This window comes from Diabrotica undecimpunctata, chromosome 8 (assembly GCF_040954645.1).
Source record: "Diabrotica undecimpunctata isolate CICGRU chromosome 8, icDiaUnde3, whole genome shotgun sequence".
Lineage (NCBI taxonomy): Eukaryota > Metazoa > Arthropoda > Insecta > Coleoptera > Chrysomelidae > Diabrotica > Diabrotica undecimpunctata.
The window spans coordinates 40,752,491-40,896,669 of NC_092810.1; positions in this window are offsets into that span (position 1 = coordinate 40,752,491).

Here is a 144,179-nt window from a genome sequence, read left to right on the forward strand (position 1 = left end):
AATATTATCGGGTGCTGTAACGTAAACTTTAGATTTCAAGTATCCCCACAGAAAAAAATCTAATGGTGTGAGGTCCGGTAACCGCGCTGGTCATTCTATCGTACCTCGTCCTCCAATCCATCTATTCCTGATCTGGGTAACGTCTTACTGCACCATAATGGTGTGCAGGAGCACCATCTTGTTAAAATGTTTTTTCCAAGTTGCCGAATTCATCTGGATTATCCTCCAGAATTTCAAGTATTAACGGTTTAATTGCATTTTGTAACATCTCCAGATACACTTCACCGGTTAAGTTAGTATTGAGCAGAACAGGTCCAACTATTTTGTTTCCCAAAATACCTACCCAAACATTTATTTTTTTTTGGAAATTGAGTATGTGTTTCACGAAAGACAGGAGGATTTGTGTCATTCCAATACCTCACATTGTGTGTGTTAACATTTTCATTGAAAGAAAAAGTACTTTCGTTACTAAAACAAATTGTTTTTACGTGTTTTTTCTAGTCGTCGGTCGGGGTCATCATCTAAAAAGTTGGTGCACAATAATTGTTAATTTGCATGGATGAAATTTGTTTTCAGCCAACACTCGGTGTACTGTCTTTTGACTGATTCCATAGATAGATGCAACTTGGGTCGTAGAAGAAGTAGGGTTTACTATTATCTCTGAAATTATGTAAATTTTTTTGTCATCACTAATTGTTGGTCGACCAGATCGTTTGACATTTTGAACACTACCTGTTTGTTTAAACTTTATAAGAAGCTTTCTTAAATAACCTCTCGATGTAGATCGATTGAGTTACCTCTCATTAAAAAGAAGTTCCGCTGCATAGAAATTATTTCCACATTCACCAATTAACACAGCTTTGTCGGCTGCAGTTAGTACCATTCTACCTTTGTAAAAAGTTAAACGTCTCGTTAAACAATAATAATAAATATAAAGAAAAATATATATTTATTCATATATGAACTAACGAAATATGTAGGTATTTTTAGTCAAATTTTCATTAGTGATTAGGTGACTCCCTGATTGTTTTGAATTTATAACTATTCCACAGATATTTGATATTGCGGAATTGTAAATTCTCTATGTTTATTCGTTTAGTCTTTTGTGTAGTTTCGACAAAGGGCTATTAAACGTTTGTTAAACTTCCAACACAGCCCGCCATTTTCATAGACAGTTCTCGACGTACTTTCCGGATTTCCATCTCCGCTTAATAATTTATCCCATAGAAACATTTACAATATATCATATATTAAATTGCAAGCGCTAGAAACTCGAAATACCGAAGTTATAATAAGAAATGAGTCTGACTGCTCATCCCACAATCTCATTAATAATTTCTCGTCGAGAGCCGAATTTGTGAATTTGTGAATTTAACTATACTGAAATTCCACGGCTTCAAACTGTGATGAATAACGAATAGGAGATACAAAACCCGATATGTAAACCGTGTTCATGATGTAAAGGATGCAACATGTTTTACAATAAGACTGTCTACCGATTCGTTACCGTAAGAATGGTGCTCCGAAAACTATTATTCAGCTTTAACCTAATAAGGCTAGTAGCAATTAGTGAAGAAAATATATTCTTTATTAATCAAATAACTATGGTATGTTTATATGAATAATAGAACCTATGCTTACTTTATTATATACTTAAGCTTACTGTGCAGGAAGTTTTACGAAGATATTACACTATCTACATATCAATACGATGAAATGTGTTTTATGGGGATTACAAGTTAGATGAACACAAGAATATATTTTGATAGACATGTCACTTCTGGTTATGCCGGATCCGGGTAACATCGAAACATGGTCACAAAATATTTTCCTTCCCGCATAAGATTATACTTGGAAATTTGAAATTACGCGTATTATTAGGTTGCTATTTTGGGAGTAAATCGTGTGTAATATATAATATATATATATTTATATATATATATATATATATATATATATATATATATATATATATATGTATATATATATATATATATATATATATATATATATATATATATATATATATATATATATATATATATATATATATATATATATATATATATATATATCGGTACCTCGGAGGTAAAGGACACTATGTCCATTTTCTTACTTTTTCAGGAGAGCAGTTTTAAAATTTTTTAAATTTGTAATCAGTAAATACTCGAATATTTCTTATATTTAACCAAGAATAATATATTATTGTGGTGTGTACAATCGTTTTTTATTCCATGATGTATTATATACATGAGGTTTACCGTTCATTATAACGTCTTCATCTTCTTGTGGGTAATCGTTTGTGGCTACATTCGTCCCACATTATACATTGTACAGAAGAATCACTGGCATCATGTAATGTAAAATTTAATATCCAAAGCTTCCTTTTGTAGAAACTAATACAATTGTTTGTTAGTGGTGAAGGCAAACATTTTTGCAAATCACCAGATAGTACTTTGTATTTTGGTGACTCTTTAGCTATTATAAAGTCCAATTGTTTTAAGTTATACCGAGTTTTAGATTCAATTAGGTGAGCATCATGATCAGCCTGTACACTGGTTAGTTCATCTGCAGTAAGATTATTTTTTAATTGAGCGGTAAATATACTGCATGTATCGCAAATGTCTCTTTCGGGCGGTTTAAACGACAACTTGAAGTATTAAAAATATCACTTTTTTGCTCTGAGCTTTAGATCTACATGTCTTTCATTGCATTCATCAATGTACAGTTGATACATCTTTTCTATTGTAAGTTCTGTGCCCAGATAATCTCTCTTACTCCTTTCTCTGGAATAATGACTCTCGTATTTTGGGAATGATTTAATATGTTTATGTATACTATTTATGGTTTTGGTAGAAGTTTTATTGGTTGGCGTATATCTACCTCTTTGATCAGCTTTTATTAAACCTCCTGGCTCAATTTTTTTCAACATATTTACTACTACTAAATTAGATATACAAAGTGTGTTTTAAAACAACCTTGCACACCTTCAATAGCTGATTGTTCACTGTAAAATGATAGTGTAGTGTATTATTTTTAGATTTGGTAGAATTTAGAGCTTTTTTTCTTGATCGAAGAGTAGGTTGGATGTCGATACATGAGAAGATAAATTGCTTTTTAAGATCTGGAACGTTTGTCTCAGTCCAGTATGAGTTGAAATTTTTTGTCTTTCGTATTCTGGCAATCTTTCAGAGCATTTCATGCGACACATGCAAGGAGGCTTTAACATTTTTGCAGGCATGTCTTTGCCTCTTTTACTGAGATACTCTTTCCCGCCAGCTATTTTTCGTTTGCGATTATTACAGGCCCAATTTTGTTCATTTACTACACGTTTTTTAACTTTTTGTTTGCACTTAGTTATATTTTGTACCCTTCTTTTAACACTTTTCTCTTCTAAAATAACTTCATTATGTTCATTGAAATTGCCAGCATAAGGATAAATCGTCCTGAAGAAGATTTTTCTTATTGCCCCACTAATCGTAGGAGTAATAATAGCTCTTTCTCTTTTACCTTTATTTTCGCTGGTTTACTTATACTTCTCATATCATTGTCGTCCGATTCTGAGCTTTCACCACTTAGATTTTCATAGATTTTATCAATATTAGAATTTTCATCTCCAAACAAATTATCATTTTCGTCCACTTCTTTCCTAAAAAGAATATATTATATCAAACCAGCTAAAAGAAGGACTTGAATCGTGTTTTATTATAATTTATGAAAATATTTTAATTCAAAAATAATGTTAAAAAATAAAAAATTTAGACATGACTTTAAATTATTATGTTTAATTTCAAATCGAGAGCTGTCATTCGTTTCTCGTAAAGTGTAGCACAAAATTGTATTGAGTTATGGGATACTAGAGTAAATAAAACACTGGAAAAATTAAAAATTTAATTTGAAATTAATACAAAATGAATAACTTTTACAGTGAACAAGTGTGGAATTTAAATATATGTATTATAATTCGAAACGCTGAAATAATAGTATTTTGTCATATCTCCATTATTAAAAAATTCTTCAAACATTTTTAACATTAACTCAACCGTCTCTCTGGTTATTAAATTTATTAGATACCGTTTTTTTGTTGTTAATAATAAAAATAATATTTATCTAAACACATTTTTAAACGTTATTTTTTTTATTTAGATTTAGTGCAATTCCGTTATCTGTGATGGCAACAATGAATTGTTTCACGAACCATTGTCTCCATTCTGAACCAGAGATATGTAAGAGAGGCTCTCTTATATATCTCTGGTCTGAACACTGGTTTACATTGGAAAAAAAAAGTGTACCATTTCTATATGACGGAAAGTGTAGAAGGGTACATAACACTATGTCCGGATAGTAAATGACGGTCCACACATATAGTAGAGGTAAACAACACCAAGTCCACATGGTGTTGTTTACCTGTGACTGGAAGTGGACCTGTGTTTATTAAAAAGTCGGTAACTTGCCGTAAAATTGTCTCTGGACATAGTATGGTTTACCTATGTGTAGAACCAGAAACAGAAAAGTTATATTCAAAAGTGCAATAATCTAAATTTCGATAAAAATGGACATAGTGTCCTTTACCTCCGAGGTACACATATATATATATATATATATATATATATATATATATATATATATATATATATATATATATATATATATATATATATATATAAGCTTACTTATTAAAATGTGCAATAGCCTTGCTATATATCTTAGCAAAACTGTGGCAACGGTAGGAAATACAAAACATTTTTGTTTCTTACTCAGAAAAGTTATTGCTACTTCAATACTATCGAAAATAATTCCTGTTACTTATGCAATGTAATGATGGATTTCATTCCTATGGTTATCAATTGTAAATTTTATCAAAAGCCAAGAGTTAATCCCAATTTTGGTAGAATCGTGTTCTTTTTGTTTTTGCCACTGTATTGGGAATGGCATCTTCATCTTTCAACAAAGACGCATTTTAGTATGAATCGTCATCCATTCATAAACTTGTTTTTATTTGCTCTCAGAATTGTTATTTTTTTTTTTGTTTTTCGCCTTTATCGGCTTTTTATTATTTTATTTCAAGTTTCCTGCATTGTTTCTAAACTAATTCTTTCCAAAACCTCTGCACTTTTTAGACATTCAGCAAATTTTCTTCGAACTCTATTACGTTTCAGTGTTTCTGGTCTTTTGTCTTGCCTCTTTATTGCCAATTATAATAAAAGTTCTAAGGTTTTTTCGGTGTCACATTTTTCTGTTTGGTGGCTAGAAGTACTGGTAGAAGCTACATCATCTGACTAAAAGTCGCAATTAACCTGAAGTTCTAACTTTTTTGAAAAAATTGGAGCTGCTCCTTCTTGTTGTAGATCTGGAGAAGACGTGTGCGCAAATAACTCTTCACATTTTTGTAATATTTTGTCCTCATTTAAAAAATAAGTACCTGACCCTACAAAGCCAATTGCATTTGCCTTAGAGAAACTTTTCATTTCGATTAAAGTTTTAAGCAATAAAAAAAACAAATTTGTCTACATTTTTGCATCCCGTAGCACGATGATAATCTTTTAACACATTGCGCCACGATTTCTTCAAGCTTTGAAACACTCCCACAGCTTGTTGCAAACATAAGATGTGTGGGCCGGTAAACACAAAAGTTCAATATTATTGGCACAGGCCATTTCGATTAATGGCACAGTCAAGTGTGAATTGCGACCATCAAATATTAGAAACTTTGTCTTTTTTATTTTTGCAGTATGTTTGATGAAACCGTTTTCAAACCAATTAGCAAACTGAACTGATTCCATTTATCCCGATGGCGAACAGGTAAATACAACAGAATCATTATCAGAGCCGTTTTGGCACCAGATAGAATACGAGTGTAAACCTTTATAATTTACAAAACAAATGTCAAGTGATACTGCACTACAGCAAACTAGAACAGTGTACGTGGATTTTGTTACGGTGCTTACAACTTTGTGTGGATGATCCCTTTCGACATAAAATTTTTCGTACTCCAACGTCTGTTTGAAAACCAGACTCGTCACAGTTAAATTTATTTTGTAGTTTATTTCATAAACCATTCTTTTCAATAGTGTTTTTTAAAACGTTCATTTAAAATTTCTAGTTTCCGTTAATATGTTGTCTTGGTTTCTATACTTAATTGATTTGTATTTGGATATTTCCTCAATAAATTTCTTTTTGATACAGATATAGTGAATAACAGTTAACAATTTTACACACAAATTAACAAGCTTCAAGAAAAATAAGATTATTTCGACAAAAATAAAGCAAAATTAATAAAAACACTATCACCTACCTCCTAATTTAAAAACCTAAGTTTACTTTTAATAATGATAAGAGCTGTAGCAGACCAGGGAAATAAGCAAAAAAAGTATTCTGTTCGTGACACTGAACCGGCCAAGCAAACGACAGTTGTTTTCAGTAGTATTGACTTCTGTAACAAAAATATATATTTTCTGCAGTGGATTTTTTGAACATAATTAATTATTAACAAATTAAGGTAAAAAAACGATAAATTTTCGTTTTTTTTTCATCAATCAGCAAAAAGTAAAGCGTTTGAAACAAATTTGAGAAGAGAAGAAACTTATAAGTCATATAAAAACCTTCAAAATGGCGTTTTCTAAACGTTTCTATCCTTATTTGTTTCTTAGAAAGTTCTTGTTATAGAGGCTCATACTACTCAAAACAACTGTCGGTTACCTAGCCGGGCGAGTGTCACGAAAAAAAGCTTATTTCCCTGGGCTACATATTTTGGAAGACCATTCTAAATCAGCACATACTAACTATGGCTATTTTAGAAATAGTATTTATGGTAAACAATTAAAAGAGTCCATTTTCATGACCAGGGTGTCCTTTATACAACTTTTTCAGTTTTATTAAAATCTATAAAAATATTAAATAAATGATAAAATTACTTTTTCAATTTTAAACATATTATTTAAATTTTAAAAATAAAGAAAACATAGCATGGACCTCTAGTTTACAGTACTGCCTGTGGTACCACTTTTTTTTATATAATTTTATTACCAAATTTGTCAAAAACGGTTTTTAGATACCTGTACCAAACAGTGTCTTAGGAAAATCCTTTCTTCCCTGGTCTACTTAATTATACAGTGTGGAAGCCACTTATGGAATAAAATTGTTTGTGTCCTTATTTTAGAAAGTAATAAAAAACGTTAAGATACCTTAACTTTTAAATTTATATGTGCGCTTTTTAAACATAAATTTGACTGTACAGGGTGATTCACGCAAGTCTCGCATAGTCCATAATCTGTATTTTAAATGAAACACCCTGTATATTTTTATATTTTTAAAAGCTCCTTAACAACGTGATCTCAACGAACTATATCATGTAGGGTCTATTATGAATAATACAAGGTGAAATTTAAAATTAAGTATAATTTTCTTCAAGACAATTAATTCATAGAATACCCGAGGTAATTGATTGGATTACATTATAATAAATGCTCAAAATGTTCCCCACCTTGTTGTTGGCAATAAAACAGTCTCCTGTAATCATCGTCCCGAACTTTGTTTAAAGTTTGAGGAGAAATATTCCGTATTTCTGTAGTTATCCTTTCTTTGAGGTCTTCAATGCTACTTAGTTGTGTTGCATATACTTTGTTCTTACGATAACACCACAGAAAAAAATTTAAAGGCGTAAGATCTGGCGACCTAGCTGGCCACTCAATAGTACCCCTTCGTCCAATCCATTTATTAAAGAAGATTCCATTCAAGTGATTTCTCACCATTAAAGCATAATGGGGTGTTGCACCGTCCTGCTGGAACCAGACAGTTTCATGCGGTAGGGTCGAATCTATTGGATTGGTATATAAGTTAGCCAACTGAGGAAGAACATCATCTCTTAGCATCTTCTCACGGCGCCGTCTCCTTTCGAAGGTTGGCGATTCAAATGGCAATTGTATTTTTGGAAACTACTGCGCGAAAGATTTCTGCGGATGAGCGGTCGAACCATCTCTTCAGGTCTTTCAGCCACGAGTTCTGGCGTCTTCCTACTGATCTTTTGCCCTGTACTTTTCCTTCCAGTATAACTTGAAGTAATTCGTATCTTTCGCCTCTCAACATATGACCCAAGTATTGCATTTTCCTCTCTTTGATTATTCTAAGTAATTCTTTTTGTTTACACATGCGACGAAGTACCTCAACATTAGTAACTCTTTGTACCCATGAAATTCTCAGCATTCGTCTGTATATATACATCTTAAAGGATTCTATTCTTTTTTCTATTTCAGAGTCCATCGTCAAATTTTACAGCCATACAGTAAGAAAGGAAAAACGTAACATCTAATCATTCTAATTCTGAACTGCAGACTACATATGTAATCACTTATATGCATCCGGATATATAATATAAATTTAGTACAATCAAGTTTTTAATTGATAAACATAACATAAATCATTTAAAAATCTGTGGCAAAAGGACTAGTTTCCATGCCAAACACACTATCATTATCATCATCATCATCATCATCATAAACTGCAGACTAAAGTCTGATCTTGTCAAAAATGTTTTCATGCTCATGAATGCTTTCCTTACTTGTTCGATTCTTGAAAGGATTTTTTTTTTGATTACACTGACTATTGATATTTGCTCTTCAATATTTTATAGATCTTAGCATGCATAAATATTTTTCTACTGTCAAATTACCGTCTAAAAATATATGACCAATAATATGATCTCCTATAATACCTGCTCAAACATTCAACTTTTAAGGATACTGAGTGTGTGTCTCACGCATCCAATGAGGATTCTCCGCTGACCCATATCTACAATTTTGTCGGTTTACCTCTCCGTTCAATGTAAATGTTGATTCATCAGAAAAAAGAATTGTGCCAAGAGCTATTTCATTTGTGTTTATTTTATCCATCATTCTTTCGTAGAAATCCATTCTACGATCTGGATCGTCTTCTGTTATCTCCTGCACAAAAGTCAATTTATATGGATAAAATGACTCACATTATTATGACGTGAAGTTCGGTTTTCTTTTTAATGGTTTGACATGTCCAAATTCTCTAAATTGTGCATAAATTTTAGACACAGTACCTTGTGCAATATTAGGCAACTAAGGATACCTCTGATTAAATAAGTTTGCTACTTCAACTTGACCTCTACAATTCTCCCCGTAACCGATCATCATTAAAATCTCAATTCGGTGGGTCTCAGTTAAATATTTCATTTTTATTTCTGCAAGAAATTAGCTTTCAATTAGGAATTTATTATTTTAATGTAAAATTTCAACACACCATCCACTGATTGATAACAATCCGCATTATTTACCGATTTAGTTTAATTATCAGACTATCTAGACAGTTTTGTACCTATTCATGACAAAAAATGTTAACATGGTTACTAAACAGAAATTTCCTTCAATATACTGAACCTTAGAGTAGAAGTTTATTGTCTGTAATTAGCTTATTTAAAATAATACGAAAACACGTAATAAATTATTAATTTTAAAATTTCACCTTGTATTATTCATTATAGACCCTACATCATATAGTTCGTAGAAATCAGGTTGTTAGGAATCTTTTAAAAACATAAAAATATAAAGAGTGTTTCATTAAAAATAAGGATTATGTACTATGCCAGACTTTCGTGGATCCCCTGTACATTTAAATTTATGTTTAAAAAGCGCACATTTAAATTTAAAAGTTAACGTGTCCCAGAGTTTTTTATTATTTTCTATAAAAAGGACACAAACAATTTTATTCTATAAGTGGTTTTCACATTGTAGAAATAAGCGATTACATGGCCCAAAATAACGATTTCATTGATATTATATAAATATTTATCACCAGCTGTTAAATAGTGATCATACAGATGTTTTGTAATGCTTTATTTTTATATGTACCCCATATAACATTTCTCTTCTACTATCGACCGGCAAAAGAAACTTTTGAGACGTAATGTAAATCCCCCGTCCAACCATAACCTACATTTTTGCGTCGCAAGCCCCGCAGCAACGATTCCCGTAACAAATGTAACTGTATGTTGTCGTGATAAAAACAAGAATCTCGTGTCTCAACGCGATATCGTGGTCTACACTTAATTCCCTAGTGGGAACATTATTAAGGCACATGAGCGAAATTCCTCATTCCAACTCACGCACATTCCTATCTCCTGCGAAATGCGTTATGAAATCTCAAATATGCTCTATTACGGCTTCCCCTGTCCCGTTAACGTCCCCGAACAACCCACGGATGCGGAATTGGATATTTCAATTAAGGCTGCCACTACACGTGGCATTTCGCGCAGTTTTCCTTCATGTTTTACTCTAATGGAGTACTAAAAAGTTCTGAGAGTAGATTACGCTTATTGTGGTAACGAAAAGCAAAAAAATAATTGAGGTCGTTTCCTTTATCTCTGTTCTCTTGATAGTCCAAAATATTTTACTCGGTACAAAATTGATGTTTAGATGAAAAGAATATTGCATCTTTATATTTTGTTACTGATATTTTTTTAACAAGTATATTTTTGTTGCCATTCTTGTTTGTTCATGTTTCCTTTTGTATAAACCCCTGTTTAGTGCAGTTTCGATCATTAATGTCTGAAAAATTCTTTTATTCATTGAAAAAAGGTACATGAGTTACAAGTGTTATTAGTGACTTTAAATGATTCTTAATTAGTTATTATTATTGGAAATTGTGTGGGTGCTTTTACAACCACCTTACTAAAAGTCGATATTTTATCAGTAAATACTGGATTGACTACATTTTTATCAGTAAATATCAGGGAATTACTGTATATTACTATCAGTGGAATTAGAACTCCTTTTTAACATAAGCAAACTTCAGTAAAGCAAGCCCGACAGCGATTAGTGTCAAAGAGGGGAGACATTGTCGAAGGTAAAACATTTTAACATACTCCTTGTTCCTGTAGAATAAAGAGTAACGTATGGTCCTAAAGTTTTGGGAAAAAATTTACCTGGTCTGATTGAGAAGCAAAATGCATTTAACAAAAAAGGCCATGGAATTAAAATGTCATCAGTTATTGACATTTAATAAACAAAGCAGAATATTTTGGTTTGTGCTCTGCAAAATGTCTTATAAAATTATTATTCGTCGAGGTGTTTATAATATGGTTGGGCGAATGTCGAAAAGAGATATTGTTAATACTTAGCGAGATCAAAACATAAGCAAATCGACAATTTATCGCACAATCAGAGAATGTGAAGAAGGGGCAAGACTGATTGAAGCAGCTGAGAACAAAATTGGGGTCTCACAGCGAAAACTGGCTAGAAGATTTCATGTTGGAAAGACTACAGGACCCTATCGAGTAACAATATTATCTACCGGAAAAGAAGAAAAGCTCCAAAATACACAGAGGATCAATTAGAGAGAATTCTGAGATGTTGCCGCGCGTTAAGGCGAGTGCATTTGTCAACAAGTTGATCGTGATGGACGATGAAAAATATTTTACTTTTTCCAACTCTGAGATAAAGGGTAACGATGGGTTTTATACGAACGATTACGAAAATGTACCTGATGAAATAAAATTCAAAAGTAAGAAAAAATTTGAGGACAAAATTTTGGTATGGTGTGCAATTTCAGAGGCTGGCTTTATCTCACAGCCCTACATTGGTGTTGTTCGAGGCGAAGATATAAACGCAAATATTTATATTCAAAGATGTCTCTTTAAATTGCTTCAGTTTGTGAACACACATCATGCAAATGATCAAATAGTCTTTTGGCCAGATCTTGCTTCATGTCATTACGCGAGGATCACAAGGGACTGGTACGAAACTAACAACATTACCTTTGTACCGAAAGCAGACAATCCCCCCAACCTACCTCAGGCTCGTTTAATTAAAGAGTTCTGGGCAATATTAAGTCGGAAAGTCTATAATAACGGATGGGAAGCACAAAATCAGGAACAGTTAAGACGCCGCATATATATAAAAATTAGAGAAATTAACACCGAGGTCGTCCAAAGGATGATGCATCGTGTCAGGGGAATTATTAGGCAAATCGAAAATAATGGTCCCTTGTCTGTCATTTGAATTTTGATTTATAATAAGGATTTTTGATTTATAATAAGGTGTTTGTTTTAATCGTTTTGAAAAATGAGGGATTTTAAGAGACAAAATACATTCTTGTGTGGCTTGATACATAAGAATACATTATAGTAAATAAGCCTACGAAAGGATGAAACAACTCAGAGATTTTCTCAGAGAATAAGTATCACTTAGAATCAAGCAATAAATTTGAACGAATAAAAAGACTGTCCTACACGAAAAACTATGTTATGCAACATATATCTAGTCATTACCTTAATACCAAAGCCATTATAAGCCAGGCAGGAACTATATGTGCGAATCATTAAACCTATAAAAAATGTATGCATTCTATGTTGAAAAATATTCTAAAAATCAGATACGTCCAATACTTTCATAGATAAACATTCAGTAAAAACTGAACTTGTATTTTTACTTTCCTAAGAAAGATATATGCAAATGTTGTGATTAATACAAAATTAAAATATCTAACCCTGATTTGAGCAAGGAAAATAAAAGAATACTTGAAGATTATTGAATATTGAGAATATTGCATAAAAGATTACGAGTTTCCAAATAAAATCAAAAGAATGATGCTTGCTGTATGGATTTGCAAAAAGCTTCACTCTTCCCAGTATTAACAGTTTTAGATGCCTGCAACTGTTTGTAACAAACGACACCTCTACTGCTACAATTTGGAGTGCATGGTTTTGAGAAAGATTCTGGATATTTTTATATGTGGAATGAACTCACAGATGGAAGAAGCCTAACAAAGCACCTTGAACATAAATCAAAAGTTTTTGGTTTAAGGCCATCCATATTTGTCAAACGACGCTGATTTTAACATTTGACAAATTGTAGTAGTAAAAAGAATTTCATTGCAGTAAAATGACTAATGAGGATATTTTTGAAATAATAATTCGAAGAGAAATGAGCAAGACAAAGAAAAACATTGACAGCAATCCTGTAAACTGGTTGAACATTTGATGGATCAGACTACAAAAGTATAATCCCTAAGTCCTTACGAAATAATGTACAAAGAAACATTGCAGAATATGATTGAGTTAAATTTCTTTTTAGAAAAAAACACTGGAATATGCGATAGATGCTCATTACATATTAATAGATTACAAAGATAGACAGGGAGGACCAACTACGACCGTGATGTTTGGCCACCGCGAACACCGGAATTCTCCAAAAAAGATTTTTTCGTATGGGGCTATATAAAAGACCGTGTATACCAGAAGCAAAATGATATGAAAAATAAAATAAGAAAGGCTTTTAATAAAATTAACTTACAAATGTTAATAAAGGAGTTCGGTTCTGCGTCGATAACTATAATGTTGTATTCAATATGGGCTCCGAATATTTTTAATATTAACAAAGTTTAATGTAAGTTATAAATTGTGAATCTTAGTGATAAGTTGAAATAAACTGTAAGTGTACAAACTCTTTACATAACATCCAGTTTTACCAGTAAAACAAATCCATTTTATCCAAACAAATCCAGTTTTACCAGCAAATAACCGCTTTTAGTAAAGACTGATATACCTGTTTTAGCAGGTATACAGGGTCGGACTTACTTTTCACAAACGTTTATCGAAATGAATTTAAACATGGAATCACACAACAGTTCTACAATACAAGACCATCAAAATCAAATAAACATATCACAGCCATACTGTTCGGCAGCGTCGAGAGTGCAATTTCCTTTAAATTCCCAAGCAATTATCTTAAGTGCCTTAGAAAACACCAAACTTCAAGACTACCTTCTTCCACTTGGAAATATAATTCAACCGAAAAATATAATCTTCTCTTCTAGATTATCTAATAATCGCATATGTATTTATCCAATAAACAAATAGTGGACGATTTTATGAATAATCATGGTCAAATAGAAATACAAGGTGAAATTGTCAGAGCAAGAGGGTTAGTTACACCAGCGGAACGACTTGTGCTCTCCGGCGTATGTCCTTTAATACCGCACGACTTGCTAATCAATGAGTTACAAAAAATCGGCATAGTTCCTGTCTCCCCTATGACCTTCCTCAAAATAAGTACTTCTATGCCTGAGTACAATCACATCCTTAGTTTTCGAAGACAAATCTTTATCAGTCCTCATAATCTAACACTACCAGAGTCATTTACTCTTGTTTTTGACAACACGACATAGAATATTCATTTCTCAAGACAGTTTAGTTTGCTTTAGATGCAAGAAGCCAGGACACATCGCTTCACAGTACTCCGAACCACTAGCTTAACTTAACCTCAACCAAAACAATGAAGTATCGGTATCCTTCTTCTTCTTAACATGCCATACACCAAAGTGCGTAGGCGACTATCTCATTACTAGAATTCTGTTCTTGGCGGCGTGACACAGCTCGCCTGTATTGTGTATTCCTGTCCATTCTTTAATATTCCTTAACCAGGATAATTGTTTGCGGCCGGCTCCTCTCCTACCTTCGATCTTCCCTTCGGTATCCAGTGCAACAAATATATCCTTGCAAGCATCCAATGACACAAACTCTTCTCAGTGTGAGCAAATGTCTATTTCTAATATCCCGGAGATATCGAACAAAGTAGATGCATCAAATAAGGACAGTCACATAATTAATCAACCAAAAAGAAACTTTGATGAAATTATTTCACCTGAAGCAGATCCATCTTCAAAAGAATGTTACATTTTTCCACCACCTTAAGTCCAAAGCAGAAAAACTTCATAGAAAGTCACCCTCTACGTTTCCCTCTAAACGTTGATCAACTTAACATGTGCCTAATTAATATCCCGGGGTCAGCAGATCCTATAACCATAATTCAAGAATATACCACATACCTACCAGCTTTGTTCCATATGCTCAGTCAAGTTTATCCCCATTTAAAGGAAAGATCCATAAAAAGTAAATTCACGTCCATAAAGAAAACAATCCTTAATTATATCAACAGCGAGGTATCGGAAGCGGAAAGTGACACATCTCAGTTAAGCCAACATTAATTAAAAACATCCCTTGTTGTCTAGTCCTTTCTGACTCTCTCAGTGCAGTCAAAGCTATGCAAAATGTATACCCTAATTACCCCATTGAGAAAATTATCAGGGCCAAATGAATGGAAGCTCAAGAAAATTTCAGAGAAGTCCCCTTCCTATGGATACCATCTTATATAGGCATAGAAGGGAATGAAGAAGCAGATAGTAGTGCGCGTAAAGCTGTCACCAGTGACATATCAGAAACAGATTGTCGAAGTGTCGCAGGCGATCTAAAAGTTTATTTTAAAAATACGGTGTTAAGTACGTGGAATCGGGAGTGGAATGACTCTAGTTCGAAACTCAGAACCATCAAAAGTGATATTTTTTCATGGAAGTCCACAGCCAGAAGTAGAAGATGCCAAACTATTATTACACGTCTACGACTTGGACACTGTAGGTATACTCATGCCTATCTCTTCTCAAATAGTGAATCTCCAAAATGCGAAATATGCAATACAGTAGATAGTATAAAGCACTTCTTGATAGTCTGTCCTAAATATGTAAATCAAAGACAGTCTTACAATTTGCCAAATACCCTGAAAGCACTCCTCAACAAAAGTTTAGTTCTGAACAATTTATTAGGTTACTTAAAATGTATATATGTTACACAAAACTTAATTAATTGTTACAAATGTTCAATTGTTCACAAATTGTAATCTTATATACTAAAACGCTAAGTCCTTTTCTTGTCCACCACTTTACTTAAAAACCAGATTAGATAATTAAAATAATTTTTCGAAATATTATTAGTATTAATGAGATTGTCAAGATATACTTTTGGTACAAAAATTTACTTCCGGTTTTGAGATGACCGGAAGTTAAAATTTACTTTAGTTAATTAACTTAGTAAAAGTTTTAGACCCCACAATGTATATATGGATCGAAAGGTCTCGTCGAGACGAATCTAAATGTGTACTTCCGGTTACGATCCGACGCCGGAAGTGACCCGAAACGCGCATAAAACGTCAAGATAGAGCAAATCTGACACCAGATTCGTGATCAGCATGCAAAATTAACCGCTAAATGATATCCATGTCGACATTTGATGAACTAAAAATTGCATTCCGGTTTTGAGGTCGTCTTCCGGTTTCGTTTTTATTAGTCAAATCAATAGAGAATTCAACGTAGAGTTCCAAAATGTAAGTTCACGAAATTATCATTTATAGTTTTTGAGTTATTGATAAAAATATTTTTACTTCCGGTCATTGTATATATTGTATATTTTTCTCGCAAAATAAAAATTTAATTTAAAAAACTCGATGTCGAGTTGGTCCGCTAGATAATTGTTATAATGATTGATTGTTACAAGTGTTAACTTTAATATTATTATAATTAATGTTACAGGAATGTCGCTAATAACCTTTGGGTGGATGCGACTTTATTTATTTAAATAAAAAAAAATGTTAAGAAATATGGCTCTGAATACTTATTTATACTTCAATGTTCTTTACAATGTACTTTATAGTTCAATGCATTCCCGAAATTTGAAGAAAACTTAAAATATCTCGGAAAATAATGAGTTTAGGTATATGGGATGCTATATGAAAATGAAAGAGTATTATAAATACAACATTTCTAAATATTAAAATACAGGGTGATCTATTAAAAAAAAATCGTTATTTCGTTTTGTACTTCACCCTTGTTCAATCACAAATAATTTGTGTAAAATAATTATTTTGTCTGCTTCAATGTTACTAAATCAAGTATTGCAAAAAATGTAGGACATTTGAAAATCCTGTTTCAAAAAACTTCCGATTTAATAAATTCCTAATTATTAAATGTTTTGACTTTGCATTTTTACTCAAGACACGAAACCGTCCTCCAGTTCGTCGAGTTGCATGCCGGATCCTTGTCCCGAGCCAGAATTCCCAATTCCAGCCGGGGGCGGCCTGCGGCGTCCGTCTACAAGCTGCTGGTCCCGCCGAAATGAAATTGGCTTTGTCTTGAGAATGAGATTTATGCTCCGAACCGGATGGAAATTGCGTATTTTAAGTGGGTCAGTCAATCTTGCTCCCACTAAACATGGCACTAACTTTACATTGAAATATCTCGGGTTGTTGTGGTAGTGCCCTTAATCCTGCTAAACTAACACTACGGCTTGTCTAGCCTGAACCTTAGCAGGATTTTCACAATAATTAATATTCCTTGGAAAAATACAGGGATATGCGGGATGGCGCGCTTGAGCCAGTGAAGGGATGATTGTTAAAACGCCACAGCAAAACTAAAAGGCTGAATCGACAACACAATGGGTTGATATTCAATTAAAACTATATATCTTTATGGTCTTTATATTTTTATATATCTTTATTATTCTTGTGCAGGTTTTATATAGTTGTGACAAAAGGTAAATAGGACGGTAGTTGTTTAGGTCTGTTCGGTCTCCAATCTTAATACATAAGAAAGGAGACCGAACAGACCTAAATAACTACCGTCCTATTTCCCTTTTGTCACAACTATATAAAACCTTCACAAGAATAATAAACAACCGACTAACCTATAAACTTGATAACTACCAACCAGTGGAACAGGCCGGATTCAGGAAAGGATACAGCACAATTGACCATCTACATGCGCTTAAAATCTTAATTGAGAAAACCAATGAATACAACCTTCCGCTGTACTTAGCATTCATAGATTATGAAAAGACTTTTGACAGCATTGAACACTGGGGGGTGGAAGAAGCTCTGGTCAATAGTAGCATAGATTCAAGATACCGACAATTGATACATGATATTTACCAAAACGCAACCATGACCGTAATTCTGCACGACAAATTAATAACGGATAATATAAAAGTTAAACGAGGTGTCCGACAAGGCGATATAATTTCACCTAAACTGTTTACCTTGACCCTTGAAGATATAATAAAATCAACATATTGGGAAAACAGAGGAATATGTATTAACGGAAAGTATCTAAATTACCTTAGATATGCGGATGATATACTCCTGATCTCCTTGGAACAAGAACTAGAATTAATGCTGAATGAACTTCATGAAAAATCACTTCAAAAAGGTCTAAAAATTAACTTCAATAAAACAAAAGTAATGACAAACACGGAAGACCAAGAGACAATAAAAATACAAACAGAAAAAATAGAACAGGTAAATGAGTATATCTATCTAGAACAAGCAATCAGAGCTAACAGAGATCAAACAGCCGAAATATCGGGACGAGTAAGAATGGGATGGGCAGCGTTCAGCAAACTTACGTTCTAAAAATCCAAACAATCCCTCTATACTTACGAAGCAAGGTATATAACTCCTGTATAATACCGGTGCTCATCTACGGAGCACAGACATGGACATTTACACAGGCCAATTTGGATAGGATAAGGAAGGCACAAAGAGCGATGGAGAGAAAAAGATGGGTATATCACTTAGAGATAGAAATCGTAACCAGTGGATCAGAACCAGAACAAAGACAGTAGACGCGATAGAACAAGCAGCAAAACTGAAATGAAAATGGGCTGGACACAATGAACGTCTCCAAGACGGACGATGGAACAATGCCATCGGAACGTAGCGTCCATACAATGCAAAGAGATCAAGAGGCAGACCACAGATGAGGTGGAAAGATGACATCAGGAAACAAGAAGGTCCCACATGGCAGAGAACAGCTCAAGATAGGGAAAAATGGAGAGAACTGGGGGAGACCTACATCCAACAATGGAAGGATAGAGAATAGGCTAAAAAAAATCTTTATGGTCAGTAACAGGTCATAATGTAAAAACAGGGTAAACTACCATGATGCATGGCAATATTTATGAAATACATGATTTACAGGTACAATAATTACAAGATCATTTATTATTTTTTTATTAGAAACCCAATATTTTGTGAAAACTATCAGTGTTATTAGGATTAGACAAAACATCATTAAAAATTTACAGACATAAAATATTTTTTATTGGTCTAAATTGTAAATTTTAAAACTTAGTACCACTTAGATATCACAATAATTATAAAGAACAGTCTGACAATATACCATTAGAGATTGTACAGCGTGTTCGTAAACTATGGAATAAATTCGATATTTCCTAAATGAAAAGCCTTTTTAAAAGAGTCGAAAACACGTCGATTTTTAAATTTAATGTTCTACATTTTACAATAAAATTTCATTATACAAGGTGATACACATTACAGTGATGATTTCATCGTTTTTTTTTAATGTAACACCCTATATTTAAGGACATTTTTAGATCGATAAAAATGAGCTGATTCCAAAAAAGTATAATACTGGGGGTCTAACGGATATAATTTAAGAGATATGCGCTTAGAAAATTTATATTTTTTATTGATTTATAATATTAATAAATTATAATAAATAACTTAAAAGTAATCCAGTAATTAATACATGACTTAATCTTAAATGATTGAATTGTAGCCCTTGTTGTATTTGACAGTAACCCAAACGTTGTACAAATTCTTCTAGAACCTTGTTGATGCTTTCTTGAGAAATATTGTTTATTTCTATACGAATTATTGTTTTTAAGTCTCCAATATTTGCAGGTTACGTTTTATAAACAACATTCTTTAAATGACCCCACATAAAATAATCCAAAGGATTGAGATCTGGCGATCTCGCTGGCCATTCAATATTCTTCCAATCCACCTGTTCGGAAAAATTTCGTTTAGCTACCTTCGAACATCTAAAGCATAATACGGAGGCGCACCATCCTATTGAAACCATAAACTTTTATCCAATGATTTTATTTCTTACAATGCCAGCCCATACGTTTACCTTTTGGGGGTATTGTGTATGATGTTCCCGCATCCAGTTGGAGTTGTCTTTTGCCCAGTATCTACAATTCTGACGGTTGACCTCACCATTTAAGTTGAATGTAGCCTCGTCAGAAAAAATAATATTTTGAACCAACAGAGTTTTTCGGTGGCTGTTATACATCATTATTTCGCAAAATTGTATTCTTTTATCTGGATCATCCTTGTTTAATTCCTGTACAACTGTGCATTTTACTTACTTTACTTACTTTTACGTACTTTGTGTACTGTTGTTTTGCAAACATCGAGATCACTACTAACCTCATGAACAGAAGTGTGCGCATCTTCTTCAAAAGCAAGTAGAACATCTAATGTTGTAACATAATTTACAGAGGGACGACCTGATTTGCGTGGATTTTCAACCGTACCAGTTTCTTGAAATTTCTTTTTAATCTTACTGTTAACTGCGTGATGGGTATTTCTGGAGATTTATCATTAAATAAATTACACACTTCCATCTGAGTTCGCGATTTGTCTTCATACCCAATTATCATGAGTATTTTAATTCTTTGCTTTACACTCAAATTCATTTCTACTTAAAATTAATTCTAAGCAATAAAACATGATAATCACGAATTAATACAATTATTGTACGACTTAATTGTTGAAAACGTTACTAAAAATAATTACAGTTTACCAAAAACTAGAAGTAGGCTAACTTTTCTTCTTTTACCTACATAATTTTCATTTATGTTTTAAGTATTTTTTCTGTCTCCTTTTACTTTTACCCGGTTTTTTCTTGCCAAAGCATTTCTATAGTTTTTATCGACCCAGTCTTGACGACTGTGTTCGATATGACTTGACAATATGTATTCTTCCTGTATACTTTGCCGTTACTTTCCAAATGTCTGTTTGTATGGTCTGCTTATTCCTTTTCTATTTTCTGCATGACTGGATTTTCCAGCCGTTTATTTATTTCTTCCTTTAGTCTGTTTACTACCTGTTTCTCTTGAAGTCGCTCTAATAATGAATTTAATTTGTCTCTAAGAGACGTTGGAATTATTGGTAACTATTATTATTTTACAATTGGTATTTTCATAACGATTTCCAAAGTGGAAATTAAAACTTTATGGCTTATTCTCAATATAAATAGTAATTGCTTTAAGATGCCACAAGAAAATAGCTTCAGAACAATATTAGTAATTCCTGTTTTAATTTTGCCATTAGAGAGTTTTTGTGCAAGCAAATACGTAGACGTAACGTATCTTTTTGACATATAAGCATGCGCATTAATGATTGAACTAACGTATCTAGATATGTATTACCTAACGTAACGGGCTGGTACGTGACGTTCATACTCATCCCTATCGAGCCGAAGGTAACCGAATGCACAAGGGGATCTTACCTGATTACCAAAATTTCAATATCCACATTTCATAAGCACACGTGGTACGTGTTTTTTCACATTTGTGGTTAAGTATATTTGTTTTGATTTTTATAAATAATGGAAAGCAGTAGAAAACGACTTCACTTCAGCAATGAAGATGGAATTTAATCGAAAAGCGAAAAATATTTTTACAATTATATTAGACATGGTATCAAAATTGAAGCGGCCGTATTTTCGTGCAAGATAGATGTGGAGAAGAAGGGCATCTTCTATGTCTTCGTCTTCTTCATCACCAATAAAGGCACCTACATTTAATATCGCGTCCATCTCAAAAATTAAAAATTGTTCAAAAAAATATATGTTATTTATTTTAAATATCAAAAATAGGATTAAATGACAAGGACAAGACTGGCACTGACAATTTATTAGTTAATCACTAATTCGATGAGGGCAACACCATCGTTACGTTGCGTGCAGAACTTTAACTCTCAATTTAACGTTTATCTTCTTCGATACGTTAGTTCTTTACGTATAGGGAGATACGTTACGTTAGGTAGTTACAAAAACTCCCTATTACCAGTATATGGTCACTGTTGGTATCTGCTCTCTCTGTAACTCCTGAATGGGACTATCACCTTATCAAGTTTGTTTCCTATAAGGACATGATCTACCTGATTTTTTACTTTATTACCGGAGAAGTCCATGTTACGTTATGAATAATTTTATGATCAAAATTGTAAAATATTACAACAATTAAAAATTTTAATATTGACCCAAACTTAACTATATAAAGTTTAAGTTATAATAGTCTGAATAGCATCTATAATGACAGTGTCATATGCACAAATATGCGGATTTTACGAGACAAAGAAAATTTGCAAAAAAACCTACAATAGGCAAAATAGTTAAAAAAGACATTTTGTCTATAATCCAAGCTTAAGTGAGAAAAATAATTGCCATTTGAATTTAACTATATCACCTAATATGTAATAACTGCAATAATTTAAACTGTCTCTTCTTAGAACGTTGCTGTGCGGCCTAACACGTCGACGATGATCCGCGTAAATTAAAAAAGGGTATTGTGTTCTTTTTTAATATTTACTAGCTTATAGAAGGAATAATAAAATAGTATAAATAGCCTCTTCCTCTGCCCATTTATCTTCCCCGACATATTTACTGGTCTAAATCGAGCAGTAGTAGCACTTCGTTTGAAAAAGTTGCGAAGTAAAATCCCAATTTTTCAGCCGTCATGCCTATATTTCTTGCTGCGTGTTTTCCGGAATAAATATCAATAGGTTTTTATCCAAGACGAGCAGTAGAAAGAATAAGGGGTTGAGGGAGGGTCCTGGAAAGGAAATGATAAATCACTTTAGAGGATCACTTTCCGCCGATTTTCGTTCGGCAGACACTTCACACTCTTCTTTTTCGTGTGGGAGACCGGTGCAGACAGTGGCGGCGAGCGGAATATCAACAATGGACTATAAAAAAAATCGGACAACTGCTGAACAAGAACGTCGAATGGAAAAAAATCTTGAAAAACGAAACTTTAATAATAAAAGTGCAATTACCGTTCAAAGCTAATTTTTTAACCATTCGTATAGCTCAATCTTTCAGGTGTGAAAACGTCTTATTTTAAAATAGTATATTACATAATTATATTTATTGTATGAAATAAATTTAATATTTAGAAAAAAAAAAGGAAATCGTGCCTAATTTCGTACGAAATTTAAAAATAATACTTATACAATGTATAGTCCATCGCAAACCCTTCTTTCAGTGCGTCATAGTTGTTTGAATTCTCTCTAACGCATTTAGCTAGAAGTGACAGAAAAAAACGTGAGTCTGTGATTATTATACATAGAACTTAGAAAATTATGTATCGTTCACGGGTATTTGCATATTAAAGCGAATTCTACTTACGGATATATAGTTGGTTGGAGTTTAGAGTACGCTAAATAGATATCTAATCAATGATGCGCATAAATATAATTTGATGCAGATGGTCTCGATAGTAACAGTACTCTTTGACAATGTCAACTGATAAAATGATAATTTTCATGACAGGTTAGTATTTTCAGACATTTTACAGCGAAAATTTAATTTTGTATTTATTGTCATAAAAATATTTTAAATATGCCGAGATATACCGAGAATGAACAAAGACTAATATTAAAATAATTAAATTATTTTCAATTAGAAAAATAAGCTAGGACAACTTTATTACCAGTTTCTGCCATTCGTGAAGTAAGTTTTAAATTATTCTAAAAAATAATAATAGCACCTAGGTTAAATACTATACTAGAAAACAGGTAATTCAAGCGTACTAAAATTCGAAGATAATAATTGGATAATAATTGTGGTTAAATTTTTAAGGAAGGAATTTAAAAATGGAAGGAATATGTAAGACATGCAGAAGATATCATTAACGAATACTGGGAGACAGCCAAAAAAATTAATGCCAGCACATATCTCCAATAATTATTGATTTTAACGAATCAGATACTAAATCAGAATCCAGAATTCTGGATAACTCAATTAATTTATTGAATTTGTTGCTATAAACCATTTTATCTATTTCTCTTGGTTTCACATTAATATAATAAAACTAAAATGAAAATTTTAAACATACCATTACAGATGGCTCATCTACGCCGACAATAAGATTTCTCAAATTTTTTTTTTTTTTTAATTTGTATACTTATTACATATTTGGATTAATATTTCGTTACCAAATACTCACCGTTTGTTTTGTAATTCTGACTTCTTAAAAAATTTTTCAAAATTTGTTATATAAAAATTATTTCAATTATTTCGATTGTCACATTTAAATTTTAAAGTTAAATTTAATTCATCTAGTGATTGTTAAAAGTATGCCAATATTATACACACTAGCTTAAAATTTCATTTTCATTTAATTGTTTAACTACTAAGGTCTGTTGGTTTCAAAAACTAGTTAAGTTTAGAAATAGAAGAAGATTTATCACACTTTAACCTACATTAGCTTGTCAAATTTACCTCTTAAAATACTAGTAGACAACAAAACAACTCAATTTTTACCAGTTCCTCTCCTACCTAGTGATGTAGTAAAAATAAGCCTCCCTTTTTAAAAGTTTTGTGTCTGTTTTGTCCTTTTAATTGTGTTCTGTTTGTCCCTAATTGTGTTTTAGTTTTATAATTTTAACATTTGACATCACAATTTTCTGCCAAACACCAATTAAATGCTTTTCATCCAAAACATTTGATAATTACAAGTCAAAGAAATTGCACACCCACAAAATAGTACAACTAATTTCATTCATTGTCCTCTTTCTGTAAAAAATTTCAATAAATTAACACACATTTTTGAAATATATCTCTTGAATAAAATAAAAGTAACTTTAATAATTTAAATAATATAAAACATCACTTTCATTTAACAAACAATCACATATACCTTACTTCTATTTCATTTGTTAACATCTCTCCCCTCAAGAAACTTCCTCGTTAATTGTCAGACAGTTACAACATTGACCGAAGATCACCCATTATCAGCAATACAGGATAGTTTGAACTATGTGTCATGAACTATGTGAATTCTTGTACCGGCATTTAAGTAGTATTTTGTTTATTTCTAATATATTACAATTTAATAGATTATCTCTTAACAATTTGTGGGTTTTCACTTTGTCTGCTAAATCAATTTTATGCATATTAATAAACACAGACATGTAATATTGGCATAATTACTATAACTTTTTTGATCTATATCTCTATAAAACAGCACCCTAATATGGGCTTTTTATAATTTTAGCATTTAATTTACTTTGTACCGTTTGGCCTGAAGATGTTTTACAAATTTTAGAAAGAGAAACCGATCGTTTTTTGGTAGTAAAATTAAATTGATTGTGAGTAAGTCTAATTTATTTCTTTTACCTATTTATTACAAGAAAATAAATTAGTAGTATATAAAGTAATTCCAAAACTTATCTGGACCTATTGCTTTCAACTGTGGGAGTGTGAAAGTGTGCAAGCGAATTTAATATACAAATACTGCACAGATTCCAATCAAAGGTCCTTAGAAAGATTGTTAATGCACCATACTGCGTCCCTAATGAAGTCATATATCGTGATCTCTCAGTGAGTGTTTTGGGCAAAGAAATAAAAAAAGTGTAGTAATAGGCATTTAAAGCGGTTAAAAATTCACCCAAATTTTAGTGCAATAAACCTACTGAACAAGAGCAGGAAAGTGAGAAGACTTAAGAGATACAAACACTTTGACTTACCAGATAGATTTTCATAAGTAAATTGTTTGGAATATAAGAAATTTTTTGTTAAATTAATTTTATTTAAATTATTAGCACTGGCAGGTATTTTTCGCTCATGTTAATTTCTCTATTTAAATTATCAAATTTGATAATTGTCCAAACAGGACAGGTTGCAAATCTTTACTTAGAAAATAAAATAAAACAAAAATTTGTGATGACAATATGTGTCCCTATCTGTGTTTTTTGAAAGTATTAGTTTATCTTTAAAGTATTTTCTTTAAAGATTCCAAAGATCCCACGGCATCGCGTATTCCTCCAGATATTTTGTCTACTGCAAAGACTAACCGAAGGATTGTTTCCTACCTAGTCCACTGCGGTTTATGAAACTTTTGAGCTTTTGACTTTTACACTTTTGTGCCTAGTCGTAAAAGTGCTTTATTTTTATGTCTAGGCGTAAAAGTAACATTTTTATTGTCAAGCACATCACAAAAATTAATACTTTTGTGACGTTTGAAAAAAATATATTTTTGAGTATTAATAAACAATTTGTGAAACTGGGGAACAGTTTGGTTTAACAATAAACATAAAGAAAACAAAAACCATGGTTATCACTAAGAGGGCAAAGTTATTACAAGGATCCAGATAAAAAATGAAGATATTGAGCAAGTGGACAAAACGAAATACTTAGGAGTCTGGATTACGGAAGGTCTGAATGCGAAATCAGAAATTTGCTCAAGAATACAGCAATCAAGAGCAGCCTTTTTGAAGATGAGGAACTTTCTAAGTAACCAAAGACTCAATCTGCAAATTCGATATCGGATGGTAAAATGTTATATCCACTCTATTCTTCTTTATGGTGTTGAAGCCTGGACTGTTAATGTTGACTTAATGAGAAAACTGGAAGCTTTTGAGATGTGGCTTTTTAGGAGAATTTTGAAGATACCATGGAACGATTATATTACAAACTAAATGGTGTTGCACAGAATGGGAAGAGACAGATAACTTTTGACCACTATTAGAAGGCGAAAGACAGACACATACTTAGAAATTTGAAGCACATACGTAGAAATGATACGTACTAGTTGTTGCAGTTGATTATGAAGGGTAAAATAAGAAGAAGAAGAAGTTTATTTATTCAAAAATAGCGAAAGCCCTAATACAAACAAAATTAATCAATTTATAACATTAATACATAAGAAAATAATATCAATTATACTTAAAATATAGTACCTACACTTATTAAAAAATATAAAACAATAATATATAACATAAAAACATGACTACAAAACAACTACCTAACTATTGGTGCTTTTAATATGGTTCATTAACAACAACATTAATTTGCTTTTAAACATTTGTATAGATCAAAAACTTTTAACTGTTTGAGAAAGCTTATTTCAAAGATCACAACCCTTAAACAACAAAGAGTTTGTTGTAGCCGTCCTTTTTGTTTTCACAATGTGTAAATTGCATTTACCTCGAGTAAAGTAATTGCGAATATCACAATTCCGTGTAATAAACTCACAAAAGTAAGCAGGGGCCAAATTATTTAGAATTTTATAAATGAACACCATTGTAAGGTAAAAGACCCTTTGTTGAACTAAAACCCACTGCAGCATGCTAAGCATTCTTGCTATAGGTGTAAATCTGCTTCCACCAAGAATGATTCTCATTCCATTTTAATATGTAATTAAAATGGTCATTAAAAGGCAATAAATTATCCAATTGAAACCAAGGTACTTGATTGTTCTGATGATTTCTATTTTGTCATTGGCAATTTCAAGATTAATAGTATTTATATCAATACTTGAGTATTTGTATTTAGTTGTCATTATCATAGCCTTTGTTTTTAACATATTTAACTTTAGTTTGTTGATCTTTAAATATTTATTAACAGACTGCAATGCTGAATTCATTTTAGATGCAGCATTTTCTAAGTTTGAATCAAAACATGCAAGTAGGGTGTCATCTGCATACAAACTAACGAAATCACATTTAACAAACAAGTTTATATCATTTACATACAATATAAACAAAAGGGGTCCTAAGACAGTACCTTGAGGTACCCCAATATTAACACTAATTGCAGAAGAAGTAATATCATCAATCCCCACTTGTTGCTTTCTATCCAATAAGTAATCTTTAAACCATTCAAGAACATTTCCTCAAATACCATAGCCTTCTAATTTAGTGAGAAGTATATTACGACCAATAGTTTCAAACGCTCTTTTTAGATCAAGGTATACTCATCATCATCATCATGCAACCTCTTCTGTCCACTGCTGGACATAGGTCTCTCCCATTTTTCGCCACTCTTCACGGTTCTGTGCTTCTTGTTGCCATTTCTTGGATATTCGTCTAATGTCGTCCATCCAGCGTGTTGGTTGTCGTCCTCTGCTGCGTTTGTCTTCTCTTGGGCGCCAGTCAATTAGTTTTCGGGTCCATCCAAGGAATACTACTACTAAATAGTTACCATTGTCCAATTCAGACCTGAATTTACAAAGTGAAAGTTGCAGTGCAGTTTCGCATGAATACTTTTTACGAAAACCTGACTGAGTATTTATTAAGATTTTATTTTTATCAATGTGATCCATGACTTGATCATATACTACTAATTCTAATAATTTCTTAATGGGCGGAAGTATATTAATAGGTATATAAATCTGGAATTTTTGATGATCTAAAAGAAGTATTTATAAAATTTAAGATAATGTGACCACAAGTTAAAAAGAACTCTTTTAATATTTTGGAGTTTAGTATTGCATTAATGTTACTACTATTATCTAACGACTTGACCATGACTGCCAAGTCACTCAGTGACAGCAACCGAAATTCATGTATACTAGGATACAAATTCTGATTATCATAACTCCATAATTCTTCATAGTCGATAGTTTCAACAATTTGCTGAATACTAGAGACGAAATACTTACCAAACTGACGCACCATTTCAACTTTGTAACTCTCTCTCACTCTCACTCTGTCACTGATTCTGAACCTTTAATTCAATGCGATAAGGGAATTTTTGACAATTATTGCTAATTAGTGTTTTTAGCGTTTTCCACATAAGTCTAGAGTTATTTTTATACCTATCGATTTTATCAAAATAATATTGTTCTTTTTTTGCTTTTAACTAACACATTTCTCGCTCTTTTAAAATCCTCCCTTTGGCATTTCTATCACTTATGTTAGCAGTTTTAAAATCTTTGGATAATTTGTCCCTAATTTTAATTTTACTATTAACTTCATTATCAAACCATGGTATGTTACCAAAATTTCATTGTAAATAGTATTGACATCAGTACAATCTAAATCTCAATCACAAGAAAGTAAATTCATTTGGATTTGATATATTTTTTCCTCGTTAAGATACCTGTAAGGTTTACTAGAGACATTAAAATTTTGAAAGCTATTACTAAAACTGACCGATATTATTGAATGATCACTCAACTTGGGAATTGAATGAACAAAACAACTAACCAGATCATTATTAACAAGAACATAATCAATTAAGGTTCCACTAAAATTCGTAATTCTAGTAGGTTCCCTTCCTAACTGCTTAATGCCACATTGTAAAATCATTGCTTTAATTTTGTGAGTGTAGAAGCTAGTTCTTAAAAAATCCAAATTAAAATCACCAAGTAAAAAACAATTGACATTACTTTTAAATAATTTATTAAAAATATGCTCTAAATTATCTAAAAATACTACATTAGAACTAGAAGGTGAATGATATATGCCACCCAAAACAATGTTGTAAGAACCAATATTTACTTTAATAAATTTACACCAAAAATTATCTTCTTTAACAAAAGTTTTAGCGGCAGTACATTTAAGGTTATCCTGAACATATAGTACAACACCCCCTGTAGATCGTTTAGATGAATTGCAGCGTATCACCTTATACCCACACAAAGCAATTTCAGAATCTTCAATTTCACTTGAACTCGAGCTTCGCTAACCACTATTATTTTAGGACAATAACACAGCAGACTTAACTTGATTTGATCCATTTTGTTTAACAAGCTCTGTGCATTTAAACATAAAATATAAATATTAAATAATATACTAGGGCTACTTACTAGTTTTTTTGAGATAAAATTATGTCTTTTTTCACTATTGTAGGCTTATTATTAATGAATTTGATTGTTTTAGAATTATTACCTTTCTTAACCATATCATCTAATTGTAATTTGATTTTCTTGAAATACTCTTGCTGGGCTTTTGTTTGATCTAGGGAAATTCTGACATCCGGCACTTTAATTAATCTTTTATTTTTGACAACAGTTTTAGCATATTGAGCTGTATTTAATATTACTTTAACGGTCTCGTTCTGTTAGCAAATTTTCCCAATATAATTAGTTTAGTATTATTTTTGCTAATATTAAAATCAGTCAAAATATTTAGTACCGCTAAGTGGATAAAGGTGTCATGTACTAAAATCATTATTTCCAGAAAAATAAGTTTAAAGTTTATTAACTGGAACTTTCTTGCGCTGTTTCTGATTTAAAATTATATCAAGGTGTTTTTGTATGTATGGTTGTAGTTTTTTGAAGTAACTATAAGATTTTAAAAAGGCATTATAATTTTGATGAAAATAGACTTTGAATGTACATAACACCTTTATCCAGCAAAAATCAAACGCTGGTAGTATAGGTGGGAAATGAAAAAAGAGGCTATGTATCAAAAAATATTGTATTTTCAAAAACAGAACATTGTAAAACAAACTTATATGCTACATTTAGTAATTACTATTTAGGTTTTTTCATTTTCTTTGTGTTTTCTTGACTATCTCCTATAATATTTTTGTAAAACCACTTATATTCATCCTTAACAAATGCAAGCTGCTCGCGCAAGTTGTTTCTTTTTTCGGAACTAATACTGCCCCTTTTTTCTTCAATTCGTCTCAGTGTGACGTGATCTTCGTTTGTTACTACCCTGCTTCCTTTTTTTAAAAGGTCTACCTTTTGAAAAGTTGAAAATTCATCTACAGAAGTTTTGTACAGGTAGCTACCAATTTCGTCTACTCTTATCCACCTAATGTCGTCCCTAAAATTGACTTTGTCTCCTGTCAGGTTTGTTTTTCTGTTAAACAGATGAAACTTTGCTGGTAACTCTTCAAAATCATAAAAGTAATTTTCCATATTGACAACAACACTATTTTTAGTGTTCGAGGACTTGATAAGATCAATTGTTCAGGCACATAGATGTTTTCAACTTTCCGTATTTTTTTTTCTATTCGCCCGAAATTTCGGTGTGAATCGAGATAAGAATGACCCACCTGAGGGAATTTATGGTCGAAAACCCTAAATATACCCTTTAATACCAAAAACTGATAGAGACTGATAAACGTAAAGTTTTTGTTTTGTCCTGCGCACGAGTCTGACCAGATAATAAGGTGATCAATATTTTTTTGGCTTTCTTTGAGCAATTGACAAAACCTAAGCAAGCAACTAGCCACTTTAAGACTGCCTCGATTGGCCATATTTTCCGTCCAATTAAAGAAAAATGGTTGTGTTTGCTCAGAAGTTATGCAGTGAATCCCAAAATTATAATATATACCACATTTGACGCAAATAAAACGCCTTATTTGTTGTCAGTTTTGGAAGAGGCATTGTTTGCTGAAGATCCATAGTAATATAGCAGGTGTTAGGTTGGATAGCTGGTTTTTCTCTATCCAGTTTTTAAAAATCAAATGCCGATTTGTACTTCTCTCTGTGAATTACTGTATTTTGTCCCGAGTCACAGACACTACAAGTGTCACTTCTGGGTTGCCCAAAGGACAAGTTAAATTTAGTTAAAAATATTTTTACGTAAGACGAAAGGGTTACTCTATATGCCTTATCCAGTTGATTTTGCTCACACTCTTTTAAGTACATCTTGTACATCTGTGTAACATTCAAGAAATGCGAGAGATATTTTTTGTGTCCATTTTTGTTACGCGAGTAATGGGACTGTTTTGCTGGAAATTTTTTAATTTGTTCTACAATGAACGTCACTACTTCTTCCTTTAACTTATGAGGCCGATTTGTATGGCGACCCCTGCTATCAGGCGATGGAGCATTTAGTCCCTTTTTTAACGTTTGTTGAAGAAGTTCAATATTTTTTCTGCCAATTTGGTAAAGGGAACACAATGCATCTCGACAAATTACTTCAGTTTTCTTATTGAAAGTTACTGAGTAAGTAAAAGAGTACGGCTTTTTTAATGTTTGTCCTATGTCGCGCAACTGGTTTTATAACTGGGCTTTTAAATAACAAAGCATTTTTGCATTGCAATCCAATGAATAATATTTTTGTAAAATAGCCTTCCTCGCTTCCGTGTCAAATTTAACATGACAGTTGAGTCGACATTTCTCTTTACATAATAGTCCTGTATTAGCTTCCTTCTTTGCCACAATCTTTCCCGTTTGAGAGCTATATTCTTCTCCCCTCTCTCTAGCAATTGCCGCTTTTCTTTTTTTCCATCCGTCAGGATTTCTCGGACAAATTTTTGACGTTTTTTCTTTTAATTCAAATACTTTCCTTTTAACGATTTCTCTTTTTTGTTTAAAAATGTGGTCTACAGTCCTTTGTTGAAACGAACTATCTGCAGTAATGTAAGTGAAAGTTTCGTTATCTGATTCGTTTGATGATGAGGTTCCACTGCTTTCAGGGTTATACTCACTACCAGAGTTTATGTCTCTATCATATAGAGAGTCGTCAAATACTGCATGCACGTCATCTAAAACAAAATGCAAACGTTTTATCTATGAGAAGAAACCCTATTCCTTATGAACTAGTTTGCAATATTTGTATAGTTTACTTACCGTTTTCGTCAGACGTAACCCCGCCAGTAGCGTTTAGATTAGATGTATTTGACCTTTCTTCTACAATTTCGTTGCTTGTTCCAGGCTGATCAGCAGTATCTACAAATGTATTTTTAACATTAATAAAATATAGCAACAGTATCGAGTAGCGCAATAGTAGCCCAACTGCATTCATTTTAAAAGCTATTAAAGAAAATGTTGGTTTTAGCAACAACGTCACAATGTTTTGTTTAATTAGAATCTGCAATATTAAACACAAGTTAACTAGTTACTAGACTATTAATAGAGAAATTTAACTTGCTTTAAAACTTAACACTTAAATGTACACTTGTTACTAGTTTTATTGATTTGATTTAATATTATTTCCTATTTAGTATTGTTTTATAACCTCAACATTTTGCATTTAACTAAAAAACTAATAATTTTACCTACCTTTTTGTTGCAAACACGTTTCTGTTTGCAGTTTTACTAAGGAACATAGAAATGATCCTCTGGGCCATTTTGACATCATTTTAAACTATAAAAACTACACAAAGCAAGATAAACTCCTATCACTTTCGTGAAATAAAAATATAATATAACCTCAAATTAAGGTGTCAAGTTGGGTGGCACCTAAATCGAAAGTAAATTTTTTCTCGTGGATGAAGGTGTCATGTTACCTTGTCACCGTTATTCACTACAGAAGGCACCCTAGTATGACACATGACACCTTTATCTTTTAGAAATCTCATTAATTGTTTAAAATACATGCACAAAACCCTTACATAATGAAAATACAGTATATTTAGGGAACATTTTTGTTAAAAAACCAATTTTTTCAAAAATTGTTACATGACACCTTTATCCACTTGTGTCTTCGCTTTTTTATCCTCTGCATTACGTTCCGATTAATTATTTTTAACAGATTCATTAACATTAAATATAATTATATTGGAAGCCCCATTTTACCTCTCCATCGTTTCGGAAATAATATCCTCCATATCTGGTGCAACAGATGCTACATTTTCCTTATGTAGAATTTTATTTATACTTTTCTTAAGCTCACTCACTTCTTTTAACAGAGCTGGTACCTTCTGAAATCCCACTTCACACTGTTCACAGAAAAACTTCACTTTACGTTTTGTTTTCAACTGCACACATTTAACTTTAGATGCTGTTAGATTACCACATTCCATACAAAGTACAGTTCTGCATTTATCACAAGCAAAAACTTGATTTAAGTCAAAGTGGTTATCACACTCGGCGCATGTATCCATTTTATTTATTAAAATATAGAACAAATATAGAAAACTTCCTGGACTATAATCACAATCTCGAAATCCCTTAGCCTTATCAGCACATTAAGTTTTTATTGTCACTATTTAATTTTACTCATCAACGTTTTGTAGTAAACAAAGGATTCAACATCAAAGTTATCCAATCAAACAGCTTGTTACACTTAAAATTTTCTATGAATTTACTTATACACAATTTCAATTTTAACTTGTCGAAAAATTGGAATTTTTGGGCCAGTTTAAACCGGAAAACAACACAAATTTATGGATCACATCAATTTACAATATGTACAATCGAAGGAAAAAGAGGTCTTTGGTAGATGACAAATATCCTGGCTGAAAAACATTCGCGACTGGACCAGGTTAAACACACAGACGCTCTTAAGAAAAGCAGAAGATAGAGACGAATCTGCAATGGTTATAGCCAACCTTCATTAGTGGAGACGGCATTAGAAGAAAAAGAAGAATAAACAATTTGTTGAGATTCATTATTTTCTTATTTAAATAATAAATTGTAGATACGATATAACTTATTTAAAGATATTATTGAATATGTAATCTCTTACAGCTTTTGAGTAAATATGTAAATTTTTATGACGTTTGTTGATAATTCTCTGATATTTTTTCCGACGTATCTTTTTCTAATGTATTTAAATACATGTTAATATAATATTTGGTTTAATAAATTTTGAGTTACTTCATGAGTTTCAGCTTAAAACTCATTGGCGACCACTTTTTTGCAGCTTAGCTGTATTTAGTGTTTCTTGTTTGTCTTTTGTCAAACGTTTATATAATTATTATTTATCAATTATCTATCTCTCTTTAATCTTTACTTTTCTATCATTTATGTCCTCACCCATCCCCAATAAAGCTCTTTACTTGAGCAACGTGGTCTTCGTTAAGTCTTGGTAAATGATTAGATTTTTATTCATCTACTCGTTACACAATAAATCCTAAAATTAAATTATTCACAATTCAAATATGTTTTTAATCAAATATAAGGCATATATCGAGCCCAGTTTTTAATAAATCTTGCCCAAGTACTTACGCTCCTAGAGCATCCTCACAATTCTCTCATTCTCTCTCCTACTGCCACCCAATATGTAGCTTCTTAAATTGTATAATAATTTTTAAACTGTTTGTCCTTTGTCTCGTTTTATGTAAATGTATTAGTTTATGTTTATGATATTCACCAAATTATTGGATAGCCTAGTTTTGACTAAATGCACCTGAAGATGCTCTAGGAGCGAAAGTACTTGGGCAGGATTTAATAAAAACTGTGCTCGAAAATATTTTCTTATGACTTTTCATGTAAAATTATTAAAGTGTCAGAAATTTAACTGTTTAGAGTTTCCTAAGACTCATTTGATCATTCAACACCCGTTATATAGTACCCTAAACCAAATTTATCTTAAAGATGCAGTAGCAGTAAACAAACCAACACACGTTATCAACATTATGAATATTACGAGGAGCACTCCCAAATCACGATTTACAATGTATAAACGTACATAATATCCACCTCATAAACTATATAAATAGACATCGTATACGAAACTCAGCATACCATATCATTTAGTAGTCCTTGTACGCGGAAGAATTGCTATAACTTAATTGGACCACTGTTGTTCTAGTGATAATATTTTAGCCAGGGCGTGCGTCAGGGTATTACAGTGCTTGAATTTATTCATTTATATTTATAATAAATGTTATCATTTATATTTTATGATCAGAAGAATAACAAAGATAAAATTAAATTAATAAATGTTAGAATGAGGTTTTCCAACAACATAATATGCGAATTCGTTATTGTAATGCATTGAATTAATAAAATTAAATTAAATATGTAAAAATTATTTTAAAATTAAATGTAATATCTAATGGCGGTTTCCCACCAAACGGACAAAATAAAAACAAAACAAAACACAAACTCGTATCAAATAAAACAAAATAGCAACTTTTCACAAATTTTACTAAAGACTGGCGTATTTTGAAACAGTTCGTTTTGTTTTTCGAGTCCCGAGTTTTTGAAACTCGAGTCTGTTTAGTGGAAATGGTCAGTTGTGTTTATTAATGGACTACCTCACCTCTGACGTTACAATGGGCGGGGCTTCGAAAACCTTTCTAAACATTTCTACACTAAATACAAGATAGAGCTGCAGTAAGTATAAATAAACCGTCAACAGTATGATTGTTACGAGGGGCACTCCCACATCATGATTTTAACGATGTATAAACCTATATTTTCCTGTATTATGAAATACATATGAAAATATGAAGTAGACATCGTAGCATAAGTAGTTCACAGGAATAACAGAACTGAAAATAACTGAATAAACATGTTAGTTTAAAATTAAACGTAATATTTAAGGTTGAAACGGAGTTGCCACTCGTGAACTGAGCTCTTAATGGCACTCCATTCGTTGGTTTAAGGAAACCGAAATTTCAAAGCAAAAACCTATGCAAAGGTCAGAAAAATCTTGTCAAAAATAAAAACATTCAACATATCTGAGTAATAAATAAAACAAAAAACTCAAAGTGTAACTTAGGTAATATTTTACTCAGAATCTACCTCAAGTGCCTGTGAATACCTTCTTTTTTCTTTACCCATTTCATCTACAATATGCTTACAATAGTGTATTTTTTTTATGTTTATTCACAATAGTCAAAAGCTCGACTTTTAGAACTGAATTGTCAAAACTTTTGATCGCAGCCACTTTTGAATATCTGCTTTCTTCAACTCGGTTGTCGATATTTATTAAACGGGAAGTATATAACGAATATATTAAGATAGAAAAAAACATGGCGACTACCAAAATGGCACTACACAGGATCTTGATTATATAGAACATATAGTTACGTACGAGATATCATAAGGCACTATGAATGAAAATAAATTTACTATAGACAAATTTTGATTTATTGACTTAAGGAAGGCCTCTGGCTGAGTTCAAAATAAACAACTGATCGAAACCTAACATGCGACATAGCAAATGAAAAGGGACGATATAACGAATCTATTAAGATGTGTAATTGATTTTCTATCTTAATATATTCGTTATATCCTTCCCTTTCATTTTCTATATCGCGTGATAGGATTTGATCAGTTGTTTATTTTGTACTCAGCCAGAAGCCTTCTTAGTCAATAAATCAAAATTTGGCATACGGTTTTGCTTTCGTATTAAATTATTAAAACAATATGTAAAATTACAGTTTTGTTTACTATGAATAACATATATAAAATATGCAATGTTAGTATGGTTTTCAAGGAAATCCAATGCAGCAACTTAAAATATTTGTCATAAACGAAAATTTTATATTAAAAAAATTATACTAAAAAAACAAAAGTTAACGCTGGTTTAAATTGTGAGAATTGCGACGCCTATGTTAATTAGTCATTTTCTATTGATTTTACACAATTTACTTTAAAAAATAAGTGTATTTGATGTTTCGATTTCGATCGTTTAAGTGTCAAAACAACGTTGCAATTACTGCTTTATTATTTTTGTCAAACCATAAGTTTCTTTTTATTTTACAGTAGTGAAGCTAATTTTGAATTTCCTTGAAAATAATACTAACATTGTATATTTTATCTTCGTTGTTCATAGTAAACAAATCTTTAATTGTACATACTGTTTTATTAATTTGATAGGAAATATTAAAGCAAAACCGCACGCCTATGGAGTCTTACGTAGCATAGCCTGGTTTTGTTTACTTTTACTGCACGTCGAATTTGAATGATGTGTAGATACTTTATAAACTAATTGTAAATTTACAATGGTTCTCTTATTATGGCAAATCATTTTTTTCGCTACTTTTGGAACACTTTATATAAAACTAAACTTCTAAAACGAAGTGCGAACCCCTCTAATTGGAAAGAGCCATTTGTCGTTTTATAAGTCTCAATTCGGAAGCCGGTATGACTCGTTTAGTCTAACAATTGTTTCCTTTAAAAAGTTAGATTAGTCTGGAGAGCATGTACGTGCTGAAAAGATCCGTTCCATTAATTCCAGCGAACGATTGGTATGCAGCCGATCTGCCGAGTCTTTATCTCGTAACAGTATAGACAACAGCAGAGGCAAAAACTTAGCAATCGGGCAAGTCTCATCCTAATGGACGCTGATCCGTTGATACGTCGTACGTGTTACGGTTACGGGGTTCGGTTAGTTGTCGAGCACTGTGACGAGAGCGATCGCTTAATGCAACGAGGATGCGACCGACGGGACGGCACACGAGCCGATGCAATTGGTGCTGGATACATAATAGATTTGTATAGATACGATTTTCAAAGCAATCCAACATAAAAGATTATTAATTCAAAGGCACGTTTCAAAAAAACACTAATAATTAAAAAAAAAAAACAGAATGTACGCTGAGGTAATTTATTTTAATAATTCCAATTACTGCACCATTTAACCTTCGTAAACGCGAGCGGGTACAGTTGAACCCAATGCACCAATTTTTGGCGATATTTTCAACAATAATTTTTTTATTTTACATGCTTTATTTCACATTTCTTTTCAGTTGTTTAAAAATATAAGCTACGTGTACCAAATAAGACCCACTTAACAATTAATTTTTTTTATGTAATATACTTAGGAGATAGAATGTTAGGAAAATTGTGTAACATGCTTCAATTCTTGTAATATAAAAATAAAATACAAAAAAAGCTATTTCATAATTGGTATATTTATAATCAAATACATTATTTACTTTTATATTAGGGCCTTGTTGGGAACCCATCTTACCAAATATTTAATTAATATTTTATATAATTAATAAATGATATGATATCACTTCTCACACTATGGACAAACGAAATTCAGCACTTTGTCTTTGGATGTCAACCCTACACATTCTTGGTTAACATACTTTTTGCATTTTTTGATAAGTCTCATGTCAGCTGTTCTGTCTTTACGGCATACATGACAAAACCAGTTAACTACTTTTGTTGCCTCAGAGCAGCACAGTCGTTTTTATGCTAGATTTCTTCAGATGTTTCTGTTTCGCCAGAATTATTTTTCCTTTGCTAACTGAAACCTCCTTAAAGGCTCCATTAACTTTAGGACTCTGTTGCTTTTATCTATCAGTCAATAGTTCTTTACTTACTACTTGCGCCTTTTAGTTTAGTGCCTTCCGTCTAGGTGTTTGGAGTTTATTCCTCAGCTCTAGAGTTTTCAGAATTTGCTCGAAGAAAAAGTTAAGTTCGTGAGGGTTGTCGCTATCATCATTATCATCATTAAGACTGACGTCACGTGAAATACCACGCATAGAAAATGGTTCACTTTCTAAAGAACTAAAATTGCTAGATTGGTGTCTTCTTTTTCATGAACTGCTTTCCAATGTTGGAATCTCTGATACTTCAGCAAGTTCGGGACCTATTACCATACTATCTTCTGGATCAGGGCACTGTGAGGGATTAAAAGGGGCGATCGCATAACCAGGAATAGATTTTAAATTAAAACAATAATTCCCAGTAGCTCGGAATCCAGATGTGACATTAACTGAGGAAGCTGCTTTTGACGCTTGCTGAAGATTTTTCCAAATACCTGTCTAATAATTACTCTGTTTTCTTTCCCCTTATTTGTCAACCAATTTAATTGGACTTCGTCATCCCAAGACGATTTGAATGGTTTAAATACTAACTTGTTCACGAGCTGTAGCTCATTAGTCGTATTGCTAGGTAAGCAGTACAGTCTAATAACCTGACTTTCAGCAACGTCACAAATATCTGGATCTAAATGTGACGATGCTCCATCAAAAATCAGAAGAACTTCTCCTCCTGCAGGCTTGTATTCAAAAAAATGATGTAGCTATTTGATAAAGGTTGATGTGGTTATTGAGCCCTTGTCTGCCATCTCTACTGCTGTTCAAGGTGGCAAATAATTTTCCCATTCTGGCTTGCGTCGCTTTCTTTTAAAAATAATAATTGGAGAAATCATCTGGCCAATTACAATTCTATATTACATGATAGATATATTTTCCTCATGTTCAGGAGCAACAAAGTGTAGCCGTTTTCATCTTTCTCTGCCAAATCTTGAAGAGACTTGTGAAGAGATAGGCGGCAACCCTTTTCTTCCATATTTTAGATGAGTTGTCGTTTGTCAAGGCCTGTAATTCGGTCATGATATTTTTTATTTTCTGGAAATGATCATCGATAATTAAGTTATTCAATTTAACAGCTCTTACTGGATTCATATGTTACGCCTTTCTTCTGGTAACCTCTGGGTTCCTCAGTAGAAAGAATTTGAGACATTTGCGTCCAGCCAAACATTTTGCTTCATTGAATGGATTCTGTTAATTATTTTTTACGCTGAATACAAATACACAGCATCGGAGAACTTCAGCTGTAACTGGATACCCAACTTCAGCAAGCCAAAAAATTCTTTGAGAAAGTTCTCTTTCTTGAGCTTCTTCCAAGCAAGGTTTTTGTCCTTACTTCTCGCTTGCATCACCGCTGCTTACGTGGTTGTGTAACGTATATCTGGAAATACCGTAAGTTTTGGATGCAGTTCTGACAGACATCCCTTTATTAACAGATCCCATCGCTTTTTTTAAATCATTCTCACTCCAAACTGCACGTTTTTTTAATCCATCTAAAAATAATAAAAAATTCAATAAAACAATACACTTACACTCCTGAATTGTAGGTATATTATATTCATAGTTTATAATTATAGACTGTAGACTGTAAAAATGTATTTTAAGATTGTTAGTTCAATTTAATTTTATTTTGTTTTAGGATACTTGTGTTATTGCATATTTTGTGTGTTTTTTGCTTATCTGTTTTTTTCCATATATAATTCTTATTCTTTATATTTAAAACTGTAAGTGGTCCCTTGTAGCACAATAAATAAATAAATATTAGTTTTTTCATGTCACTTAGCTTTTGCCGTGATATGTTACCAATAATTATCTCTTCCAATTAGTAATTTGAATTTCAGACTGAAACTTAATTTTCAAACTGTACCCACTAGTACACAAAAACAGAAGTGTGCTGAATAAGGCCCACCCATTTCTTGTTTGAAGCGCTATGAATGGGCCTTGTTAGGAACCACCGGCTTAACAGTAGCTGAAACTCGTGGGCTGTTAATAACTTTGTAAATATACGCCGTTTTAGAAAAATGGAACTACAATATTAAAAAGCACAGTTTTCTGTTTATAAATACAAATTTACAAGTACAAATTATTTATAACAAGACGGATGTAAACATATGTAACATAACTTACAAATATAAAGATAGCTCTGCTTTCTTGTCTTGTCTTCTAGATATTGTCTCGTCCACTGATGCCAGCACCTAACTGGTACTAAGAATATTTGGCACTTTCTTCTTAAATTATTTATTTAAACACATGAGGGTAAGCCTTGTTAGGCATCGGGCCTTATTTGATACATGTACTTATTCATAATTTAGCATAAGAAAGTTGTGATAGATTGCTGTTTATTGCAACAAGTTATATTGGTAAGTAACGACAGGTGCATATTTTGCATATGGTACAAACTAAGCGGGGTACAACTAAACCCCAAATTGTTTAAGCGACGGGGATTTCCCGTATCTCGACATCAGCGCTCTCAGGGACTTCCAGTTTATTTCAGAACAGCGACGCAGACGTGTTTTTTCACTATCTTAGTACGGCTTTAGTTTTATAATACTTTTATCGGAAAGCGATAGTCTGTATTATGTAAACAAAAACGCGTGCTCTCTTGTCTCAGAACTGGACTTGTTTTGTTCAGTATCAGTCAAGTAATCGCCTACAACTTTTTTTTAACGTTTATTTCTACATAAAGAAGGCATTTTGTTCTAATAAATGAACTATTTGTGTATATACTTATTTATATATTTTATATGCATTTTATAATAGTGCCCATCGAGAATCTGACTCGACACGGTAAAAATTCATCATTGCTTTAGGGAAAAAACTAATACAGGACCACTTAATTCGGCGCGTTCAAATAGCAAATATTCTTAGATTAGATTCTTAAACATTTTCAAATTCGAGTTATTTATTTTTGACGCGATAATGTGATTTTTTGTTTGTTTCAAGATCTTCAACATTAATCTAGTTTTGCTTGCTTGGTGGGATGATGAATGTGATAAAGTCGTTCGTTATAGAAAAGGAGCTTTAAATAATTATATCCACAATAGTAATATAGAAAATTATATACAGGTTAAAGAAAAAATGGCAACATCAAAAAATTTTTTTAAAAACAAGGCTAAGAGTTACTGGATTAACTACTGCGCTAAACTTAACAAAAATACTCCCTCTAAGGAAATATGGCAACAGGCAAAAAAAATGCAAAGAATTCCCGCACCTAAGCCTAAATGTAGTAACTATAACTGGATAGAAACTTTTTTGCAAAATATCACACCATGTTCAGCAGATCAGGAAGTAAAGGATTTAATAAATAATACAGATGTTCAAAATGATATATTTAATTATCCTTTGAAATTTACGGAACTACAATTTGCATTAAAAAGTACCAGTAACACAGCTCCAGGTATGGATCAAGTTACATACGATATGTTAATTTACCATTCGTGGAATTTACCAACTGTCGGTAAATTATTTCTTCTGGAAATTTTTAACGATATTTGGTTATATAACGCTGTCATTGAGGAGTGGAAAAATGTTTTAGTTGTACCAATCCCCAAACCACACAAAAATCCCAAACTTGCAGAGTCTTACCGGCCTATTTCCTTGTTGTCCTGTGTTATGAAAACTTTTGAACGGATTATTAAACACCGGTTAGAATTTCATTTGACTAGCACTGCCTTTTTTCCTTTGGAACAATTTGTTTTTAAAAAGGGGTTTAGTACTATTGACGCAGTTTCTTATTTAACAACAGACATTCAGTTATGTTTTTCAAATAACTATTACTTAGGTGCTGCATTTCTCGATATAAAAGGTGCCTACGATGCAGCTAATATAATTATGGAGAAAAATTGCTTCAGGCAGATGTCCCTGCGAGAGTGTGTAATGTCTTATGCAATATTTTAACACAAAGAAAAGTTTATGTAAGGTCAAATAACAATTCTGTAATAGGTCCCAGACGATCATCCACAGGTTTAATACAGGGCTCCGTTATTTCTCCCCTTTTATTTAATGTTTTTACAAAAGAAATACACAAGGAAAAATATAATTAAGTGTTACCATCTTTACAAGACATAATCTACCCAATATTGATAACATAAATGTAAATGGTATCTTATATCCAGTAACAAATAAGGTAACTTATCTTGGAATTATTCTTGACAAGAAGCTTAGCTGGAAACCATTTATACAAAGTATAGAAACAAAATGTTTAAAAGACATAAATTTTTTAAACTTCATAAGGAGAACCTGGTGGGGAGCAAATCCACATACATGTTTAACGTTTTACAAAGCCTTTATTAGGTTCATCTTGGACTACGGATGTACGTTATATGGATCAGCTAGTCCTTACATTCTAAAACGACTAGAAATAATTAAAAATATTTCCCTAAGACTCTGTTTGGGTGCAATGTGTTCAACGCCAGTGGAACCACTTCGGATTGAAGCACTAGAACCACCATTATTTTTACGAAGGGAATGGTTAGCAGAAAAGTTTAGTATTAAGTCTTTTTTTAAAAACCGTACTCTGTTAGATAAAATAGCCTTATTAAATAACCACGATTTAACTAACACGTACTGGTCAAAAAAACCTTCTCCTCCATTATGTATGGCTTTTAGAAATACAAGTAGTTATAATAGTAATTTAAAAAGAACTATTTCAGTCGAAAACTTTGAATTCTTTGATATGTTGGAACCACTAGAAATTAATATTCCTGTATATAATAAAAATTTGTTGATAAGTTAAAATATATTAAGCGCCTCCATATCAAATTTGTCAGATTTTTTGGAAATATATACCGATGCATCAAAACAAAATAATGGTACGGGATGTGCATTGTATATACCCTCAACAAACGTTCAAGAAAAATTCAAATTGAATAATAATACTTCCATTTTTTCTGCAGAAGCGATTGGTATTATTAAAGCCTGCGATTATGTCGAAAAAAACAAGTTAAAAAAAATACATTTTTTGAGTGACTCCTTATCTGTTCTTAAATGCATCGCTAACCCAATTAATGTGATGGCTACTGATACAAATCCGTTTATTAGAGAATTAAAAGCGAGAATTCATAAATTAAAAAAAAGTCAATACGAAATAAAATTCACTTGGGTAAAAGCTCATATAGGACTCCGTGGCAATGAAGTTGCAGACTCCTTAGCCAAAGAAAGCGTTACAACTGGAGAGCATATCAACAACAATTTAGATTGCCAAGAATATTTAATGATATCTAAGAGTAATTTTAAGGCAAAATAGGAATTGCATTGGAAAAACTATTGCTCTAATAACCACACACGATATACACTATTACATCCAAGTGTTCCGACAGCTTTGTGGCACCAAGAATTTGATTTTACAAGAAATGATATTGTTACCATTTGTAGGCTAAAATTCGGACATGCAAGCTTCCCTCAACACTTATTATAAAATCGGTGTAGTCAACACCGAACTTTGTGAAACTTGCAATGTGGTTTGCGACTTAGATCACATTTTTTATGCTTGTAGTAAATTTGAAATACAAAGACAAGAACGTATTAATAGTTTATTATTGCAAAAATTATACCCCCTTTCAATCTACTTTTTTTGATATCATTAAATATGTACAAGGTATGTAAAATTATTCTTAAGTTTATTAGAATGTGTAACTTAAAACTTTAGTGTAGGTGTTAAGCTCATTACCTTTGTTGACTCGCCAAATATTTTACCTTTTTACCTATACTTTCTGTGGTCTACACTTTCTGTCTGTGAGTCACCTTGAATGACCTCTAGGTGCGAAAAGTAATCCTAGTTCCTCTCCCATCGTAGTCTTCTTTTAATTTCCAGAATTGTAGTGTATTTAGTTTAGGTAGAATAGGTTAATTTAAGTGAACGTTATTTCACATTTGCTACTGGCTGGATGGGCACTTAGCCCGATTGCCAAGAAAAAAAAAACTAATTTTGTTATTGACCCTGTATATTTTATTCCTGAAACATCCGTAGTAATATATGTTGGTTTCTATAGATATATTATTAGCAATATACTACTTTGTACATTTATTTTTTGTTTTACTTACACAAAAAATACAAAGGTACAATTTGACCCCGCCATACATTAAACGTTTTCTCTTTTCATAATACCAGTTAAGGATTAAATTAATTATACATTATCAATGCAACCTAACCTTAAAATATATGACTGTCTCTCTAAGGGTCTGTCTATATTTGATCAAAGCTAAATCTAAAAGAAAACACTTTCAGAAAAATAGCAACGCTAGCTTCGAATATTTGTATTTTCATTCGTTTTAATTTTTTATTTTGACGAATACATCTTACATAAAATTGATTAATGGCTTCTCCCTGCTTTATCGTCCAAACTAACCTTTGATTAATTTAGGTCAATCCCAATCGAACAAACTTTGCAACACATTTGCTTCACCCAGTTCGATTGAAAATTGGCTTATTTAGACCCTTAGGAAATGGAACCGGTGAATGAGTGAGTTACCCTCATCTGTATTGACAGTTTGATTTAAATAAGGCCACTGCGGGAGGCAAAGATGTATGCAAACTGAAGGGTTGGTTGACTACATTGTGACGTTTCTCGAGGATCGGCTTGATAAGAAGCGGACAATGTTATAAATTAAAAGCCGGGGTAATCTTAGGGAGTTAATTGGGGGACTTGAGCAAGACATGAAATGTTACTGATATAAGCGAATTTATTTAGGATTTTATCATCTCTTTCTTTCATCTATACTGGAATCTTTCCATTGAACTCTATGTTCATTTGCTCATGCGTGTTTACATATTTGAGATCCATCAAATTCTCTATGGTCTTGATGTTTCACCTAAATAAAAATGTTCGCATTTAAAAGATATTTTTAAAAACAATTCTTTGGTCATTTTTGTTCATTGCTAGGCTTAGTTTTAGATAAAATAAATCTCAAGATATTTGTTGTTTTGAATATTGTTGAAATGTTAAATTTGTTTCGTATTGTTTTAAGTTTTTCGAATAATTCTTTAATGTATGATATTGTTATTTTCTAAGTTCTAAATTCTTCTGTTCTATTCGGTATATTTTTGAAAATTCCTTATTTGAGGAGCTGAGCGTTATGTTTGCTGAGCGTTTAAGTCTATATCAAAGACGGACTAGTCCATTTTTGTACTTTTTTCGGGAAAGCTGAAAAACTGCAGCGCGTTATATTCTCTACATTCAATTGTAATTTTTTTATGAATATACTTCTAGCGGCTTATAATACGTTTGAACAACGAAAATGTAAATATATTCATGTTTTATTCCCTAAAATAACTAAAGAAAATGGAGTTGGCCGATATTGCAACCAAGTTCTGGAGCTGTCTGTTTTTGAACCGAATGTCGACTATTTTAAAATTGAAGGTAACTGATTAAAAAACTATGTATTCCTAAATAAAAATACCTTAAGTTTGACAAAAATACATCGGTACACTTCCACTATTATTTCTATTAAAGTAATTAACATGTTTAAAGCATTTTTTAAATATGGGTGGGACTGCCGGTGGAAGTTACACTTCTATACACGCATTCGCCGTTACAAATTTATTTGGGAGTCAATCTGCACAATCATTACATATGTAATTCTATAGGTAAGACATAGCAGAAAGAGAAACAGAATTAATAACAACTTACTAACAATGAAGGATTGAATCGATATTTTGATGAAAATGTATATTTTTATTTTCATATATGTATGAAAGGAGTTTAATGCAAAAATTTTTTTACACATACTCTGCAGTAAAATTCATTGTTTATTTTGTTATTAATATAATACAACTTAAACTGCAATATTCATAAGTATTTAAAAATGACAATAATATACATAAAAAAATACACTACAATACACTGCAACATAATTCCATATAATAATACAATACAAATTAAAATGCAATATACATAAGTATTTAAAAATGGTAATAATATTAATAAAAAAGTCCTCCCCGACTGGGAATCGAACCCCGGTCTCCCGCGTGACAGGCGGGGATACTGACTACTATACTACCGAGGACATGACACAAACGTATTTCAAAATTGACAGTTCTGGATCATACAGTGATTTATTGAGTTTATTATTTTGAAATACAAAAGACTAATATAATTATTATGAACATTTAATAAATAATACAAAACATATCACATAAATAATAATATTAATAAATATTTTATTATATGTATAATATTATATGTATATATATATATATATATATATATATATATATATAAAATTAAATTATATATACAAAAGGAACATTTTTATATTCGATAGAGGAAGAGAGAGAAAATATATCTTCTGTCTCTCTCTTACTCATTATCTTACATATGTAATAATTTCACAGATTCACTCCCATACAAATTTCCAACGTGGAGCGCGCGTATAGAAGTATAACTTCAAAAATACGCTCCATCATAATATAATGGTGATTAATAAAATATAATGAATAAAAATCGACTAACTACTTAACTACTTAATTAAAAAAAGAAGGGAAGATGTATGGGACGGTCTATAAAATGGGAAAACAAATTGTGATGTCGAAACAATCGAAAAATATCTAAACCCTGCAGTCAATAAGAACGTGATAGGATATTATGATAAACACTAATAATAATTAGCTTTTTTGGTATTTATTAAATGGTTTTTTTTAATTATATTTTAATTTTTTCGCCAACAACTTCAAATATCTTATTTCTGACACCAATTACTAAGGTTTTTCTAGAAATTACTTTAACAAGCTTTAAAGCCTATCGAAAACAAATTAAAAAAAGTTAGAAGACTATCGAGAAAAGAAAAATAATAGGGGAACTAGGAAGCATACAAAAAATCTATTATCCAATGCAACAACAATATAAAAAGAGCAGAAGGGAATCTTGGAAAATATTATGTCCTAGTATTTCTAACACTAACACTGGAATCCACCAGATGCCCACAACAGAGGCCTACTTAAAAGACCTAATAGCACCTTTACCAAATCTAAAAAGAAAACGTTAGTGCTTTTACTACATGACCACTTGCCAGGATCAACAAGTATTGATGAGAAAACTCAGGCTAGAAACCTAGAACGGCCCAAACGTCCTAGGAAAGAAGACTGGGAATTCTCTGTAAAAACATTGAACCGAGAGTCGACCATAAACTACTTTCATTCATTTAAATTTCCAGGAGAGGGTGGAATATTTCCTTCCCTACTACACAATATGATTGAACATTTTCTTGACCATTCTAACAAAGATCCGATCAGTCTTACATGATTTATGTTTAAGGCAATAAAAAAATTCTTAATAGTCATACTAAGCAGGGGCCACTAAAGAATTACGTGGATAGGGTCACGAATGTCGAGGTGTTGAGAAGAATGGGAAAAGATAAAGAGGTTTTAAATACAATTAAAGTCAGAAAACTGCAATATCTGTGACATGTCATGAGAGGCGAGCATTATAACTTGTTGCAATTAATATTGCAAGAAATAATACAGGGTACAAGGAGTCGCGGAAGAAAACGCATCTCCTGGTTAAACAGTTTGAGAGCTTGGTTTAACTGCACTTCTGCTGACCTCTTTAGAGCAGCGGTATCGAAAGTGCAAATTGCCATGATGGTTGCCTTCTTAGAGGAGATGGCACATGAAGAAGAAGACTAAAGAATCATCCTTTAAATAGCAACTATTGTGCCTTTCAATAAAAAAAATCAACGGCAACAGTACTGGACGAAGCAGTTCACAAGATTAGTCACTCTAATAATAATGATTACGACAAGATACTGCGTTAGCCGTTTTCTAGATATAAAAGGTGTATTTATTAATAAACTAGCAAATTCTCTTTATGACACAGCAGCATCAAAACGGATATCTGCTACCGTAGGGAACTGGATTAAAGCAATTCTATAAAATAGACCGGTTTTACCAAACCTGAATGGGAAGGAAATTGTGGTTAAAACAGCTAAGGGGTGCCCACAGGGAAAGTGTTTTCTTTCTTTCTGTATTTACATCTGAATTGAAGAATTGAAACAAATGAAAAATGGAAAAGCACCCGGGCCTGGAGACATTCCCATCGAGTTGGTGAAACATGGACCGGATGCTCTTTTGGAAAGCATAGTGAATATTTTTAATAAATGCTTAATTGAAGGCCAAACGATTCCAGACGATTGGAATTTGGCCCACATTAGCCCCATTTATAAAAAGGGAGACAGAAAAGAATGCGGAAATTATAGAGGCATTAGCGTAACTAGCTCGCTGGGAAGGTTATATGGTCGTATATTGAAAAGAAGAATAGAAGAGGAGTATAAAGAAATTGAAGAACAAAGCGGCTTCAGAGCAGGAAGATCGTGCGTGGACAACACATTTACCCTTCAACAAGTAATTGAAAAACGAACAGCTCGAAACCTCACTACGCATCTGGTATTTATAGATCTGGAGAAGGCTTATGATACAGTTCCTTTAAAACTCTTATTTAGTGTCTTGACGAAAACGGACCTTAGTAAAACATATCTAAAAGCAATACTAAACATCTATAAATGTCCTCAAAGCACTGTAAAAACAGGAAATACTTTCTCAAGGGTATTTACAGTAACGAAAGGCTTGAGACAAGGATGTTGTCTTTCCCCCACCCTATTCAAAATATATATCCAAGAAGCACTGCACTAGTGGAGACAAAAATGTGCGGGAATGGGGTTGAAGCTTAACAACCATTATCTGACAACGCTGTTCTTTGCAGATGATCAAGTACTAATTGCAAGCTGTGAAGAAGATGCAGATTATATGCTTAGAAAGCTCAAAGATGAATACGAAAAATGGGGGATGAGTATGAATATGTCTAAAACAGAATATATGCGAATAGGCAATGAAGACGAAGACCCGGATTTGGAAATTAGACAAATGAAAAGGTGCTACGAATACAAATATTTGGGAAGTATTATCTGCAGTAAAGGAACAACGGAACGAGATATAGACTATAGAGTGCAACAAGGCAGGAAGAGTGTTCAAATTCTGAATTCGATACTTTGGTCCAACAAAGCTACTATGAGAACTAAAATGACTATCTACAAAGTAATTGTAGAGCCCATTCTTACATATGGAGCAGAATGTTGGCAAATGACAGTAAAAGGAAAGAAAAAAGTTGACACGGTTGAAATGGACTACCTAAGAAGAGCTTGCCGTATATCAAGAGTAGAACGTATACCTAATTCTGAAATTAGAAGAAAAACAGATAGAGTACATACAACTTCTGAAAGAATAGAAACTAGACAGTTAATATGGTATGGACACGTACAGAGGATGGACGACAACAGATGGCCAAAAAGAGCTATGGAATACAATCCAAGTATAAGAAGGAAACGAGGAAGACCAGCCAAGTCTTGGATACAAGGTGTTATGGAAACCATGAAAGATAGAGCCATTGATGAAGACACCTGGAGAGATAGAAAAAGATGGCGATCGAAATGCGGGAAGCGGCAGAAGCTGTAGGATCCCCGCTTATATATATATATATATATATATATATATATATATATATATATATATATATATATATATATATATATATATTACTTCTGATGGATGGCCTGATCTAGCTTCTTAAAGCTAAGGGGTTAGAAAATTAGGCATGTGCGATTGATCTAGTAGTAATAGAACGAGGAAATTACGGTAATGTTCTTTTCAGCACACTTCAACAAACATCACATAACCTTACTTGGTAGTGTAATGGAGAAAACTCTTTATCAGTCCTAGCAAAACAGTAGTGGTCTGTGTCACAAGAATACAGAACCTAGATAACATCTAGATAACATTCTCTATAGAGAGCGGATGCCTGCTCTGTATAGAAAAAATGTCAAAGTTGCGAATAAGGTCAACGGTCTAGAAGTAATACTGCATAAGAAGTTTGGATAGAATGCTTACCTAGAAAGGATACCCAAGAAAACAAAGCTTTCTCTTTGGATATGTCGAAGACTATGTAAGAAATCACGGAATATAGAACATAAAAAAGATGTACTGGCTATATATGACTGAAGTGAGATCTGATTATGTAGTGCGCACTAGTATGGTGGTTTAAATGCCAAAAACTATCATTGATAATAAGAGCAATGTTAACAACCCCAACTGTTTCAATGGAGGTCATACTTGTGGTATGGATGGAAAATGATGGGAAAATAGTAGCATATAGATAACAGTCTGTCGTTTTTTAAGGAAGGGACGAATGTAAGTCGAATAAAACATATTCAGTAATGGCAGATGAATGTTGGTATACAAATGGATCAAATATTTGAATGTTTTTATACATAAACTTATAAAGTTACAGAAACATGACATAAACTTTTAAAGTGAAGTGTTTTAATGAACAGAAAGTGCGAATTGTAAATTTTCTCTGAAGGCAATAGGCTAGAGACGAGACGTTGAAACAATTTCTATGCAACTGCCCAGGGTTGGATAAGATAATACTTAAAACAATTGCAGAATATTAACTCGAGCCCTATGACTTGTAGAAGTGTCATACAAAGCCATAGCACACTTGGTTGAAAAGGCTGAGCTAAAAGAATAACTATAACTTAGGAAAGATCCACAATAAACCTCTCAGATCTATTGAAAGGGTGGTTAAGTGCTCACTTATATCAAACTTAACCTACCCTAATCTAACTGCCTCAATATAAAAAAAATAATAAAATATCGATCTATGAGTCAAATTAGTTCTACAAACAAAATACGGACAAACTAAAAATCACCAGCCTATTATAAAAGATGTAAGTAAGAAACAGAGAAAAGCCTTCACAAAGTATCCAACGAATTTATTCGTAACGAATGAATTACATATATCTGCTGCTTTTACAAAACTCAGACTTCACTGAACGTCCAACAAAACGGGAAATTTTCATTCCAAACTCGCTCTGTATATGCACAAGGATAATTACAATCCCGCGGTGGGCAAATTAATTAAATTAAACCCTTTTCAGCGAAGTTTACACTTTAGATAAATACTCATATCATAGCAACATCCACCTAGCTGCGTACAGGGTGATTCATACATTAGAATTAGTATTTTTTTTAATATTATGAATTTTACGAAAACAGTTAAAATAGTAATTAAGTTAAGGTTAGCATATCTTATACAAAATAATAATTTAATTGAAAATGGTAATTTGGCTTTAAAAAAAATGCTGTTTTAGGTAAATTAATAAAGGAAACGATGGACAAAAGCAAAGTATACAAGCTGCAGAACATTTTCGAACTCTGCAAGATTGCGGAATAAGAGAAAATGCTTTATATTAATCAACAAAATTGCTGTTTTTACCATTCTCTTTACAATTTCATAATATTTTCAATCAAACTTCTATTCAGTCGCAGTATTTGTTGGTGTATGCTTTTTATACTTTTTACATGCCTTATCGCATTCGTTAATCTTTTTTACGTATCCTGTAAAAAAATTATGAAACATTTCAAAGATAAAAATAACCAATGATGGTCAGTTTTGAAATTATGTGACTTAAATTATTTTAAAACAAGAATTAATAGAAAAATTTTAAAAAGATGATTCAATGTTTAGTCCACTCGTCAGAGATTCGACCCCTAAAAATCATACAAACAAGCTGAATTTTGCATTAAATATTAATATCAGGACCCCAAAAAAGTTTACTACTTTTACTCCCAAGCTTCCCCCTGAAACCTTCCTCGTAGAGGGGTAGAAACTCAAAAAAAATCGATTTACCAAGAACCTGTACGCCGTAGAAAAATGTTTCAAATAAAAAATGTAGTTGAGATGATTTTGAAAACAAATGTTAAATAGCACTTTTTCTAATTGCTATTGACGGTTCAATTTTAACTTGGGAAATCGTTCTCAACGATTTCCAAAGTGGAAATTGAAACGTCAATAAACTTACTTTAACCTTTAATTGTGGCTTATTCCCATTTAAATAGTAATTATTTTAATATGTCACACAAAAATAGCTTCAGAACAATAATAAGTACTTTTTCTGTAGAATGAACCGTTCTCTCAGAAATAACACTTGAAGCGGTCGGCGGTTTTGAGTGTCAAGACCAAGAGTGCATATTTCTTATGCAATTTTTATGTTTTGCCGCAAATGATGTCGGTTTCTATAAATCTGGTCAATAAATAAATGTTGCACGATTTTTTCCTTTTATTTTGCAATTCTCGTGAGATCAATAAAATTTATCACTTTAATTGACAGTTTATAATATAATTTCAATTTTTAGAGACCAGTCTTCAAAACCTACAATATAAAATTTAAATTTTTAGCTGTGGCAACAAATATGAGGCTATAAAAGGCAATTAAAATATGACTAAAAAACAAAGAATTTAAACTTTACATTAAATTACAGTAATTTGTAGTAGAAGATAGATAGTTTTAAAAAACGTAAAAAAAGTGTTATTGAAAAAGAGCAGTTTTAAATGTTTTAGATTGTTTGTACTCTGAAAGTTTAAATTCAGCGTTTTTTATGCATATTTCAAATGCCTCACATTCTTGTTGCCAAAACTGAAAACTAAAATTTAATGTTATGTTTTAAAGACTAGGCTCTACTTATCGAAACTCTACATTGGCCCGTTAATAAAAGGAATAAATTGTATTGATGTCATGAGAATTATTAAAATTGGCAAAAATTGCGCCACGTACCTATATTTATTTAACGCCTTAATAAAAACTCAGTTTATTTGCGGCAAAATACAAAAATTGCGTACAAAATCTGCACTCTTCACCTTTAAAATGCGTCTTGATTTTTTTCGATAGGACACTATAATTAAAAGATATCGAATTTTTACCGTCGAGCTGATACAAATTTTAATGAACATTAATTTCGCGCATTAATGTAACTGACGTAACAAATTGCCAATCGCTTCAAACATTATTTCTGAGAGAACGGTTCATTCTACACAAAAAATATAAGATTTTTGTTCAAAATTATCTTAGCTACATTTTTCATTTAAAATATTTTTTTCTATGGCGTAGAGATTCTTGGTAAATCTTTTGAATTGAATCTTTTAGTGACAGATATTCTTTTAATTGTTTCCTTCTCATTTTATGTCTATATGTTGTAAGTTATTTTTATGCATCGACTCAAGAAATAAGTTTATATGGCAGCACGTTAACGCCGTTTTTATGCATGCGTTTTTCGTCGCCTGACGCGTGGCGACAAAAAACGCCGGTTTTGTATATGAAACAAAATGGAACTTTTGTTTCAAATTTTCTGCGGTTTGTCTCTTTAAAAAAGATTGTTAAATAGATCAGTGATCATTTTACCGTAAAATACACAAGGAAGTGTGTATTGGTAATTGTTTACCCAATAAATAATGCAAGAATCCTCAGGCTTATTTAATAAATTCCACAGAAATAATCCAATTTTTTTATGCCAAAAACATTGATTATAGAACACTCTTGGGACCATTTTTTTTATTCTTTAGTACTTAAAACCAAAGAAAAGATTGTGCCGCTACCTATAATTAGGATAATCGTGTCTTTTTTTGCGAGATTTTAAAAATTCATCATTATCATCATCATCAGTGGCGTTACAGCTCTTTATGAGCCAAAGCCTTCTTCAGAACAATCCTCCATTCGCCCCTGTCTCTGGCAACTCTTCTCTATGCTCTAATTCCGATAGACTTCAAATCATTTTCTAGGTTGTCTTGGTATCTAAGTCTCGGTCTTCCTCTTCTTCGTTGTCCGATCGGCCATCTTCGGTCAAAAACTTTTCTGACTATGGCATCTTCCTCTCGTCTGATTACATGACCTATCCATCTGAGGCGTGCTACCTTAATGAATTTTACAACGTCAGGTTCTCCAAATCTGCACCACAAACCTTGTTCTTTTATGCCTCCATATATTCGTCTTAGTATTTTTCGCTCAAAACGTTTAAGCAATTCTTGGTCATTCTGTGTTAGTGTCCAAGTTTCTGAACTATATGTTAGCACTGGTCTTATTAGTGTTTTGTATATAGTCAGTTTAATTTTTCTAGGCATTTTTAAGGCCATCTGTCTTGTTAAGCCATAGTAACACTTATTGACGAGCACTATTCTTCTTTTGATTTCTTCACTGACGTTGTTATCTTTGCTTAGCAGCGACCCTAAGTATATGAAGGTATCAACACCTTCCAGTTCTAGGTCATCAATTATTATTCGTGTAGGTGTCGGGTTGCTTGACCTAGTGCAACACATATATTTGGTCTTTTGAACATTTATATTTAGTCCCATTCTGTGTGCAGATGCTGTTAACGACCGAAATGCTTTAGTCAGAGATTCTGTGGACCTACCTATGATGTCTATGTCATCTGCGTATCCGACAATTTGTACTGATTTGTTAAAGATAGTACCATTCGTAGTAATCTGCGACTCTCGAATTATTTTTTTAATGCCAGGTTAAATAAGAGACACGATAGTCCATCACCCTGTCTTAGTCCATTTTTGCAATGGAAGGGTCTTGAGAGATCGTTTTGGATTTTTACCATGCTCTCTACACCTGTGAGTGTAAGTTCAGTTCACCGGACAAGATCAAACGGAATGCGAAATTCTACTGTAGCAAGTAGAAGTTTATTTCTATTAACGGAGTCGTATGCGGCTTTGAAGTTAACAAATATGTGGTGGGTGTCGACGCCGAACTCTAGGGTTTTTTCAAAGATATCCTCACACTATTTGTTCGGCGTAGGGGAGGAGTCTTTTGTACAATACGTTGGACAACACTTTATATGCCATATTGAGTAGAGTGATGCCTCTATAATTATCACACACCATCATGTCTCCCTTTTTGTGTATAGGACACAGTACACCTAACTTCCAGTCTGTGGGTGTTTCTTTCTGTTGTCAGATTGCAGTTATCAGTTTATGCATGTGCTTCATGAGGGGGTCGCCGCCATTTTTGAAAAGTTCGGCAGGGAGATTATCCGAACCAGGAGCTTTATTATTTTTCAGTGTTGCGATGGCTTCTATAATTTCTTCTTAGGTGGGGGTGGTTGCCCATCTTTATTCATTTGAAACATGAGATCCATTTAAAAATTAAATGAGCGAAATAATGGGATTTTGAAGTGTAAAAATGTCACGAATTTAAATCACTGTAGAATCTGTTTAAAATCACCTAGGCACAAACATTTTTAAAAATCAAAAAAATGATTTTGTTTTCCTTTTACGTAAAGGTTTCACTGTATAGGGATCTGTGATGCGGTCAATATTATGGTGGCATTGACATTGTTGTCAGATCTATAGTTTTTCTGAAATATATTTCTTAACCCTCTAGTGCATAAATTATTGCAAACATAAAATAAAAAATATATTCATGTATTGTGATTTTTAGTAAGCCATGTAAAAGCATTAGCGCATTTAAAATAACTTTTAGTCCTACATAATATAGAAGTTATTTTGTAAACCCATTATATGGCTTTATATGCAATAACTACAAACTGGAAGATTTTTTGAAAATCCATATTATATGGTTTTGCATTCATTATATTCATTAACATATTTTAATACAACGTTAACATACAAAAATACATTAGTTATGAAATTGTGATAGACAATTCCTTTTTTCATTATAACTTAAAAATATTCCATTCCAAAACAAAACATAAAAATCTCAATAAATAACACACATTTCATAAATATATCACCAGAATAAATATAAATAACTTTAAAGAACCTAATGGTATAGAACATTACTTTCATCAAACAAACAATTACATTTCACCTATCTCTACTTCATTGGATAAAATCTGTCTCCTCAAGAACTTCCCCGTTTACTGTTAAACAATTACAATAGTTGACCTGAGTTCTCCAATCAACAATACAAGATAGTTTGAACCATGTTCTTTCAACCATCAATTAATAGAGTACCGGCATGTAAGTAATGTTTATTTATTTGTTTATTTATTAATTCAATACAGTTTAATAGACTATTTTACCAATTTGTGGGTCTTACCTTGTCTGCTTAAACATTTTATTCATTTATAAAACCACAGACATGTAATATTGGCATAATTACTGTAATTTATATAATTTATATCACCTACCTTTGTTTTATCTTTATTAGACAACACCCTAATGTGGGATTATTATTTTCAGCATTTTAACTTTGTATCGTGATCTGAAGATGCTTTGCATATTATAGAAAGCGAAACCGGTCGTCCGATTAGTTAAATTAAATTGATTGTGAGTAAGTCTAACTTATTATTTCTTTTACCTTTTGAAATGGACTCACACAAGCAACACATTCATAATTTAACCTAAAAATACTTTACACTTTATACATTTGTATTTGTAAGTTTTCTTCGGCATCTCTTGATGTCGTGCAGGATTTTTTATTGTTCTTTTTGTTGGTGTTGGGGTTGTTCCATTGGTTAACTCAGAGGGGGTCCTTAATGACTAGACGTTGGAGTTCATTGATAATTAGACGTTGGAGTCCCATTTTGTTCTACTGGACGACGTCTTTTTCTTGGGAGTGACTTCCTAGATTCACATCAATGTTCAGAAACGGCTTGTTTGAAGTCAAATAATGGCATATAGCAATTTTGTTCATTTTTCTACGGCAGAGTAACCATGCGTTTACAACACACCTACGTTTTGTGGTTCTAGGTTTACTACCAACGTAAGTTGATAACATATTTACTGGCTTATTATCGAACCAAGTTATTAGACTTTAGGTCCACGTTTACGACTATGTTTACATCTGCAACAAATGCAACTTTGTCTACAATGAAACCACGTTCTTTTTTCTTTTGTTCATTTTCGGATGGGATTCCTGAATTTGGAACACGGTTTAATCAAACTGTGCCTAAAGGCAACAGTCCATTTTTTGTAAGAAAAATCTGTAATTTTGGACTATTAAACTAGATATCAATATCAAAAAATATTTTATGATTAACGTTCTTCCACACGTTCGGCACTATCTCTGTCAGTCTAGTGACAACATTTACACTGACTACTGAATCAGGCGCTCCATTTGAAGAGTATGGCTTTGTTCACCAGTAAAAATATCAAAGTCATAACTAAAACCTGATACACCACTAAGTACTTGATTTTTGTATCCCCACTTGTGAGATTTTACCGGATTATATTGTTTTAGGTGGTGCCGGCATTTCCTTGGAAACCAGTAAAGGGCGTTGTTTAATCTTGTCTAATAGAGGTCGAATTTTGAACAGTTTATCATGGCCTGGATTACCAACAGGAACGAAGTTACTATTATGACTAAAATAAAGGTGTTTCTTTATAATTTCCCATCTATTGCAGGTCATAGATTCAAATACTTGTGGTTGACCTACAGTTGCATTCCAGTAAAGTCTCGATGATGGTAATTTCACCAATGACATAAATATTACAGTTCCTATGAATTGCTTCATTTTGTTTTCGGTAATATTGGCAGGTTTGTTTATATTATCCTGCAGAGCTTTTATGTTTAATTGTTCAAAAATATTGGATAATTTTTCTTTAGAAAACAAAAACAAGAAAAAATCTGCAGGAGTTTCTGACTCAAAGATACATTCTGGTAGATCTACAATGCTTTTAAATGCATAATCACTTGTATTAAAATGCTTCAAATGACCTAATTCCCATAAAAAATTTTAAGGTTTCTTTTTTTTTTGTTGACAATTATATTTATTCCACAACAAACAGGTATATTTTCATCTAAATTCCTTTGTTCACTGCTATGACTATCATCAGACTGGTACTGACGACTTCGAGGAATATACTCATTATCAGAATGTGAACCTAATTCGTCTTCACTGAGTTCTATATTAAAAGAAATATACTCATTATCTGAGTCTGAACCTAAATCGTCTTCACTTAGTTCCCCATCACTAGGAATAGAGTTAACGTATTAAGATCAGCCATAAAACTTCCCAGGATCCATTCTAAAAACAAAAACCAAATGATAATTTTTCTAAAACCGGTATAACTAAAATAAGATTGAATGCTTTCGAAACCATTTATGAATTTTATGGATTTATACCAATTTAGACGGAATGCATACGAAATCATATATGGTTTAAGAATAAATGACATCACAAAGCTACATAATAATGTGAAATTTTATGTAGAAAAATATTTAAGAAATAAAAAATAATACTTACTTTCTTTAAAAATTGTTTCCAACAAATAAATTCACTACTTCGATAAAAGATATTGCTTCAAATTGTAGTCATACATCAGGTACCGTTCATTTCATTCTATCGAGTTAGAATCTATGGAGAAGCTATAAGCAGATTAACGTGTGTATTAAACACGGCGTCGGTAGGTGTAGCTAACTATCATACCAATATGGCGGTGGGATCAGGGCCTGACTCAATAACATTAAAACTACTATACAAATATTTTTTTGTTACATTGCATGTTTACAATCTACTCTATACACAGAGTGATAAGTAAATAGTCTGTAAGTAAATTAACGAGAGTTAGGTACCGTCTAGTGACGGTTCTCTAAGTATTATTGCGGTAGGTCTTCTGGCCATACCCTCTTCAATCCTCTTTCGGCAAGTGGTTGGTAAATAAGTTATTTATCAGTTCGTTGTTGTGATCAGTGGTGCGATTTTTATATTTTATTGAGTGACTCTTTATTATGTCCTTAAGTAATGGGATGTCCAGATCATTGTGAAGTGTTTGGTTAGATACATACCATGGAGCTTTAATTATCATACGGAGTATTTTGGATTGGAATGTTTGAAGTATCTTCGTATTTGAAGGTTTACTACAGCCCCATAATTCTATTTTATATGCCCAAACTGGTATAAGTATAGCTTTGTACAGAAGTAGTTTATTTTCAAGAGATAACTGAGACCTTTTGTTAAATAGCCAATTTATATTTTTTAGTTTAAGATCTAGTTGTTTTCGTTTAGTTTTAATGTGCGTTGTTCATGTAAGTTTTTCATCCAGGTACAATCCCAAGTTAGTTATTCAGAATATTTAATTATAATCTAAAAAAATGCAATACATTTTTAATAAGCTATGGATTTTTATCCTATTACATATTATACATCAGGGGTGGCCAACCTTTTTAAGTCGAGTGCCAATATGAGAACAAAAAAAATTTGGCGTGCCACTAAAATTTTTCGACATACTAACATTAATAATATACGGTACAATATGTATTTCTTATGTAAATTCCACATTTTTCCGTTTAGTCAAGATAGTGCAGGTTTAAAAAATAACGTAATAAGTAAAACATAACAACAAACTTACTTTATTGTTAATAAAAATAAAATAAAACGTTAAACAAAAAAACTTAAATATTTTCTTATTATCTAAAATTCAAATTATTAAACAGTTACTTATTTAATGTGGTATTTGAACTTGTATTTTTTTAATTAATTCATCTATATTGGGATTAATTTCGGAACTAGCCAACAGAATTAGATTTTTTAAATGCATGTCAGTTAATCGTGACCGATATTTTGATTTTATTATGTTCATAATAGAGAACATTTGCTCACAAACGTACGTTGAACCAAATCTACAACAATATCTTAGAGCTAACTCGTGTAAATTAGGAAAATTGTTTGCTGGTACAAATTTCCAAAATTTAATATAATTGGGATCAGTAACAGTTGAAATAATTTCCCTATATTTGGTTTTTAGTATAGTGTGGTTCTGTAAATCAATAATTTCGATCTGTATTTCAGCTGAGTAACAATTGATATCTTGCAGAGAAATAGAAAAAGGATTTATGAAAAGGTCAACATTCATTTTGTCTTTTTGAAAATCTTCAAACCGGGTATTGAATGAACCTAGCAAAATAGATATAAGGTTTTTAAATTTGTCATAATTTGGAGTTCTACTGACCTTGTTGGCTAAGTCCTGCATTAATGTGAAATGTGTCAATCTCTGTTCTCCAAAATCATTACAAAAAAGCATAAGTTTATTCACAAAAGAAGATATATGACCAACTAGAGTAGGAAAAATACAATTTTTTCGCTGTAATCTTAAATTTAATAAATTTAAATGTCTCATAATATCAGTGAGAAAAGCTAAATCCCAAAGCCAATCTTTATCATTAAGTAACGAGCACTCACTGGGTAGTTCATTGTTTTCTTGCAAATATTTTAAGACGCACTCCTTCAAGTTCCAAAACCTTTCGAGTGCATTTCCTTTGGAGAGCCAGCGCACACTGCAATGGAGAAGTAACTCTCCATCTTGCTCCGTTTCTTCCGCGAACAGTTCTCGAAATTGTCGTCGATTCAATGCCCGAGCTCGTATTTTGTTAATGCAGCGTGTTACAGGGTCAACAACAGATGACATGTTTAGGTCCTTGGCACAAAGAGCTTCCTGGTGAATAATACAATGGTACTTAAAAACTTTTCTTCCCAAATAGTTTTCCAGTAATGTAACAAACCCCTTTAGTCTACCAACCATGCAAGGAGCTCCATCTGTACAAACACTATCTAATTTTGACCATTCAACTTTGTTGACTTCGATTACGTTTTTAAGCTGTTGAAAAATGTCCTCTCCTGTTGTTGTGACTAGTTGGCGCAAATCCAGAAGCTCTTCGGCATTTTCAAAATTATCATTGGTATAACGGACAAAAATGCTTAACTGCGCATTTTCTGTGTTGTCACAACTTTCATCCAACGCTAAAGAAAAGAATTTGCAGGATTTAATCCACTTATAATTTGGGAAACAACATTCTGGCCCATATCATCTATACGGCGCATGACTGTATTTCGGGATAATGCAATATTATCGACCATATTTTTGATCTTTACATCTCCCACATTTTTAGCAAATATTGCCAGACTATTTTTAATTATCTCCTCTCCATCAGAGTAGGCTTTTTTCTTCCGGGCTAACAGCAGAGAAAGTTCATATGATGTTTTAACCATAGTTTTCATTTCATCACTTCTCTTCTGAAACAGTGACTGTTGGCTGGCTAGGGCCCTTTTTTTTTCAATAAAGTCGGCTCGCAAATGTGAACCAATAGGATATTTGTTGCTGAAGTCCTTATGCAGTTGTTTATAATGTCGTTCCAGGTTAAATTTTTTCGGAACTGCTACAGACAATCCACATATCAAACAAACAGGCTTTGAAGTATTACGATTAGTAAATAAAAATTGTTCTTCCCAAGCAGGTTAAAAATCGCGAATTGCAATATCATCTTCGTATTTTCGTTTTGAAGTCGAAGGCTTACTCGTGGACATATCGAACAAATACTTTTAAAATTTTAAAGAAACAATGCGCGATGACAAAATGTGCACATACAATGGGGCAGTTTAAAATAAACTAAGCAAGGGTAACGCAGTCCTATTGCACATTACGACAGCTAGGATCACGTGCACCAATCGCAGCAATATCGCTCGCCAGAGGATGCAATGATGCCGCATCTATCGTAACTTCCGTAAACCTACCAAGTTTCTTCTTATTATTTTTTGTTTTTCAAGTTTTAATTTTTTTGAAAGTGTTTTAATCCAAAACGCTACGCGTGCCACTGATAGGACTCAATCGTGCCACAGAGTGGCACGCGTGCCGCGAGTTGGCCATCCCTGTTATACATAAAGAAAAATTAATACAGTCAAATAACAAGTTGTATCTGAAATAAATAATAATATAAATAATATTTTAAGGGTAAAATGAATATACGGTATGAAATAAAAGAAATACGTTCGTTTTACATTTTATATATTTGATAACTACAAATTAACTGACACTTAAAAATTTATTTCAATTAGCAAAGTTAGAAAACTTATTATTAAAAAAACAAAACTGAATATTCGCCAAATATCACAATGGAAATACTTAGAAATAAAAATAATTATGTTGCACTAGTTAATAAAAAAATTTACGATATTTAGGATGGAGATATTGGAGTATTCTCAAGAATAGCCCGATCTAATCTAAGATTTTTTATGAATACTATTAATTTATTTTCTGAAGTAGGGGCCATTACTTTATTTACATATTTGTATACTAACCTGTGGAACGTTATTCCTGAAGATTTTTTATTAACATTGCTTCTGCTACTGCAACTACGTTGAGAACAAGAAACCAATAATATGCACTATAACTATATAATATTACAGTTTTTATAAAAGTATAAAAGTATAAAACCAACAAACTCAAAGAATCATACACGATCTGTCAAAATGATCATAACATCATAACAATATGGCCGAAGTGAGGTCGTTTTTAGTCACGTGGTACCCTCCTCATAGATTCTAACTCGATGGACACATCCATATCTATAAATGACATCAGCTGTTTTCGAGATAATTAAGGCGTTCCATGCTTAAAACTCACTCTGTAGATTGAGAACAAAAAAAAAATAAAAGCAGTATTAGAAAATTATAAAGAAGAACTTAATTTTTGTTTTTTGGAAAGGTTTATAGGTGCTTTTGAACAGATTCTACAATGATTTGACGTCGCGACATTTTTACACTCCTAAATCACTACTATTTCGCTCATTAAATTTTTAAAATTTTGCAAAAAAGACATTATTACCCTTCTTTCGGGAGGTACCACTATTTTTTCTTTAGTTTTAATCAGAAGACTTTTTATTACACACCAAAATCTATAAAAATCTTGCAAGTAGTTTCCGAGATAATTGAGGCGTTCCATACTTTAAACTAATATCGAAATCAAATAGACTATATTCTTATTAATAAACGATTAAGAAACTCTATAACATCTGTTAAAGTGTACCCGGGATCCGACATAAATTCGGACCACAATCCACTTATCGCCAAAATGAAACTTAGTTTAAAGAAAGTTCAAAGACCAAAAATTATGAAGTACGATATTAACCAACTGAAAAATAAAACAGTAAAGGAAAAGATACAAAAACGCCTAAAAGAAAAAACGTGGGCTCGTACAGAAAAACCATGGGCCCGTACAGAAACAGATAACACAGATGTAGAACTAGAAAATTTGCACAAAGTAAGTCAAGAAATAACAGAGAAATACTTAAAACCTGAAAGAACAAATAAAAAGGAATGGATGACGGAGATTTTATGTATGATGGAAGACCGAAGAAACGCTAAAGATAATAAGAATTACTACAACAACATAAATACCGAAATAAAAAGGGCTATTAAAATAGCAAAAGAAAATTGGTTTAGCTCGAAGTGTACAGAGATAGAGTCATTACAACAAAAACATGATTCATTTAACCTCCATAAAAAGATTAAAGAAGCGGCAGGCTTATATAAACATAAGAACACTGGATTCCTGACAGATAATCAGGGAAACATAGTACTGGAAATAGAGCATAAAAGAGATATTTGGATTAAATACGTAGAAAAAACTTTTGAAGATATACGAAGTAACACTGGTATTACAATAAACACCAATTGCGAATCTGGACCACCATTTACAGTCGAAGAAGTAAAATATGCCATCAAAAGCACCAAAGATGGTAAAGCAGTAGGCCCTGATAATTTTCACTCAGAATTCTTAAAACTTATGGACTATGATGGCATAAAATGGTGGACAAATATATTTAATAGTATATATGATACGGGCGTGGTTCCCCAAGAGTGGTTAGTGTCAACTTTTATAAATCTTCCAAAAAAACCCAATGCGAGAAAGTGCGAAGACTATAGAATTATAAGCTTTATGAGCCATTTACTTAAAACATTTCTAAAGGTCATTCACAAAAGAATATATACAAAATGCGAGGAACAATTAACAAGAACACAATTCGGATTTCGTGATGCTCTGGGAACACGGGAGGCCCTTTTTGCTGTACAGGTGCTATTTCAGAGATGCAGGGATGTGAATTGTGACATATACATATGCTTTATAGATTACCAGAAGGCATTTGACAGAGTAAAACATGACAAATTAATGACTCTAATGCAAGAAATTGGAATTGACAACAAAGATCTTAGAATTATCACAAACATTTACTACAATCAAACGGCCAAAATCAAAATAGAAGACTAGTTAACTGATAAAATTGCAATAGAACGTGGAGTACGACAGGGCTGTATTTTGTCTCCATTGTTGTTCAACATTTATTCTGAATGGGTATTTAAGGAAGCTTTAGACGGTTGTGCGAAAGGAATACTAATAAACGGTGAATGGTTGAATAACATTAGATATGCAGATGACACTATAGTTTTTGCCGATAATCTGAATGACTTACAGATATTAACAAATCGCATAACAGAAGTCAGCAATAGACACGGACTAGCTCTTAACATAAAGAAAACCAAATTTATGACAATTAGTAAAAAACCAATACTAAACGCTCAACTTACAATCAACCAACAGAATATCGAAAGAGTCGAGCAATATACATATCTAGGCACCAATTTAAATAGCCAATGGGACCACTCAACAGAAATTAAACAGCGAATAATAAAAGCAAAAGCAGCATTCGTTAGAATGAGAACCATTTTCAACAGTCGAGACATATCATTAAAAACAAAATGCCGTCTATTGAACTGCTACATATTCACAGTTCTGCTCTACGGAATGGAAGCATGGACACTGACTGTTGCATCTATGAATCGGCTCAAAGCTTTCGAAATGTGGTGTTATAGGTGCATCTTACGTATATCCTGGGTTGACAGAGTTACTAATGTGCAGGTCCTGCGTAGAATGGGGAAAGAATGTGAAATTCTCATGACCGTCAAAACTAAAAAGTTGAAATATCCAGGACATGTAATGAGAAATCAAGAACGTTACGGCCTTCTCCAGCTGATTCTCCAAGGGAAAGTAAATGGATATGAGAGGACCGGGAAGAAGACGCATTTCCTGGCTTCAAAATTTACGAAAGTGGTATAACACGACTACCACTGAACTGTTCCGCGCTGCAATAAATAAAGTAAAGATAGCCGTGATGATCGCCAACATCCGGAACGGATAGGCACTTTAAGAAGAGAAGATACTTTAAACTCACCTTGTAAATTTCTGATTAATAGAAAAACAAAAGTATTAATTTAAAAGTATAAAAAGGGTTTTTTTTTTATTTTAGAAAGATTTGTAGGTGATTTTAAACAGATTCTTCAGTGATTTTAATTCGCGAAAGTTGTTTACTATAAAATCACTGTTATTTCGCTCATTTAATTGTTGAAAGCTCGCTGAAAAGGCATGATTACTCTCATTCAGTTACATAACAAAAAGTTGTAGATATTATCTACAACTTTTGTAAAAAAATTTTTTTGGTAAGTCAACTTCGCTGGAAATTAAAAAAAAAACTTTTTTCTTCCCTTTTAACCCTTCAAAATCGTCCTCCGAACTTTACAGCTGTTTCATTTATTTTTTTTTGTAATATACCCTACTGTTATTACTTTGCATCATAAAACTTTGAATAACATTGTTTTTACCTTTTTTTCTGCTGATGTGTTTGATGTATATGATGCCGGTTAAGTACCATGGAAGAAAATACTAATAAAAGACGGAAAAATAAAGTGTTGTCCCAATTTCCATCGTTGAATAAGATAAGTATATTAGCCAATTGCTGCACTCCATTGTTTCCGGCTTAATCGTGGAAATTGCGATAACAAGGAGTAAATCTGGGGGCGCTGGGGAGACGGCCCTTCACACAGGCGCACTAATTTTCTGACATCGGCGTCGTATAATTCAATCTAATAGTTTCCCGAAACAAAGCAAACTATTATCGTTACAAGCACAAACAATTACAAAGTTTGCTTATGAATAATGATTGCCTTAACAAAATTGCTCTCTGTGCTCGTAATTCTGAGATCGACGCTTTTGGGACGCCCTCGCCCCCCGACGACGGCTTGCGTCGGCCGTGACGGGATGGGGCGTCGGTGCTGCCAATTATTTCGAGAATTTCTTCCTTCTCTTTTTTATTACAATTAAAACTGTGTATCTTTACAATGCAAATCTCATTTTAGTAAAACTCCTTCGGAATAAATAACTTTTTAAAACGACCTAAAAGATTCCACGGCAATATACAGTGTGTCAGCGTAAATTATAACCATATTCAGATCTTATTTGAATTAATTTGACGAAAAACTAATTTTTCGTTAATTAATAACTAAAGGAAAAATCATAAATATTGGTCAAAACACTTTAATAAACATATTGGTACAAGTATTTTTCTCAAAATATATGTAATTTAAAAAAAAAATAGTCGTTTCGTTTTGGTAACGCTAGCCGGTTAGGGTATACAAAAAATTTTTGGACAAGAAAATTATCACTTTGAGCTGTGAAACATTATATTGCACTCTAGACATAATCCTACATCACATTTGACACACATAGTACGAATACTTGAGCTACAACCTTCTCCAGCACATCGACGCCTCTTATTATTGGGGATGTTTATCAAAAAATGGTCTGTTCTGTCATATCTCAAGTCATCCGAAACCCTATTAAAAGATAAACTTGATTTAGCAGCCGCAGGTCTTCCAGCACCTTTTGAAGCCATGTCATATTTTATCAGATAGGCTTGAGCAATCTCTCGTCTGAATTCTAGTTGGGTAAGCTGTGTTTGATGTTTACACTTCTTGGATATACACCAAGCATTGACTATAGCAGGTTCTAGTAGCCAAGTAAAAATTGACCACCACCACTTCTTTCTACGAATTGAAATCCTGTATCTGGATATCTGCTGGTCCATGAAGTCAGTGCCTCCCATAAATCGATTATATTCAGAAATCAGATAAGGTTGTGGTACTTGAATAATTTTTTTTTCGGCTCGAGAGTAGCGTTTTACTTGAGTGACTGGATTGACGCCATGACATGTAGATGCTACTGTCACTACATTATTATCCATCCACTTGACTAATATTATTGCATCTTCTTTGTCGATGACAGATATCGTGTCTCCTCTTTTTTTCGATTTCGAAATAATACTTTTTTTAGGTAACTCACAACTTGTAGGAATTCTATTTTCCCTCACAGTTCCCGTACCATCATACCCTCTTTGTTTCAAGGAATATAACAAATTAAAGCTTGTGAAGAGATTGTCGAAGTAAAATGTGAACGGGAGCTTTTTTATATCATCCGAAAATTCATCTATCATGCAAAGTAGAGGAGCAGCACATTTTCCAAAATTGCTTTCGTAACTAGTGTTTGACTTTGGGTTTTTTCCTTGATATATATCAAAGTTCACCAAATAACCAGAAGCAGAGTTTAGGCACCACATTTTATACCCAAATCTGAAGGGCTTACCCCGAATAAACTGTTTACATGAATGCTTTCCAAAGTATTTGATCATAGCCTCATCGTAATTCAAGTTCTGTTCAGGTATCCAGTTGTCAATAAAGCGGCGTTTCAAAAGGCCCATCAGTGGGCGTAGCTTCCACATTTTGTCACCATGTACAGGCTGTGTGTTGTCGGCGCAGTGCAAATATTTTAAAATTTGGCGAAACCGATCTCTTCTCATAGATTCAGTGACTAAAATATTTTTCATATCTTGTTTGGAATTCCAGTAAAAGTCCCTTCCAGGTAACTTATTATATCCTGTAACAATCATAATCCCAATTACACATTTCATTTCTTCGTTAGAAATGTTTGGATCCGGTTTATTGCAGAAAAGTGCGTATTTTCTTGATTCGGTCACAAGTAGTTCAATTATTTCGCTATCAACAAACATCTTGAATATATCTAAATAGTCCATATCACTATATTTACTATAATCTGGTTTAGGAAAATACCTGCTCACACGTTCAAAGTCACCTTCAATCCAGGATATTTTTTCTGACCCAGGGCGGACGATATTTGACACTGGCTCCGATTCAGGTACATCGATAAAAGCTCTGACAGCACGAGGAGGGACGATTTCAGCTCCTGGTGTCAACTGTCGACCGCTTAAATTATCTAGAAATCCGCCACCATCTTCATCACCAGAATCCTCATCGGTAAGGACATTCGCATCAGGAGGCTCGATGAATATTTCATGAACGTCCAGGTCTTCTTCATAAACCATTTGCAATGCTTCTTCCAGCGTAAACCCACGCCTAAAAGTAACAAATGAATATACTAGACAATTATTAATACATAAACAAGAGTCCTAGCTTTTCTGATCGCATATATACCACATACTCAACACGCAAGACATTTATACACGTACAATATTTTTTGTCTCCCTAAACCAGCTAGCGTTACCATACGGTAACGCCAATATTTCTGAGGTTACATTATAGAACTTGAAATACTTTCATAACAAAATTTGGTCTAGAACTAAAGAATAACTATCTATAAATACTCTTTTGTAAGTATTTTTCATAACAATTCAAAACAGAAGTTTTAGTAATACTTACTCTAGACGGATGTCCATCTTTGGAAGCTCGTAACGGTTACCACAATTTTTAAAATTTGAATAAAACTGCCAAAAAGATTTTACGTTGACGTTGTACCCAACAATGTGTTCATTCACATACTAAAAGCGTGTTGACAAATAACCAACGCATTCCGATGGAACCAAAAGCTGTGTTGCCACTTCTAAAATGAGGTTGTCTACCGTTACGATATGGTAACGCTAGCCGTTTAAGGGTTAAATACTAAGATCTTACAGTAATATAAACAGTATCATTGTTCACCTGTCAAGTTGGAAAACGACAACTGGGCTAGAAGTAACGAACAGAAAGCAGAACGATTTGCAGATCATTTAGAAAGTACGTTTAAACCTAACGACAATGATGGTGAAGAATTGAGATGGGTAGCATTATTCCAAACCGAAGAAAGAATGGCTTTGATATCATTTAGAGAAGTATCAACAAAGATAAAAATATAAATCCTAAGAAAGCTCCAGGATATGATCTTATAACAGGAAAACTACTAAAAAACTATCTCTAAGCTATATTTAAGCTGACACATCTAATAAATGCTGCTTTTAGATTGAGATATGTTCCCAGACTCTGGAAAGTAGCCAAAGTCATTATGATCAACCAACCAGGTAAACTTCCTAATCAAGTAATATCCTATCGATCAATATCACTCCTTCCGGTGATGTCAAAACTATTTGAAAAACTTCTATTGAAACGATTAAGACCAATAATAGAAAGACAAAATCTTATACCAAATCATCAATTTGGTTTCAGAAATAAACATTCCACTATAAAAAGAAAAAAAGTATGCTCTACCATCTTCTTGAAGGTAGCACAGGCGTTTGATAAAGTCTGGCATGAGGGTTTAAACTATGAACTAAGATCGTTCATGCCCAAAGAGTATTCAGAAATCTTAGAATCATACATTGCGAATCGATATTTCAGAGTAAAACAAGATAAAGTGTACATCGATTTATGGGAGATCAAAGCTGACGTTCCACAAGAAAGTTTATTAGGTCCGTTCCTGTACCTATTGTATACGTGTGAGATTCCAAAGTTAGAACAAAATACTATTGCTATCTTCGCGGATGATACAGCCATAGTAGCGATATGAGAGACAAGTGAAGAAGCGACTGATAAGGTGCAAGTATCAGTAAATACAATACGTATTTAGACCAGAAAATGGCGAAGAAAATTAAATGACACTTAATCTACACACATTAAGTTCCTTATAAAACATCAGCAAAATACTTCATTCATTATAAATTATCTATTTACAAGCAAGTACTGAGATATACCCATACAGGCCAGTTGGGTATATGGGTGCTAATTCTGGGACTGTACCAACGCTAGTAATCTAAGAGTGATAAAATGTATTTTAGTTGTTTGTTGAAACTTCTGTTTGATCTGTCGTTATGACTTGTGAGACACCAAAAATAAATCTATTTGGATGGTTCACTGGGAATAAATTCTCTAACATGATCGTTTTTAGTTTTTTAAGACCGGCTGTTTTATATTCAGGATGTGACAAAGTTATAACCCTACTTTTCACATTTAATACTAGGTTGGTCTTCATCGTAGATAAATGTGCGGAAAAGTAATTAATAGTAGTTTTCTATACCATTCTATTTTTAGAACGTTCTTTGAATCACAATGTAACATCATATCTAGAAATGATATGCAGTTGTTGTTTTCTAATTCTACTGTAAATTGCAAGTTTGGACAGTAACTGTTAAATTAAAAAAATGATCCCACCTAAAGGCGACAGTTTTTAAGGAATGAAATTTCAAAGTCAACCAAAAATTCTATCACAAACATTAAACAAACTGTTTGTGTAATGTTAATATGCGATTTGATCTTTCAGAAATATAAAAAAATTTAAGATAATATAAAAAAAATTTCATTATTTTCGGTTTGAGGAGTAGTAGCATACAAATTCAATAAACTATTTAAATTAAAAGAGATTACTTCCGCCAGAATTGTTAAATCTGCATTTTTTACCATTTTTAACAAAAGAGGTGGATTTCAGTCAAATGAAGAAAGCGCAAGTCAAGCATACATCAGTTTTAATGTTGAGGGTAAACTATACTTAATCCCAAATTTTCATCAAATTAATGGAGGTTCACCGAAATCGGAGGTAGGGGTTGATTTTTGCAGTTTTTCACTGTACTAAAAAGCTTTCTGGAATTGACTGGATGTTGATGGATATTGACCCTATTATTATGCGAAATTACAGGTTTTTGGGCATCTTTCGAAATAGTATTAGCAATTTAAAAAAAAAGACCTTGCGGCTATGTTTTTAATAATTAAGCAAAAAATTAACAAAACAAATTTACAAGCTCTCATTTTAAACAATTTTGAATGTTTTTTTTTTAGTAAAATTTAGTCACTTTTACCTATAATTCAATGTTCTTCACCTTTAGTTTTTAAAATCAAATAGCGATTTTACAATATTTATATATGGTAAAGGGATGGCTGGGACATAAATATAGAGAAGAAAAAACGACGTACTGATTAAGGAGATGGAAGCCAGAAACTGAATTACCAAGGAGAAGACCTAGAGAGAAATGGGAGGACCAGGTCATGAAAGATATTAAAATTCTGAAAGTGAGAAACTTGAGCTACCTATGCACAGATTAAAATGAGTGGAAGAAAAATCATACAACAAACTTTGAGAGTGTATAAGAAAAATTTGGAGTGATTCATTACAATAAGTAAACCAAAGAGCTCTAATTAGAATAGGGAAACATTTCATCAGGAATAGAATGTCTTGATGATGGTGATCTGAATTTATGTTCCAAGTTTTTTCTACATGCAAAATGTTTGAGAATAAATTTATAATTTAAGAATGAATTATCAGCTCCTACTACTGCAGACCAAATATTCCTTTATGTTTAAAATATAATAAACTTCACTAGCTGTTTGAATGTATTTTGTGTATCGCCATCTAAAGCTTTCATTTAGAATTCAAAACACATACTTCCAAAACCAATTCTTAATTTACAATGCATGAGTTTCTTATATATGATATTATGAAAACTTAAGATTTCGCATACAGGTGACTTGTAGTTTATAAAGTAGAAATGAAATATTTCTCCGGAAAGGTATGTGCGTTTAGCAGTAAATCGCTTCAGAAATTGAAAAACTTCTGGTGTGTTCAAAGGCGCTAACGCTACCGAAAAGTTTTCGAAGCTGTATTTGAAACATGGCAAAATTTGAAACGATATAAGATGCAAAATTTCTTTTATTTTTAGTATATAAATATTTGCCGCTTTCGAGAAGAAGTAACTTTGTTTTTTTGGATTTAAATCGAAAATTTTCTTATTAAAGAGTCAGTAATCGAAAAATTTTTAAAGAATAAACAATGACATACTCCTTTAAAATTCAAATGAGCGGGGGAGTCAAATGTAATGCATATGACTTATAAGCTATTTATTTGTTTAAGCTGTTTTCTTCTTCGTATTTTGCTGTCTTGTTTCGAAGGTTGGCAATCTAAATAGCAATTGTAACTTTGAGATTCAAGATTTATTTAACTACGTTTACAAATTTTACATGTGTTTGTAGCAAGTCAATTATGTGTATAAGTAAAAAAGATAATCTATAACAAAAAATACAATAGAATATGAAAATACATTAATGCGCATAACATAAAATAAAACAAAATATACAAAATAAGTACCAACATAGTGAGTACATCCATGTTCATGTTACTGCCTTGAAGTGATCAAAATATTCACTAACAGAGTAAAAAGCAAATCTCAAAAGGTATCTTTTCAGACTTACTTTAAATTTATTCATCGAAAGTTGTTTTAAATCCTTAGGTAGGACTTGTATATATTATAATAGTCAATTGAGTTTTTTTGTGATTTACTCAAACGATACTTAACTGTTTTGATGTTATTTGCACCTCTTGTGCTATAGTTATGTTAGTCAGAGTGTTTAATTAAAGTGTCAGTGTTTTTATGTATTTCTACATTAACGCTGTATAGCTATAATGTTGGCAAGGGCATTATCTTATATTTAATAAACAACGGTTTGCAAGATTCCAGGTAGCTAACTTTTGCAATTATTCTTATTGTTTTTTTTTGCAATTTAAATATTAATAGGGCATTGCAAGAGTTGCTTAACTTAACAACACCATAGCTTACAAATGAATGAAAAAAAAGTACTTTATTTTCAAGGTATCAACACTTGTAACAAGTTCTAATTTTCTGAGTAAAAATAAGGTACTAGAAAGTTTACCTTTGAGATGGTCAATATGGTTATACCAAGTCAATGTGGTATGTCAACTATTAGGCCCAACAATTTGACATTACTTTTTTCAACACTCACATCGAAGGTAGACGAAAAAATTAAATTTTGAGTTTTGTTAGCATTTAGTTTAAGTTTATTTACTAAGAACCATGATTGAGCATTGGAATTTACATTCTCAGACGTGGTTTCTAAAACTGAACTCTTTTTATCATAAAAAACAAAAGTAGTGTCATCTGCAGATAAAACTGTTTTAAATGGAGCTATGAAATTGAGCAAGTCATTTACATATATTCTAAATAATAAAGGGCCCAGAACTGATTATTGTGGAACTCCATGCTTTATCTGCTTAAACTCAGAGAGACAATTTCCGTACTTGATTGCTTGGTATCTATCCTTTAGATACGATGAAATTAGTTCAAAGGAGTACCTCTTATACCGTAAAAATGCAGTTTTTTAAGAAAAATATCATGAGAAAGATAGTCGAACGACTTTGAAAGATCACACAGCGTTATGGCAGAGTGATTATGCTTCTCAAGGTCATCAACTATGGCACTCATCACATCTAAAAGTGCATGTGTTGTGGAACGATCTTTTCTAAACCCATATTATGAATTAGTAAAATTATGAATTAGTTATTTGTTTCGAAGTACGATATAAGACGCTTCTTCAGAATTTTTTCGATTATTTTACTGAATATCAAAACAATGAAAATTGGTCTATAATTGTCTACAAGGTCACGACCGCGCTTCGTGTCGTCTGGTGTACTTAAAAGGGATTTTATAATATTCTCAGCAATTTCAACAAAAAAGTTATTAAAAGAGTCACAAGATATGTTGGTTGTTGAATAATTATGTAAACCATTTGTTTTATTTCGCTTATAGTTAATTACCTTCCTACACGTCTTGGATCTATTCTTTTACCTTAATATCAATTGATCATATGCCAGCTTTTTCGTTCTTATCAACTTAGCAGTGCAATGATTTTTATATCTTTTATATATATATATATATTCGGTTTTTTATAACGTCTTACGACGTTGTCCGACTCCCAAACGCCACTGTATTCTGTCTTGAGTTAGGTCTTCGTCCAGATTTCGAGCGCTAATCGCTTTCCTAACTCCCAGGTTCCAGCTCTGTGGTGGTCTTCCTCGTTTCCTCTTCTCTGGGGGTTGCCACATCATCGTTTTTTTAGGCAATCTTTCGTCCTCCATTCGGCTCACATGCCCATACCATATGAGCTGTTTTCTCTCAATATCCTCAACTATAGTGCCCTCTATACCCATTTGTTGTTTTATCACTTCATTCCGTATTCTGTCGGCTCTTGATATTCTCATCGATCTTCTGATGGCATCCATTTCCGTGGCTTCGACCTTTTTCTTATATTTTTCGGTTATTCTCCATGTCTCAGCTCCATAAAGTAGGCTAGTTTTAACCATTGTCTCATAGATGTTCCATTTTCTTTTCTTTGATATTTCTTTACTCCATAGAATTCCGTTCAGACATGCTATAGCTCTTCGTGCTTGTACAATTCGATGTTCTATTTCTCGTTCGTCTTTTCCACTACGGTCGAAGATGACGCCCAGGTATTTATATTCGTTGCATGGATTTATTTTTTGATTGTCATCGATATCGAGTTGTTCTGCTTCAGCTCCAATTGAGAGGTATTTTGTCTTTTCTAAATTGATATTTAATCCCCATTTCTCGTATTCTTCAATTAGTTTTCTAAGCATGTATTCCATGTCATCTTTGTCATTTGAGATTACCACCTGATCGTCTGCCTTTATATCTTTTATATTCGCTGTAATGTACTGGGTTTGTAGTAGAATCAGCTTTTATTTTGTATGTTTTCAAATGATTTCTCATATTTTTCAGTTAAAGTTGTCATTGTAATAGTTTACTTGACATCTTCTGTCTTTGATAACCAGTTTTTTTAGTGGAAAATATTGCGATACTTGAAGATTATAATCTTATATACTAAAACGCTAAGCCCTTTTCTTGTCCACCACTTTACTCAAAAACCATATTAGATAATTAAAATATTTTTTCGGAATAATATTAGTATTACGTATGAGATTGTCAAGATATACTTTTGGTACAAAAATTCACTTCCGGTTTTGAGATGACCGGAAGTTAAAATTTACTTTAAGTTTTAGACCCCACAATGTATATATGGATCGAAAGGTCTCGTCGAGACGAATCTAAATATGTACTTCCGGTTGCGATCCGACACTGGAAGTGACCCGAAACGCGCATAAAACGTCAAAATCTGACAACGGATTCGGGATCAGCATGCAAAATTAACTGCTAAATGATATCCATGTCGACATTTGATGAACTAAAAATTGCATTCCGGTTTTGAGGTCGACTTCCGGTTTCGTTTTTATTAGTCAAATCAATAGAGAATTCAACGTAGAGTTCAAAAATGTAAGTTCACGAAATTATCATTTATAGTTTTTGAGTTATTGATAAAAATATTTTTACTTCCGGTCGATTTTTTTAAATTATAAAACTTTTTTTTTATTAAGACTTTTATTTTCTTATTAAGTTTATTAATTATTTCACTTATTAATAAAAATTTCATTTAAAAAACTCGATGTCGAGTTGGTCCGCTAGTTATCTATTTAAAACGTTGCTAGGTAATTTACATCAATATTATCATTAAAAATGTTCCAGTCTAACACGGATAAAAAGTTCTGCATTTTAAGATACTCTTCTGCGTGAAGGCTCTAGTGCAAACACTTGACTTTTGCTGAATTGATGTTAAGCTTATACTAATATACTGGCCGCGATAAGAGAAACAAGGTTCAAGAACATTTCACCGAAACTGATCTTCTTCAACATTTGTCAGAATATTGTCTATACAAGTGGCAGATATATCAGTAATTCTAGTAAATTTAAGAATTGTTTGTTTTATTCCAAATGATGATATTATAGAAGTCAGCTCATTAGTATTTGCCGTTTTCGCAATAAAATTAATATTAAAATCTCTCAAAACTATTACTTTTAAATTTGGCCTCATAATGGAACTTAATAAATTTTCGAAATTTGTAAAAAAAAGACTTAAATTCGGTACATTTACTCGATCTATACACTGCTAATACAACCATGTTAATCGCTTTGAATTTTAAAGTATTTTTAACATATATTACAGTACTACCGTTCTTTTTTATTTTTCCTACAGAAACTGCAAGCAAGTAAATATCCATCGATGTTTATGTATTGGATGCTTCACTCCGCCAGTGCTCTGAGAAGCAAACAACATCGAAGGTAAGTTCCAACAAAAATAAATCTATCATTTGTACTTTATTTGCTAAACATTGAATATTCACATGGAACATACTCACCAGGCTTTCGCTATTCAAAATATGAATAAGTTTTTCATAAACTTCTAAACTTCCTACGTCTCGGATCTAGATTGTTTCCATTTGTGCGGACTGCTGCATTTCCACTACGGTTTTGTAAAGTTCCGATATGTTTGATTACAAAGGAGTTTTCTTCCCGTGAATTTGGATCTTCTTACGACAGATCCACTGGACCATATAGATGGGTTGTATATATTGTCTAGACTTTCTAAAGGGAAGGACACTTTATAAGATGATTACCTATCAGTTCTATTCCATTCCCCATAATTAAAATATATTTCAGCCGCCGTTTCTTTTAAAAAATCTTTCAAATCATTTGAATTCATATCGACACCGACACGCAAAACGTGCACATGCCCCTGTCTAGGGAGTGTATTAAAATTAGGAGAAATTTTGCTACCGAAAATCGGTTTGTTGTATTTATTTATTTTATTTTATGTCGGGGGATTCCTTTCGGAATCTCCCAGCGGTTTTGTATTTGAACCAATATTTTCTTCAGTAGGTTTTTGTTCAGGTTCACTAGCAACACAATTTTTAGCTCGTTTATTTTATATTAACTTTTTCTAGAATTTGTATTAATTGTTAATGTTTTAATGGAATCTGATATTTTACTGGTAGATGGCGGCCCACGGTACAAAATTGAATTAGTATTTTGTAGTTTTAAAAATAACATTAAATCTTCTTGTTCATGAGTTCTTTTTTCCAGTTGATAAGAAAGTCTACTTACGATTTCAAGTTTTTTGAATAGCGCCATAATCTTTCCCAAGACTTCCACAATCACAAGATAAATTTTCGCTCCTGTCATGAAATTTATCTTCTGTAGCACTGTCTATTAAGTTCGTAGCTTTACCACTAAGTTTATTTACATAATTTATTAACTGAATGTTTGTCACTGTCACTGGTAACTTCATATTAACTAAAATGTTCATAAGTTCGTTCTTTTCAATTTATTTAATTCCGTCGTTATGATGACTGTTAAACTACTAGCCGCTATTTTGTCGAATGATGAAATATCTCTGGAAATTGCCGCACAAAAGATATAAAATTAAAATATTGAAGCATTTTTTTTGTCCCGTTCTGTATTAAGTTTTAATTCACGTATTTCAAACTCCACTATGTATAAGGTTAATTCAGCGTCTTAAATTTATATATCTTGACGAGAGTTGTTTATTAATATTCGAATAAAATCTCAAAATCTTGAGATGTTTTTTTAATCTTGATTTTGTTTTCGGGTACATGATATAATATTGTAACAAGACTATATCAAACAAAATTTATATTACAATAATAAGGACTTATGTATTGGACCAGTGTTTCCCAAAGTGGGGGTCGCGACCCCCTGGGGGGTCGCCGTGAGGTACTAGGGGGGTCGCCGAACATTTCCAAAATAAGACAAAAGCACCACTTTGTTAGATCATGTATTTTTATTTTAACAACGCCCTAAATAGAAATTAACAATTATCAGACGAAATATAAAACTAAATATTAAAGTCCGTAAAAATAAAAGAGTAAAACAAAGTCAAATATTATAATCTTAATGAGAGCTATGCGCCTGTTTCTGTGAAACTAATCTTTCAAATCTAGGCTGTGTATTTGAGACACACACAATTATATCATTTTTAAGTACGAGACGATTTCTAACTCTTGTTTTAATGGCAGTCATAGACGAGAAACTTAACTCACACAAATATGATGTTACAAATGGAACCAAACATTTTACAGCTTCACTCGCCAACTGGGGGTATTCCTGCATCTTTTCGGTCCAAAATTGGTCCGAGTTCTGGAAAAAAATTGGAGCTTCAACATTCCATCACTATTTCAATAAGTTTTTATTTCATGTTTATTGGTATTTCAACATGCTGAAAGAAATCGGCTTAAAACGGATTTAGTATCCATCTGCAACTGTCGTAACTGTTTTGAATTTCTTCGGGGAAATAATCACAGAGCTGTTGTTTTAAATTGAGCAAAGTAACATCCATGTCAGCAAAAACTTGTTCAAAATTTGTAGCACTGTAATTGGATACATTTTCCATAATTTCCTGAAGGCACTGGAATGAATTGAGTTGTTTTTTGCCAAGTGAGGTCGACCATAAATCGATTTTTCGATATCAATACTGTTTAATATATTTAATTTCTCGAAAATATCAGCAAGGAAACCTAGTTTCGGAAGCCAAATAGGATCGGAAAATTGATTTTCATATGGGGACTTCTCATCTTTCAAATACATTAAAAGCTCTGCTCTTAAGTGAAATGCTCTTTTTAAGACGTTTCCCCTTGAAAGCCACCTTACTTCGGTGTGATAGAGAAGATTTTCAAATAAAGCACCCATGTCTTTGCAAATTTTTCTAAAAATACGGGTCTGCAAAGCTTTTCCTTTAACGGAATTTACAACTTTAATGATGGTTTTCATAACACAGTCCATTTCAGGAGGTAAAGCTTTGGACGCAAGAGCTTCTCGATGTAAAAAACAATGTCTCCATTTGGCATTAGGCATTATTTCTTGTAATTTGACGACAAGACCAGATTTATGTCCTGTTATAGCTTTAGCGCCATCTGTGCATATAGCAATACATTTACCCCAGTCAATATCATATTTACTTGTACGTTTCACAAAAGTGTCGAGTAAACATTTTCCAGTGGTATTGGTCTCCAATGAGGAACAAAATAAAATATCTTCTTGAATGCCATTATTTGTATCATATCTTACAAACGTAATGAATTGGGCACAGTTAGATATATCTGTGGATTCGTCCATTTGAAGAGAGAAGTACGTGCATTTATTAAGATTTTCCACAACTTGTGCTTGAATATTTTCTGCCATATCACTAATTTTTCTTTGGATAGTATTATTTGACAGAGGTATTGTATTTAATTTTGCAGCCTCTCTTTCCCCATACATTATATGTACCATTTCAACATCTGCTGGAAAAATCAGATTTTCAGCAATTGTGTGCGGATTACTAGTTTTGGCAACACGATAAGTAACTTTATAACTTGCTAATAATGCTTTTTCCCTGGCTCCCTGATTACCAAGGAGAACGTCATGACGGAAGAAATCAAGCGAAGAATAATCCTAGCAAACAAATGCTATTTTGGACTGAGTAGACATATGAGAAGCAGAAACTTAAGCCAAAAAACAAAAATAACCATATACAAAACCCTTATACAACCAGTGTTGACATATGGGTCAGAGGCATGGACCATTTCCAAGGCAGATGAAAATCTCCTGCTTATATTTGAACGAAGAATCCTGAGAAGAATATTTGGTGGCATCTGTGAAAATGGTGTTTGGAGAAGGAGGTACAACTACGAGATATATCACAGATATAAACATATATTTGGTGGTAAAGACATAGTATCCTTTATAAAAATAGGAAGACTAAGATGGGCAGGACATCTGGCAAGATCACAGCAGAACAACCCTCCTAGAAGAATCCTTATGTCACAACCTGTGGGAAGTAGAAAAAGGGGTAGACCAAAACTCAGATGGAGGGATGGTGTAGATGAGGATGGTAGACGAATAGGCGCAGCAAACTGGCAACAGTTGGCAATGGATAGAACTGACTGGCGTAGTAGACTTGGGAAGGTCGAGGCTCTTTTATAGGGCTGTAGCACCAATGATGATGAATAATGCTTTTTCATTAGTAGTGGTTGCCAAGGGAAAACTGTCTTGCTGTTTGTGAAGGACGTTCAGCTTTCTTTCAAAGAATTCTACGGGCTTGTCTTTTTTATCTGGATGTTTGCTATTTAAATGTCGAAGTAACTTTGATGGCTTCATGCTTTCTTTTGATAAGACTTGTCCACAAATAACACATTGTAGTTTATTGGAAATAACGGTAAAACTATATTTAAGATATTCATCAATGTAGAATCTGTTTTTCTTTTTATTGCTGCTACTGCCACTTTCAGACGTAGATGGTTCTGCACTTCTTTTTAAAAACTTATCCATAATTTATAATTTATCGTAGACGTAAATACGTAAACGGGAATACGTAAGTCGTAAAATATTTACTCATTACTCAACACCGCGTTCGCTACCATAGGCTGTATGGATTCGAACTGAGGTTTCGTTGCGCATCGCCGCTTATATTAAAGCCAAAACAAGGCTACGAGAACGTTCCAGAGTGCCATCTAGTAGCGAGCGCTTTCGCGATACTTTTACGCGATAGATAGACACAAGCTAATATGTCGCGGTGTACAATGTGCAGTCGACTTCTTATTATTTATTTTTATTGTAAATGCTATTCTGGCAGAAGTACCTACTACTAATTACTAGTGGGACAGATCGCAATCATTAAAATAATTAAAATAATTGTATTAAAATAGAATAATTGTTTTTGATTTAAACTTAAACAGTAAAGTAAAATTAAATTTGAGAAACCATCAGATAATTGTAAATTAGGCACGCTATTTCTGTCAAATAATATTGAATAAATGAGTGGGGGGAAATTGGGGGGTGGCGAACAAATTTTTTAGCAAAAAGGGGTCGCGGTTTAGATAAGTTTGGGAAACTCTGTATTAGACTATTAAATCAAACTGTAACAGGTTTCCTAAATGTGGACATAACAGAGTTAGATCAAAACAAAATCAAAATCAAAAATAAAATGCAATACAGGACTTAAAGAAATTGTTGCTTTTTTGGAGTTATCATATATCTTCCAAACACTACAGATATTAAAAAAGGTTTTGTACTTATTTGTATTGATACGTATAATATGAGGATCTAAAAACGAACAAGGAGACCATCTTACAAAAAAAGGCTTTAATTTTCTTTTTACAGTAAATTAATGTCGAAGCACTGTCCTTACAAACAACTTAAAGCTACAGAATGCTGGCTTTTTAATTTTGGTCCATTCTATGTACCCCGTTATACAGTAAAATATAACCGTTCTTAAAAAGTATTTGCTAAAATAGCAGCATCTAGCTAAATATATGACAGTGATTTGTCTGTTGAAGCTGTTCCATTCGCATTTAGTTTTTCGGATCGTTTTTAGTAGTCGCATTCATCTATTTCACTACCCAATATATCACGAAGTAGCCAATATAAAAAGCAAATTTAGACCAGTTGCAGGTTCGGAAAATTATATACTTAACAAAAATTACTCTCTAAGAGTTTCGATATTCTCCAAAATATATTTCGTCAAAATTTATATGGCTGTAAGATTGCGCACATATTGGATGTTTATTTGATTGGGCTTGTTTGTCATTAACTGGCGTAATAATAGTGCTCTGATGATTTAATGGAGGCCTACTACTAAGCTTTTGGTATTATTGCCAGTTCTTCCATTTATATTACCGCGCAGTACCACTTTTTTAAATTAAACAAATTACTTTTTTAGATAGAGCCATCATTACCAGTGTATGCACTAAAGAACACTAGAAACGGAAAAAGCCCAGAGCCAGATCAACTGCCTATTGATATCATTAAAATATTAGAAAATGAGTATATGGATGTCCCCTTAACGCTCAACATCCAACATTTGATTCAACATTTATTTGTATTCCAAAAAGAAAAATGCTAGAGAATGCACCGACCACCGCACCATAAGCCTGATGTCTCACACACTTAAAATGTTTTTAAAGATTATCCATAATCGCATTTATCGCTCTTTGCATTCAACGTATTAATCCAGAGAGGCTTGGATGTGAACCAAGATATGTACGTCTGTTTCATAGATTACAACAAGGCTTTCGATAAATTCCGCCACAAAGAGCTAATCGACGTCCTCAAAGCAAAACAATTACAATACATTGACCTTCGAATTATAACAAATCTATATTATAAATAGCAGGCAAACATACGCATTATTGAACACACATGAGAAGTGTTCGAAATTAAAAGAGAAGTGCGACAGGGGTGTGTATTATCAAAAGTACTATACAATGCATACTCTGCAGAAATTATGAAAAGAGCATTCTTGGGAGAGAAACAGCAGGAATAAATGTTAATGGAACACTAATTAACAACATTTGATATGCGGACGATACTATCATAATAGCAGACAACCTCCAAGATCTCCAAAAGCTACTGAACAAGAAAGTTGAGTATGGAGAAAAATATGAATCATTAATAAACATTAAGAAAACTAAATTTATGAGGATATAAAAAACCCAAATTAATGATGAAAGCCTGACAATTAACGATAAAACTTTAGAACGAGTTGAAAACTACAATTATCTTGGCACAATAATTAATCACACAAACGATTACTCTAAAGCAATCAAAGTTCGAATAGAGAAAGCACGAACGTCCTTCAATAAAGTGAGAAAGGTATTTTGTGCAAGAGAACTAAAATTAGACTTGAGAGTTAGGCTGACAAGGTGTTATATTTTATAGACTCTGCTTTATGTGATAAAAGTTTGGACACTTAACATGTCGACTACTAAAAAGTTAAAAGCATTTTAAATGTGGTGTATAGAACCCTGAAGATATCATGGACCATGCATGTAACAAACAACGAAGTCATAAGAAAAGTCAACAAAAGAATGTAAATATTGGAAACCATCTAGACACAAAAGCTGCAATACCTGGTGCATGTTATGCATAATGAAAGATACATACTTCAATTAATTATACAAAGGAAAATCCAGGGCAAGAGAAGTGTAGGAAGGAGAAGAATGTTCCGTAACTTGAGGGAATGGTAAGGATGCACATCAATCGAAATATTCAGAGCAGCAGCATCTAAAATCAGAATAGCCATGATGATTTCCAACCTCCGTAGCGAAGATGGCACGTAAAGAAGAAGATCATTACCAGGCGCATAAGCTGCAAATACTACTAAGTCATAGCCTCTTAATTTTATTTCTAGTTATGACTGTTTGCTCGTTCATATAATTCTCACTAGTAATCAATCTGTGAAGTTGTTTCTTTACCGGAATAGAAACTACTGCTATTGCTCTAATATCTTTGGGAACTCTCCTTTATACATGGATGTAATCGTTTGGTTTTTGAGTTCCTCGGTCCTTTTTTTAGTTTCTGTAACAGTTATGATGTCTACATTGGGTTTCTTCAGTTCTTGTTTAAGTTCCGTATATTTACTGACTAAACTTCTCCCATTACAGGTTCCAAAAATCAAAATTCTTTGTATTTGTAGTCTCGATTTCCATTTGATCAGTCCGGTTTTCTTTTGCGCTTAGGAAATTTTGTAGTTAATCATTTTTTTGACGTGACTAGTTGCAAACGCTTTAATCCAAGTGTAATTCCAGGAGGGCCAGGTAATTTTTTTGTAAGGTTTTACCGAACTTATACTGGCTTTTTAACCAAACTCAGGAGGCCAGTTTCCGCATTTCGGTTCTGCTGTTTTATCTGACAGATAAGATAGGTCTGGATTGTCTGTTTTTAAGACCATTGACTATTCTTTGTTTGTAACCCAAACAGAGATCTTTACAGATCGTTTCAGCCGAAGCCAGCTGAATCCGATTTTTACGGGGTTTTTCTTGCTCTTCTCTTTTTTTATCTGTTGTCTATTGGGACCCCAGGTTTAGGATTGGTAAAGCATAGTATAGCGTTGAACTTCCGCTACATAAGTCTGATTTTTCTGGTTAATTTTTCCCAAAAGCAACACCCATTGTACTTTTTATTTTATTATGTGGGGTGTAATCTAGCTCGCGTCTGTAAAATAATTTTACACATGTACACGGCAATTGGCGACTAATCTAACTCTCAAAGATCTCATAGTCATCGATATATACGAGAACAATTTCAAAAACTGGTTTTTCTTAGAAATATATGATAGGAAACATTGAATAAAGCCTTCGAATATGGCAATTAAATAAAGAGACACTTATAGACCAAAGTGTGCGGTACTTCTCAAATCCTGATAAAAAATAACATGACTTGGCTACCATTCAGGTAGCCACGTAGGTGATGAAACTGATCTATAGTAGCATCATCATATATATGGCTGTATAACATAGAAAATACCTATCTGGTAGACACCAGTACCAATGACAACATTCAAATCATTTCAGTTAAAATCGAAGACCTCACAATTGCTAATATATACAATATACATGCCCCCAGAAATATAACGGCCCCCTGAAGTACTGCCTCATTTTTACCATCCGGCGGTTTATTTGGGAGATTTTAATAGCCATCACATGATGTGGAAATATGACAGCAATGACCAGAATAGTAAAGCACTTATGTAGTGGACAGACGAAAATAATCTTAGTCTAATATTTAATGCAAAGGACAGGGGAACATTTAAATCAGCAGCGTGGAAAAAAATACAACCCAGACCTCTATTTTTCAACCAAAAACGCTCAAAATTAACCTGTTCATATAACAAAAAAAGTCCTGAAGAATTTCTTACATAGCCAACATCGACTGATAATATATGAAGCAGGTATTCAGATTCCGATAATCCGATCCATTCTCAGACCAAGATGAAACTTTCAGAAGGCAGATTGGCTAAACTTCTTTACTGAACTCGATAAAGTTATAAGATGGGACTCAGATATATGTGAAAGCTATGATAAATTTGTAGGTGCGGTAATATCAACTGCAAAAAAGTGTGTACCAAGACGGTACTATAAAGAGTATATCCTAGGCATAATAAAGGTGCAGAACTTTGCATTGAATATAGAGAGAATGGTGACCCAGACGTAGCTAAATCTCGGAATTCACCACCAAAGAAATAACATTAGCCCTCCGGGAGATAAAAACTGGTAAAAGGTCTGGTTTTAACGGGATACATCCTGCGTTCATACTACAATGCAGCCAAAGGACATGAAAATAGTTGGCTACGTTCTACTCATGGATCTTCATAACTCAAAACCTACCAAAAACTTTTTCAAAGAGCACAATAATTGGTGTATTAAAACCCAATAAACCCCACGATAAAGTTGAAAGCCCATCATCCCATAGCACGTCTTAACTGCTACCATAAACTGTTGAAACGTTTAATCTTAAATAGAATAGGTCCATAAATTGTTAAAAGTTTGACTAAATTGACAACTATAAACTTTAAAAACTCAATTACAACTGTTACCCAAACGATCTACAACATCTCTGTTTATATACATTTTCTAATGTTTCAGACTTCAGCAGATATTTCAGGATTTTTCGAACGAATCTTCGAAATCTTCGAATCTTCGAATCTAGAATACTCTAGAATCTTATTACTTGTTATTTTTCGTCCAGGGGCTTCTTCTATTTGGGATAAATTTTACGGAACTTTTGTAACATTATTATACTATTTATATTCTCTTGTTTACCAATTAGTTTTCTAATATCACCAATCAAACACATTTAAAACGAACTTAATTTGAATATCTAAAATTTTTGTGTGTTTTTATGCCACATAAATTTAAAAGAAAATCATATTGTCTTGGAAATATGGACAGATAAAAAATATTGTAAGTTCTCGATAAGCCATTCTATAATCATAGTAAAAAGGTCGAAGATAAATAATCACACACTGGCAGTAAACAGTTTTGCGAAGAATGATTTATTGGAGTTTGTTTCGAAAACCACTAAAAATTACTACGAAGAAATAAATACCTGATATTTTTGAGGATTCTGTTTCTAAGGTATTGAATTTTCTACCAAACTATGCCGATAACGCCAGCTATCACTCAAAATTAGTGGAAAAGTTACCAACGGTCTCATGCAAATAAATAGATGTCATTGACTGGTTTCAACGCAATACGATATCGTGCTATATCACTATATTTAAATTGAAATGCCACACAAATCTTTTTCTTCTTCTTTTTTTTTTAATTTATACATAACTTTGTTTGTTTTCAAATTTGCCTTAAGTAAGTTATCGTTCCATCATTTTCATGGTCATCGTACTGATCATCTTTCTATTGAGGAAACGTCTCTTGTCTTTACTACTCTATTTGATGTCATTCGGCTTATATGATCGTTCCATTCTATTCTTGTATTTCTTACCCAGTCCTTGATGTTCTCGACCTTGCATCTATGTCGTATATCTGTACTTCTAACTCTGTCCCATAATGCTTACCATCAATTAAGGCGTTTATTTTAAAAACAACATAAGTCCAAAATTTAGATTTTGTAGAAAATGAAAAAAACGCTCTTTCGAGTTTATTACCATATTCCGAAAAACTTTTAAATTGCACAGTGACGAATATAAGTTAAATAAAGGTTTTCTGACTATTACTTCTTAGACAAAATCTCACGGTATTAATAAAAAAAACAAAAATCTTGGACTTAGGTTGTTTTTAAAAGAAAGCAAAAATAAAATAAAAGTAATTTTATAAACGTTTTTATTGAATTTGAAGTTACAAAAAATAATTAGGATTCATCAAAACCACTACTGTTGTCATTTTCATCGATTTCTAAGGCATCATTGCTTTGCAGATTTTGTCGTGTAAAAATGCCTTCATTAAAGCTTCGATTTTTTGCATTTCCTAAATACGGTAAGAGATCCCTTAAATTTTTCAGTTTAGCATATGAAATTGGCACAGCTTGCAAATAACTTGTGTGAGTTTTATTAAACTATTTGTTGCTACTGACAATAGAGGATCTCCATGGACCATTGTAGGTATCCTTCAACTTCACTACAGCAGTCTCTTCAGTAATTTCGAACATGCGCACTGGTTTTAGAGAAATTGGCGGTTTAGCTGTTTTCAGAAAATATTGATCGGTGGCCAGCTTTATGTCAAAAAACTTTGAGGGGTACATTTTGACTAAGGAAAATTTTGAGGGTTTACTTCGTGCTGACAATATCACTTTGTCCCACTCTTCAGATGTCTCTACTCTTTCCAAATGGCGTTTCTTTTTTGCGATCAGTGCGAAGTCCTGGTCATTTGGGAGATAGGAATGGCCCCGATCCGGAAACAGGTACTTAATTGTGTCAAAAAGTTTAAGTTCATGGCCAAGAATAAATAAAAAGTGCAACATAACATAATTCTTGTTTTGCCTAGGACATCCATCACTTATTAGTACAAGATTCCTGGTCGTAAAGTTATTATTGTTAATAAAATGTAACAACATGGAACACACATCGTTGGCACCTTTTTTCGCTTGTCCTTCAGTGTAGGTGTAAATAAATGCCTCATTTGTACCAAGATTGTGTATACCGAATACGTGGTACCACAACTGACGTGAATAAAAAACTGGATTTGATGGAATATAGGGAAGATGTAGATTCTGCATGAAATCAAAGCTAATACAATCGATTTCTCCAGCCATAGCCTGTGTCTTGTATCGTCTTTTCCTTGTAAAAAATGCATCAGCCTTTCTTAAATGAATCTCCTTTTTCATTGTTATTTGGACTTTTTCTGCATCGTTGATTCCTTCGGAAGTAAGTTTTTGTTGGAACGAATCACACTGAGCACATGTAGCGGATCGTGGGAAGCCAAACTTTATATTAAAGTTGGATGTGAATATTTTCCAGTAGATTTTATAAAGGATATTGATCAGGTATTCAGATCGAAACATGGAATGCATGTCTTTTATGGTTAAACCTTCCGGCAGGTAAAAACGAAGTGGGTTTTTGCGTCGTGAGTAATGGGATTGCCTTGGTTTAAAAGACTTAATATGTTCCTTTATTAAATGAATTACGGTATCTGAATAATCAGTTGACCTTTTCTTTTTTTTTTCCTCTTAAATCCGTTGGAGCCATACCTCGTGTGACCAAATGGTTTTGTATGCGTCTAAGTCTACCAACAGTTATACCATGAATGCCCAAAAATGCCTCTTTACAGACTTCTATTTCCTTTCCTTCATATCTTATTTTGAATGCATATCCTGCAGGATGTGGTTTTTCAGTACCCACATTTCTATTTCTCGGATGGCGTCAATTTACTGGTTTTATAGTTATTAGACCAGACAAATGAGAGTTTTACTCATTTTTATTGTTCATATTATAAAACTGTTGGAATAAAACCACTTTTATTTCCCTACTAATATGTTCATCACACTTGAGCCATTTACATCTATAACAAAAAATATATTGAAAGAAAAATATTCAATATTTACCTCAAAGCTATTATTTACCTAGAGTTTCTTCCAAGAATGCGGTTTTCTACTAGTCTTCCTTTATGATTAATATGCTTCTTGTCTTTTACTTTGGCTATTTTTATTAAACTGGCCTTCGGTGTTTTTCTACTTTACGCTTAGGCGCCTGCTGTACTCCACTACCACTTGCTACTGCATTCTCCATATTCATAACTTATAGTGCAAAACTGTAGAAACTACTTAAAATATAACACGAGACTAACAACACAACCGTTCCGTAATAAGACAACAACGCTACTAAATTTGACAAGTCTCTGTTTTTCTACACCGGGAGAACAGACCGATGAGAATTAGAGCTCGCTGGCAATGCGTGCCGAAGTCGTTCGGTACTTACCAGTGGGCTGTTCTCTCGGCGTAGTTTCTTATGTTGTTTCTAAAATAAACGCCTCAATTTTTTTTAAGTGGTTTCATCTTTGTTGTTTCTTACATCCTTTTTGTCATCTTTGCGTCAGGTTGTGTGTCTGCCGCAGATATCATTATTGGTCTGATGACTGTTTTGTAAATTCTGCCTTTCATTTTCTTTCCCGATATTTTTATTTTTCCATATTGTTTTATTTAGGCAACCTACAGCTCTGTTTGCTCTATTCACTTGACATTTCACTTCTGGTTCAAGCTTTCCGTAGCTAGATAATGTGATGCCTAGATATTTAAACTCCATCACTTGTTCTATTATCTTATCTTCCAATTTTAATTTACATCTTAGTAAATTTGCTGTTATAACCATGCATTTTGCATTTTTTGGGAAAATTAACATGTTAAATTTTCTGGCTGTTATACTCGTATTAAATTGGTGCAGAATAACTTGTAAATCATCTTCACTTTGAGAGAGTAGTAGTAGTAGAGTAGTAGTATTGCGTCTTCTGCATAGCAAATTATTTTAAGTTGTTTTTCTTCCATTTGGTATCCTTTTTTACGTCTTACTGTTTTTATTATTTTATTCATATTCAGGTTGGACGATAGAGGACTCAGGAAATCTCTCTGTCTTATCCAATTGCCAGCTTCAATACGGTCAGTTGGTTTTTCTACTTTTACTTTTATTGTGTTGTGTTGGTAGAGTATTCCTTTTGTGTACAATGAGTGGAAAACGCCCTTTAATTTAACCCAGTCAAATGCCTTCTTTAAGGTTCACGAAACATAGATACTCCGGTTTATTTTATTCTTATGATTTCTCTTGCACTTGCCTCATTATAAATATAACGTCGTTGCATGATCTTCCCAACCTAAAACCTTGTTATTCTTCTGCTAGTGTTATAATTTCATTCAATTTATTTGTTATCACTTTGGTTGTTAATTTTAGTGTTGTGTTTACTAAATTAATTCCTCTGTAATTTTCCGGGTCAGATTTTTCTCCCTTTTTAAAGAGAGGAATTATAATGCTTTTGAGAAATTCGGTTGTGTTCTATTATTTTTTGGATTAGTTTTAGGAGTTGATTGGTCAGATCTGGTGACAGATCTTCCGTACTTTAGAAAATCGTGCGGGATTCTGTCTTCTCCTGCTGATTTTCAGTTTTTTAACTTCTTTTACTTCTTCCTCCTCAATATTTATTTTTTTGTTGTCGTCACACCTGGTGTTGGTGATTTATTATCGTCTCCTTTAGCGAATGAGGATCTAAATTAGTCTGCTTGTGTTTCTTTTTGAATGTGCTTCGTTTTTATTAGTTTGTTCATCCTTCCCTTTGTCCTCTGATTGTTCTCCATATTTTTTTCTGTGTTCCGTAAAAGTCGTGTTCTATTTGTTTTGAAAGCTCTGCCAGTGTTCCCTTTTTATTAGACTAACTAAAGTATTTGTTTCATTTCTGACTCGTTTTTGGTAGTTTTATGCCTATTGTGTTTGTTGTGTTCTTTATTGTAAAAAAACTTTCTTCTTCTCTTCACGTTTTGTCTTCACGTCCTCTCTGAACCATAGAGTTTTCTGTTTTGATATGTTAGTGTTTGTTACTTTCTTCGTTTCAAGTGATTCTGTTGCTGAGTTAATTATGGTTTTTTTTTTGAGATTTTCGCAGCTTTTCTCGATGTTATTGTTGTTTAATATTATAAGATTAGGAACCTACTAATCGTCAAAACGAATATTGCTCAAAGAAACAATGTACATTATAAATTGTTTTGAAGAAATATGTCGTTGATGAAATAACACAAAAAAGTAATAACGTTCTTTTGCCACACTACCATTTTAAACTAAATCCTTCTTCTTCTTCTTAACATGCCATACACCAAAGTGCGTAGGCGACTATCTCATTACTAGAATTCTGTTCTTGGCGGCGTGACACAGCTCGCCTGTATTGTGTATTCCTGTCCATTCTTTAATATTCCTTAACCAGGATAATTGTTTGCTGCCGGCTCCTCTCCTACCTTCGATCTTCCCTTATAGGATTAACTGTGGTATTTCATATTTTGCTCCTCTCAATATGTGCCCAAGGTAACCAATCTTGCGTTTTTAATTAATTCAAAGAGTTCTCTTTCCACGCCAGCTCTCTTAAGGACGTCATCGTTTCGAACTCTATCCACCCAAGACATGCGCATCATTCTTCTCAATGACTACATTTCAAATGATTCAAGTTTGTTGATAGATGTTTTTTTCAAAGTCCACGTTTCCATGCCATAAAGCAAGATGGACCATATGTAGCACTTGAACATTCTGTAGCGTATTTCGAAATTTAGGTTTTGATTACATAGGAGCGGTCTGAATTTCACAAAAGCTTGTCTTGCCATTTGTATTCGGGTTTTTATTTCTTGTTGTGGATCCGATTGGTCATTGATTGTGGTGCCAAGGTTTTTAAAGTTTTCACGCGTTTTATGCGATCGTCACCTATGCATATTATCGGGTTTTCTGAAGGGTTTCTGCTAATGACAATATATTTCGTTTTCAAAATGTTGATTTTGAGGCCATATTTTTTACCTATGCTATTCACCCTATCAAGTAATAATTGCTGATCTTCCAAATTATCAGTTATAATCACTGTATCGTCCGCATAGCATAGGTTGCTAATTGGTATGCCGTTCACCTTAATGCCTAATTCCGTGTCTTCTAATGCTTCCGCAAATATATTTTCAACATATAAATTAAAAAGCATCGGAGAGAGTATGAAGCCTTGGCGGACACCTTTCCGGATTTCAAATTCATCCGTATATTGGTCTTGCTCAATCCTCACCTTTTCCATTTGGTTCCAGTATAGATTCTGAATAATTCTGATCTCCTTCTGGTCAATGTTGGCCCTATGTAGTAGTTTCATCATGATATCATGTTTAACATTGTCAAATGCTTTCTCGTAGTCGATGAAGGTGAGGTAGACATCTTTTCGTTGATCTAAATAGTTTTGTATTAAGGTGTTCAAACATAAAATTGCCTCTCTTGTTCCTAGTCCTCCCTTAAAACCGAATTGTGTTGACCCGCTAAGTTCTTCTAGTATCTTGTACGTTATTGAGTGTAATATTCTAAGGAAGAGTTTCAGCAAGTGACTCATTAAACTGATTAAGCGGTGTTCATTGCATTTTGTGGCATTAGCTGTTTTTGGGATCATCATAAAGGATGACTGCAGCCATTCTCGCGGAATGTAACCAGTATCATAAATTCCATTGAACAGCTTTACCAAGATTTCGATATTCTCCTCGTCTAGGTGCTTTATGCATCTTTGTGGTTCTTACTGCATATTCTATTTCACTTCGCATTATTGATGGCCCTGATAAGTTTTCGGAAGGAAGTTTGAGCGTTGGTTGTGTTGGTCTTTTCTCATTAAAAAGTCTTTCTGCGTATTCTTTCCACGCCATTGCTATCTCCTCTTCGGACTCTATGTATTCGTTTCTGTCGTTGCGTATTCTTGTTCTGTGGTGGCTTTTGTGTATATTAGATATTTCTTTGATCTTTTTATGTAGTCCAAAACTATCTCCTTTTTCCTGCAATTGTTTTATTTCGTTGCACCTTTCCACCATCCAACGTTCTTTTGCTTTCTTAATTTTCTGGCAAATTTCTTTGTGTATCTGTTTGTATTTGTCTTGATTACGTTGTTGTTTATGTTGCCTTCGCTTTTCCATCAGATCCATAATTTCGTCCGTCATCCATTCGTTATGCTTTCTCTTTCTGATCTGTGTTTTAACTTCCTTGTTTACTGCCAGAATCGTTCCTTTAATATCATTGACCATCTCTTCGATATCATCATTTTGTTCTATTATTCGCATTCTTTCATTAATTTGATTTGCTTAACTCTTCTTCAGATTTTCGTCTCTCATCAGTTCTCTTGTATTTATAGGCGTGCTGGTGTTTGTATTTGTTCTCTTAATTTTTGCTGGTTTTAACCTCACATCTGCTATTAGCGGATTATGATCGGATGCAATATCAGCACCTGGATATTCTGCGATTCTTTTGATAGCGTTACGAAATCTTCTGTTTATTAAAACGTAGTCAATTTGGTTTCTAATTATTCGATTTGGACGGTCTCCTGGTGATTTCCAAGTATATAACTTACGAGGTGGGAGCTGCAAAAACAATGTGTTCATGACGACAAATCCGTTCTCCTGGCAGAATTTACACAGCAGGTCGCCTCTTTCATTTCTAACTCCAAGGCCGTACTCTCCAATTATGTCTTCATGTCTTCCTTTACCCACCTTGGCGTTAAAGTCGTCCATTTTTATGTTTATGTCCTCTTTCTTTGTTAGTCTTATTGCTTTTTCCAGATCTTTATAGAACTTAGTTATTTCTTCTTCTGACTTGAACCTAAATCTAATGAAGTTAATATGAAAGAGGAAGAAAAAGACTTAAAAAGGTTTAATTACTCAGATCTAAACAATGGACAAAAGCAGGTTATAGTTAACAGCTGTTAGAGATCCATTTGCACAAGGCAAAAGAGTCAGATGTTTTTTCAAGAAAAGATCGGTTACTGTGCCGGTCTAAAGTCCCTAATACGTCACAAAAAAAACAAAGAAATTCCAGTTATATAAATATTTTAAAAAGAAGAAATTATAAAGATATTATTTAAGTTACTGTACAGTGTATATAGCAAGATAAACAAAGGTACTAATTTAAGTGAGTTAACGAAAAAAATCTATACTGGCCTATTTTGGTGAATAGCAACCGCGAATAAATTCCCTTCAACTTCCACACTTCCATTCAATGCGAACTAATAGTTGCGGAGAATCGTACTCTTGTAAACTGACGAAGGCGCCCCGAAGCCGGTGACGCTAACTTTCTGGAAATTTTCAAACAATACAACTTGGGATCGAGTTAGGCTCCCAATACACCCAGAGGAGCGCCGAGAAGTAAAAACTTGTTCGAGGTCACTTTTATGGTAACTGGGGGACTTGCAGCGGCTAGCGCTGTCCGATGGGGGCAGTTTTGTGACTCTTTGTTACTTTCTCGCCAGACACAACATTCTTTCAAACAATCGACTGCGACAGTATGGGCTAAAGTTAAATTAAATTTAATCAGATGACTTTGAAGACCAATCATGACACAAATGTTTGTTGTTTTAAATTTATTAGTTGATTTAAATGTTTCTTTCACCACTTTTATTAAATATCTTGTTGATAATAAACAATAATGATATACCGGGTGGTCCAATAAGCCGATCTCTCTGCTATATATCAGAAACTATTTACGTTATAACTTTAGGAGAAAAAATTCCTTAGTAAAAGTGGCCAAGAGAAATCGCTGGAAATAACTTTCAAGTTTCTGGGTTAACCGCTAGGGGGCTTAACCTGTGAAGAAAAATTTGAAAACCAGTTTTTTGTGAAATATGCCCAATTATACCAAGTGTTAAATAAGTAAACTAGAAAGAGGCCTAAATTCCGCACAAAGTTGTTCAAGTACTTTTTTTTATATTTTAAAATAAAGGGTGGGGGAGAGTGGGAAAATATATGTGAATAAATATCTATAACTTTGGTTTGGATCAACCGATTTTAACGAAATTAGTGTCATTAGCAAGAATGTGGATGATATAATTTACATCTACTATAAAACAAATGCATTTAGTTTTAATTGTCATGGGTAGAGGGTACTTTCAAATAGAAAAAATTAAAATTTGTTTTTCTTTAAAATGTTTAATAGAAATACCTATCCATTGTAAATTATAATGAAACTAGATTAAATTCGCAATAAAATGACGCAAACCGCATGTTGATATCTTTTGTCGAACTCGAGATATGAATAAAAACGCATAAACATAAGTAAGTATAGTATTGACTCACCCTTTATTATAACTTAAAATTAAATATGTGACAGATCATACAAATATCTCGATCATTAAAATTTAATGTCCAATTAAATGTTCAAATTGTTTTCCATCGTTGTCCACACAAAGATGTAATCTTTCGCGCGTAGACATAACAGCTGCTTCAATCTCAGCTGTTGATATACTAGTTATTGCATTTATAATGCGATGTTTCATGTCGTCTCGCGTGGTTGGTCGAGTTTGGTACGTACACTAAGTCCTTCAATCTTTCCCACAGATAAAAGTCCAGACATGTTGTCTGGAGATCTAGCTGGCCATGAAAATATACTTCCCCTTCCAATCCATTTATTTGGATAACTTGCATACAAATAATCTCGAACTCGTCTGGAAAAGTGCGCAGGACACCCATCATGTTGTAATATTGTTTCGCCATTTAAAGTTCTATCAAAGAAATATAGACCTACGATCTTTCCGTAAACTATACCACACCAAACATTAAGACCCCATCTACCTTGAACCTGCACCTCATGTATCCAGTGCGAATTTTCTTCAGCCCAATAATGCCTATTATGCAGATTAACACTACCCGCACTATTAAGCGTAGCCTCGTCTGTCCACAAAATCTTGGACATGATATGCGGTTGTTCTTCTAGCAGACCTATCATCCAATTGCAGTACTCCAGCCTTGCATCAAAATCTCTCTCATGTAAAGCTTGGTGGAGAACTGCATGATAAGGATGCAGTCTAAAAAACAGAACAACAAATATTGGTGAAAAAGAAACCACTATATTTACTAAAACTCAAAAAATACACAATTGTTTTACAAGATAAATCGTGCATAAGTATTTTTAAGAAACGGATAAAAGGATAAAAGCGCCGTGCTGCCGTTTTTATCGGAATATTAAAATAACAATTGAATCTAAAGTTTAAAGGGAATTCCAAGTTTCTGACTTACATGTGGATTCTGTTGAATTAAAGCAAGAACATTGATTGAATTATCTTCGGTCATACCTCTACTACGTTGTTTAAAACAAGGACGATGAAAACTACCAGTTTCTCTTAATCTTCTTGCCTTTTTTTCAAATACTTCTTTGCCATAATGTCTCCTGTCAGAATATCTTACAGAATATATACGTGAGGCAATAGCGGCATTTTGGTAACATTCGAAATAAACTCCAATCATATCATACAATTCTGCATTTGATATACTCATCACGAATTATTAGTACTGATAATTAATTACTAATATTACCAATATTAATATCTATTGAAAAAAGTGCAATCTTCAATTCGAATTATAATATAACACTTCTAACAATGTTTTGACTACTGTCAATAAATAAACAATATGAACTTCCCGTTAAATTCATTGTCGTAGCCTACTTAGTTTCGAAAAAACTATTTTTAATCATATGAAATAACAATGGTCAAAATAGGTATCAACATTAAGCTATTCTTCTGCTATAAAAAAATTTGAAAGTACCTACTAACTTATTTTTTAATTTAATAATACAAGGTGAGTCAATACTATACTTACTTATGTTTATGCGTTTTTATTCATATCTCGAGTTCGACAAAAGCTATTAACATGCGGTTTGCGCCATTTTGTTACAAATTTAATCCAGTTCCATTATAATTTACAATAAATAGATGTTTTTATTAAACATTTTAAAGAAAAACAAATTTTAATTTTTTCAATTCGAAAGTACCCTCCACCTATTACAATTAAAACTAAATGCAATTATTTTATAGTAGATGTAAATTAATTCATCCACACTCTTTCTAATGACACTAATTTTGTTAAAATCGGTTAATCCAAACCAAAGTTATAGGTATTTATCCACAAATACTTTTCCACTCTCCCCCACCCTTTATTTGAAAAAATAAAAAAAAGTACTTTAACAACTTTGTGCAGAATTTAGGCTTCTTTCTAGTTTACTTATTTAACACTTGGTATAATTGGGCATATTTTCCAAAAAACTGGTTTTCAAAGTTTTCTTCACAGGTTACGCCCCCTAGCGGTTAACCCAGAAACTTGCAAGTTATTTCCAGCGATTTCTCTTGGCCACTTTTACTAAGGAATTTTTTCTCCTAAAGTTATAACATGAATAGTTTCTGATATATAGCCGAGAGATCGGCTTATTGGACCACCCGGTACAGTAGTGGTCAATTCAACAAGAGCATTTTAAAAAATTTAGAGTTCAAAGTGTTTGTTGCAAAGTACAAAATCTAAATAAAATCGGTTAAGAACGTCTTTCGACATTGTCTGATGCCAAAAATTTTAAAAAGTTGTTGCTTTCTTTTTCTTGCTTCCATGCGAGCCCTTTTTTCGAAAGTTTATTATTTTCCGTTCGTTGTACATGCTTGTATTATATCGCAACCCCGCAAGAAAAGTGATACAAGTCAAAATCATTAAATTGTCTATGAGAGTAAAATAAAAACATTTTTAATGATACACAACTACAGATATAGATACATTTTAAGCCAAAATTGATTCTCAGGACACATATACTTGCTTTTTTTGTGGGCCTTTGGATTTCAAGAAAAAATGGATTTTCCATTGTATAAAAGACCCCCAAAACTAGCGCCTTTTTGACTTGTGCCGTTTTTTTGTGTTGTTACTGGATTTCTATTTATTTATAAAAGTATTAAACACAGTAATTAAAAATGAATTTTTGTTTATTTCTTCTTCTTAGCCTTCTGTCGTCCATGTTTGGACATAGGCCTCTCCCAACTCCTTCCTTCGGTCTCTATCCTGAGCAACATATTTCCAATTTCTTCCGACTATTCTTTTAATGTCATCAACCCATATCATCTGTGGTCTTCCTCTTGGTCGTTTACTTTCGTAAGGTCTCCAATGTTGTATTGTAGTATTCCAACGTTGGTCTTTTTGTCTAGCAGTGTGGTCCGCGAAGCTCCATTTAAGTTTGACAATTTTTGTTGCTATGTCCTCGACTTTTGTTTTGGATCTTTCCCAGTCGTTCCTCTTTTTATCTGACAGTCGTATACCTAAAATTGCTGACAGTCATATACTTGTTATTTTATGATTATGATAATTATAAAAAATAAGTATTCTGCTAATTTTATACAATAAATTTAAACAAAACAATATTCGAAAGTAGTGGAGATCTTTCGTACATCGAGCAGATCATTGTGGCACTGAACAATGTTTATTACTTTTTTGCTTATCGCTCATTATTTTTAAAATTTGATAAAATTTATACAAATATCCAAGAATACGTAAGTATGTACTGGCAATCAAATTTTAGACTTCCTGTTGTGGCCGATGCAATGTCAAGAAATCGTGTTTTCACACTCCGCACTAACTTCTATGTTGAAGATGAAAACAGGGTCTCCAACGAAAACAAAAAAAAAATAAAATGTGAAAAGTTTAACCTATGATAGACTTTATTAGAAAAAGATATAGGAAAATTGAAAGACCACAGGCAAATTATTCAATTGATGAAAAAATGATACCATTTTTAGGCAGATGTGAACTGAAGCAGTACGTCAAAAACAAACCTAGATCCGTGGGTTTGAAAACTTTTATAATGATTTCTTCGACAGATATTGTGACGGACTTCGAAATATACTAAGGCAACACACCTGCGTTCGCAAAATTCAAGAATTGTAAACACTTTACCGAAAGGAAGTCGTATATTTTTTGACAGATATTTTAATTCTATAACATTAATGGAGAAATTAAAAAAAATTGAACTGTATGAAATGGGTAGAATTATGATAAACAGATTACAAGCACCTGTAGTCTTCAAAAATGATAAAGAAATACCTAGAGGAGAATCTGAACAGTTTACTATATGTAATAGTCTAATGAGTCTTGTTAAGTGCAAAGATAATAAAGGTGTCCTGATGTTGTCTAATGCACTTATTATCTAGCCAGAAGCCGTAGTAAAAGGATAATGTAAATCTGAGAAACATTTTGTCGAAGTATCATGCCGTAAGGCTCATACTTGTCACAAGAAAGATATAATGGATTTTCTATCATTGAGGATAGCTTTGGGAGAGTTTTTGATTAGAGCTTTAAGACCTAAAAGAAATAATAACAGAAGGTACAGGAAGCCAAGACGGAGAAAATGAAGAGAGTTTGGAAAATCCTCAAAAAAAAAGTTCGTATTTTATTTATTGTCCGAACAGCTATTTTACGTTAATAAATTCACCTTTGTAAAGCATTCCCCGTTGTGAATAAATACTGGTTTTTGTATCTTTGTTACGCGAACTTTAATTTGTAAAAGTATTTTTTGTAATCGAATGTATGCAATTTATTTATTGATTTATTTTTGTTTTTAAATATAGTTTTGTACAAATCATTTGTCTATTACTTGTTAATGGTAATATATATATATATATATATATATATATATACCCACAGCAAAAGGGAGCAATCGTCGGATTCTAGACTAAACACAGACATTCTACTTACTTTTTAAGTATAAAGGGGTCATTGTATGTGCAAAACCAAACAACAGTACTAAGAAGAAAGTACCATTATGCAAAAATGAAGAAACTGAGCACAATAACTGAGAAGACGAAGCTGGATAGAGAAAAAAAAACCAAAAAACATGGATAGACGTCAGCCACAACAGATGCTCTTTTATGACATTAAAAATGCTAGAATAATCAAAACATAAAAATATACCTACTCTCTAGTTATGAGAAGAAGATTCGTCAGAACTGTATTCTTAATCACAACCAGATCTGACGCACTTTTTCAACGAAAATGAAAATTATAGACATTTTAAAGGGCCACTTTTGTTATTGCCTTTAGAAAAATAGCAGAAATAAAACCTAAAGCTTGGCTATCGGTTTGTTCACTTATGTTGATAAACCGAACAGTGTAGAGGGTCTCGCGCCTAGGAATTTTCTCGAAAAACGGCGCATTCTAGCGAACGTAACTGATGGCTGCAATTCAAGTTGCCTACGTCCTAATGCACTCATTCATCACTTTCACTCGCTCTCCTTAAAACTCTAATATTTTCTTGATTGTTGAAATATAAGGGAGTGCTGTACTAAGGCCGCGGCGCCGCATGATGGAGCGATAAGCTAAGAGAGATTTTGAGATAGTTTGAAGTGTCTGGAACGTAAGACTGATTTGTAAATTTACTACACTTATTTCAAAGCTTTTATATAGTTTTTTTTTTGTCTATATAAAGGCTGAAATTTTTTATAAGAGACCGAGGAAAGAAAAATTTAAATTTCTTTGCATTGTAAAAGAACGTGGTAGTAGTTCCAGAGCTAAGGCGTTATTTAAGCTTAAAAGATAAGTCACGTTCTTTTCAATATTATGTACCTATACTTCAGCAAAGAAATAATAAAGTTATTATAATGTATGATAGTGTAGTCGGTCAGATAGACAAGCGGGCTGGGCGGCCGGTTCTCATTCGCTTCACTGCGAGTGGATGTGAGTTCGATCCCCAGCTCGGTGCACAGAAAACAAAAAGGCTAACGCAGAAGTTTAAAATTCTAAATGAATCTGCGGCTTAGACTAGAATTATGCTGGTGTCTGATCGGCCTGTGGTGGAGCAGTACGGCAAGCGATAAGGGCTTGCGCCTCAGTGATACTCCTCCATAGATCCCTACCGGAAGGGCGAGGCGCCTAAATACCGGTATATATATATATATAATAGTGTATAATAATATATTAAATCTCTTAGTTATTGTATAATTGGACCCCGTTATGCGACAAGGAACCAACTGTCATTAACTTAGTTTTGAGAAAATAAAAAAAAAATGTTTTATTTATTCGAGGAAATTATTTGGATATAAAAATAATAAAAAACGACTCAAAAGTAAACACGTTTATTATAATTTATGGATAATAATGCTATAATCAAATTAACAACGAAAAAATTAACTCCTAAGTAAAAAAACGGGTGTGGCAGTCCAGTGGGAATGCCGGTAGAAGTTACACTTCTATACACGCATTTGCCGTTACAAATTTATTTGGGAGTCAATCTGCACAATCATTACATATGTAATGCTGTAGGTAAGACATAGCAGAAAGAGAAACAGAATTAATAACAACTTACTAACAATTATTAAACAACATTTGACCTGTAATAGGAGTATAGTAAATAAAGGATTGAATCAATATTTTGATGAAAATGTATATTTTTATTTTCATATATGTATGAAAGGAGTTGAATGTAAAAAATTTTTTACACATACTCTGCAGTAAAATTCATTGTTTATTTTGTTAATAAAAATACAATACACTGCAACATAATACAATACAAGTTAAAATGCAATATTCATAAGTATTTAAAAATGACAATAATATACATAAAAAAATACACTACAATACAATGCAACATAATTCAATATAATAATACAATACAAATTAAAATGCAATATTCATAAGTATTTAAAAATGACAATAATATACATAACTTTTCTACTTACGCATATGTTTAATTTAGCATGTAATAATATTAATAAAAAAGTCCTCCCCGACTGGGAATCGAACCTTGGTCTCTTGCGTGACAGGCGGGGATACTGACTACTATACTACCGAGGACATGACACAAACACATTTCAAAATTGACAGTTCTGGGTCATACAGTGATATATTGAGATTATTATTTTGAAATACAAAAGACTAATATAATTATGAACATTTAATAAATAATACAAAACATATCACATAAATAATAATATTAATAAATATTTTATTATATATATATAATATTATATGTATATATATAATATATATAATATAATATAAAAAAGGAACATTTTTATATTCGGGAGAGGAAGAGAGAGAAAATATATCTTCTGTCTCTCTCTTACTCATTATCTTACATATGTAATGATTTCACAGATTTACTCTCATACAAATTTCCAATGTGGAGCGCGCGTATGGAAGTATAACTTCAAAAATCCCGTGGTTCTTTGTTGTTAAATATAAGATTAACATCTGCATATAGTTCGAAATCCGGATTTCCGTTAAATCCGTCTATATCCTCGATTATAGTATTATCTGCTATAAAATTTGTATAGAAATCGTGGTAACTTAAGGGTATTAAGTGAAGATAACTTTGTATATCTTTAAGTTTTGCTTCCGAAACTGGCTTTCCTTTAGGCCACAATGGTTCCAAATACGTGGCAAACTGTAACCCAGTTGAAGGTTCTCTTCCTGTTCCTTTTTTCATGCTTACTTGAACTCATGCTAACTCATTGTCTCGTTAATATTACTTTTTTTTCTGTAGGTGATTTGTTTTTCTAATTTTGAGGTACTCAAAAAACCTTCTTGTGTTATAATATTTACATTAATGGTTCGTTTTTGTCTATAAGTTTTCATTATATTGCTATATTCCCCAGGTGAAAATATATTATGTTGCCTTTTAAGTGCACATTCCACATCTCCAAAATCACTATAATATGGAAAAAAAGTATGACCTCGAAATAAAAATCTCAACCTGATAGTCTTTAAATGCTGTGATTTCTCTAGAAGGCATTTTAACAGAAGTACTATTTTAATGTTTCTCTTTTGACCCCGCAAGAATCGCTCCACAGAATAATATGCTTAACTTTATCGCTAACATTACTGAAAACATATTTTCTTAGCCATAAATGATAAGTGGAGTTCTTTTTCTTACCTGCATAAATTCCGCAATTATATCCCCATAATTATCGTTTATAAAATATAATATTTAAAGGTATGCGAGGTAAAGGCAGCGTTTTTTCTAAATCAAAGGTCAGAGTTTCTATTTGTTCATCTTTTATTGCTTTGGTGAAGTCAAGATTCATTTGTTTTCTTCCTAATTCAGCTTGTTTTAAACGTAGTTCCTGTTGTCTAACAATATTTTCTTTTTCGTCATCTTTAATACTCTGTATCTTAATTTTAAAGGCATCACATTTATTAAAGGTGTCTTTTTTTAGCTTTTTTGGTCCCAAGTTAAAATCATTCAAAAAAACTCTTTTAAAAGTAAAAGAGAAACTGGCAGGATTGTCACTTTTTGGTATTACATAATTAATTAAGTAGTTTCTTCTTGCAAAAATTCTTGGTTCATTTTACGTGCTCTGCAGTAATGAGATACATACCGTGGAAACTGGTTTATATGGTTAACTATAATATTTCTTTCATCTGCTGACATTTTGTTGTGCCCACCGCGGACTCCTCGCTTATCAAGTGTAGTCAAAGTTTTTACTTTTTGAAGAGCAGTATTTATGCGTTTAGTTGACAATTACAATGTATTGGTATACATATTTCTACAAACTACTACTTTATTTCCAAAGTATTTTCTTGAGAATTGTCGTGCTGCAGGATTTGTGGCCTGCAAATTTTTTCTCTGTGCAGGATGTTTTCTAACGGATGTTGATATAAATGCAGTTTGTAGACTATAATCAGCTAAGTGCCAATCGTGTTCGAAAAACTGTTGAAGGGTTTGAACAGAAAATTTTTCATGGCCTTTAGCGGCACATGAATACATATATATATATATATATATATATATATATATATATATATATATATATATATATATATATATATACAAGAATTTCCACAGTTTTCACTGTATTCCTTCACTCAGCCGTTTTCTCCAATTTTTCCTGTTTAGCCAGTCCCCTTTCTGTAGGTCTCTTCTACTTATTGCTTCGTCCACTTAATCTCTAAAAGATCTTCGGGGTCTGCCTCTCTTTCTTCTTCCTATCGGGCTCCACTCTGTTATTCTATTTATCCACTGATTTTGGTCTGCTCTTCTGACATGTCCGTACCAGGTTAACCTCTTCTGTTCGATGTAGTCTATTATCTTGGAGTTCATTCCCATTCTCCTGTTAATCTTCATGTTATTTATTCTATCTCTTCTTGTTACTCTGCAGCTTCTCCTTAGGAATTCCATCTCTGTTGCTCTTATTTTGTCTTTGGTTTTCTTATTTATTGTCCAATTTTCACACCCATAAGTGAGGATACTTCTTGTCATGGTATTATAAATATATTTTTTTCTTTGTTTTCATGCTGATGTTCTTATCCCATAGTTACCGGGTTCAATTTTCGTATGCAGTCTCTTGTTTGTCGTAGTCTATTTTTTATATCTTCCTTCGTTGTTCCTTTATTTGATATTATAAAGCCTAAATACTTATATTTGTCTGTTTCTTTGATTTGTTTAGCTTCGTCTATTTCCAGCTGTTTTATTTCTGTATTCTCCGTTATTAGGTGTTCAGTTGAATACATGTATCTGATAATATCTAATGATTTTACCAGTTTTCCTCTTGATGAGTAATATTCTATATTTCTGTTAGTTTCTTATTTTTCTTTCTTTTCTGTCTTGTTTTGCAAATACCCGAGAAAAATATTTCTGCATTAAAAGTAGACTGTTCATATAGATTTTGATGTAAACTTTAATCTGAAGATATGTCACTGTAAGGCAGGTTCGAAATTTTTATCCTTAACGGAATCATCAGAATTTTCTTCATTACCCACATCGTTAGTAATCGATATATTCTGTTCATTTATTACTGATTTCTAATTCTGCACATAAACTACTGTTGGTACTTGGTCCCTGCTTTTCCTCACTGTTAATTGGCGGACCTAAAAATAATTTTGCAATAAGGAATCAACTTACATATTACAAAAAAAAATCAAAGTGGAATTAAAAAATTATATACAAAAAGAGCTTATTATTTTAAAAATTGTTAACTAACATACTATTAGATAAACTACAAAATACAATATTCTACACAATTTTAAAAATGTTTTTAAGGTTAGAAGTTAAAAAAATATAAATCAATACACATACCTCTCGCAAATTACAAGTATAAGCTTCAGTGGAAGTTGTTGACATTGACGTTACATTTCTCATTTCTTATTTTTTGCACTCTTTTTACAAAGTAAATAGTGGTTCTTTTAAAGTAATTCCAGGTTATTGTATTGGGTACACCTGTTTCTTGTTTCTTCCCCAAATTAGTCTTGAGTGGCGCCCACATTTAGTACCTTAGGCAACTTCGTATATTTCATTGCAAAGTCAATCCTAAGTGTAGAAAAGCTAGCCCGAATTCTGCCTTGAGTATTTCTTTAAATTGATTCCTCTGAACTAAGCCATTTTTTATTAGTACATTTAATAACTTAACTTCAAATTCTCCTTCTTGTAAAGTCTTATCAATAAATTACAATACCCCAGAGTATTGGAGTTTCAGAATGTAAATGTAGCGTATAAAATAAACAAGTAAAGACATGTTCATTCTTGTCCTATAAGAGAAGCAAGTTTGCAATATTTTGTACTTAAACTGAAGAATAACTATTTAAAATGCATAAAGGAATACTGTAACCTGTTGTAATATTTTGGCCCACTTAACTTTTTTTTACTATGCATTGTGGCATTTAACGTGTTAAATGATGTTTTTGTTTATTTCTCTTTTTATAATGCCTCTTTTCTTAATTTTAATTATTTTTTACACTGAATTACTGGTTCACTTTGCGTTGCAGTATTGATGATAATATTCTTTGTGTTGTCCCATCTTTCTTTAACTGTTGGTACATTTTATTCTTGTGTGATGTAGTCTCGTATTTTCTTGTTAATTCTCTGTTCAATGTGATGTTAAAACTTGTCTTGTTTTAATTTTTGTTTATTATACTTCCTTTTAATGATTTAGTTTTTTTTATGGGTAAATTGTTATTGTATTAGTTGAGTATAAATATTTCTAAAATCGACCTATATGCTTCATTTGCTTTATTTAACAGTTTACTTAAATCACTATCGACACTGACCTCATCTTACCTTGTTAGAGGTTGCTGTTAGCATTATTTTACTGATAATTGTCACCTGGATAGTACACGTTGCATCGGTTCAATTCAGTCCTCTCGTAAGAGACTCCAATTAAATCTAAACTAAACTAACTCTATTTATTTTATTATTAAATAATTTTTGGGAAACACTACTTAGATCCAAGGTAACTTTACCCTTCCCACCCTCTCCCTCTCTATATATATCCACTGCCGTTTCTCTCAGATTAAAGTGTTTATTTAAATTATCTAGTGTAGAAACGGAAACAATGTTGAAAGTCAACCGTCTGCAAAAATCAAGTGAGAGCCGAAAGGAACAAGTTAAGTGGCTAACCGCCGAATGGCTTAGCAACCTATAAACCCTTCAGCAGTTCATTTCCTCCTCCGAAACGGCCATCGCCAGAGAGCGGGCGGCGGCCCCCGGTCAAGGATTGTCCCGCCGATCGACGAGGAACTGCGCCACGCCAGAAAATCCCTAAAATCCTTTCGTTAGAGGAGGACTAAACGGGCTAGTAGAGGTGGCTGCGGCTCAACACACATTATCCGCAATATCTATTAAGATTTACTTTAGAATTACACTTATATTGATATCTATTCACAGTTTTTTTTTTTCAATTTCGCGAGATGTGATCTTTTTCTTTTACTTTTATCTGTTTATTATTATATTACAATATTGCTTCGTATTCCACTGCAATATTGTAATTAAGTTAAATCCATTTTTTTACAGATTGACTGCCATAAAGCGATATTTTTGAAAGCAGTCTAAAAAACTAGGATACAACTGCAAAAAACTTTGAGTTACAGCTTTAAAGGAAAGAATATTTGGTCTGGATACATTAAAAACTAGATATATTAAACAGACTTAAAAAATAGAGATCTTTCGAAATTAATAAAGAAAGAAAATAAAGGAACATAGCGAAAAATATAACGAGCGAATGCAAGAAAAAGCATTGGATCTAAAAAAATTTAAATAATTGGCAAATGGGTGGCAAACTAGTAATACAATGTCTGATTTTCATCGTACAAATTGGTCCTTCTTTTTTCTTTATCTTTTTAACCTTACTACAAGCATCTCCATCTCTTTACACAATACCTTTAATACCAATCTTAGCTACTTAAATCTACGATTTTTCAGTATCTTTTCACGCTATAAATATATTATCGAATTTGTAATAGTTGCTATATATTTAAACGAACATTTCAGATACTCTCGTTGTTCAGTATAAAAGCCATATAGTAAACTCGAATGAGCTGATCTCGGTATCGTAACCGTTCCTCATCTCTACAAAAAGAAGAAACAGTCCTGAAGTGTTATTCCAACGAAATTGAAATCGCGAATGTTTTATATGCAAAGCCAGACTTTGGAGGCTTCGGTCCGGGCTTTGCAAAATTAGAGAAAGAAATAGGGGATTAGTTATCGCGTATGGCATTCTTACTAGCTTCAATTTCACGGGGTTGTGAGCTTTTGTACCCCTAGTTCCGATTTATGGCTTACTTGTGACTTTGTCATAGGGCCCTCATGTGTAACGATTCCAAATTCTCTGGGAGGAGGATTTGAAAGTGAACTTCTTTATTATCTCTTCATTGGAAGGGGGTCGCTCTGGTTTGCCTAATACAAATTAAGTTTGCGACTTCGTAGAGACTATTAGGAAAATGGTTTTTAGGTCCTTATCGAACGGTAAAAGTCTGAGTTTAGTATTAAAATTAGTTCAATCTAGTGGAAAATGTTTGATATAGGATACAAACAAAATGAAAACAAAATGGTACCAATATGAACTATAAAGAATTATTGAAAATACTGTGCAATATTTATTCTGAGAGATAATTTAAACAATTTAGTGAACTTTGACAATCAACCAAGATTAAAAAATGGTTCAAAATTTGTTTGCGTTTCACTCAAAGGATAAATTTACATATTAAGAAAACCAAAAGAGCTTTCAGAGCAAAATGATGAATATTACACTATATTATGGAGCGAAAGGCCAAGGACAACATCTATACAAAATAAAAGATGTCTACAAATTACTGAAGCAGATAGAATAGAAACAGATAAAATATGTAATAGAATGGATAGAATGGAAATTACAAAAAAAGTTGAAAAAAACAGAGCCCTGCAGTGGTACGAACATGTACAACAGAATGCCAGAGCACAGGTGACCGAAAAAAATATTATGACTGGGACCCGCCTGATAGAAGACGGAAAGGAAGACTTGCTACAAGATGAAAAAGATACATACTAAATGCTATGCTAGATAGAGACTTCATAGAAGGTGACTGGGAAAAATGGAGTTATATGAAGGACAAAAACGGCTTACTTATGATATGAAAAAGCCAAGGAAGAAAAGAAAGAAAACCAAAAGAGACTTTGGGAATGCATTTTTACAAACATAACTAAGAGTCAATTGTCTCAACGGTTTTGAGAAAATAATTTTAATAATAAAAGAAGATAACTACATAACATCCTAAAAAGATATAAATTAAATGACTATGGATACAATATTTAAAAACTTTCTCTTGTAAGTTATTAAAATATTTGAGTATGATGCTGGATATAAAACTGACCTTATGCATATGTAATAATGTAACAAAACACTAAACTTTGGTTTCGAAAATTAGTCTACGATTTTATTATCAGATGTCGGTGCATTGCGTCTATACGAAGCCATGTTAGAGTGGCTTCCTAAGACAGAAAAGATTTATTTAACGTTCAGAGCGATTGCGAAAGCAGTTCTGATGAGGCCTATTAGGCCGAAATACGTATAAGCGGATGCGCAAGCGGCCTGTACGTGAAATCAAATCTTAAATGTCTTTTCCTTTTTTTTTTTTCTCAAATCAATTTCAAAAACTTGGTGGGTTGCAGATGTTAAAACGTCTTCTATATTATCGTTTTTATATCATCTATATGATAGATTGTGACTCTGTACTTTATGGATCGGCTAGTAACAATATTTTAGTTAGGAATCACTTTATGTTGAGACAATGGAACCGCTTAGTTAATTTAGAAGAGAATATCTAGGTGAAAAATTTCGGTGAGAACGTAAACAAAATAACATTTTAGTCTGTTATACAACTTTTATAACAAATAAGTCACTTTTGGAGAGTCGCTGAACTTTTGCGTAAAGTCGTGTTATAAAATCGATCTACGTACAAAAACCGGCAGAATTCTAGTTTGGTTCTAATTCATTTGTTTAGAAAGCTCGATTATTGTATTATATTATATATAATATATATATATATATATATATATATATATATATATATATATATATATATATATATATATATATATATATATATATATATATATATCGGTTTAAAACCTTTTCCTACGTCTTCCGATACCCAGTTGCCACTTCTCTCGATTCATCTATAAGTCTTCTTCTATGTCTGTGTCTTTCATTGCTCTATTGCTGCCTTCTTTCCAACTTAGGTGGGGTCTTTCTCTTTTTTTCTACCGTGAGAAGTCCACATTAAGACTTGTTTTGGGAGACGTTCTTCAGACCTTGTCTGTACATGACCGTCCATCTGAGTTGTTGGGTACCAATATCGTCTACTATTGTATGTTTTACTTTTATAATTTCTCTTATTCTGTTGTTCGTTACTCTTTCTAGTCTAGATTTTCGAGCTGAACGTCTCCAAAAATCCATTTCCGTTGCCTCAAGTTTTCTCTTGTATTTTTCCTTAATTTGCCATACTTCACTACTGTAGGTAATTATACTTTTAATGATTGTGTTAACTATCTTGTGCTTGTTATTATTAGAGATTGACTAATCCCAAAAGATACTATTGAGAAGGGAAATTGCTTTTCTTGCTTGGCTGTTTTTCTCCTCAATTGTGTCGTCTACGTTGCCTTCTTTTATGATGATCATACCTAAAATATGAAATATTTATATGTGTTGCAATGGTTAATAACTTCTCTATCTTCCAATACAAGGTACATATACAGATACACATATATTCGGTTTTTTGGATATTGATTTCAAGTCCATTTGCGCTTCCACAATTTTAGAGCTTGTTCTAGATACATTTTCAATAATGTCGGAGAGAAACAGCAGCTCTGCTTAAGGCCTTTATTCATTTGGAATCCACCTGACAGATTATTTCCAACCTTTACCTTTGTGTTAGATTTAGCGTACAGTTCCTTCGTCGCATTTATTCAATTCATGCTTATGTTTGTTTTCTTTAACGTTTTCCATAATTTAAATGTGGTACGCTATCTTAAGCGTTTCGTAGGTCTACATACATAAAATGTACTTCTTGATTAACGGTTATCTTCTTTTTAATAATCTGTGTAATGCAAAACAAATGGTCAACAGTAGATCTACCTGCCCTAAATCCTGCTTGTTCCTCAGCCTCTTAGTCTTTATATTCGCTTTTTATTCTGTGTTTAATGACTTTTTCGTATATTCTACTAATCGTGTTTGTCACGGCAATGCCTTTGTAATTGTTACCTTCATCAATTCTGCCTTTTTTGTGTATAGTGGATATGAATGATATCTTCCACTCCTCGAAGCTTGTCATTCCATTAATGAAGTTTTGGAATAGTTTGGCTAAACTTGTATATAGTTTGGTTGTAGCGTGTTTAATTAACTCTGCAGGGATGTTACCTGGACCTGGTGCTTTGTTATTTTTTAGAGATCTACATACATCTTCCACTTCTTTCGCTGTTATTCGTATGGGCGAAGTTAAAATATTTATATTTTGTGTTTCGTTGCTGTCTTTAAATTGTGGTCTGTCTTCCCTTAGGAGTTTCTCAAAATATTGGTCCCAGTCATCCATTGTTATTGTTGACACTATGTTTCTCTTCTTATCTTGTCGTAAAGATTTTAAGACTCTCCAACGTTCTGTGCTTTATCGTCCTCCTAGATATGAATTTATCATGTTACACTTTTGTTGCCATGCTTCATTTTTCTTCCGACATATCGGACGGTTCCGACATTATATATTTTACCGATCACCAAATTCACAGCAGGTATTTTAGAATGAACAAACAAAGTTCTAAAATAGTTTTAAAATAATAAACTGATTAAAGTTATCCCTTTTCACGTCCAATTATATTGCGGTTACTTATCTGCAAGATAAAATTTATTTCGGAAAACATCAATATTTAATTAGTTATCAGAACTCGCACTAATGTTTTATTATCTCTTTTCGTTATATCTACAATTTGTGAAGGCAGGAATAAATTAAATTATGTAAAAAAATTTTCATAACTAATAAAAAATAATTTTATGTATATGTATAATAATCATTCTTCAGAGGTTTCTCCATAACACTAAAATATTATATAGCTCAAACATCTTCAATTTCAGAAAGTTTAGTAATATATTCATCTAGCAATTCATCTTCAAAATTATCTTCATTTTGATCTCTCGCTAGGTTATAGAATGTTGCTGTAGATAAGAAAGGTTGAATCTTTTTAACGTTACAGACATTTCCATTGGATTAAATAGTACCTAAACCTTTTCTTTCATTTATAAAAAGTTCTGTTACATATCTGATTTAAATATGGAATTCATTATAGATATTATGTTCTTTATGAATTGTTTAGTGGACTTCTTAAAAATGGCTTCACTGTTTAATCAGAATCTTCTAGTAACAACCCATTTCCATTATCTTTATTAAATTTTTTTCTTAATTATCAACATTATGAGCACATTGTATGCCTATACTGAGGCACAACAAGGTACAATATAATAACAGACTACAAAAACCACACCACAATTTATATTCCAGATACCTTTTTATTCGGTACTTTATTCGACAAATAGATATTTTACATTTTATCTTTAACATAAGTTTACTCATGTCAGTTGTTCCTATCCTATGTAAATAGGAAACGTATAGGCACTTTAAGAAGAAGAAGATAATCGTATACAGCAATGTTAATTTATTGTATCATGTAATTACATAGTACAATAAGTGATCTTGGAATATAATTACTAGTCTACATTACTTGCTAAAATAGATTTGTATCAGGTGAAAACCCCTAAACCAGACTTTAATCCGTAAGAATTCCAATAAAATACACGCTCTTATGCTATTTGAAATGCTCAATAGTTTAAGATACACCTCTTTTAAGAAGTTACTATCATTTGCCTGTATTATGAATAAAAGTTTGGTTGTAATAATTAATTAAATACACTTACCTTATATCAGGATGTTGAAAAACACGAAAATTTTCAATAGCTTTTAAACAAATGATCAGAACAGCTTACACCTTTAACACATCTAAGATCTAAGATGACGTTGAAATGAAAGAGTTGACGGGCACGTCGCTGTGTATCAACACCGTACTGTGCAGTAAAAACCAGTAACCACTATGCCCGCAGTGCCACTATGCCCACTCTTCTCCTAATCCACATTTTTTTTTCTAATTATTAGCTTAATTAACACAAAAGTACACAACTAGTGTAGATTCTAAACTTGTTTTTATAAATTAAAAACAAAACAATTTAAATATTGTTATCTAATATTCAAATAAAATCAGTATAACCAAATTTTAATTCTGCATTACCTCCTAAGTAAGTAGTCTTCGTTCCTAATTTTAAAGGTATTTTCTGATTTTTAATAATACCTATATGAAAGTCTTACAAAAGTCACTTATCTTATTTCTATTTCTTTGCTTATTTCTTAAGTTAGCCTTCTGTTAGTCTGTCTGTAGTTAATTAGCTAAAAGCTTGTCTTATTCTTGAACTTGTTATACTACTACTAAGGATTTCCACAGTTTTCACTGTCTTCCTTCACTCAACCGTTTTCTCCAATTTTCCCTGTCATTCCAGTCTCCATCTCGCAGGGTTCTTTTCTCCATAGCCTCGTCGATTTCATCTCTGAATGACCTTCGGGGTCTTCCTCTCTTTCTTCTTCCAATCGGGCTCCATTCTGTGATTTTGTTTATCCAGCGTCCTCTGTCCGCTCTTCTGACGTGGCCGTACCAGGATAGTCTCTTCCTCTCTATATAGTCGATTATGTCTGATTGCACTCCCATTCTCCGCTTAATCTCTGCGTTTTCAATTCTGTTTTTTTTTGTAAGTCTACAGCTTCTCCTCAGGAACTCCATTTCTACTGCTCTTATTCTACCTCTATTTCTCTTGTTTATTGTCCAGTTTTCGGACCCATATGTCAGGATACTTTTTGTCAGGGTATAATATATTCTCTTTTTTGTCTTTATCGTAATGTTCTTATTCCACAACACTGAGTTTAGTTGTCTTATAGAGTTTCTTGTTTGTCTCAGTCTGTTGTTTATATCTTCTTCTGTTGTTCCCTGGTTCGATATTATGCTTCCTAAATACTTGAATTTATCTGTTCCATGAACTTGTTATTTGTTTATTTATTCTTATTCTCTTTTTCTATATAATGGTTACATATTACACATTCTATAGGAGATATTCTAGAGCACACCATATATATTTATGAATATCTGTATGTCCAAAGAAGATGTTTGTCATTTACAATTATTATTTTTTTCGACAGAGAAGAGCCTGAACTTATGTACGTTGTCAGCTAAGTGCCACGCAAAGTTAAAAAATTAAATTTTTTTATAGTATTTGTTAAATCTGTTTTTGCACTTCAGCCGCCTCTGCCTTTAGAGATTTAAATTATCCAGGGAGTAGCATTTCTTCCTCAATCCTTTAATGATAGAACTTCACTTATTTAAATGTTAAACTCTAAAAATTATTGTCTTATATTCTTATGAAGTTGCTTAATGAAATTTGGTCAATTATAAAGTTTCCTAACTCGATCCATCTGACGGGATGAAATTTTAAAATAACATTAATTTGAATATTCCTTATTTAGGTGTATTGTTTTCTTAAAGTTTTGTATTTTAAGTTGCCGTACTAAAGAAATATAACTAATTAAACTTTGAAAATTTAAATTTAAATATGTTTTGGATAGTTACTTGGGGAACGAAAGAGATTTGAGACATTACCTAACCCAAAAATCCTACCGTTTAAGACTTGTAGACTTTTGTAAAATATTTGAAGCAGCAAGATAGCTTACATACCTTTCTGAGAAAACTATTGAATATATATTATGGCAACCTTACAGATAGTTTAGCTTAACGCGAGGAGGGAAAAATGTTTACTACATCAAGGATAATAACACCATTTGTTTGAAGTTTAGTCTTATTTTTTTATATAATTGTTGATTTTTCAAAACATTTAACAGTAATCCAAGTTCATGTCAAAAAAGCCAAGTAGTAAATGCAATAATTGACAATTTTTACTCAGATCTGAAAAATGCCATATAAAAGCTACAACCCCGTGAAATAAAAATCACAATCGATGATTTTGATACAACAATATACAGAGCTGTAAAGGACGATGACCTGTGAAGTGTTATATTTGTGGGAAAATAAAGTCTCGGAGAAAGGAATGAAAGAGGAGAACGGTTCCTAAGCATCTAAATTATTACACAGAGGATATCTGTTTATTCTAAAAAGCCTTTAAACACCACCCAAAACGTCTTTACAAATGACGCTCACTAGACGAAAGATACAGGAGTTAACAAACAGACCATATAAAATTCCCTTCTAAAATGGTCTCTTATAAACAGCTTTGAATTCATGTTATTGGTCACTTAAAGTTTATAAGAAATTCAAATAAACTCAGATAACACACCAAAACATCATGTAAACAAACACCAGACACAAACTCATGAAAGCGAGCAAAAACGTAAGACCTGAGCAGGTAAAAGAAAAACGTGCGTATCAGATCAGACATGCGTGGTTGGCTTATCCGAAGGTACCAGACAACAATTTTGAAGAAATTGCTGTAGATACCTTCATCAATGGGTTAAGAGACAGTAAACTACAGAAAGCTTTACGACTAGCAAGACCGAAAGTTTTAGATGAAGCGCTCGCCATTACCTCGGAACACGAAACAGCTAGTCGAGCTTCACAGAGCTATCGAGTATGAACCTCTGAAGAGAGCGACGAACAAAACAAAAAACGTCTGGAGGAAATCGTACCGAAAGTAGTTCGTAACACGATGCCGAAGAGATGCGAAACCAGATGTTGGAATGGTGGCAACGTAAGTTATATTCGCCGTAAATTGCTAAAAAATAATACAACAGTCTGAAAGTTAGAACTAAGGATGGGAAAAACCTGCCGGTTTTAACGAAAACCGGTTTTTTTTACTTCGCAATAACCGATTTTATCGGTTGTTTTTTGTCCCGGTTATAACCGGTTTTTATTTTTAAAGTAAAAACCGGTTATTAGGTTTTTACAGTGATTAGGATTAGGTTAGGTTTGAAATCCAATCATAATTATTATTCTCAAGTAATTATACCAAACAAAACTATAATTTAAATTTTATTTTATTTTATAAATACAGAAGCAAACTTGTATTCAATTGGATTAAAAAAAAACCGAAAACCGGTTTTTGGAAAAACCGTTTTTTTTTTGGCCGGTTATAACCGCCAGGTTAAACCGTAAGCAAAAAAATCGGTTGCCTGTAAAGTCGGTTTTACGGGCGAAGATTTTACGTGACAACGTCTTTTTCTCGGTAGAATATTTATTGATATGAATATTATTAAATTGCACAATAGGAACAAGGAATTGAATGAAAATAAGAATTGCACAAATTTTAACTATAGAAATATATTTTGTTTACTAAAACATTGTACATGTAAACTTAAACTTAACTAATTTCTATTTGAGTGATTTTGTTGAGGATAGGACGATGTTAGGAGAAATATGATATGAAAGGAAGTGTTTCTGCTGTAATGTGTCTTGAACGCCAAGAACGCTCGAGAAAGACAGAGACACAAGCACGCACCGATCCAACGCGCCTAATTCTCTAGTGCTGCGCACGCAGCGGACCGATCATGTTTGAATGGGAGAGAGACGCAAGGCATTCGCCGGTCCGGCGGGCCTCTCTCTCGTTCGGTGACTCATCGTAACAGACGTGAGCGGGCGTTACACTTTTTCATGAATGACTCCGAGCCACAACCTAATTTAAGACGTTGTCACGTCAAAAACCGGTATAACCGAAAACTGGTGTTTTGTCAAAAACCGCCATCCCTAGTTAGAACATATCGAACACCGGCCTGAAAAAAGTCAATAAAATGCTGATACTCAGTCAAGACGGATATGCAGTGCAAATTTTAGCCACTGTCTTAAATTAGGAGAACGACGTGGCCACGTGAGACGAACCACCGTCATTAATGATAAATGGCAGCCTCAACAACTACAAGACGCTCAAGCAGATGATCCATGTATAAAAAGAGTATTGGATTGGATGGAGACATCGATCCGTCAAACAAACGAAATAGAGATGGACTACTCCAGATTATTCTAGTACATAATAACTTTATATTGTATTGTATATATATATATATATATATATATATATATATATATATATATATATATATATATATAAGAGTAACGATAATATTAGCAAGGGGAGTCGATAAGATATTTGTGTGCTGTAAGCTTACAAAAACCTCTCGTTTTATTGAAATACGCTACAGTAGTAATAATTCTGTATCAAAATTTTAACGCTAAACTACCATGTTACATTATATTTATTTGATAACGTAATTAATAATAAAAATGCTATTTTCTCTTTAAAATGGAATATTTGTTTTCGAGTTACCTTTTCTTATTTCGTTGTAAACGTTTCTTTTACAAAAATTCATAAAAGATACATAGTTTAAAAAAATTTATTTAATTTTTATTGTTTTTTACATTTTTTATTTCGGGCCTGAGAGGCCTCATACGTGTGTTAGTGCAATTTTATATCGCACGTCCGCTGAAAGGTTAAATAAAAAAATATATAACTATTTATATTTAGTATTTGAATTAAAACGTATTCGGTAACTATTTGTAGATTGATTTTTACTTTAAAATATTTATTTTTACCCATTTTTGACACAACTGGTATATAAACTTTGTCCACAATTAATACCATTATTTCCCAACAACGCAGTGAAAAACGACATACAATTTCTTGAGAAAATAACTAATAGAAGTGGAAACCTACATTTGCGTCGCTCGTCAAAAAATTAATATCAACCAGTCTTGAGTAAACTCCTTAGGACAAACTGTTGTCAAGAGCATTAATTTTGCCCTAAGCGCACAACTATTTCTATTAAAGTGACGTAATGCCAGACGGGGAACAAAATTACATTACAGTTGAGTTGTAAATTGCTGTTTGTCGACAGCGTTACAACGTAAAAATATATTACTTTGCACATAGAAGCTATTTTTATATGGTTAACCAGGTTTACATCCGGCTCATCTAGCGAAGACTACTTATTTTTTTAAGTTTTCGAATAAAGCAAGATAAAGTTTTGATTATTGCAAAAAATCGTGGGTTGTTATTTACTATTGTTATATTTATCCATTGTGTTACCGTATTGTTCCATGTGTGCTTTTAAATATGTCAATTTTGTTTCTTTATCTAGTTTTTGAAGGAGTTAATCTGGAGTTAAAAAATCTGGAATATAAATAATACATACCATCGTTCTGTAAAACTTTATTTATGATTAAAGTCGTGTGATTTCTGTTTTTCCAATCACAGTTATCCGAATAGAAGATAAGTGATTTAATTCCCTTCTTTTTTTGGGCCGTCCACAAACAACTAGCAAGTTCGTTCGAACCTCATTTAGCAATTTGTTCATGCCATACATAACAGAAACCATCATTGTTGCCTATATCAATAATATGGTAAAGTTTTATGTGACATACTTACTTTTATAATAAATATCACTTACGTTCGGTTGGGGAGTCGCTAAAACCTTTTGGAGATCAAAACATCCCACGCAGATAGTCGTGTTTCTTTTACATTTCTAGCTACTCTTTTATTGGCTAAGTGACGTTCATAGTTCTCCTGTAAGTTGACCTTCCCAGCTTTATCAGTTAGGTTAAAGACTGAGCAAACATCGTACTGATCTATCTTTGGTCTAAAGAAACCGATAATAAATTCAGTGTTAACATTGTCTTTATACTGGCGATGCGTACCAAGTTGCCCAATATTGTTTTCATCGCCATAAAATTCCGTATATAGTTTATATATTTTTTGAATGCTTAAACCCTTCTCAAGATACATCCTCTTAGTCCTTGATTCCATTAACCCCTTCGAATATAATGTAAGGGTACCAACAGAAATAATTTTATGTGCTTTCTCACAGTTTCTGCATTATTTGGAGTAAGTCTATGCGGTCGTACTTTATGTTTTCTACGTTGATGTGATTGTAAAATTCCAGTTTCCTTTTTTTAGCCAATACCGTATTAACCCAAGTTTGTAAAATACCAAGAGTTTTTAAAAACATATTTTTACAAATTTCGTTTTGTTTACCGCCAAGCTAAAAATGACATTGCCAATAAAATTTCCTACGACAGTGTACCTACACCAGCAGAAACACTACTTTGTTTTTTCTCCATGTGTGTTATATGCTGCATAATAAAGTCCCATTGCCTTGTATGATCTTGCAAGTAAAGAACAAGACGAGACTTAGACAGTCTTGGTCTGGGTCTTGCGCCAATACACCTTATCTTGGTCTTGGTCTTTGTATTGCGCTTCCGGTCTTGGTCTTGGTGTTGGTGTTGGTCTTGTAGCAAGAGTCTTGCAAGTGTCGCAGTTACCCATTAGCCTATTGCTATTTATTAAACGTTACTTTAGATCTTAGAACAACGTAACATCAAGGGTACATTTTAAGCTTGAATTAACATAGTCATAATACAAACCAACCAAATTAATAAATGTCTAAACAACTGACACCGGGTGGAATTTGAACCTACGATGTAAGCGATCCGTGCCTATGCTCTAACTAACTGAGCTATCTACCATGTCCCACGGAAGTCAATCTGTTTCTTAATAAACGTTTGCATTTAATAAGCTTACATGTGCTAAAACATGGTTAAAATACAAAAAACCAAATTAATGACATAAACTTGACTGTATTTTAAGATTAGATGCAGAAAAATTATTACATTAGATTCGAAAGAAAGCTCAAATGGGAATGAAATTTAGGAATGCCAAAAAAGTAACTACTTATTACTTTATATTCGTTACTATCCAATACCCTAAGTACCGAATACCAAACCGAGAATTATATATTGTTACTTTGTTACTCTAAATATTTCGATATTTTGTTAACACGGAAGCCGGCAGTATCTGTTATTAATTTGTCTCGTTACTTTTGAATATTGGCTGCACTCTTTCAGCAAATTTTGTTAAATCGAATGATATTCAAAGACATGGTAGAGTTTTACAAGGCTTGCGGATGTGGCAAGTGAGTTAGGGCTTGTGGTAAACGAGGAAAAAACAAAATTTATGTTGGCTTCTAAAAAATCCCGAAACATCCAACAGAGAATTCACATTAACAATCATCATACCTTTGAGCAGTGTTTGGAACACTAAGAATGTCTTCTAGATTTCCTTTTACGTTGTGCTTGTTTCTATAAGAATTATACTGGCAACAGTTCATTATCACGTGTTTAATACCCCCAAGAAAGGGGGTATTACAGTAGAAGCATACTTGGGAGTTTTCTGATGTCATAAGGTATCCATGTGTGAGACGTGTATGCCCTATTCGTAGTCGGCGAATAACTAATTTTTCTTTTCTGTTTATAGAGTACATATTGACGTGAGATAAGTTGGGTTGAACAACATGCAACTTAGTTTTTGTTTTATTGTACAGGTCATATGAGATGAGGATTTTTTGTTTGATCTATATCTTAAGATCCGTGCGAGTTTGGATCTCTTTAAAGGCTGGGTCAGAAGAACATGCTTTTTCAGCGGCCTGGCCTGCTTTTTCGTTTCCCCATATACCAACATTAGATGTAGTCCAAATCATTATGACTGTTATGTTAGCAGAATATAGTTGGTTACAGATGGCGTGTATTTCCTGAACTGGTGGATTTTTGGAGAAGATGCATCTTTCAGAATGAATTGCGGAAAGAAATGAAATGAAGTATTTAATGCGTGGAGTATTCCATAGAATTCTGCGATGTAAATATAACAACTTCTAGGAGGTCGCTCAGCCACAACAGTATTCATTCTTGGATGCATCGGTGTACAAAATTTCATCAATTTGTGTTAAGTTGAGGATGTTTTGGAAGGATTTTCTAAGAATTGAGTTTGTGTTTGCTATTTTATTAAATTTGCATAACTCAGTATTGAATATTGGAAGATTGTGCATCTATGGAGCTGTCTTGAAAGTATAAATAGAAGTTATATTTAAAAAGTTGATTGAATCTAATAAAGAAGATAATATTTATGGTAATGTGAGTAAGTAATCCGATTGCTGGGGGAGGTTCTATGGGATTCATTAGATTTATTTCTGGGTTACTTGGGTTTTCTGATATTCTTACAAAGTATGAAAGTAGAAGTTGCTGCCTTTTTAGATACAGTGTTGGCTCTGAAGATTTAACATAAACACTTTCAGCGGGGCTTGATTTGAAAGCACCAAGACGTAGTCGTAGGGATGTATCTTAATTGTCTAACGTTTAGAGACTTTAGTAAGGTGCTACTAAATGCTATATAAAGAATACTAGAATAATCTAGCTTGTAGCGAATTAACGCTCTATATATTTTAAGGAGAGATTCTTTATTAGCTCTCCAAGAGTAGCCAGCAAGAGATTTTAGTAAACTTATTCTTTGGGTACAGTTTCCTTCGAGTTTCTGAATATGCTGTCTCCAGATAAGTTTTTATCAAAGGTGATACCAAGAAGTGTCAACTAATTAACTGTTTGTAAACGAAGTCCGTTTAGAGTTAAAGAAGGTGGATTAGGTCTATCCTTTTTGGTAAAGTAAATTACTTTGGAAACCAAATTCAGATTTTTGCTTTAATCTGTGCCTTCTAAGAATTGCAAGGCAAAACAGACGTTGATAAAATGTTAATAGAGACATGGGGAATTTAAAAATTGCATTCCACGACATGTCTCCTCTAAGCAAACTAAGCAAAAATCCTTAGTAAATTTGGTTTTTAGTACTTGTACAGAGTATATCGGAATAAAATGAAAAAGACAGTTAAGATTTGATTTCACGTACAGTGCGTCTGTGTATCCGCTTATACGTATTTCATCCTAATAGGGATAATCAGAGACGGCTATTCACAGTCACTCTGAAAGTGAGTCGCTCCTAAGACAGAAAAGATTTATTTGTACTTTCAGAGCTTCATTTAGCCGTCCCTGATGATCCCTATTAGGGTGGAATACGTTAAATTACTTTAAATTTAGAAGCTAAAAACACAGATCTAGCAGGCGGAGACCAGGAGCCTATTTTCTTTATAGAATTTTGTAGCAAAGTGCTGGTGGTAGCTGTGACTCTGCCTTGACAGTATAATAATATAATATAATCAGCATATATAGAGCACCTGACTGGTGGTTCAATATAAGAGTAAAAGTCATTCATGCTAAGTAAAAATAAGATACTGCTTAAAACTAATCCCTGAGGTAAACCTTTATCCAAAGCATGTGATTTTGATATTTTTCCATTTGTTAGTTGATACTCTAAAATATCAATTTAAATTTTTTTTAAATGAATAAATGTTAACAGTTAAATAATATTTTGTTAACTTTCTGAGAACTAAAGGTCTTCGTACAGTGTCGAAGGCACTTTGAAAATCTAAAGTTACTGCTATGACTTTGCCTCTATTCGAAAATGCGTTGTCAGTGTGTAGAGTGACCAAGTTATCCATTCTATTTCGATTTAATCTGAAGCCTGTTTGGAATGGGTCAAGAATATTATTTCTTTCTATATACCATAGCAAGCGTTTATTGACCATATTTTTAACAGTTTTCATAGTGATCAAGTAAGAGAAATTGGTCTATACGATTTTATAAGATTTGGAAATGAGTCACTCTTTCTGATAAGAATTTTAGTTGCTTGTCGCCATAACGTTGGGAACTGTTTTTGAGACCAGATCTTATTAGATAACATAAGCAGTTTGAGAATGAAGCTTCTTAAGAATGTTGATGGAATATCGTCTGGACTGGTTGCTAAGTTTTTTAATGCGGAGATGGCTTCGTTTAGTTCTAGGAGATTAAAAGGAAGATTAATAAAAAAAAGTCTTATAAAATATTTTTGGGGCTGGATATTTGCATATCTGAGTTATTAAGAAGATAGTAACTAAGATAATAAATAATGTATTTGCCTGTATTGCCTATATGTTAAGATTTCTACCTGTTTTAAAACAAATCCTTGTTTTTATACGGGTAAACACTTTCTTTTTAATTTTTTTTCTTGCCTATAAATCAGAGCTTCGATTAAGTAGTCTAGATATTTAATCCCAATAATATCTTTTTTCTTCAAACGTCAAATAATGATGACATTACTTATCTAACTTAATCCTGTCAAAGTTTAATGTCTCCGCCGGCAGCAGTTTTTTTCCCATTTCTTTACGGAGGAGGGAAAAATGTTGTCATGGCAACAATATGAAACATGTCACAAAGCAACAATACAAATGCCATTAACAACAATTAAACATCATTTTTATTTATAGTAATATTAAAATTACAATTAGTTAATGAGGCATTTTCAAAATTGAAACTGTGCAAAAATGTTCCCGACTCTTGATACACATTGGTAATTGTTGATGATACTGATGGTCGAGAACAACTTTCAGCAATCATTCCCGATGTTGGCGAATCATGAGGGTTTAAAATTTTTTGAGCATTATCGTTCTTATCGGACTTGGAGGGCCCCAAACGTGCTACTGCATCATTAGCCGCGGACTCAATTTCGTTTAGGTTTTCCATTTTCGCACTAAATTTGCGCTTGCGGTTGCAACAACAATAAGCTGTCTTTAATAATTGCAAACAACTGTCAAACAACTGTAACCAGGGAGACGCAAATCCCACCGACGACTTAATTATTTTAATTTCTAACATTTAGACGACTTTGATAGTTGTCACAGTTAATTTCGAGTAAAAATAGCGTATGAATTGTACTATTTATGGTTGAAAATTGCTACGTTTGAAGAAAAAATAGTATACTTTATTCGGCAAAGCAACTTGCCCTCTATCGGGCGCGTCAAGAAAAGTCATGCTTCTCCGCCTCATAAAGTAATATACTATTATATACCCAGAGTAAGTATCTTATACATACATTTTTTTTATTTTCTTTTAGTGATTTATTTTTTTTATTAACTATTTTCAAATTTGTTCTTAAATCGAAGGAATAATAATTGACTAGTTGTTATAAAGGTTTTTACTAAATTGTATTGATATTTACATCCTTAGTTTCATCTTTTACTGACCCTATTAATATCGCAACCCGAAATCTTTTGGCGTTGTTGTACTTTTCAAACAAACACAATTTTGCGGATTATACACGTACGTACTATACATAGTAATTAGTGTGATTGGCTGATATTTATTTAATTTATATATTAAATTTAATATTTACAGATCCAAATAAATATTTCAAACAACATATTAAACCATCTATTAAAATTACATGATGCTGCTCTAATTAATTACATATTATAAACAACATGTATTCAAAAAAGTTACCAGCTCGGTATTAATTTTAATTATATAAGCTCGTAAAAAATGTACCAGTTTAAAATTGGGCAACGATGCATAGCTAAAAAAAAGCTATAAAAATAAACAATACGTTGATTAAGAAGTTTATATTATTTTTAAAAAAATTGGTTTTTTGTTTTTGATCAACTTGGAAGACCGTTGAAAAAGATTCTCCACCAACGAAGTCAACAATATATACCTTATTAATCTTTATTCCAAAAAGCTTCCATATTTCTGTAAAGTCTATTACTATTAAAAGAAAAGAAATCTAAAGAAAACGATTTCTACATCTCAGCCAATTATATAATGCTGTATAGTCATTCAGAAGTTCAGCAGCAATTAGATAAGGTACACGAAGATAATGCGGTTTCACAAAGTAAGCGGTGTAATTTTTAATTTTTATTACATACTTCAGTTGAGAGGAATATAACCATATATATATATATATATATATATATATATATATATATATATATATATATATATATATATATATATATATATATATATATATATATATATATATATATATATATATATATATTAGTATTAAATATGAAAAGTGCGGTTATAACTTTGTCACATCTTGAATATAAAACAGCCAGTCTTAACAAACTTAAAACTATCATGTTAGAGAATTCCTTCAAAGCGAACCTTCTAAATATATATTTTTGATGTTTCGCAAGTCATAAAGACAGATCAAATGGAAGTTTCAACAAACAACCAAAATACCACTCTTTACCATATATTCCAGGTTTAACAAATACTACTAGATACATTTAGATAAGTACCTAATATCAAAATTAGAACCAGAAATATAAAAACAATATCGAAATTATACACCAAACTTAAAACATAAAGGAATCTCCAATGTAGTGTACATTGGAGGATATCTACCCTGTAGTAATTGCAAAAGAATATAATATTGGAGAAACGTCCAGAAATTTGCCCGGAAGATTAACATCACACAAGAGTGACATTAATCTCAATAAAGTACAAGCCTGTACATTAAGTGAACATTCTATTTCGATGGGCCACACGCCTAACTATGATTAAGCACAAATATTGAGAAGGGAAAGAAATTACAACAAAAGACTGTTTCTAGAAATGTGTTTAATTAAAACTACACAAAACACCTTAAACAAAAGAGAAGACATTGAAAATCTTAGTGATATATACAGTAATCTTCTTTTAAAGAAAAGAACAACAACGGTATAAAAGTTCTTTAAAAGTTACACTGATTAAAAGGATTATTCCAAGTTCAAATGAGATAAAATTTATTTTTTATTTGTGTTTGGTTTTTTTTGTTTCTTAATTAATTAATAACAGAAACGCTGTTGCTTGTTTAATAAGTGCAAACGAAACATTTTTACATATATCAAAATTTGCAATTAAGGTTAACATAAACATAGACACTTCCTCTGTCAAACTAATCTAAAATTAATATAAAAACTAGAAGGGACATGGAAACCATAGTAATAAGTTTTGACAGAAAGAAAAAGAAAATCAAATTAATAATAATCAAAAATTTTGATTATTAAAAAAAATGTAGTTCGGAAATTTTTTTATTCAATATTACAAAAATTAAGCTATTTACATCAAGACGATATTTTACATCACATTGAAGTAATTTAAACTAATTTTAATATTTAATTTGCTAGCCCTTGTTTTTAGTAACTAGTTCACATCTTTTGGGCATGGAATTTATTAATTTTTGCAATTCCTCCATGGAAATACAGTGATGCCAAGCGTGGATTAGAGATTCGATTAATTTCGTTTTATTTGTGGGTTTGCTTTTGGAAATGATGTTTGATATCCTTTGCCACAAATTCTCGATGGGATTGAGATCCGGGGATTGCGCTGGCCAGTCCATTCTATCAATTTCATTACTCTCCATCTAAGTTTTAACCAATTTGGCTCTATGGCAAGGAGCATTATTATCCTAAAAAATAAATTTTTCTTCGCCAAACAGGTTTTTCCATTACGCAGCATCTTATTCTGTAGTACCTTAATGTATTTGGTAGCGTTCATCATCCCAAAGACAACGTGTTGGCGACCAACTCCTCGAGCGGATATGCAACCCCATATCATAACGGAGGTTGGATGTTTAATTGTGGGAAGAACACATCTTGGAGAAAATTCTTCACCAGGAAATCTTCTGAGGTAGGCATTTCCAGCATGATTATTACTATTAAAAGTGGATTTATCACTAAACAGTACACTCTGCCACTGCTCTGCTGTCCAGATTCGATGTTCCTTGGCCCATCAAACGGTGCGATCTTTACTTTTCTAAGCAGTGGTTTAAACGAAAAATTAACATACTGGATGAGATTTCCAACAACAAATTAGAGTTAGATATCGTAGCTCTCCAAGAAACAAAACCAACAAAAAAGAAAAAGACAAAGATCCCAGCCTTAGATATCTACAGAAAAGACTACCAAGCAAACTTAGGTCGAACGGCCATCATGGTTAAAAAAGAGTTAAAACACCAACATATCCCAATGCCAGATGGTCTGGTCACGATGAAAGCCACGATTGCCCGGCTCATCGCAATAAATGAATCGTATTCGACGAAGATCTGAATCTTATCCTAACAAACGAGCCCACAATAATAATGAAAGAACGTACAGCGCAAGAAAGCACAAAGAAGTAAAAAGAACGGTCAGAAGATAAGAAAAAGCAAAGGCAGAATAGGCATAAATCATACTTCTTTCAAAGAAATAAAACGAATAATAAAAATGATAAATGCAAAGGAGGCTCTAGGACCTGACAACATAACTAACAGAGCTCTGAAAAATCTACCTGCCAAGGCGATAGTCGACATAGCAAACATTATAAACAGTATTCTACGGTTGAGATACGTCCCAGACAGATGGAAAGACGCTTATGTATGTCATAATGATAGCCAAGCCAGGAAAAAATGGCACGTTCCCACAAAATTACAGACCCATCAGGTAATACTGAAAGGGTAATACTGAAAAGATTAAATGACGAAACTTAAACCCTGGGAATCATACCAGAAGCTCAACTCGGGTTTAGAAGTGAACACTCATGCGAGTTACAAGTGCTCAGACTTACAGAATATATAACAAAATGCGATCAATTTGTGGCAATATTGTTAGAAGACTCTAAGGTTTTCGTAGCAACAAGTAACACATACACGAAGGAAACTAAGCTACCTGAAGACAGGAATGGCAAACGTTTAGAACGTTTTAAAAAACAAGAAAAAATTTCATTCGAGATAAGAGTAAAATAAAGGTAGTGCTGTTGGTCTGGTCTTTTAACATTATTACCACAAATTGGTTGCATTGCTCCTCTAGTGATCCTTTCCCAAGTTAACATGCTCATTCTCTAACTTGACCACACCCTAGTGAAGACGACCAATAGTCAGAAATACGTATATACGGTTGCCTTCCATCTTATACACATGTTTTATATATTTTTATATATTATATATATATATATATATATATATATATATATATATATATATATATATATATATATATATATATATATATATAACAGTTTTACTTCGTACCAATATTATTATTTGTTTAGATAGCAACAACAATATAAAAAGCAATAATATAGTTGAATATCCTTTACAACGTTTTTTGCAGAATTCAGCATCATTCCTTGGAATATATCTTTGTCAATATCAAATAATAAAAAGTAAAATAAATTGAGAAAGTTCCGGAAGGGCAGTCACGTAACACAAAACCAATTTTTCACTGCTAAAGGTATCGCCGGCGAGGTGGGTGAACTAACAAAAAGCGAAAGAGCAAAACTTTGGAAACAATAACCATCAATGGTCACCAGAGAGACGGACAATCCATCACAAATATCAAAACCGTTGCACCTCCGCCCAGTACATTTTTCATATTTGTTTTTTCTCCTTTCTGCTTGTCAGAGATGAAAAATACCGAATTATTTTCATCTGTATTTATATTTTTGTCGTCGTGATAAATTTGCTATGGCTATGAAGAAAACAAAGATTAATGCGAGCTCTAACAAGTGACGTTATTTGTCTAAAATGATAAATGAGCCCGTGGAAGCCCAAGTTTTATTTACACTTCCATTATGCCATGTGTGAAAGTCCAATTATCCGCTCAACGGGCTGTGTGCCGCCGTTGCCATTGCCGCTGCCGGATCACGCCGATACCTACACTCAATTTTTTACACTATTTTGTCCGTGTCGCTCGAGCAGTTACAGCTTTTGACAGCAGCTGTTCCACACCGTCTACCTCTCCATCACATCATCTCTATACACATAAACACAATAATAATCTATCATCCACTGTTCCCTTTTTTTCTCTCTCCCTAATCCTCAAAGGCACGATTTTTACGAAACTATCTACAAATTATATATAGATTTTTTTAAACAATATAGTATAGTGAAGGTACTTGGATTATTTTACCGACTCGGCACGAAAAAATTCAATCTCTACTTTTCAACTAAACGTTTCTAACAGGTTGGCATCTGACATGAAATACCATGAAACCATCATCCAAGCAAATGTTTGTACCGATTAGATTTTATAGTACAGTCAAATTGTATTTTATTTTTTTTTTATCTCACCAAATTTTATTGCTCGACTGATTTCTCGTGTTCATGATTTAGGTTAATTTGTAATTAATATAAAGAATAAAAAAGGTTCTAAAACTGCTTTCTTCTGGCATGTTTCAGTTAAATGTTGATACAAAAATATACTTGTGATTTTGATACAATTAATTTCCATTTACAGGTACTTCGCTTATTTTTTTTTCTGAATTTAATTTATTTAAGGGTAGCAAGTAAACAAAATGATATTTTAGTCTATTGTACAACTTTCATAACAAATAAGTCACTTTTGGAGAATCGCTGAACTTTTACGTAAAGTCTTATAAAATCGCTCTACGTACAAAAACCAGCGTAATTCAAGTTTGGCAATTTATTTTGGGAAAGCTCGGGTTTTGTATTATATTTTTTACCGATCACCAAATTCGCAGTCAATATTTTAGGACCAAAAAACTTCCAAAAGAGTTAAAAATTAAATTTTTAAAATAATAAATCTCAGAGATAACACAATCTAATAGATAGTTATCCGGAGGATAAACATTTATTCGTAGAATAAAATGTACCCGTCTTCTTACGTCAAATTATGTTGCGGCTACTTGGAGAAAAATTTAATAACGAATAAACAAATAATACATGTATATTAATAATTCTTCTGTGGTTTCTCCATAACTCTAAAATATTATATAAGGTTAGCTCAAGTATGTCTTCATTTAGTAATTCGTCTTCAAAATTGTTTTCATTTTGATCTCTACCTAGATTATAAAATGTTGCTGTAGATTAGAACGATTTAATTGGATAAAATAGTACTAAACCTTCTCTTCCATACATAAAAAAAATCTGTTACATATCTTGTTTTATTATGGAATTCATTATTGAAATTTTCTTTTTGGGTTGTTTAATGAACTCCTTAAAAATGGCTTCATTGTATAATTAGAATTTGCAAGTAATAACCCATTTTTGTTATCTCAATTTAACCTTTTTTTAATTATTGAGAATATGAAAACATTGAATGCTTAAACTAAGTGAAGAAAAAGATGATACTTACTTTTATACAAATATATTCTCTCTTTCTTACAATATATTCTCAGAATATATACCCCTGTCGGTTTACTTAATACATCTTAGAAGAGTCTTTTTTTTTATTACCAAAATTAAAATAATCGATTTTGTCTTAAATATTATATTCTCGCACCAAGTTTATAAACACAATTCATCTTTTATATAACTTCTTATTCGGTACTTTTATTTGGCAAATAAATATTTTATCTGTCCGATAAGTTTATTCATGTCACTTGGTAGTTCAGATTTATTTTCTAGGTGGAATCTAAACTTACATAAAACTTTAAATTATTTTGTTTATTAAATATTATCTTAAAATTATAGCAAAAAATATTTTAGACAAATTTGTAACAAAATTAATCGTATAAATAATTATATTAATATGTTATTATTATTATTAGTATATATCTATATAAAAGGCTAAGATGACAGGTCACACCGTTTGTCCAGTAAACTAACTGCGCTATCTAGAAAAGAAATCTTCTTGAAACTATACGTTTAATTAATAATATTGTATTAATTACATATTAATATATTTAATAATTAATTTTTATAATATTTTTAAGGTAGAATTTAATACAAAATAATTTATAGCTTTTTTAGTTTAGATATAAAATCCTAACGTCATCTGGACAAAGAAATCTAAATTAATTCATTTAAAAAATATAGGTTACTGTAATTGTAAGGCAAGATCAATGATGTATAATATATATTTATTATATGTCACTGAGTAAGATAAACATACACTAACCATACAAATGAAATGACGTTTAACAAACGTCAACGCTTCACCAAAATAAAATAAAATAAAAACTAAATAAGATTTAAAAAATTAAATCAAGTTAAACAGAATTATGTAGAATTAAATAACTTTTTGAACGTTTTGTGGTGGATGTAGATTAGTTTGTCGGATCTCGACGTACCATACATCATTTGGAAAGGAGAAGCGGTAGCAAATATTAAACACACATTACATCATATCTCCTTTGTGTTTGGTCCGATTGGAGCCTGTGATATGTTAAATGAAAGGGAAGGATATCACAAATATAGTAAGATAGAAAAAACAAACAAAGCGATTACCAAAAGAGCACAACACAGTGTCTTCATTATTATTGAACCTATAGCTACGCTCTATAACATATAAAGCCCATCACCTGAATACAGAAGATATATTACAACCTAATGGCAAAGGTATCGAATTATTTAGACTAGTTATGTCTATCGGTTTAGCACGAAGTGTACAGAGATAGAGTCATTACAACAAAAACATGATTCATTTAACCTCCATAAAAAGATAAAAGAAGCGGCAGGCTTATATAAACACAAGAATACTGGATTCCTGACAGATAATCAGGGAAATATAGTACTGGAAATAGAGCATAAAAGAGATATTTGGATTAAATACGTAGAAAAAACTTTTGAAGATATACGAAGTAACACTGGTATTACAACAAACACCAATTGCGAATCTGGACCACCATTTACAGTCGAAGAAGTAAAATATGTCATCAAAAGCACCAAAGATGGTAAAGCAGTAGGCCCTGATAATTTTCACTCAGAATTCTTAAAACTTATGGACTATGATGGCATAAAATGGTTGACAAATATATTTAACAGTATATATGATACGGGCGTGGTTCCCCAAGAGTGGTTAGTGTCAACTTTTATAAATCTTCCAAAAAAACCCAATGCGAGAAAGTGCGAAGACTATAGAATTATAAGCCTTATGAGCCATTTACTTAAAACATTTCTAAAGGTCATTCACAAAAGAATATATACAAAATGTGAGGAACAACTAACAAGAACACAATTCGGATTTCGTGATGCTCTGGCAACACGGGAGGCCCTTTTTGCTGTACAGGTGCTATTTCAGAGATGCAGGGATGTGAATTGTGTCATATACGTATGCTTTATAGATTACCAGAAGGCATTTGACAGAGTAAAACATGACAAATTAAGGACTCTAATGCAAGAAATTGGAATTGACAACAAAGGTCTTAGAATTATCAGAAACATTTACTACAATCAAACGGCCAAAATCAAAATAGAAGACCAGTTAACAGATAAAATTGCAATAGAACGTGGAGTACGACAGGGCTGTATTTTGTCTCCATTGTTGTTCAACATTTATTCTGAATGGGTATTTAAGGAAGCTTTAGACGGTTGCGCGAAAGGAATACTAATAAACGGTGAATGGTTGAATAACATTAGATATGCAGATGACACTATAGTTTTTGCCGATAATCTGGATGACTTACAGATATTAACAAATTGCATAACAGAAGTCATCAACAGATACGGACTAGCTCTTAACATAAAGAAAACCAAATTGATGACAATTAGTAAAAAACCAATACTAAACGCTCAACTTACAATCAACCAACACAATATCGAAAGAGTCGAGCAATATACATATCTAGGCACCAATTTAAATAAGTAGCCAATGGGACCACTCAATAGAAATTAAACAGCGAATAATAAAAGCAAAAGCAGCATTCGTTAGAATGAGAACCATTTTTAACAGTCGAGACATATCATTAAAAACAAAATGCCGTCTATTGAACTGCTACATATTCACAGTTCTGCTCTACGGAATGGAAGCATGGACACTGACTGTTGCATCTATGAATCGGCTCGAAGCTTTCGAAATGTGGTGTTATAGGCGCATCTTATGTATATCCTGGGTTGACAGAGTTACTAATGTGGAGGTCCTGCGTAGAATGGGGAAAGAATGTGAAATTCTCATGACCGTCAAAACTAAAAAGTTGGAATATCTAGGACCTGTAATGAGAAATCAAAAACGGTACGGCCTTCTCCAGCTGATTCTCCAAGGGAAAGTAAATGGTAAGATAGGACCGGGAAGAAGACGCATTTCCTGGCTTCAAAATTTACGAAAGTGGTATAACACGACTACCACTGAACTGTTCCGCGCTGCAATAAATAAAGTAAAGATAGCCGTGATGATCGCCAACATCCGGAACGGATAGGCACTGTAAGAAGAAGAAGAAGTTCTAACATGTATTAGATTTGATGATAAGGTCGATCGTAACTAATGTAAGAGATTTGATAAGATAGAGAAAGGAAGGTGTAAATCGGAATACAACCCTTCGGAATTTGTAGCATGCAATAAAATGCTTCCTGGTTTTTTAAGGAACTGTCCTTGGACACAATATATTCCCAGCAAACTCTGGACGTATGGGCTCAAAATTTTTAGTTTATGTGGTGCCAAAATGTATTATACTATAAGTATAAAGGTTTATGTGAGTCGTGAACAAGATGATTCATTTACTGTAGAAAATTCCGCAAACGCACAAACGAGATGTAAAAAGAATATGTGCACCAAATAATTGTGCACAAAAGAATTCTAGGATTCTGGAATTCAAAACATTACTCTAGATAATTGGTTCGTTAGCATTTTCCTAGTTGATGTTTAAAAAAAATTGGATTGACTGTTGTGAGCACCATTAGAAAGAACAAAAGCGCACTGCCTTTTGAATTACTTTAAAGATCTCGTCCCATAAAATAAAGTATTTTAATTTGTTTGATTTTAACAATATATGTACCTTAACGTCGCATAACCCCCAAAAAAAGAACGTTGTATTGCTTGTTTCAAATCTTTATTATGACTACACTATAGATAAAGACACAGTTGAACATCATAAACCGGAAATTTGACGTTTTTAACAATACAAGAGACGTGGTTGACGTCGTTGATCAGCTGTGCTCCTCTTATGATGTTTCAACACGATATTAAATATTTCAGACATTAATTCAATAGTAATTTAGACAAGTAACAACTGCTAAAAACAAAATTCTTAGAAAAACACTATTGAAGCATTTACCATTTTCTCTTATAGATGAACATCTTAAAGGCGGGGTCCCACCAGTCGCGCTGCCCTGCGACGCGCTGTTTGTTTTGGTACATTTGTGCGCGGAGCGAGCTTGAGCGACTAGTGGGAACGACAAGTAGCGCTGCGTCGTGCAAGTTCAAACAAGAACGAACATTATCCGTTGGTTGTCGGTAAAGTAGTGTAGATCAGAGAAAAGTGCGCGTTTAGTTGGAACGGTGTTTGTGATTGAAGACCATGTTTATAGATTATTCTGTTTCTTTACTATCTTCGCGATGAGTTTTGAGTGGAATCATGAAGAAGTTGAAAAACTTATTTAGGCATATAGATACAAACCGGAATTGTGGAATCCGAAAGGCAATAATTATCATATAAAAAGTAAGAAATATGATGCATAGGTATTTATTGCAGACAATATCGGTTGTTCCGTCGCTGAAGCTAAAACAAAGATGACGTCTTTGTTGTCTTCATATAGAAGAGAAAAGGTGAAAATGAAAAAGTCAATGGGCACAGGCAAAGCTAATTTTACATTTTAATTTCAGTAGACATTGATAAATGCTTTGTTTCATCTCTTTCTTATTACTGGTTCAATCATTGTTAACAGGTACTCGAAATCGTGTAACGACATACGACAAAAATTTTGAAACTGTCCTTCAACTAAATCACTTAAAAGATTATTTCCATTATAAACTTGTCTACTTTTAAATACTGGTGTAACCCAATAACGACGTTTCCTCCGGGTCTTTCGTTTTTCTTGTAAAAAATGGTTAATTACTATAACAGCAGCACTTGCTATTGCTAATTTGGTTTTCATCGTGCGCGCGTAAATAAAAACTGGAACTTATTTGCTCCTCTAGAATCACATGCGCAAAGTTGCGCCGCTCTGTGTAGTTCTGCTCCGCGCTGCTCGAAGCAGAGCAACGCAGCGCAGAATAGCGCGACTGGTGGGACCCCGCCTTTAGGCGGGGTTCCACCAGTCGCGCTGCGCTGCGCCGCGCTATTTGTTTTGGTTCATTTGTGCGCGGAGCGAGCTTAAGCGACTAGTGGGAACAACAAGTAGCGCTGCGCCGTGCAAGTTCAAACAAGAACGAACATTATCCGTTGGTTGTCGGTAAAGTAGTGTAGATCAAAGATAAGTGCGCGTTTAGTTGGAACGGTGTTTGTGATTGAAGACCATTTTTACAGATTATTGTGTTTCTTTACTATCTTCGCGATGAGTTTTGAGTGGAATCATGAAGAAGTTGAAACTTATTTAGGCATACAGATACAAACCGGAATTGTGGAATCCGAAAAGCAATAATTATCATATAAAAAGTAAGAAATATGATGCATAGGTATTTATTGCAGACAATATCGGTTGTTCCGTCGCTGAAGCTAAAACAAAGATGACGTCTTTGTTGTCTTCATATAGAAGAGAAAAGGTGAAAATGAAAAAGTCAATGGGCACAGGCAAAGCTAATTTTACATTTTAATTTCAGTAGACATTGATAAATGCTTTATTTCATCTCTTTCTTATTACTGGTTCAATCATTGTTAACAGGTACTCGAAATCATGTAACGACATACGACAAAAATTTTGAAACTGTCCTGCAACTAAATCACTTAAAAGATTATTTCCATTATAAACTTGTCTACTTTTAAATACTGGTGTAACCCAATAACGACGTTTCCTCCGGGTCTTTCGTTTTTATTGTAAAAAATGGTTAATTACTATAACAGTAGCACTTGCTATTGCTAATTTTGTTTTCATCGTGCGCGCGTAAATAAAAACTGGAACTTATTTGCTCCTCTAGAATCACATGCGCAAAGTTGCGCCGCTCTGTGTAGTTCTGCTCCGCGCTGCTCGAAGCAGAGCGACGCAGCGCAGAATAGCGCGACTGGTGGGACCCCGCCTTTGAGTCCTAACGAGAGTAGAAAATTTAAGCAAGGATCTAAATCCTAATAATATCCCTAACACAGACGACAGTACAACGAATGGAAGAGTACTTGGTAGATGCTACTTTTGCGACAGTAAAATCAACCAGAAAACGTGTTTCTGCTGTATATTTAAAAAAAAATTGTGCAAAGAGTATACACGTGCAGTCGTGCAGTATTCGAAAAGTACCAAACTAAACTTATTAGATTAACTAAAATTCTTTTTTTTATGGAAGTAGAGAATAGTTCCTTTAGTGTTTTGTAGTTTTCAACACACGCTAAGAAGTAAAAAACGAAGCGGTCGTTTTCACCTCGCGACTACTACTTTTTATAAATTCTTAGCAACTACTTAGGTGTTAAGTAGGATAAGAGCTCTTCGTTTACTTTTTTATGTCTGTTTCTTTCATTATTATTATTGCATATGTCCATTTTACTCTGTGCTTGTTGTCTCAGTAATGTTACGAAGTTTCTTTTCTTGATGTATGATTTATGCTCATTTTTCCTTACATCTAAAGATCATGCGGTTTCTCCCATATAAAAGTTGTTGCATTCACAGTGTATTTTATAGAAGCAGTTCTTCGATCGTTCTTGTGTGATGTTTGGTTTAATTTTGGATAGGATATATCTCAGTGTGTTGATTTTTTTGAATGTTGTTGTGATATTGTATTTGTTTTTAATCCTTTTAATTTTTTTTGATAAGCCCTCTACATATTGTTATTAACAAGGATTGAGGGATCTCAATCCTCCTCAAACAAAAAGGGATAAAAAGATGACAACAATACCATGTGTAAAGTAGGTTAGGTTTCGGTATGCGTTTTTAGCACACAGTTTGTTACCCCTCCCGTGTACAATTCTACAATATTGTTTTATAATATCCTTCCTATATTCTGTTTATCTGTTTATTTTGCAATTTGGTTTTTTCTGTTTGGTTCTTTTATCCTCTCGTTTTGACGCCAATATCGCTTTTTGTTGCTTTTAATAAAACAATATGTAAAATAAATTAAAGAACAATAAATAAATTTAGCAACAGAAACAATGTACAACTTCGACGTTAAAAGAATCGAAGTAAAAAATAAAACCGAAGGATGGCAAAATAAATCTGCGGTAAGGGGACGTACCGATTTCCAATAAATTGCCATTTTAATCGGTCGATTACGGCTTTGATAACCAAAAATAAACATTGGCATGTTACATCTATTCGCAGTGATAAAGAACACGCATTAAAAAACCGGGCGAGAGTCAACAGAGGCGTTGGTTTTGCTTTTTAAGTTAATATTTTCGAATAAATATTTGAACAGTCTCCATTAATTTTGCAGAAAGATTAGGGAAAACTCGATTTGGAATGAGTGAGATTTGATTAACACAGGGTTTCGGTAGAAGGTTGTCTGTTCATCAGGCGATATCCAATATCGCGTGTTTATTGTATACAGAAGCGTGGGAGTACATATTATGTAAATAAATTAATATTGTTTACATTAGATGCATTTAATTCAACTATTGTTTGCATTTCAAATTAACATATAAACCAATACTAATAATTCGCGTTAGTATTAGAAATGACACTTTAATTTAAACACATATGTATCTAAATAAACAAATCTAACTAAATAGATTTATTACTTTTAAAAATACATATTGTTCTGAAGCTATTTGGTTGTGCATCTTAATGCAATTTCTATTTTTATTTGGAATGAGCCACAATTTAAGTTTCAAATAAGTTTATTTTTGACGTTTTAATTTCTACTTTGGAAATTGTTCTCAAAATACAAAACATTGATAAATTAAACAAATTTTGATTTTTGTTACTTGGTGAAAATTTTATCTGAGGATTCTAGCGATGTGCCTGAACGAGTAAACATCGTTTTTGCCGTTCTCGTAATTTACAGTGTCTATAATAGTTTTTAAACTTGTTTTGCGATTTATACTTGTTCCAGAAAATAAAGTGCAGTGTAACTATATACGTGTACTTCCGCGGGTGCATATAATCGCTAAACTTTAAGTTGAGCGATTTAGAGAAAACAATAACTCATTAAGTGCATATTATAACCTTACAAGAAAATAACAACAATTTTGGACATTACACTAGTTGCTTCATATCTAAACAACTTCCATCACTATGGTGTATAATAAGTTGCCGCCTTCTGACACTCAACAATGAATACAAACAAATTGCAAGAAGCTGTCTTTGAATACGAGGATACTTTAAATCCAACAATGTCAACAAACCAAATTGTAACCAACACAAACCCAACCACCAACAGTAACATATCTTACACTGCTGCAGTAAACTCAGCACCTAGACCAACGTTCCCAAAAAAGGATCAGGCCGTAGTTCTTCATGCCGAGAATAGTTTAAAGCTATACGATTATGTACATGCAATCTGAACTATCATTGGGGCCAAGAACATTTGCTTCGCATCCAGGATATTAAATAATAAGGTATGTATTTACTTATCAAATTCTCAACTTGTCGAAAAATTGATAAATTCTCATCCATTCATTAAAATTAATACATTTTCACTAAATATTCGGAGAATTATATCTCTAACCAAAATCATTGTTATTTCAAATATATCACCTGTTATTCCTCATAATCTAGCTGAAACTGCTATAAAAAGTCTTGGCTTACAACTAGCATCCCCCATATCGTTTCTCAAAGCAGGTATCCCTGGAGATGAATACAGCTATGTTTTAAGCTTCAGGCGCCAAGTTTATATATATTTTCTTTTTCTGATAACTACGAACTACAAACATCAATAACTATTTTGTATAATGGTCATGAACATAGAATTTTTCTTTCTACAAATAGAATGAAATGTTTTTTCTGCAAGCAAACAGGGCATGTTGCAAATAACTGCATTAATTTCCCATCTTCCATTATTCCTAGATAATCAGATACCCAAGCTCCTATTTCTAACAATGAACGTAGCACGAATATAAATGAAAGCGTTCAATCATCTCAAGACATTCCAGTAATAGGCCAAAAAAGACCTCCTTCGAAATCACTTAATAATGAATCTAGTCTTCCTACAACTCCGTTAGCTAAAACCTCTGAAATGCAACCGCCTTATATCCCCAATGAATTAACTAAAAAAAATCCAAGAAGAAAAAGCGAAAAACGGATGATACTAGTATCTCTGATAAAACTAAACTTGACATTCCCAATATTACAACAAAAATCCACATAATAATTAACTTAAACGATCTTTTTGCGTTTTTAGAAAATAATAAAGGCAGCACTGACCCCTATCATAAAGCCCTAAAGTTTACAAACGACATCAATACACTCCTCACCAATTTGATTTCTATTTACCCGCACTCTTCTCAAAGAACAATAAAAAACAGATTTACACGATGAATAAAAAAAGGAGACAGCAATATAATGTTAAATCTGCAGAAAATAACGATTTAGTAACATTACCATGTCTTTCGCAAACAAATCCCAGTGACGATGCATCTTACTCTGATAATTCCCTTACCTCCTAAAACTCTTTAAAATAATCTTATCGATACATTTCTGTTTTCTTTTAATTCTGAGATATCTTTTTCTCTTTCTGTGTCATCTTTCTTTTTAATACAATGGAATTGTGATAGGTTTTACGCCCGTCTAGAACGCATCCAGCAACTTATCCAAGAGACCACTCCAGATATTCTTTGTCTTCAAGAAACAAATTTGAAGAAAACCCAAAATCCGTACTTAAAAAATGACATAGGCTATCATCAGATTAGATCCACACCCCTACGCGCAAGTGGTGGTAATTTTTGTATCGTCAGATATATATTTCGAGAAATTTAACATTACTACTAATTTAGAGGTAGTAGCTGTTTCTTTCCAATGTCCTCATAAAATCACTATTTGTAATATATATTAACCACCTAATAAGGAAGTAAATCATACAGAAATTTCTAACTTAATAGCAGAACTCCCATCCCCATTCATCCTCGTAAGAGATTTCAATTTTCACTGCACAATGTGGGGATCTACCAGCACATTTGACAGAGGAAAAATTATAGAAAACATAATTAGCAATGAAGATATATTTCTACTTAATACTGGTTGTAGCACCCACTTCAATATATCTTTAGGTACTTTCTCAAATATCGATCTCAGGCCTTTGTTATCCTAAACTAGGACCATCTCTAATATGGTGTCCACTAGATATTCTGTTCGATAATGATCATTTCCCTATATTATTCTCAGACAATAAACCCAAATCATACAACCCAGTAAGTAAATGGCGTATTGCACAATCGAACTGGATGAATTTCAGTCTAAACGTCCGAGATCAAGTCAATTCAATTAAATATTAATATAACATAGACCACCTAGTTGATCAGTTCACCAATTGCATAATTAACTTCGCTCACAAATATATAGGAAAATATTCTATTAAACCTACACGAAAATTAGTTTCTTGGTGAAATGACTCCTGTACTGTAGCAGTTCATGTATGCAAGAAAGCTCTGAATAAATATAGACGAACAAGAACTAATGAAAATATTAGTAATTTTAGAATCACAGTTAACGGAGTATTATCCGACAGCTATGTCACTGAAAATGGTGTAACTTAAGAGTTCTACCCTCTTTCTGCTAGCCATCAATGATATTTGCTCTCATATAAAATCTCATGTTAAATTTGCCCTATACGCAGACGACCTTATTGTATACTGCCAAGGAAAATCCACAGCTGCAACCTCATCTTTATTACAAAGTTCTGTCCTTACTACATGGTCCGAGAAAATTGGCTTCAGGTTCTCTTCCAATAAATCCAAAATAACTAAATTTACCAGGAGATATAACAGCGCAGAAATACCCAAAATAACACTCAGCGGAGTAAATTTAGAGTTAATTGACCATTACAAGTTTTTAGGACTAACTGTCGATAACAAACTCACCTGACGACGTCATGTCGATGAAATAAAAGGCATCTGTTTAAGCAGAATGAATTTGTTAAAGACATTGTCCCACCATCAATGGGGTGCCGATGAAAGTGTACTACTCAAAATATATCGAGCTATAATCCGATTCAAATAAGACTATGGTTGTATAGTTTACTTGCCCGCATCCAATAATTTATTACAATCTTTAAACTCTGTTCACAACACTGCTCTCCGAATTTGCTTAGGAGCTTTTCGATCCAGTCCCGCTGAAAGTCTCTATTGTGAATCTCATGAACTCCCCCTTTAATTCCGGAGGTAGCAACTACTTCTATATTATGCTAGCAGAATTTCGTCGAATCCAACTAACCCTGTATTTAATCTTCTGACTTTGCCAAGACCTGGACTCGTAACCTCGCCCAGATGTATACTTTCAATACCACAGATCCTATAAGCCTTGTGCCAAGACACAAAATTATCTCAAACAATTGCATCTATAAAATCAGAATCCCCGCCATGGTCTAGAATACCTCCTTTTATAAACACTTCTCTCTGTAAATTTAATAAGCAACAAACAAATAATATCATTTTTTGACAAGCTTTCAAGGATATTGTGAATATATCCCACAATGACAAGGTGCTTGATACCGATGCATCCCGAAATGAAGATGGAGTTGGCTGTTCTGACACTACACAATCATCAAAGTATTGCTCTATATACCGATTCCTTATCCGCAATTTATTCGTTAAAAAATATTTACAATCAACATGATTTAGTGCAAAAAATATTAGAATCGATCCATCTTGAAACTTCCCGAGGGACTTCAATAATAATAATATGGGTGCCTTCTCATATCGACATCCAAGGAAATAAAATGGCTGACAGCGCTGCAAAAGAAGCATCTACATTCAACTTACCCGTCTACAACATACAGCCCCAAAAAGATTTAACATCAAATTTCAAAAGGAATATCCAAGACAAGTGACAGGAACTTTGGATCACTCAAAACACAAAGCTTAGAGAAATACAACCTAATGTTTACAGCTATTTATCCCTAGCATCTCTGAACAGAAAAGAAAAGATATTGGCACGAAGTATGAGAATATGACACACACGTTTGACACACGGTCATCTTATGTCCTCTACAGACCAACAGTTATGCTCTCACTGCAATGATATTCCTATTATCGTCAAGCACGTCGTCACAGAATGTCAACACTACCAGGCCACCCACATTGCCAACAATATAACCCACAGTCTAGAAGAACTTCTGAACTGTTCAAGCCGACTCAAGAGCCTTTAAAGACTTCTCAATTGTTTAACAAAATATAATTTACATAATATTTTTATTCTTCACTATTGTAAACTCTGCATAATAACTTTGTAGGTGCTATTGTAAACCTTTACTCCCGCGTCAATGACCTAAGTTGTTGAGACACGTTAATTTAAAATAAAAAAAATATATATCTGACTCATTCATACTGACAATTCAGACATATATTATAAATTTTAAAGTAGACGATTTTAAAATAATATTGCCAATATTGCTGAGACTCTATGGTCTGTAGTAAATCATGAGGAAAAAACCAGAAAAAAACATAATAATATCCCGACATGATAAGTATTTGGTCTTATATTTAGTTTACTCTCAATAAACACCCAACTCTGATTTTATATGTTAAGTAAGTTGTTCTGAAGCTATTTTCTTGTGGCATTTTAAATTAATTTATATTTAAATGGGAATAAGCCACAATTAAATGTTAAAATACGTTTATTGACGTTTCAATTTCCACTTCGAGAATCGTTCTCAAAATACAAACATTAGTAAATTAAACAAATTTTGTTTTTTGTTACTTAGTGAAAAATTCTTCTAATAATTTAATTTTATCTGACTCATCTATATTGACAATTCAGACATACCTTATACATTTTAAAGTAGACGACTTTAAAATGATATTGCCAATATTGTTGAGTTGCGTTCCTGGGACGACTTTAATTATAAGATAGTCCATTCGATTACATGAAATCAACTTTAACTTGAGAATATCCGTCAGAAAAGATCATAACATGTAACTCGTCTTTAAAAAGACAAATACATGCCATGATGACAGTAAAATTCTCCTGTTAGTGATTCCATAGTAAATTATGAGGGAAAAACCAGGAAAAAACCTCATAATACTATCCCGACATGGTAAGTATTTGATCGTGCATTTAGTTTACCTTCAATAAACACCAAATTTCGATTTTATATGTTTGTTATTTAAAAAACATAAATGATGTATTCTCTATATATGTTACTGACTTACCAATACTGGTATTTTTCTTTTAATAACTTCCTCTTTCAATATGGGTAACCAGATCCTACTACATTCTGCCGAGGAATTCGCGACACAATTGGTCTCATTTAGCATAATTAGAGCCGCTTCTTTTATTTTTCTCTTTTTACCATCCGTTTCTTTTAGGACTATATTTGAATCATTCCATTGAACCCTATGTTCATTATCCCATGCGTGTTTACAGATTTGAGATCTATCAAATTCTCTATTTTTAATATAGGATTGATGTTCACTTATTCTAACATTTAATGGTCTTGATGTTTCACCTAAATAAAACTGATCGCATTCACAAGGTATTTTATAAATGCAGTTCTTTGTCCTTTCTTGTTCATTGTTAGGTTTGGTTTTGGACAAAATAGATCTCAACGTGTTTGTTGTTTTGAATGTTGTTGAAATGTTGAATTTATTTCCTATCCTTTTAAGCTTTTCCGATAATCCTTTTATGTATGGTATTGTTATTTTCCTTGTATTATTCCTTGCATATGCTGTAGGATCTCGTTCTAAGTTGTTTTGTTCTATTCGATCGATTGTTGAAAATTCCTTATTTTTTATAAACGATAAAGGATAATCATTTTTTAATAAAACAGTTGTTAACAAATGTTTTTCCTCCAAGAACGAATTTTCGTTAGAACAAGTAATTTTGGCTCTATCGTATAAGGATTTAATAATTCCCTTTTTAATATTAATATTGTGATTTGATTTGAAATTTAAATATCTGTTGGTGTGTGTTGGTTTTCTATACACCTGAGTTTCGTATCCAGTATCGTTCTTAGAGATTAAAACATCCAGAAAAGGTAATGTGTTATTATATTCCTTTTCCATGGTAAATGTTATTGTCTCTTCTTTATCGTTTATATCATTTAGGAATGTGTCCAACAACTCCGTGATCCATGAGGCCATATTGAGAATACATCATCTACATACCTCCACCATACTGAGGGTTTTAAATTTTGTTTAGAAATAATATTTGTTTCAAAATCTTCCATAAATATATCGGCTAATAATGGAGATAAACTAGAGCCCATTGCTAGTCCAAAACTTTGTTTATAGAATTCATTATTTAGTTGAAAGTATGTATTATCAGTACATAATGTTATTAACTCCATTATAGCTGATATATTTAGTCTTGTTCTAGTTGCCAATGTATCATCACTTTCTAATTTTGTCTTGACTATATTTAAATTCTTATCTAATGGCACATTCGTAAATAAACTATTTATGTCAAAACTTACTAAAGTATTATTTGGATTAAATTCAATATTTGATAATTTATTTAAAAAATGTTGTGTATTTTTTATAAATGTGTCATTTTTATTTGCAATTGGTTTTAAAATATTTAATAAAAATTTTGATAGTTCACTACAAGGAGAATTCATGGTACTACAAATGGGTCTAAGTGGTATATTCGTTTTATGAATTTTCGGTACTCCATAAAAATGAGGGGTCTTACTGTAATGAGGTGTAATTAATCTTCTCTGATAACTGGGTAAACAATCTTTAAACTTGAATAAAGTTCTATATATTTTGTTTTCCAAAGGCTTTGTTGGATCCATTGTTAATTTTGTATAAGGTCCGTTTATTATTAGATCTTTAATTTTGTTTTCATATTGAATTCTATCCATTACCACAGTTGCATTTCCCTTGTCTGCTGGTAGGATGAATATGGAGTCGTCATTTTTTAAAGTTCTTATAGACTTTAGTTCCTCTTTGCTTATGTTTTGTTCAATTTTAATAGACTTTTCCAATTCAAGTTTACATAATACTCTGTATTCTTCCTTTTCATGGGTTGGTAAACATTGAGATATTTTTTCCACTGAGCTTATTATGTCTAATTTTGGAATTGATGGCTGAGTAACAGCAAAGTTTAGACCCTTTGACAGTATTAAATTCTCCGTTGCATTTAAATGTCTATTTGATAGATTGACAACTGTCGCTAAAATGTCATTATTTCTAATATAGGTTATCTAAAGTGTGTATACTGTTTTGTTCTAATAGAATATTAAATTTATTTAAATGTATATCTCTTTGTTTAATATATGAATTTTCATATACTATATGTAAACTAAAAATAATTTGATCAAAATCAGAATTTGATATTATATCGAAAAGTAAATCTTCAATACTTACAATATCTTGTTCAACAAAACATAAATTACATCTATGATATTGTAACCTTTCGCGGATCATGGACAAGCTGGCTCTATGTAGAATGTTGTTCAACCTTCTGCTTGAATATGCTGGACATATTTCATTATTCAGATAACATGAAATCTACATTTCATGTAATCGAATGAACTATCTTATAATTAAAGTCGTCCCAGGAACGCAACTCAACAATATTGGCAATATCATTTTAAAGTCGTCTACTTTAAAATGTATAAGGTATGTCTGAATTGTCAATATAGATGAGTCAGATAAAATTAAATTATTAGAAGAATTTTTCACTAAGTAACAAAAAACAAAATTTGTTTAATTTACTAATGTTTGTATTTTGAGAACGATTTCCGAAGTGGAAATTGAAACGTCAATAAACGTATTTTAACCTTTAATTGTGGCTTATTCCCATTTAAATATAAATTAAGTTAAGTAAGTTATTTAAAAACATTAAGAATGTATTCTCGATATGATACTAACTTACTATCTTTTTGGTCTTAATAAAATTTACATGTCACATTTAAGATATTTTAAACTTAAGATATCGTCGCCTTCTTTCTTGACGTCCCGCTTTTGCATCGCCTACTGGTTGAGCTTTATCCTCTCGGATTTTGAATTTTTCTGTCGTGAACTCCTTGGCTTATTTTTCTGTAGGTACTTGTTTTCGGTACATCGTACCTACTTTCCTGATTTTCTGTCTTTAGCAACCACCGGGCTAGACCCTGATCATATAATC